Here is a 144179-nt window from a genome sequence, read left to right as displayed (position 1 = left end):
TACTGATATGAAATGAGCATTTTTTTGTGAAAATGAAACACTAATTTTGAATTGAAAAGTAAAAACATTTTATTCAAAGTACTGACCATTGCTTTCTATACATTTTGACCACCTTTCTGGCAATTTGTGGACACCACACCAATAGAAATGTTTGTCTACCTCTCAAATGTCATATAAATTAAATAATATGAAAAGTGATGAAAAAATAGAATATAAATTAAGTCTGAGTGGGAGTTGAACTGTCATCTCATACACATTCATCTTAAGTAGTTCGAACGTAACCACTTGACCACCATGAACTTTGACATCTGGCACCTACACACAGACATATCAATTACATAATAGATGTTTAAAGCTTCTCCTGCAATTTTCTCAAAATTGCCAGAGTAGCGCACCTTCTACTTGTGTATTATGTTGTTTTAATGGCCTTCTAAAAGTGTACAAAGTTTGACATAAATCTGTTATCCTAACATCGTGGCCTTCCCTTGTTAGACAAAGGATGCCACGACAACTTAATTATCTAAGCAACTAAAATTATATTTAACTATTTTATGAGTCATTTTGCTCTGAATTCAGTAAACAGAGACAACAATTTTTCCTGTGCATTACTTACAACTACTGAATCACAATATACCACTTTATAGTATTTTTTAGTTCATTTCAAAATGAGAATATAGCTTACACTAAATCTCATACCCTTATATTTGTATTTCCATCCTTGGAGGATGCAAGTCTTTGCAATAACTCTTATATGGGTCTCTCTTTCACAAAGTCCTTTTATCAGTGGTACTTGCCACAACGGTGTTTTTGCACACTACATCATTGTGTGTTAATTTTATTGTAACCCTTATGGACTAGCCACCCAGAGCAACTGTCCCATTATTTATAACCACCACTTACTCATCACTACCTTTCAAGAATCTGGTCCATCTCCATTCCATTCCGTCACACAAGAAACTCACAAGTATATCTTTCAGTCATTCTCTTATTCCTGTGTTTGCTTTGTTCAGAGATTTACTTAAGCAAATAAAAAGGTAACTTAGCCTAAATAGCACTAACAGCCATGAGAAATGTTCTTATAAACCCCACCAGATATTTCTTATATTCCACAAAACTACAAACTTTCCCAGGTACAAGGAATTAATCCCATTGGAACAGACAGTCTACCAACTCAAACATATATATTCTCCACAGTGCCTAAAATAAAACATGGTAACTCTTCATCATTGAGATGAGTTTGTCCCCAGATGATTCTTAGGATATGCTCTCTAACATATACTTAAATATGTATCATTGAGTTCATTATCACCTTATTCTCAGCTCAGAGGAGTCACTTGCAGAAAGGTGTTTGCAAAATTCTGTTGTTAGTCTTACTGGCACCAATACAGTTAAGCTCTCTATGCTGTGATTGGATAACAAAGCTCAGACCCCTGTCTCCTTGTTTGTTTGATTTTTCGAAGGTTACATATATACATAGGTTCATTATCTCATGCCATATTAAGCGTCTGTCTATGTTTCTTGGCATCTAAAACTCAATTCTACATCTTGAACTTGCACATCCACTATGGCTGTTCGAGAACAATCTTCCAACTGTTGTGACACTGTAAGTACAGATATTCATAAACTGTCTTCACTACGGTATAGCCTGGACATTACCACATCATTAGCTATAGTATGCGGTTATTTGTGCTTGCTTAACCCTTCTCCCATCATCAGTAATGTTCAGGTTCCTCCAACTTCCTATGAATGTATAACCAGAAATATCCATTATCTTTTTCTTACATGCATCTGAGGTATGGTGGCAGAATTATATTTTGGATTGTTAGTATGTGAACTTCAGTATCATGTACTTTCTTAGTGATGCTGCTTAACAGAGTTGGTTTGCGATAGCTGAGGGGTTGGCTCATTATTGAAGAAAATTATCTTGTGCTTATTTTAATTGCTTTGTGGTCCAATCACAGTAAATCTAACACGATTTTTTTGGGTAAAATAGGTCAAAGAAACAATACCAGCACTATTTAATCACCAACTGAACCATTTGTTTAGTTTTCGATAGCAGCAGTCTTTTTCCAGGAAATTAATGTTAAATTACATATCCTGTACCATGTCTACATTACAGAGTCCCTTCTCTTGACCTATAGAAGGATCTATCAGAAACAATGTATTTGCATGTGGAACATCTGTTATCTCTTATGGACCATCGTAGCAGTGAAAAAACTTGTCAGTCTGTTTTTTTCAGGTTTGAGCTTAGATGATAGGCTTTTATTATCACTAGCTCTCCTGTAGTAAATTCAGGTGTAGCATCTTTTTGATTGCGTTCCCTCATTCTTTAATCAGCTTGCTGTATTAATTGTTTTCTGACATGTTCATTTGTCTCTTCATTACTTATGTTGTTTTGTTTTGGCCATGTAAAAGATTTCTTCATTGACTCTACTAGTTAAAGCCCAATATTTAGATATGGTAACTCATTTAAAATTATTTGGAAGTTCAGATAATTTGTGACCAGGTGGTGTGTTGATAGAACAGTTTGTTCTACATAGTCTACTAATTTCCTTTTTTATTCATTTAGTTGAGTTGGATGTAGGGTGATGTTTTGAAATTGTTATATACACTCCTGGAAATTGAAATAAGAACACCGTGAATTCATTGTCCCAGGAAGGGGAAACTTTATTGACACATTCCTGGGGTCAGATACATCACATGATCACACTGACAGAACCACAGGCTCATAGACACAGGCAACAGAGCATGCACAATGTCGGCACTAGTACAGTGTATATCCACCTGTCACAGCAATGCAGGCTGCTATTCTCCCATGGAGACGATCGTAGAGATGCTGGATGTAGTCCTGTGGAACGGCTTGCCATGCCACTTCCACCTGGCGCCTCAGTTGGACCACCGTTCGTGCTGGACGTGCAGACCGCGTGAGACGACGCTTCATCCAGTCCCAAACATGCTCAATGGGGGACAGATACGGAGATCTTGCTGGCCAGGGTAGTTGACTTACACCTTCTAGAGCACGTTGGGTGGCACGGGATAGATGCGGACGTGCATTGTCCTGTTGGAACAGCAAGTTCCCTTGCCAGTCTAGGAATGGTAGAACGATGGGTTCGATGACAGTTTGGATGTACCGTGCACTATTCAGTGTCCTCTCGACGATCACGTGGTGTACGGCCAGTGTAGGAGATCGCTCCCCACACCATGATGCCGGGTGTTGGCCCTGTGTGCCTCGGTCGTATGCAGTCCTGATTGTGGCGCTCACCTGCACGGCGCCAAACACGCATACGACCATCATTGGCACCAAGGCAGAGGCGACTCTCATCGCTGAAAACGACACGTCTCCATTCGTCCCTCCATTCACGCCTGTCGCGACACCACTGGAGGCGGGCTGCACGATGTTGGGGCGTGAGCGGAAGACGGCCTAACGGTGTGCGGGACCTTAGCCCAGCTTCATGGAGACGGTTGCGAATGGTCCTCGCCGATACCCCAGGAGCAACAGTGTCCCTAATTTGCTGGGAAGTGGCGGTGCGGTCCCCTACGGCACTGCGTAGGATCCTACGGTCTTGGCGTGCATCCGGGCGTCGCTGCGGTCCGGTCCCAGGTCGACGGGCACGTGCACCTTCCGCCGACCACTGGTGACAACATCGATGTACTGTGGAGACCTCACGCCCCACGTGTTGAGCAATTCGGCGGTACGTCCACCCGGCCTCCCGCATGCCCACTATACGCCCTCGCTCAAAGTCCGTCAACTGCACATACGGTTCACGTCCACGCTGTCGCGGCATGCTACCAGTGTTAAAGACTGCGATGGAGCTCCGTATGCCACGGCAAACTGGCTGACACTGACGGCGGCGGTGCACAAATGCTGCGCAGCTAGCGCCATTCGACGGCCAACACCGCGGTTCCTGGTGTGTCCGCTGTGCCGTGCGTGTGATCATTGCTTGTACAGCCCTCTCGCAGTGTCCGGAGCAAGTATGGTGGGTCTGACACACCGGTGTCAATGTGTTCTTTTTTCCATTTCCAGGAGTGTATTTAACTCCTTCCCAGACTAAAAATTCCCTGAAGCTATTACTGATAAATTGTGATACATTATCTGTGATTATACACATTTTCACCAACATTCTAGTAGTACTAAAATATAAAGAACTCCACCTCTACCTTTTGGTAATGGCCAATGAGACCTACAGCTGTTAGGCCACCAAAGTTTTTGGTATAACTCAATATGACTGCTGGGTCATTTCACCTTTTTACACAATTTACATGTCCTTCGGGCATTTTTTACCTTTCCACTCAAATTCTTGAAGTCATAAAACATTTTCACATGCCTAATGCATTTCCTTATGCCAAAAGACACCATGTGCTTTGTGTGTACACCAATTTAAGTCTTCCACCACAGTTATGAGAATACACAACTTACAACTTCCAATACAACACTTTCTTATTCACTCATCGAATAAATCCCCACCTTGCATTAGCCACATTTTTTTTTTCCATTTTGGGCAATGCCTCATGCTCAAACAACAATATCTTTTCTCCAGACTACTTATCTGTCCACAGGTCATTTATTTTTTGAGCTAAGCACTTTAAATCATCATTGGTGTAATGACAGATGAACAGTTTGTCATGAAAATCACACCAGGCACCTCAGTTCTAGTTATCTTATACATTCCCAGTGGTAATCGGGCAGCATCTGGCACTGTATTTTTTGATCCTTTCATGTACCTTACCTCTATCTGAAACCCTTGCAAAAACTCATTAGGTAGCTATATAACAACCTGCTTTCCATGAGGAATGTTTTTGAGGCTTGGTGTTGTGTACAAATGACTATTTGTGAGCCCCCTATTAATGTCTGGAAGTTTTGTATCTCTGCACTATGGCTAGTAACTCTTTTTCCATTGATGTGTAGCTCAGTTCATGCTTGTTAAAACTCCTACTAGCAATGTAGCAATGCTATCATATTACACTTGCCTTGTCCGCCCCCGGTAGCTGAGTGGTGCCAGCACGATAGCTCAGCCTGTTCGGTCAGAGGGTTAGCTGCCCTCTATAATAAAAAAACTGAGTTAATCACTCAACAACAAACTTAAACGGATGTCTTATGACGTCTGCCCTGAGCAGATGCAACGAACAAAAGCAAACAAAATGAGAAATGAGATTTAAAAAAAAAAAAAAAAAAAAAAAAAGCCACGTGGTGAGCGCGCAGGCTGTCAATCCTAAGGGCCCGGGTTCGATTCTCGGCTGGGTCGGAGATTTTCTCCGCTCAGGGACTGGCTGTTGTGTTGTTCTAATCATCATCCTTTCATCCCCATCGACGTGCAATTCGCCGAACTGGCGTCATATCGAAAGATTTGCACCAGGCGAGCCGTCTACCTGATAGGAGGCCCTCGTCACACGTCATTATTATTATGCTTGCCTTTCTCTTAATTCCATTTGCTCTGGAACAATTCACATTCAATTTTGCATTCAGATGCATCAGTGGAAAATTTAAATGGTTCTTTCTCCCTTGGAAGTTTTAGAATTAGAGCATTTAATAGAGATTGTATTATATTTTGGAACACCTGGGCTGTGCTTGTACCTCATATCTATTTTGTTTGCTGTTTCAATAATGAGAGAAGACATGCATTGTTAGTTAGTTTCATCTTTCTTGGATCATTGGTACAATAAATCTTAATGATGTGTAATGAGTCATTTTACATTCACATTACAAATCAAATTGTAAATATGGCTATTTGCTGAGTACTTAAGACTTTTCTTTATATTTCATGCTAAAGACCACCTTAATGTGGAGTGATGTATGTCATTTTTCCTTCTGATACTGAAATTACGTACATCACTGTTCCTCTAGAACTGCAGTGGATTATTTACAACAAATTTCATGAGGGAATAAGTATACAATGAAGCGGTAGTCAGAATGCTCAAACAGATGTATACAAGATGAATGTGTATGATGTAATACATCTGCCGCCACTTTCGCTAAATCACCGCAAGTGGCTGAGGAGGAGGAGGGAAATGCACACCCTGGAGTGAGCGCCTGAGGACAGGCCACTGCAGTTATTCTGCAAGCACACAGCGGGAAACCAGGTGGACGCCCTCACCTCGCTCAGGGAGGGACATGTTGTGAAGGATCTGTCTGGCAATGAGAAGCTTGCTGCGAACTGACAGACACCTGCAGCCATTAGGATGGAATGCCGAGAATGTACACATGAAAGCATGTGAGTTCTTCTGGTCCGGCAGCAGTCATATGCAGGAATGTGCTGACAGTTCCAGCACCCCATGGGTACAGGAAGGAGCATACACAAAGCATGGGAAATTTGTGCATGGAGGCATGTGAAAGAAGTCAGCAAAATGATGTTCCTTATAAATCACAGATGTCAGCAGATTTTGCGACGAAGCCCAAACGTGAGTCCATCCAGGTCTCACCCAGAGTGGGCAGTTATACAGAAGTGTTATGTAGCTGCTATCACAATAGCCTTGGAGTGTAGGAAAGCATCATAAGAAAGTGAAAGTGTGAGAAAGATGTCAATTCATGAGGCACACACCAGACCATGCCAGATAGGAACTTTCTACCCCACACGGAGAAGCGTGGCTATGAAATGGCGATCTGTCATTGGCGTGCATTGAAAACTTTGTCCTCCAATGAAAACACTGAAAGGAAGAATATTTCAAAGGGGAGTTGGTCTGAGAGGTGGTGGAGAAGTGAGTAAGGGAGTCATGGAGACACCACAGAAGCTAGAGGACATGGGTGCTCTTCCACCCATCGCCAACATCCACATACCAACACCATGATATAACAGCTCTGGCCACACAACCGACAATGGGCAGACAATGAACAGATCATGGTTGGGCCTTGTCGCAAAGCCATGGTAACTGATGAGGGCAGCTGACTCATGTTGCACTGTCCTAAGGCAACATACTGTACCGACACAGCGCCTGCTGCCGACAGCAGTACACAATGAATGATGACGAATAATGATGAGATGATTCATCCCATCCTCCTTCCCCCTTGATAACTGAGTTGTGTTCATATCCAGTCAAATTGGCCCTGAGATTTATAATTTTGTTTAGGTTTGTGTAAACACCATGAAAATAAATACATTTCTTTCATGTTTTAATCATATAATCAACCTTTTACGTTCATACATGAACCCCATAATTATGAACCATTTGTGTTTGATTTCATTTCACTATTGATATCAAGCAATTGTTGGCTCCTAATGTGGGGCAATCTCATTAGTCATCTACTCATCATTTCATGTCTGACAACAGAGGAAAGGAGAAATCACAGTTCACTGCATTTTTGCATATCCAACAGCAGAGAGAAGAATTCACAGTTCACTACAGTGAGCACCACATATTGTTCTTATGGCACATTTTTGAGCAATGAAAACTTTCTTTCTAGCAATAGGAATTCTTGGTTGCAATCAACAACATAAGGAAAAGATAAGACTTCTACTCATCATAAAGATGATGTGTTGAGTTGCAGACAGGCACAACAAAAATACATTTACACATTTGCTTTCACACAAAGCTTCATCCAAAAAGGAAAAACTAACACATTCATACACAAAAGCAAGCAAACCTCATGCATACATGACCATCAGCTCCAGCAGCTTAGACATTGTGCCTGTTTGTAACTCGATGTGTCATCTTTCTTAATGATGAGTACCCCAGAACATTATCCCATATGGCATTATTTAATGAAAATATGCTAAATCTGTCAACTTACTGATTTGTATCTCCCAAAGGTCTGCAATGATTCTAAGTGAAAAATGTGGCTAATTAAGTTTTTTTGGAGTTACAAAATGAGGTTTTTCCAGTTTAAATCCTTATTAGTTTTGAAGTTTTGACCTATTTATTATTTCCTCACCATGTGTTAGACATAACATTGTTGTAGAAAACCTAGATGTGCAGACCTGAATATTTTATGTCTTTTTAATATTGAGGGTGAGACCATCTGCAGAAACCCAGTCAGTGATATTTTTAAGAACATTGCTTACCATTTCTTCTGTTTCTGTATGTACATTTTGACAGACTACTATACTAGTGTCATCTGTAAAAATACTGCTTATTGTATGTTATATCAAAGATTGTTTACAATTGTGGACCTAAGATTGACCCTTGGGGAATGCTGTATGGAATTTCTCTCCATTCAGAATAATGCCCCGGACAACATTGGTTGAACTACTGAGTATACCTTTCTGCATATTGTTGTTTGATGTAACATTATCCACTGGTTGCCTATATAATCAGACTCATAAAAAATCAATTTATCTAGGAGAATACTGTGATGCACACTGTCAAATGGCTCATATAGGATGCAGAAAATATGAACTGGCATTATTTTGTTCTTCAATGGTTGTAAATTTTGGTGAGTAAACATGCACATGGAATTTTCAGTATAGCAACTCTCCTGAAATTCAAACTGTTTTTTTCTGAGGATATTATTGTAGCTCAGGTGAGATACTATTCTACAATACATCACCTTCTAAAAGATTTTGGGAAAATGATGTCAGCAGTGAACAGGTCAGTAGTTATCAACATTTCTCCTATCACCTTTCTTAAAGAGGGTTTTGACAATGGAATATTTCAGTCTCTCTGGGAAAATGACTTAAGTTAGTGATGCATTATATATTTCAGGTAAGTCAAGACTCATATATGGGAATAAATATTTAGAAATCTATCAAAAACACCATCAAAACTAAATGAGCTTTTATTTTTGAGAGAATATGTAATATTCATCACTTCAGAAGTAGAAATTACGATACATTCATATGACAATTTTACTCGAGTGGCTTTTTCAGCACACTGCTGTGATTTCTCTTTTGAACTGTTTGTCCCTGTGTTTCCTTCTACCTTTAAGAAATGGCTATTAAATATATTTGCTACCTATGACTCATCATTTATAGCTCTTCTATTTAGTTCAGTAGTGGTGTCATTCTGTTCTGTGCCTGTCTCTTGTTTCACTGCATTCCACACAGCCTTAAGTCTATTGTCGAAATTACTGGTTTCTGACATTATGTGCATGATTCTTGACTTTTTAATATTCTTTTTGTAATTCTGAGTAGTGTGCAACTACTGCAGGATCTCTTGGTGCCCTTTAATAAATCACCAATAAAATCTGGTCAGACCTAGAAATTAATGTAATTACTTCACATTTGCAGCTCAGTACAATCCATTATTGCTCTTATTCATTCAGAGTCTTGTTTTATCCCCTTTTATCCTGACTATATGACCTGAAAACTTGAGTGCATCTTGTCCAAAATGGGACTTATATAACTTTATTGTCTGCAAATCAGATCAAAAATTTTAATATAAGAAATTATATTATCATAACTCACGAATTTGGATTTCATCCAAGAAGAAAACACTATGGATGCAGTGAATAACTTTATTGAAAAGAAATGCAAATCATTGAATTAGAGGAGTAAAGTTGCAGGTATCGTCTGTGATCTTAGACTCCATGAACCATGCCTTGCTTATCTACAAATGAGACAAAGCTAGGATTAAGTGCTATTCTCTGCACTGGCTCACAGCGTACTTGCACAACAGAAAACAAATGGTGACTATCACTTCAAATGGAGTGAATTATTACTCTAAGGTGCCTCAAGGTTCCATTTTGAAACAAATACTGTTCCTGTTCTGTGTATATGACTTGTCGTAAATATAAATTCTCCATCAATTCCGTTTGCAGATGACACTTCTGCTTCAATTGAAGATAATGATGCATAAAAAAAACTGAGCTGTGTCCTAAGCACACTGTATGCCCTAAAAAGCTGGTTCCATTTAAATGGGTTGAAACTGAACACTGCAAGTCATATGGTACATTTCAAAATCAAACATTCTAAATGGGTGGAACTCAAAATACAACATAACAATCAACATTTGGATGAAGTTATGCCATAAAATTCCTACGGCTAATTGTGTACAAGAACTTAAGCTAGAATACACATATTGACTTCCTATCATAAACTAAGCATTTTTGCATTTGCAATGCAAGTATTAACAAATTCTGCTGCTTTGAGTACACAAAAAATAGTGTGCCATAGTTATTTTGAATCTGTCATTAGATATGGTATAATTTTCTGGTGAAATTCAAATAGTGTATCTCAAATACTGAAATTGCAGAAAAAATTATCAGATACATGTGTACTGCACAGCAACCAGAAACTTGTAACCCATTATTTCAGAAACTGCAAAGGCTAACTGTTCCCTCCATATACAATTATGAAATTATAATCTTCCTAAACAGCAGACAACAATATTTTAGGAGAATCATTTTAACCATACTTATAACATGATAAATAAAAATAATTTTATGCTATTCATCCACCAATTGAGATTATATGCACAGACCCCAGTGTACTTGGGGATTACAATATACAACAAGATAATGGGTGAAAACATATGTAATATGTAACCAGAGATTTTAAAAACAAGGCTACAGCAGATTATGTAAGAAAAACGCTGCTATAGTGGATGCATATAACAAAGCTGTATTATAATTATGATTCTGTTTGCTAACATGAGCTGTTCTATGTCTGTGGCGAAATTTTACCACAATTTTAATGTTTCTCCTGTACCTGAATCAGATGATTTAGTTTATATACACAGCCGTCATTCCACCACCACACCCAATCTTTTTATTTCTCTCCTTTTTTGCATTTTCCCCCTCCCCCTCCCCACCTCTCCATGCTCATGGTCTAATCTGCACCACATTACTGTCCGCCAGCCCTACCATACTATCCCTCTCCCTCCCCACCCCAGCCTCCACCTTACCCCAACCCAGTTGCTACTCCCATCATGCACTGGTGCTGCTTTCAGTTGCCTGAGACTGCAGTTGTATGTGTGAGTTGTATTTGCCTGAGAGTGTGTTCGTATGCATATGTGTGTCTATTGTTGATGAAGGCCTTAATGTTCAAAAGCTAGAATTGCGAGTTTTTTGTTGTGCCTATCTGTGACTCAGCATCTCTGTTAAATGGAGAGTAGCAACTTCCCTTCTGATAATATTGTTACGTTTCATCTAGGATTTTCCATTGTCTGAATGATTTAGTTTATGTATGTTATGAGACTAATAAGCCATAGATTACAATATGCCCTTTTCCTGTAACCTTTTAGAAGTCTTAATCAACAGGGCACAATGTTCATCCCAGGAGTTAGATACTATTAATAAGTGGTCTAAGGTAAGCCAGCACAGTAGCTCAGAGTGTTCGGTCTGAGAGTTAGCTGCTCCCTGTAATAAAAACAGAGTGAATGCACCAACAATAAACTTAACAGGTGTCATGGGATGTCTACCGCAAACATATCCAATAAATAATTATGAACAAAATGATATCAGGAAAAAAAAAAGGGTTGGGGGCTTGGGGGAGGGGCGGGGGGGAGTGTCTTTGATAAGTAATCAGAAATGTCCTCAGTCCTGGGGTTGAATCTTGCCGCTGCTTAAATTTTGCTTAATAATCAGCTGCTAACAGCCTTGTCAAAGATGTGGAGGAGCGGTCAGAGGTTCAGGGCACTCTCTTGTCCTAGGGGTGGGAAAATGCCCTTAAAAGTGAAAGAATCAGCAATGATCAACAGCATGAAGATGCAGAAGGCAATGGAAAGCACTGCATTAAAGACACGTAAGGTGTATCCACAGGACAAGTTGCCTGTAGTTGAAAAAGTGTCATGATGATCTCTCCATTGGCAAAAGATTCCGGAATTATCCCCCATTCAGATCTCCAAGAGGGGACTGCCAAGAGGGAGGTGACCATGAGAAAAAGATTGAATAATCAACAAAAGGATTAGGTTCTACAAGTCAGGGTGTGGAATGTCAGAAGCCTGAATGTTGTAGGGAAACTGGAGAATCTGAAAAGGGAAATTCAAAGGCTCAATCTAGATATAGTAGGGGTCAGTGATGTGAAATGGAAAGAAGAAAAGGATTTCTGGTCAGATGAGTATAGGGTAATATCAACAGCAGCAATGCTATAACAGGAGTAGGACTTGTTATAAATAGGAAAGTAGGGCAGAGAGTGTCTTAGTGCGAACAGTTCAGTGATAGGGTTACCCTTATCAGAATCAACAGCAAATGAACACTGACAATGACAGTTCAGGTATATGTGCCAAAGTTGCAAGCTGAAGATGAAGAGACAGAGAAAGTATATGAGGATACTGAAAGGATAATACAGTATGTAAAGGGAGATGAAAATCTAATAGTCATGGAGGACTCGAATGCAGTAAAGAAGGAGTAGAAGAAAAGGTTAGGAGAATATGGGCTTGGGAAAGGAATGAGAGAGGAGAAAGCCTAATTGAGTTCTGTAAAAAATTTCAACTAATAATAGCGAATACTCAGGAAGGATCACAAGAGGAGAAGATATACTTGGAAAAGGCTGGGTGATATGGGAAGATTTCAGTTAGATTACATCATGGTCAGACAGAGATTCCAAAATCAGATACTGGACTGTAAGGCATCCCAAGGAACATACATAGACACAGATCACAAATAGTGTCAATAAAGAGTAGGCTGAAGTTTACGAAATTAATCAGGAACAATCAATACACAAAGAAGTGGGATATGGAAGTACTAATAAATGACGAGATATGCTTGAAGTTCTCTAAGGCTATAATACAGCAGTAAGGAGTACCTCAGTACACAGCACAGTTGAAGAGGAATTGACATCTCTAAAAAGGGGCATTGCATAAGTTGGAAAGAAAAACATAGGTACAAAGAAGGTAATTGCAAAGAAACCATGGGTAACAGAAGAAATATTTCAGTTGATCGATGAAAGAAGGAAGTACAAAAATGTTCAGTGAAACTCAGGAATACAGAAATACTAGTCACTGAGGAATGAAATAAATAGGAAGTGCAAGGAAGCTAAGACAAAATGGCTGCATGAAAAACATGAAGAAATGGAAAAAGAAATTATTGTCAGAAGGATAGTCTCAGCATACAGGAGAGCCAAAACAACTTTCAGTGACATAAAAGCAAGGATAGTAACATTAAGTGTGCAGTGGGAAGTCCACTGTAAAATGCAGAGAAGAAAGTGGATAGGTGGAAAGAATACATTGAAAGCCTCTATGAGGGGGAAGACATATCTGATAACATGATAGAAGAAGAAACAGGAGTCGATATAGAGGATATAGAGGTTCCAGTATTAGAATCAGAATTTAGGAGAGCTTTGGAGGACTTAAGATCAAATAAAGCAGAGGGGATGGATAACATTCCACCAGAATTTCTAAAATTGTGGAAAGTGGCAACAAACGATTATTCACGTTCGGGTGTAGAATGTACGAGTCTGGCAACATTCCATCTGACTTTCAGAAAAATATCATCCACACAATACCAAAGACTGCAACAGCTGACAAGTGCAAGAATTACTGCACAATCAGCTTAACAGCTCATGCATCCAAGTTGCTGACAAGAATAATATACAGAAGAATGGAAAAGAAAACTAAGGACATGCTAGATGATGATCAGTTTGGCTTTAAGAAAGGTAAAGGCATGAGAGAGGTAATTCTGGCTTTTCAGTTAATAATGGAAGCAACACTAAAGAAAAATCAAGACACGTTCATGGGATTTGTCAACCTGGAAAAAGCATTCAGCGATGTACAATGAAGCAAGATGTTCGAAATTCTGAGAAAAATGGGGCTAACCTAAGGGAGAGATGGGTAATACACACTATATACGAGAACCAAGAGGAAATAATAAGAGTGGACGACCAAGAACGAAGTGCTTATATTAAAAATGTTGTAAGACAGGGATGAAGTCTTCTGCCCCTACTGTTCAATCTCTACGTCAAAGAAGCAATGATGGAAATAAAAAAAAGGTTCGGGAGTGGAATTAGAATTCAAGGTGAAAGGATATCACTGATGCAATTTGCTGATGACATTGCTATCCTGAGTGAAAGTGAAGAAGAATTAAATGATCTGCTGAATGGAATGAACAATTTAATGAGTAAAGAATATGGATTGAGAGTAAATCGAAGAAAGATGAAAGTAATAAGAAGTAGCAGAAATGAGAACAGTGATAAACGTAACATCAGGATTGATGGTTATGAAGTAGATGAAGCCAAGGAATTCTGCTGCCTAGGCAATAAAATAACCAATGACAGATGGAGCTAGGAGGACATCAAAAGCAGACTAGCAATGGCAAAAAGGGCATTCCTGGCCAAGAGAAGTCTACTAGTATCAAACATTGGTCTTAATTGCTCCCAAGGTAGTGTTATAGACCCTTTGCTGTTCCTTATCTATATGAACAATTTGGGAGACAATCTGAGCAACTGTCTTCAGTTGTTTGCAGATGATGCTGTCGTTTATTGACTAATAAAGTCATCAGAAGATCAAAACAAACTGCTAAACGATTTAGAAGAAATATCAGAATGGTGCGAAAAGTGGCATTTGACCCTAAATAACGAAAAGTGTGAGGTCATCCACATGAGAGCTAAAAGGAACTCATTAAACTTCAGTTACTTGACAAATCATTCTAATCTAAAAGCTGTAAATTCAACTAAATACCTAGGTATTACAATTACAAACATCTTAAATTGGAAGGAACACATAGAAAATGTTGTGGGGAAGGCTAACCAAAGACTGTGTTTTATTGGCAGGACACTTAGAAAATGTAACAGACCTACTAAGGAGACTGCCTACACTACGCTTGTCCATCCTCTTTTAGAATACTGCTGTGTGGTGTGGGATCCTTACCAGATAGGACTGATGGAGTACATCAAAAAAGTTCAAAGAAAGGCAGCACATTTTGTATTATCGCGAAATATGGGAGAGAGTGTCACAGAAATGATACATGATTTGAGCTGGAAATCATTAAAAGAAAGGTGTTTTTCGTTGTGACGGAATCTTCTCACAAAATTCCAATCACCAACTTTCTCCTCCGAATGGAAAAATATTCTGTTGACACCAACATACATAGGGAGGAATGCTCACAATGATAAAATAAGAGAAATCAGAGCTCGTACGGAAAGATATAGGTGTTCATTCTTTTCGCGCACTATACGAGATTGGAATAATAGAGAATTGTGAAGGTGGTTCGATGAACCCTCTGTCAGGCACTTCAGTGTGATTTACAGAGTATCCATGTAGATGTAGATGTAGAGAAAGAAATATCTGAGAGTGTATGTCTGGAGTATAGCACTGTATGGTAGTGAAACATGGACTGTGGGAAAACTGGAACGGTAGAGAATCGAAGCATTTGAGACATAGTGCTACAGATGAATGTTGAAAATTAGGTGGACTGATAAGGTATGGCACAAGGAGGTTTTGCACAGAATTGGAGTGGTACACACTGATAAGAAGAAGTGACAGGATGATAGGATGTCTGTTAAGACACGAGGGAATTACTTCCATGGTACTAGAGGAAGCTGGAGAGGTAAAAAACCATAGAGGAAGACAGAGATTGGAATACATCCAGCAAATAATTGAGGACATAGGTTGCAAATGTTACTCTGAGATGAAGAGATTGGCACAGGAGAGGAATTTGTGGTGGGCCACATCAAACCAGTCAGAAGACTGATGACCCCCAAAAAAAGTCACCCACATGAATAATCATCTTTTGCACTGCATCATACCCTAGAACTTTATCAGATTGGCATATGAAAACAGCCACTGATATATTTAACCTCCCAAAAGGGAGTACCTTAAATTGGTAAAACTTCCCTTCAAATACAAAGGCTCTATAAAATTTCAAGTTCTTAAGAATTGTACCTGCCGATGATTGGCCATCAGATCCATGCAACTAAAGAGTTTAGCTGGTTCGAATTTCACCAACAAATCTTCATAGCTCACTGGGTGGGCTCTTTCACTTTATTTATATTTATCTAATATTGTGGTATCCAACACCAAGCATACCCCAAAGGACTGTTTTATATACTTTAACTGTGTTCCACAACCCCATCTGCTATCATCTTCTGAACTTCTCCTTGTACTACTGACAGCAGACTCATAAAGATTGGACATAGTTTGCAAAAGAATGGTGTGTTATCGTTTACTTTAAACTTATACACACACTCTCCTATTATGCCTGGCTTATCAGAGAACACCTCCTTATATTAAGTAAAGTATTATTTAGTTCCTTTTTCTTGTCCCTAGTTAAACATTAAATTTCCAAAACATTGCCTGTATTTGTTGCATATTGTCTTTACCTCTTCTGTTGCACTATGCCCCATCACTATCATAGTGATGGCTATTAAATGATCTACCTGTACATCTTGCAAAAATGTTAGTGAATTATTTTCGAATGGTAATTCCCATGTGCAGTTTTCCATCCAGCATAATGTACTGGTCCTAAAATTTATGGATGCCTGGTGGGCCAACAGCCAATCTGAACCCAGTAGTATTTCTAAATTTAAATTGGGTACAATCAACAGTGACTGAGAAGAGGTAGAGTTACTTATCTCTTTACGTTATCTAGTTCATTCTTTAAACAGGTTCCCTTTACTTCCAGATATGACTCTGTAAACACCAATCATTGGTAGTATATGAAATGTAACTTTATACTGAAAAGTGAATACTAATGTTGATGCAAATACTAATTCCTGTGGTATTACCGAGATGTCACTTCCCAGATCACCAACAACTATTGGCCCTAATGTGTTCTTCACTGTTATTTTTTTGTTCTTACACTAACCATTCTCATGTAGGTACTTTCTGTGCAAGTGCTACTCTCCTTTCCCCACATGGGCCTGTGGTTGTACTATCACATTCTGGGGCCTGGCAAATCAACAACCTGGCACTTACCAATGCAATTATTTGATTCTGCAATAAAATCAAAACATTCTTTATCCTCCTTTCACTTATAAATGGAACAATCTCAGTGATACTGATTTCATTTGATAACTTATGGATCCATAATATTTTGTCACCTCCATCAAGTATTCACGAATACCATCACAGTCAGCACTTGTCCATTTACAAATACTGCTGTATCTTTCTGAATCAGCAGATCGTGTTGGGCTTAGGTGTGCTAATCATCTTAAAGCCTTTTTTAACAGGTAGAGAAGTTCTACACTGGATGATGCAAATAATTCAAACAGTTTGAACAATACTGAGAGCAACCAAGCACTGACAAATTTATAGTTGTTTGGATGGTGCTTCCTGGATGTTGTCTGGACCCTCCACTTAAAATTCTCCATCTGCCAGCACAAAACAAACTCCAAAATCATGAGTCTGAGCATACACAAACTCAGTGAATGCCTCTATGTTATTTGCATCATAAATGTTGTCATTTCCGCCAATGCCATCAACTACATCTCAAATGTCTTTCAGGGCCCAGCAAAGAAATCAGATAGTCATAAGTCATGATCAGTTCCCAGTGTGAAGCCAAAACCTTTGTTGACACTTCTTTTGCCACAATACATATCCAAAGAAGCTTCAAGGAGCAACACAAACATCAGCTATACTCTTACAGATTTCCTTCAACCATTCAGGGGCATTTGACACCATTGGTCTGGATATTACTGGCATACACTAACATAATCAGTTCTGGTTCTGGTTCTCATTTGGAGTCTATTTCCACAGCACTCCACTTGGGTATCTATCCAACAAAAGAGAACTTTGGTCACTCAATACTATCATGGCCCCACTACCACAAAACACACACACACACACACACACACACACACACACACACACACACACCACAACGTACCACCAGGACAAAAAATTGTTTCAAATACAGCTCAACAAAGATTAAGAACAGCAGTCATCACTTCAAGTTGTCAGTGAGAAGTTGATTCGCTAGATGTGGTGGTCTGTGTTGCCAGCAATTAGAAATCAGTGACTGTGGTGGATGCTGGAATGAACAGTGTTCCCAGTGCACCTGTAGTCAATTGCAGATGCATTGACACTGTGTTGAGGAGACAATAGTTGCTTATTGCCAATGGCTGCATTTTTCTTCCCACACATTGACTAATTATTTGCTACTTTAATGGAGTCACTGTTGAGGCAGTCAGCAACTTCCCCCTCAGCAAATTTAATTTTTGTAGAATTCATTCACCTGCAGTGCAAAAACAATTTTTGCACTGATGCAAATACTAATTGTTGCCTGTGTTGCTATGGATGAAGACATTGCATTCTGAAGTAAATTTCTTCTTATATACTTTATTTTTATTTTAAAACCACCCCATTTCCTTCTTTTTTTTTCAATTAAGTCTTGTCATTCACTAGCACAAACATGTCCACACATCCTGTTTCAAAGGGTGCCAGAATGAAATGTAATCCATATGACTTTGTTTGGGCATGGTAAGGAGGTGCACTAAATATAGTTCAAAATTACACCACCAAACTTTGAGAGATGTAGAAGATGTCTTGAAGAACAAAATGAGGGTATGAATCTTTGGTTGGAAACATCATCTAATGATGTTACAGAACGTCAAAGTTATTGGCATTGTCACCTGGCACTAGGCCTTCCCTCCAGCAACAAGCATGACATACATGAACATACTGCAGACAAGTTGAGACCTGTGGTTTTTGATATTCAGTGATCACAACTGATTGCCATGATCAGCAGTGTAACAGGTGGAGATAGCTGCTAGACATGCCATGTTTCCTATTAAAGTGATGCTCATGCTGATGTGGTGGCTGACGACATTGAACACAGGCTCCTCTTCACAGTTTATTGTCTCCTGGAACCCTCTATACAGTCTCCAGTGTTTTGCAGTATAGTATAGAGGATGTAACAGACTGAATGATGGCACCGAAATTATGGGAGCAGCCATTGGCCAATGCAGAGGCAGATAGCAGATGTAGTGAGTCATTGGCACCTTTATTGAATTTAAAGGACAGAAACCATGAATGAAAGGAAGTCAGTAGGAACCATATGCATAGACACTGTGACAGGCATCAGCCAACAGGATTGAAGTAATGTATTAGGTCGGTGCAAAAGTTTGTAGCGATTTTGTTTCGCATGTTGGAATTCCAGTTGCTATGGGTTTATTTATCGACTGTCTTCTTTTTATTATCGACTGTCAGTTTTTATTTGTAGTTCACTGTTACTATTTTATTAACATATTGTCATTTTGTCATTCAGAGATAATGAGTCATGCTAGAAAGTGTGGCATTTGCTGGGTTATTCAGTGGTTTGGTTTTTAACTAATTTGTAAATGGATATGATAATCTTATTTTATTACATTAAGTAATTACTAAATAATTTTTCTCCTGGCTAAAGATTTGATCAAGTTGCTAAAGAACTCCAAGTTAACGTCATGTTAAAGTGTTGTCTGTAAGTTGTGTAAGTGTCACCACAGTGGTTTCACTAAATCACAGTTCATACAACAGATTCTATACAACTATGGATTATGATGGAAACAGTTATCTTCAGCAAAATGATCATTAAAACCACAGAATATCAGCCGCGCACAACACTGATGTATGTTACCTGAAACAATATTCTTCGCAACTCATGCATAATTAATTTCGGCTCCATACATCAGCTATAAAAGTTTGTTATAACGATCGTACTATGAGCACTGTTTTTAAAGAACCAATGTGATTCGAATTATTTTCATTAAAATGAGTTCGGGACCACCAGTGCGCATTTATTTTTACACATTTGTATTACGTTCGGCATTTATGTCTGCAGAGTTGTGTAATTTGAATTTGCCACTGAGATAATTGTTAAGATGGCGGCAGACAATTGATAGAGACTTTCTATTGTTAGACCAAATAAGTAAGTATTTGAAATGATTATTAAACTCTATAAACTATACTTTCATATTGTGCACTATTTAGACCTCATCAAGCAAACATTTGATTTGTTTCTAAGGAAAACACAGACAAAAACGCGATACAAATTGCTATCATCAATGGCTGCGCTCATTGCAGCGGAAAGAAATAATTAACACAGATAATGCTTACTGAGAGAGGAATTAAAGTTACAAATAATTATTCACTCATATTTATAGTAATAATGAACTCTATTTTCAAGTAATAATTAACACATAATTACAATTTCTTAACAGACCTCAGTTTGATATGCGTCCGCAATCTACATAAGCCAACCAACAAAAGGTAAAAACAAAGGAAGACAAACGCAGATCATAAAAGGAATTTACGATTATCATTGTCTTTGTATGATACACATCGATATGTCCAATTATATCATAGAATATTATATAAATAATTAATATTTATAAGTTTTCACTGTTTTTTCATACGTCGAATAGATAATGTTTATAACTGTTAGAGGCATAATTTCCTCTTGTCGCACTGTAGCCAAAAATTTATCTCGTGGATGTTACAATGCCCCTTGGGCTGAGTAAAAAATTAGTTTATCTATTGCATATTTTTTTATCAGTCCACATAATCCACGTATATTTGCTACTCTCAAGATGCAAATGTTTAGTTTCAATGTTGCTTTAGACATGACAAAATTATAGTTGAATCGAATAGTTTAAATGACTTCAGTGACTGTATTATCTCGGAAATTTCTGCGGATACTTCCCGGATTAACTTATCCCCCCCCCCATTTGGGTACACTGGACTCAGAAAACTGGGAATAAAACCGTCCAAGGGGCTTCAAGAAAATACAGACACCTACTTTTAACAGTGAGGCTTGACATGAATATAATAAAATATGAAACTTCCTGGCAGATTAAAACTGTGTGCCCGACCGAGACTCGAACTCGGGACCTTTGCCTTTCGCGGGCAAGTGCTCTACCATCTGAGCTACCGAAGCACGACTCACGCCCAGTACTCACAGCTTTACTTCTGCCAGTACCTCGTCTCCTACCTTCCAAACTTTACAGAAGCTCGCAGGAGAGCTTCTGTAAAGTTTGGAAGGTAGGAGACGAGGTACTGGCAGAAGTAAAGCTGTGAGTACCGGGCATGAGTCGTGCTTCGGTAGCTCAGATGGTAGAGCACATGCCCGCGAAAGGCAAAGGTCCCGAGTTCGAGTCTTGGTCGGGCACACAGTTTTAATCTGCCAGGAAGTTTCATATCAGCGCACACTCCGCTGCAGAGTGAAAATCTCATTCTGGATAATAAAATATGCTAGAAAATGCAATTTTTGACTCTGTTGTAAGCATCTGAGATAATGAATGTTTTCTCATGGTGGTATATCATAAAATTTCCAAAGCCACTCATTTATCGAATGTCATAACAATTTGCCGCTGACGTCATAAGACCGCCCCCGTGTCGAGCCGTTGGATCGCAGACAGGTAGTGGCTGCTGCTGGACTGCCCCCGGCTGAGTCAGTGGGGCGTCGATTGCCATCGGCTGCATCGTGGTTTGGATCTGCTGCTGGCTAGAAGTCGTGCTGCAGCACGTCTTCTTTCTCCTTTCCCATGTCCCTCAGTTTAAGACGGGTACATGAAATGTCAAAATATAAGCATCAGTGACAAGATAATTACTATTCTCATCCTGTGGAAAAGTCTATTACTGTCCATTTCATTTGCATTCACACGGATGGAATTACACTGTTATTGGAGTATGTTCTGTATTTTGACACTGTTCAACACAATGTAGTGATTCACGTGTAAGTTTATCACAATATGCACATTTTGAACACTGCACCGTTAATCATACAAGTGTCCGTAGTGTGCTTCATTTACTTAAGTGGAATGTAAATATTTTCGTGACGCGCTGCATAGCCAATGTTGCATTATTGTTTTGCTGCGCGGCTGGCTGTACAGTCTGTCACATTAAATTTGGCTCGCGGAGATGCTTCATATCAAACTACTAAAGGTCATCAGTTCAAATTAATTATTAATACAGTCAACAGTACTCAACGTTCATAGTGTTGCTGCTAACTTTGACACTCCAAGAGCGTTCATAAGGTTACGTGATCAGTTTTTATCACTGTTCATCATTATTCACAATGTAAATCACAGTTCTTCACGCGTCCACTAGTTCCTGCGAAACATGTTTCACTGTTCTGATTGCTGTCAGCAGTTTTCCACAGTACTTAACAGACAATCTATACGCAAATGACACTTTTCAAGTAATGAGGCCTGGTACACTTGCTTGTAAGTTCATAATACCATGACTGAATAACAAAATTTAAAATTTTACACTGTCACCTAAACATGAGACAATATAAAACTTTCAGAATCTGCTACATTATCTTGACCATGAGATCATTACTGAACTGTCCAGATAACAGTACATTTCCATTTTTATTACAGATACATATATTTATATATTTGTATTTTTACTTTTTTTATTTGGATTGTTATTTACCATGTTTTTGGGACAGATGTCCATGTTCGGTTTATCTAACCATAATGTTGCTCATAAGAGCATTTTAAATGACTTTGTAATGAAACTGTGTACGTAAATCAATACACCTTCAGATTTCGCTTCACTAGTGGTGAAAGCAGTTTATTTTATTTTTATTTTTTTATTTATTTTATTTTATTTTATTTTATTTATTTATTTTTTTTTTTTAGTCACATAGCTCACACACCACCAACACTCACTACGTGTGGGGGACTACATGACTCGATCTTATGAAAATATTTTTGTTATATCCATTCTTACACACGAACAAATATATTACTTAAGCATTTTAATCATTTCTATCCTACGTATAGGAAGGTAAAATTCCTCACATTTAATGCAATAACACCCAAGTGTTTATCAAGTTATTTATTATGGGGATTCTCTACTCCTTGTTCAAAAAATTCAAGAACGATACAGTGTAATACTTGACATAAAAGCTTATAAACTAATACATACATAAGATTATCACATTATTACTGCTAATTATTTTACCATGAACATTATATTTACAGTTATGGGGTAGTGCACTTGCACTTCTGATTGGTCCTTTGTATCACTTCGGTTTTTTTTTTTTTTTTTTTTAGTCCAGGGGACCGAGTAAGATGTTCTGCAATAGGTCTTGTGCGAATATACTTTCATATTATACTGGGATAATAGTTCTGTTAATTGTCTAGCCTCTGAAGCATTAATGCAAGTTGCCTCCTGTACTTTCTCTTTTATTGTTGTGACGATGTCACTCACATTGCTGGGTGCATCGTTATTTCGATTTTTGTGACACATCTGTGGGTGCTTATGATCCAACACTAACAACTTCTGTCTGCTGACAGAAAGATTCATTTTCCTCATCAGCGGAAGGTTTGCACCAAACTCCCGATTCAGCACTAATGTTATGGGTCGCTGTTGGTACCTAAGTGCACATGTCCCATGGGTGAGATCAATTACAGCTTCCCTTTCCCGAAGGAACTCAGGACCCAGAAGCACTGGTACGGACAAGTTATCCATTAGTAGGAACGTGCATAATAAGCGATCATTTCCCAAGGAACCTTGCACTTGCATCTGGTATTTTATACTCTGTGCCTTTTTTCCCAATGCCCCTATAACCTTACAATTTGCAACCGGCAAAATCGGCAATCTTCTTATCTCCGATACCTTCTTGAAAAACTGCGTGTTCATAACTGATACATTCGCACCTGTGTCAAGCAGAATAGTAGTTGTTACACCATTTACAGCTCCGGCGACACTTGCTTGGATACTTTCCCTTTGTGGCTTATCACAGACTGCAGGTTCCTGATATAGCTCATCTTCGATCCTGTTGCCATCCTGATACCATATCATGTTTATTTTTTGTTCTGTCAACCTATTGCCTTCATTGTTAGCCTCGGTCACCTGGCGAAGGCCTACAGGGACCGAAATTAGTTTGTTCGCTTCTGAGTGTTTTGTTTTGTTTCCGAAGGTACCTCCACTATTCTAACATTTTGTGAGTTTTCAGTTGGAGGAGGCCTGCTTGGATCCCACCACGGTGAATATTGATTGCTTGATATAGGTATAGCCTGTACATAATTTATTGGCTGACCTGAATTGATAGAATTTTGCTGCGGCTGCCAATGACTTGGCACTGGCTGTCGCCAATATTCACTGTCACCCCGCATATTTTTAGGTTTGTCTTTATACGGACTGTCTGACCTGTTGTCATTTCATCTCTTTCGGTTGCTATTGTTATTGTTTGGGTTTTCATTGTGGTACGGCCTCTGATTACCATTTGGTTGTTGGTGTTCTTCGGCCTTTTGATAATTACTGTTATTTTTATTAGGATAACCAAAATTTTGGTTGTAGGGATTCCTACTACTATTATTATCATTGTATTTTCCATTATTATAAGCTTTACTTTTATTTTTTTTTGGACTACCTTCGCCCCTATTTCCATTATTTCCATTCCATGAATTTTTTCTATTAGGACTATTATTATTGCTGATCACGTCAGAATTTTTTCTGGCATCTTCTTGCACTAGATCCAGAGAATCAATTACAGACAGAAATTCTTTCAGATCGGTGTCTGTAACATTAAATAATTTTTCTCTAATATGTATGGGTAATCTAGCTTTTAACACTCGCAATAAGTCTCTGGTGGTTACTGGCTCATCCCAGTACCGGTTCATGTTAATATATTTTTCAAAGTACTTTCTTAAGGAACCTGACTTCAGATTGTACATTTCTGCATTGTAAACAATTTTACGGAGTCGCTCTTGAGTAGACGCTGACCAGAATTGATCAAGGAACGCCTTCTCAAAGTCGTGGAAAGTCTTGCAAGTTTCTGCTGCATTTAATGCCCAGAGTGACGCATCACCAGGAATATGTGAAACCACAAACTGTATTTTCTGTTCTTCCGACCATGATTTTGGAAGAATACTTTTGAAGTTTCAAATGAAAACTACTGGATGTATGTTTTTCTTACTTTCTTTGTTAAATATTTGAAACTGTCTATGCTTAATTAGGCTTTCTTCATGCATCAAAGTAGTTAAGTGCATGGAATTGCTATCATTCGCAGGTGGTGTGGTTACTTTATTACAAGTACATTCTATTCCACTATTATTGTTCCTTGGTGTCACATATTGCTCTGGTAGTATCAGTTGATTACCAAAATTTGGTCTTCCTTCTAGTGCATTAAAATTTGCCATTAGATTATCTGCGATCTTTTGACTGTCAGTACCAGTGTTGTCACTACTGCATACTGTCAGATTTTCAAAGTTTTGATTTTCAGAGCTCAGCACCCTGGCTACTTCTGTTCGGACTTGCTTTCGGATTTCCGAGGGAATGTCCTCCTGCATTGTTTCCACAGCAGTAGCCAAGGCTTTGAATTGGTTCTCTAGTCTATCTACTTCAGTTTGAAGACTATTGACCTGAACTGGAATGTTTGTTAACGGTTCAATAGTGGTTTTTACTGCATCGATCTCCTACTTAAAATGGGTAGTAATAGCATTATCACGATTGACCAGCACTTGATTTATCCTACGGACTATTTCTTTATCTCTTTTGAGAAAAATATTGTTTATATTTTCCATAAATTTCTTTTCCTTTTCTTGGTCCCTGAGCTCCTGTTGCTGTTTTTCTATAAGCTTTTCCTGTTTAATTTTTCCTTTTCCTGCTGACGTTGTCTTTCACGCTCCTACTCTTTAATAGTAAACTTATCAAAAAATGCTGCTAGCATGTCCTGCATCAACGTAACTTGAGCATTGCCAACCTCTGCCCCTTGCTGAGAACGAATATTATCATTAATTCCTAACTGGTTGAATGCAGGAGTGTCAGTTTGTTTTGGCAGCTCCTCAGTTTTACTATCACTCGGGACATCAGTTTCTAAATTATTATTCATAATTAAATTTTCTAATAATTCGACAGAAATATGGGTAGATTGTTCTATCTGAGACTCTGATGTCATCTCTGCATCACTATGCTCATTTGGTTTATTTTTCTTTTGTTTGACCATTCCATCACCAATATAGCACAACAAATATATAAATCACTGACAAGCACCAATTGGCACAAAATAATCTTATAACTAACACATATACACAAATAACACTTAAAAATATTATTCTCGCAGCCAGAATATTCAATTATTACTACTTATGGCTGCAGGTACTGATTTTAATTTAATATTGCACACGCAGCAAATGTTGTGTGTGTGCTGCTATGTAATTACTGAACATGAACATCTGTTCCTACCTGTGTGAGGGTGGTGGACTGTACTGCTTATATGAAGGTACTTGTGTGTCCCGCACCAGCTCAGACAGAGATTTGTAAAGTAGTTTGGTAGGAAGATCTCAATGCTCATGAAACAAGTAAATAAACAAAGATAAATAGTTTGTTTTGATACCCCGTACCTGTAATAGATCACAATTTCAATTACTAAATTAATAAATGTGCATTGGTGGTCCCATGTTGGGCGCCAGCGTGGCGTTCGCTGGGTTATTCAGTGGTTTGGTATTTAACTAATTTGTAAATGGAAATGATAATCTTATTTTATTACATTGAGTAATTACTAAATAATTTTTCTCCCAACTAAACATTTGATTAAGTTGCTAAAGAACTCCAAGTTAACGTCATGTTAAAGTGTTGTCTGTAAGTTGGGTAAGTGTCACTAAATCACAGTTCATACAACAGATTCTATACAACTATGGATTATATCTAAGAACAAAGATGATGAGACTTACCAAACAAAAGTGCTGGCAGGTCGATAGACACACAAACAAACACATACATACACACAAAATTCAAACTTTCACAAGAAACGGTTGCTTCATCAGGAAAGAGGGAAGGAGAGGGAAAGACGAAAGGATGTGGGTTTTAAGGGAGAAGGTAAGGAGTCATTCCAATCCCGGGAGCGGAAAGACTTACCTTAGGGGGAAAAAAGGACAGGTATACACTCGCACACCCACACATATCCATCTGCACATACACAGACACAAGCAGACATTTGTAAAGGCAAAGAGTTTGGGCAGAGATGTCAGTCGAGGTGGAGGCAAAGAGGCAAAGATGTTGTTGAAAGACAGGTGAGGTATGAGCAGCGGCAACTTGAAATTAGCAGAGGTTGAGGCCTGGCAAATAACGAGAAGAGAGGATATACTGAAGGGCAAGTTCCCATCTCCGGAGTTCTGACAGGTTGTTGTTAGTGAGAAGTATCCAGATAATCCGGACAGTGTAACACTGTGCCAAGATGTGCTGGCCGTGCACCAAGGCATGTTTAGCCACAGGGTGATCCTCATTACCAACAAACACTGTCTGCCTGTGTCCATTCATGCAAATGGACCGTTTGTTGCTGGTCATTCCCACATAGAAAACTTCACAGTGTAGGCAGGTCAGTTGGTAAATCACATGGGTGCTTTCACACGTGGCTCTGCCTTTGATCGTGTACACCTTCCGGGTTACAGGACTGGAGTAGGTGGTGGTGGGAGGGTGCATGGGACAGGTTTTACACCGGGGGCAGTTACAAGGGTAGGAGCCAGAGGGTAAGGAAGGTGGTTTGGGGATCTCATAGGGATGAACTAAGAGGTTACGAAGGTTAGGTGGACGGTGGAAAGACACTCTTGCTGGAGTGGGGAGGATTTCATGAAGGATGAATCTCTTTTCAGGGCAGGATTTGAGGAAGTTGTATCCCTGTTGGAGAGCCACATCCAGAGTCTGATCCAGTCCCGGAAAGTATCCTGTCACAAGTGGGGCAATTTTGTGGTTCTTCTGTGGGAGGTTCTGGGTCACCAACCGCCTCTTCCTCAAAATCACCCTCTCCAAACCTTCCAGGAATTTCTGACTTCCAGCCTTGCCTCTCAATCCTTCTTAAAAAACCTTAATCCTACTCCCAACATCACCACTGCTGAAGCCCAAGCTATCCGTGATCTGAAGGCTGACCGTTCCATCGTCATTCTTCCGGCGGACAAGGGTTCCTCGACCGTGGTACTTGATCGTCGGGAGTATGTGACAGAGAGACTGCGTCAGCTTTCAGACAACAACACATACAAAGTTTGCCTAGGTAATCCCATTCCTGATGTCCAGGTGGAGCTTCAAGGAATCCTCAGAAACTTAGGCCCCCTACAAAACCTTTCACCTGACTCCATCAACCTCCTGATCCCACCAACACCCCACACCCCTACCTTCTACCTTCTTCCTAAAATTCACAAACCCAATCATCCCGGCCATCCCATTGTAGCTGGTTACCAAGCCCCCACAGAGTGTATCTCTGCTTACATACAGTCTCCCATCCTTCATCAAAGACACCAACCACTTTCTTGAACGCCTGGAATCCTTACCCAGTCTGTTACCCCCGGAAACCATCCTTGTAACCATTGATGCCACTTCCTTATACACAAATATTCCGCACGTCCAGGGCCTCACTACGATGGAGCACTTCCTTTCACGCCGATCACCTGCCACCCTACCTAATACCTCTTTCCTCATTACCTTAGCCAGCTTCATCCTGACCCACAACTTCTTCACTTTTGAAGGCCAGACATACCAACAATTAAAGGGAACAGCCATGGGTACCAGGATGGCCCCCTCGTATGCCAACCTATTCATGGGTCGCTTAGAGGAAGCCTTCTTGGTTACCCAGGCCTGCCAACCCAAAGTTTGGTACATATTTATTGATGATATCTTCATGATCTGAACTCACAGTGAAGAAGAACTCCAGAATTTCCTCTCCAACGTCAGCACATCTTGGCATAGTGTTTCACTGTCCGGGTTATCTGGATATTTCCCACTAACACCAACCTGTCAGAACTCCGGAGATGGGAACTTGCCCTTCAGTATATCCTCTCTTCTCGTTATCCGCCAGGCCTCAACCTCCGCTATTTTCAAGTTGCTGCCGCTCATACCTCACCTGTCTTTCAACAAAATCTTTGCCTCTATACTTCCGCCTCGACTGACATCTCTGCCCAAACTCTTTGCCTTTACAAATGTCTGCTTGTGTCTGTATATGTGCGGATGGATATGTGAGTGTGTGCGAGTGTATACCTGTCCTTTTTTTCCCCCTAAGGTAAGTCTTTCCGCTCCCGGGATTGGAATGACTCCTTACCCTCTCCCTTAAAACCCACATCCTTTCATCTTTCCCTCTCCTTCCCTCTGTCCTGATGAAGCAACCGTTTGTTACGAAAGCTTGAATTTTGTGTGTATGTTTGTGTTTGTTTGTGTGTCTATCGACATGCCAGCGCTTTTGTTTGGTAAGTCTCTTCATCTTCGTTTTTAGATATAGTTTTCCCACATGGAATGTTTCCCTCTATTATATACAACTATGGATTATGATGGAAACAGTTATATTCAGCAAAATGAGCATTAAAACCACAGAATATCAGCCGTGCACAACACTGATGTATGTTACCTGAAACAATATTCTTCGCAACTCGTGCATAATTAATTTCGGCTCCATACATCAGCTATAAAAGTTTGTTATAACAATCGTGCTATAAGCACTGTTTTTAAAGAACCAATGTGATTGGAATTATTTTCATTAAAATGAGTTCGGGACCACCAGTGCACATTTATTTTTACACATTTGTATTACGTTCGGCATTTATGTGTGCAGAGTTGCGTAATTTGAATTTGCCGCTGAGATAATTGTTAAGATGGTGGCAGACAATTGATAGAGACTTTCTATTGTTAGACCAAATAAGTAAGTATTTGAAATGATTATTAAACTCTATAAACTATACTTTCATATTGTGCACTATTTAGACCTCATCAAGCAAACATTTGATTTGTTTCTTAGGAAAACACAGACAAAAATGCGATACAAATTGCTGTCATCAATGGCTGCGCTCGTTGCAGCGGAAATAAATAATTAACACAGATAATGCTTACTGAGAGAGGAATTAAAGTTACAAATAATTATTCACTCTTATTTATAATAATAATGAACTCTATTTTGAAGTAATAATTAACACATAATTACAATTTCTTAACAGACCTGAGTTTGATATGCGTCCGCAATCTACCTAAGCCAACCAACAAAAGGTAAAAACAAAGGAAGACAAATGCAGATCATAAAAGGAATTTACAATTATCATTGTCTTTGTATGATACACATCAATATGTCCAATTATATCATAGAATATTATATAAATAATTAATATTTATCAGTTTTCACTGTTTTTTCATACGTCAAATAGATAACGTTTAAAACTGTTAAGAGGCATAATTTCCTCTTGTCGCACTGTAGCCAAAAATTTATCTTGTGGATGTTACACAGGCATCAGCCAACAGGATTGAAGTAATGTATTAGGCTGGTGCAAAAGTTTGTAGGGATTTTGTTTTGCATGTTGGAATTCCAGTTGCTATGGGTTTATTTATCGACTGTCTTTTTTTTTATTATCGACTGTCATTTTTATTCGTAGTTCACTGTCACTATTTTATTACCATATTGTCGTTTTGTCATTCAGAGATAACGAGTGATGCTAGAAAATGGAGTGTCAAGTGGAGAAACAAGAACATGTCCAACATATTCTTCTGCTTGAGTTCAATAGAAGAGTTACAGCAGTGGAGGCAACCAGAAACACTCATGCCATGTATGGGGATAATGCCATTGACAGAGCAAAGGATGAAAATGGTTTTCTCATTTTAAGAAGGATCGTTTTGACATTAGTGACTCTACATTCAGCAATACCTTCAGGATTTGATGAATATCATGTAAACACATTAATCCATAATTATCTATGTCAGTGTACTCAAGAACTGGCAAATGTGATGAACTGTGATCATTCCACCATTTTGGAACATTTGTATGCATTGAGGGAGGTTTAAAAGTTGGGTGTGTGGGTACCACATGTTCTAAGCCAAAATCACAAAAACTGGTGGGTGGTTCCCTGCACAAAGGCATGTGCACATCCACAGAAGATAATATTATGCATCTGGTGGAACAGTGACAGTATGGTGTACTATGAATTGCTTCCTCAAGGAAACCATGCACCTCACAGTGGTTTCCAAAGTATAGATGTAGAGGTGTAACCTTCACTGCTGACATTTTTTGTCACCAGCTGAAATGTCTTGCAGATGCATTTCAAGAATAACCACCAGAAGGACTGCATGAAGTGATGCTACTATATGATAATGCCCACCCATACTCTGCTAGGCTGACAAAACACGCTAGACAGGAATTGGCGTGTGAAGTCATTCCACACCCACCTAATTCATCTGATCTTGCACCATGTGACCTCATATTTTCACCTCTTCTGCTCTCTATCAAAAATCCTTCAAAAAACTTGCTTTCCAGATGAAAATGCATTCCGAATGTGGCTTGATGAGTTCTTTGCCTCAAAACCACAAGATTTCTACAGTCACTGAATTGGCAGACTGTTGTAAATAGTGAAAGAGAATATACAGGGTGTATCAACAAGAATCATCCAGTTTGGCATGTCCATATTTCTGAAACTAATAAACAATGAATTTTGTTTTTTGAGGAACAGGAAACTCAAAATGATTTTTAATACCTTTTCATAGGTGTTCAATATGCCCCACTTGAGATGCATGGCATATGTCAATGCAGTATTCAAATTGTTCCCACACTGCAGCGAGCATGTCTTGATTTACAGCTTTCACAGCTGCTGTTATGCTATGTGTCAGTTCAGTGATTGTTGTTAGTAGTCTGGTGACCTTGGAGGCTAGTAATGTAAGGCTGAATCATTTGGTCCAGTGTGGCCAATACATCATTCAGTAATCCTTTGATTTAAAAACTTCCAGATGCCAGTGTGGCAGTGCCCCATCCTGTTAGTAAATGAAGTTGTTCAAATCACTCTCTAACTGAAGGAAAAGAAAGTTCTCAAGTGTATCAAGATATGTGCTTCCTGTAACAGAGTTCTTGGCACAGAAAAATGGACCATACACCTTTTCCCGTGAAACTGCACAAAACATATTAAATTTTTGAAAGTCCCTCTCATATTGTACAACTTCAGGTGGTTGTTCTGTAGACCAGATTCTCACATTATGATGGTTAACCTTTCCATTTAAATGGAATGTTGCCTCATCACTAAACACTAAGCATGGAAGAAAACTGTCATTCTCAAACTTGCCAAGAACAAAATAACAGAACTCCACATCTTGTTGTTTGTCACCTTCACAAAGAGCTTGCAATAGCCGAATTTTGTATGGTTTCATGTGTAAACATCAACACAACACATGCCAGATGGAGATTGGGAACATGTTGAGCTGTCAAGCTGCATCGCAAGTGGATTCCTGCGGACTCCTTGTGAAACTATGGCAGATGTATTTGACATCTGTGTCAGACAATTGGGGACAGCTCAGCAATTTGCCTTTACACAAACAACCTGTTTCTTGGAATTGTTCATCACTGTCTAATGCTCTGTGCTGTGGGAGGATCCACATCATACCTAGAACGAAACTCACACGGAACTGTTATTACTGAACTGCACTGCACAAAACATAGATGACAAAATGCTTTCTGTTGTCCCAACACCATTTTTACTAGAACTGAAGTGGGCACACACTGCTGCTACTTAGTGGAAACCATGTAAAACTCGAGAGTTTGCTCCTTTCAACAGTACATTGTTCATGCACATATCTAAGTAACATAATAATTATGGTTCTTTTTTTAAAATTGGATGATACTTTTTGATACACCCTGCATTATTGATGAGTAATGTCTCTATTATGTGCATCTGTTGTGTTTACTAAACTTTTGGAAAATGCTAAAAACTTATGCACCAGCCCTATACATTACCATTTATTCCCCTGGTACCAGAAATTAAATACAATTTATAAAGTAAACACGTGAAAGAAATATTAAAAACTAAATATTCCACTGTGATTGATACTGTTTTCTTCACTTGTTTAAATCTGTTTATTGGATCACTGGTACTGCCTGCAACAATACTTTCAATACTCACATATTGAATACTCTTATAGCAAATGCACAAAATGCCTGCCTCCAGTGTTGCAGCATGTCTGACTCCTCCTTACCATTGATTGCTGCACTCAGTCAGAGGTACCGTGCAGGGTGCAAACAACTTCACATGCTGCATGTATCCTCACCACTATATCTTCGCCAACTCCACCAGGATTTTGTACATCACATTTTCAGATGGCCTTGCAGGAAGAAATCCAGCGGGTTGAGGTCAGACAATACAGGCAGCCATGTTACAAGGCCATTTCAACCAATCCAGCAATCCAAAAACATCTGTCCAACATGGATCCATATTTTCATATGGTCTTGCAGGAAGAAGCCCATCGGGTTGAGGTCAGGCAGTACAGGCAGCCATATTACATGGCCATTTGAACCAATCCTGGAATCCCAAAACATCTGTCCAATATGGATTTTAGCACCTTGACTGAAGTGTAGGAGTGCCCCTCCAGTTGGAAACACGTAAGTTGACAGACTGCAAATAGCATCTCTCCAGTAATTCTGGCAGCACTTGCCAGATCTCCATTGTATAGTTGTCATCTGTGAGTCAAGGGGGAAACATGTAGGGCCAATCAAGTAATTATGGACCATACCAGCTATGCATTGATGGTCAACTTTTCCTGATGGCTTTGCTCATGGGTGGTGCGGGGATTGCCTCCGCCCATACATGGCAGTCGTGAGTGTTGAACAAACCATCACAAGCGAAGGATGCCTTTTGCATGAAAAATACATATGCATGTAATACAGCTGTCCAGTACATGCTGCAAGAACCATATTAAAAACTCCACATGCAGAGCAAAATCGCGGGCCAACAGCACCTGCCTTCTGAAGATGGAATGGATGCCTTCCTTCCTCATGCAAACTCCCAAACTGCTGCGTGGCAGCTTTGCCTTGCATGCACCATAGCACAGTTGCTTGCATAAGGGTGTGTCGAACCTCTCTAGTATGTCCTCCACAAATGGTGCACAGCCTCTGTTGTGTTAACATCCTGTGAAACCACCCATTTCACCCTGATGTCAACGGTTGGCTAAAAATGTATGGTGGTACAGCTGACACATATTGGGATATCATTGCCAATAGATATGCAAACTGAGTGCCCATTGCCTCTCATCCCACCATACATGAAATGCACGTCACAGTGCTCAGCCTAGATGAACATCTCCATGATGCAGCACATCAGCATGTGACATACTATGACTAATCACTGTGCTTCTACTGCATATGTGTGTCATTCCCCCCTGCCACTACAGTGTTGGTGTGGCCATATTCAGCACCTTCTAATGGCCAGACTGCAGTCAGGTACATTCTGATATGTTCTACTTGTAGTCTGCTTACATACCAAATCATGCTTGCTGCTGCAGGCTACGCCAAGTGGCAGGCTCTGGTGCCTATAACTTCAATGCTCTGTAGTGTCGATGGATGACGTTTCTGAACACAGATTCCTCTCCTCATTTTGTTCCTAAAGACAACTTCTGCACCCCTCAAAGTCTGTCAATGTAATTTTGAAGAATCCTGTATATTACCTGCATGACTGTGTTGCTATATCTTGAGGCAACAGACTCCTTTCTCAGGGATGCAGAGTCCATACCAGATGGAAATTTCAGACACTGGTAACAAAAAATAAATTCATGTGCTGCCTGTGTTTCACCTCTGTTACATTTTATTACAGTATACAACTTTAACAAAGTTCACAATACAGACTGGCCTTGTCATTTGTGCTCTGTACATCAACCTTGGGTTGCCCTTGACAAGTGACAACATTATCATTGTCATGTACAATGAGGTTCCGGGGTTCGCAGCGAATCTCTGAGAGGGAATGGGATTTTTGTGGAATAACTGCCCAGATGAGCAGATATCTCCAAGAACAGGAATCCGGGTGCCCATTGACCCTGTCTGAAGACACACAGTGTCCAGTTTAGCTCTCATGACATGTAAAAAAAATAAAAAAATAAAAAATAAAAAAAATTCTGCACAATATGTGGCCCAAAACCAAGTACTTACTTAATAAAATAACAAGATGCTTGCTCAAGGTCATAATTGTCCTTCAACAGTCAGAGAGATAAAGAGAATAACACATTACTTCTCCAAAGTGACAGGTTACCCCTCAAGTCATGAAGAAATAAATTTTTGTAATATGCTATTGGTATGATGAAAGGCAGTGGCAGCACAAGAAGTTTTCATGACATTATGAAGACGTACAATCTCCAGTTTCACATGAAAAGTCCACCGAGATGTACAGAAATATCAAGGACATTAATAGACCATGTTCTGTCAAATATAAGTACAGACAGACATAAAGTTCAGGTTGTGAATACTGTTGTTGCAGAAGATATTGGACAAACAGTTGAACTGTCAGATGGTATAAAATGTAAGAACAACATAGTGGCTGAATTTAAACAAACTAAACCCAGAAATTTGAGGAGGCTACAAATTTTGCTAAAAGGAGAAAAGTGGGATGATGTTTACATAGAATCCAATGTGGAAAAGACCTGGGAATCTTTCTGTGATCTATTAGGAAACCACAGAGACATTGATTGTCCTAAAATACGCTGAACTATTAGAGGTAAACCACACACAAAATGGTGCACCAAAGAAATTAAAAAGCAAGAGACGAACTGACTGAGCTCTATGAAAATTACCAAAAAGATAAAGGACAGGATGGTCATGAGGCTTACAGGTGAAAGAAGAAAGCATACATTAGGATGATAATAGAAGCAAAGCCTAGACTCCAAACACTTGAAATACAAACTTCTTCCAACATCTGTAAGACAGTTTGAAATTATATAAATGAGAGCAGAAAGGAGTCACATGTCTTAAGAGCTACAAATTTAATACTGAAAAGGGAGGGGAAAGAAACGATAGCTCTGCAACAAGTGCATAATATTTTCAGTCAGCACTATTCAACTTAAGTGGAGAAATTTCTAAAAGAAAACTTATCAACAATAAAGTACATGTAAAGTCTCAAAAAGGTGGCTGAGAGTTTATACTTACTTCCTACAAATGAATTGGAAGTTTTAAAATAATTCGATTACTAAAAAATAAAAATACAGAGGGTCTGGATGGTATATCAGCACAAATGAAAACCACTGTCACAGATATCCTGCAAAGCCTCTAATGAAGGAAGGAGTATTCCCAAAATGTTTAAAAGAAAGAAAGGTCATGCCAGTAGTTAAAGAAGGGGATGAAGTAGATCCCAGAAACTAGAGACCCATAACAAACACAACTGTTCTGTCTAAAATAGTAGAAGCAATTATTAAAGACAGAATTATAAAATTCATAGAGAAACTAAACATTTTAATTGACACACAACATGGGTTTAGAAAGTGGAGATCCACCAACCCTGCAGTGGCAAACTTCATAACACACATCACTGAGGCCCTAGATAATCATAGGAAAGTATCTATGATATAATTAGACCTCTGAAAAGCTTTTGATTATGTCGGTCATAAAATTCTTCTAGAAAAATTAGACTGTTATCGCATATGAGGAAAAGCTGTGGATATTACAAAAAACCTTTGTTGAAATAAAACATAAATGCAGAGAAAAATGGCTACTCTTATTCTCTGCAAGTAAACTATGGAGTAGCTCTGGATTGAATACTGAGGATTTATCTTCTCATACACATTGTCCTGTATACCATGATAGAGAAGAGCAGCAGATGTACACATTCAGAAAATTTTAGAAGCTCAAAAGAGAGGCATCAGACCTGTAGCAAAACTAACCTACATCTATACTGTGCAAACCATTGTGAAATGCATGGCAGATCGTACATCCCACTGCACCAGTTCTTAGGGCTTAATCCCATTCCCCCCCCCCCCCCCCCCTATGAACCATGGACCTTGCCGTTGGTGGGGAGGCTTGCGTGCCTCAGCGATACAGATGGCCGTACCGTAGGTGCAACCACAACGGAGGGGTATCTGTTGAGAGGCCAGACAAACATGTGGTTCCTGAAGAGGGGCAGCAGCCTTTTCAGTAGTTGCAGGGTCAACAGTCTGGATGATTGACTGATCTGGCCTTGTAACATTAACCAAAACGGGCTTGCTGTGCTGGTACTGCGAACGGCTGAAAGCAAGGGGAAACTACAGCCGTAATTTTTCCCGAGGACATGCAGTTTTACTGTATGATTAAATGATGATGGCGTCCTCTTGGGTAAAATATTCCGGAGGTAAAATAGTCCCCCATTCGGATCTCCAGGCGGGGACTACTCAAGAGGACATCGTTATCAGGAGAAAGAAAACTGGCGTTCTACGGATCGGAGTGTGGAATGTCAGATCCCTTAATCGGGCAGGTAGGTTAGAAAATTTAAAAAGGGAAATGGATAGGTTGAAGTTAGATGTAGTGGGAATTAGTGAAGTTCGGTGGCAGGAGGAACAAGACTTTTGGTCAGGTGATTACAGGGTTATAAATACGAAATCAAATAGGGGTAATGCAGGAGTAGGTTTAATAAAGAATAAAAAAAATAGGAGTGCGGGTTAGCTACTACAAACAGCATAGTGAACGCATTATTGTGGCCAAGATAGACACAAAGCCCATGCCTACTACAGTAGTACAAGTTTATATGCCAACTAGCTCTGCAGATGATGAAGAAATAGATGAAATGTATGACGAGATAAAAGAAATTATTCAGGTAGTGAAGGGAGACGAAAATTTAATAGTCATGGGTGACTGGAATTCGTCAGTAGGAAAAGGGAGAGAAGGAAACATAGTAGGTGAATTTGGATTGGGGGGAAGAAATGAAAGAGGAAGCCGCCTTGTAGAATTTTGCACAGAGCATAACTTAATCATAGCTAACACTTGGTTCAAGAATCATAAGAGAAGGTTGTATACATGGAAGAATCCTGGAGATACTAAAAGGTATCAGATAGATTATATAATGGTAAGACAGAGATTTAGGAACCAGGTCTTAAATTGTAAGACATTTCCAGGGGCAGATGTGGATTCTGACCACAATCTATTGGTTATGAACTGCAGATTGAAACTGAAGAAACTGCAAAAAGGTGGGAATCTAAGGAGATGGGACCTGGATAAACTGAAAGAACCAGAGGTTGTGGAGAGTTTCAGGGAGAGCATAAGGGAACAATTGACAGGAATGGGAGAAAGAAATACAGTAGAAGAAGAATGGGTAGCTCTGAGAGATGAAGTAGTGAAGGCAGCAGATGATCAAGTAGGTACAAAGGCGAGGGCTAATAGAAATCCTTGGGTAACAGAACAAATATTGAATTTAATTGATGAAAGGAGAAAATATAAAAATGCAGTAAATGAAGCAGGCAAAAAGGAATACAAACGTCTCAAAACTGAGATCGACAGGAAGTGCAAAATGGCTAAGCAGGGATGGCTAGAGGACAAATGTAAGGTTGTAGAGGCTTGTCTCACTAGGGTAAGATAGATACTGCCTACAGAAAAATTAAAGAGACCTTTGGAGAGAAGAGAACCACTTGTATGAATATTAAGAGCTCAGATGGCAACCCAGTTCTAAGCAAAGAAGGGTGGCAGAAAGGTGGAAGGAGTATATAGAGGGTTTATACAAGGGTGATGTACTTGAGGACAATATTATGGAAATGGAAGAGGATGTAGATGAAGACGAAATGGGAGATAAGATACTGTGTGAAGAGTTTGACAGAGCACTGAAAGATCTGAGTCGAAACAAGGCCCCGGGAGTAGACAACATTCCATTAGAACTACTGATGGCCTTGGGAGAGCCAGACATGACAAAACTCTACCATCTGGTAAGCAAGATGTATGAGACAGGCGAAATACCCTCAGACTTCAAGAAGAATATAATAATTCCAATCCCAAAGAAAGCAGGTGTTGACAGATGTGAAAATTACCGAACTCTCAGTTTAATAAGTCACAGCTGCAAAATACTAACGCGAATTCTTTACAAACGAATGGAAAAACTGGTAGAAGCGAACCTCGGGGAAGATCAGTTTGGATTCCGTAGAAATGTTGGAACACGTGAGGCAATACTAACCTTATGACTTATCTTAGAAGAAAGATTAAGAAAAGGCAAACCTACATTTCTAGCATTTGTAGACTTAGAAAAAGCTTTTGACAATGTTAACTGGAATACTCTCTTTCAAATTCTGAAGGTGGCAGGTATAAAATACAGGGAGCGAAAGGCTATTTACAGTTTGTACAGAAATCAGATGGCAGTTATAAGAGTCGAGGGGCATGAAAGGGAAGCAGTGGTTGGGAAAGGAGTGAGACAGGGTTGTAGCCTCTCCCCGATGTTATTCAATCTGTATATTGAGCAAGCAGTAAAGGAAACAAAAGAAAAATTCGGAGTAGGTATTAAAATTCATGGAGAAGGAGTAAAAACTTTGAGGTTCGCTGATGACATTGTAATTCTGTCAGAGACAGCAAAGGACTTGGAAGAGCAGTTGAACGGAATGGACAGTGTCTTGAAAGGAAGATATAAGATGAACATCAACAAAAGCAAAACGAGGATAATGGAATGTATTCAAATTAAATTGGGTGATGCTGAGGGAATTAGATTAGGAAATGAGACACTTAAAGTAGTAAAGGAGTTTTGCTATTTAGGGAGTAAAATAACTGATGATGGTCGAAGTAGAGAGGATATAAAATGTAGACTGGCAATGGCAAGGAAATCGTTTCTGAAGAAGAGAAATTTGTTAACATCAAGTATAGATTTAAGTGTCAGGAAGTCGATTCTGAAAGTATTTGTATGGAGTGTAGCCATGTATGGAAGTGAAACATGGACAATAACTAGTTTGGACAAGAAGAGAATAGAAGCTTTCGAAATGTGGTGCTACAGAAGAATGCTGAAGATAAGGTGGGTAGATCACATAACTAATGAGGAGGTATTGAATAGGATTGGGGAGAAGAGAAGTTTGTGGCACAACTTGACTAGAAGAAGGGATCGGTTGGTAGGACATGTTTTGAGGCATCAAGGGATCACAAATTTAGCATTGGAGGGCAGCGTGGAGGGTAAAAATCGTAGAGGGAGACCAAGAGATGAATACACTAAGCAGATTCAGAAGGATGTAGGTTGCAGTAGGTACTGGGAGATGAAGAAGCTTGCACAGGATAGAGTAGCATGCAGAGCTGCATCAAACCAGTCTCAGGACTGAAGACCACAACAACAACAACAACAATCCCATTCCAATCATGTATGGTGTGCAAGAAGAACAATTGTTTAAATGCCTTTCTGCATGCTGTAACTAATATAATCTTGTCTTCATGATACCTATGTAAGGGGTTTTAGTATATTCCTAGGATTGTCATTTAAAGCTGGTTCTTGAAATTTTGTTACTAGACTTTCTCAAGAGAGTTTCCATGTACCTTCATGAGTCTGCCAGTTCAGTTCTTTCAACACCTCTGTAACATTCTCCTACAGATCAAACAAACCTGTGACCATGCATGCTGCCCTACAAAGTATTGCACCCAGAAATTTGTATGAGGCGGTCAATTCCAGCTGTGACTCATTGGTATTATATTCACAGTTTACTAAGTTTATTTGTTCTGTAAAGTGCACAGTTTTAAATTTCTGAACATTTAAACAAATTGCAATCCCTGCACCATATTGCAATCTTGTCAAGATCTGTCTGATTATTTATGTAGCTTCTTTCATACAGTACTTATTATAGATAACTGCATCATCTGCAAAAAGTCTGGCTTACTACACTAAAGAGCCAACGAAACTGATGCACCTGTCTAATATTGTGTAGGGACCCCACGAACATGCAGAAGTGCTGCAACATGATATGCCATGCACTTGACTAATGTCTGAAGTAGTGCTGGAGGGAACTGACACCATGAATCCTGCAGGGTTGACCATAAATCCATAAGAGTATGATGGGGCAGAGATTTATTCTAAACAGCACATTGCAAGACATCCCAAATATGCTGAACAATGTCCATGTCTGGGGGGTTTGGTGGCCAGTGGAAGTGTTTAAACTGCTCGAAGAGTGTTCCTGGGGGCCACTCTGTAGCAATATTGGATGTGTGGGGTGTCACATTTTTCTGCTGGAATTGACCAAGTCCGTTGGAGTGCACAATGGACGTGAATGGATGCAGGTGATCAGACAGGATGCTTACGTATGTGTTACCTATCAAAAGTCATATCTAGACGTATCAGGGGTACCATTTCACTCCAACCGCACATACCCCACACCATTAGAGAACCTCCGCCAGCTTGAACAGTCCACTGCTGACAGGCAGGGTCCATGGATTCATGAGGTTGTCTCCATACCCATACACATCCACCCACTTGATAGAGTTTGAAATGAGCCTTGTCCTACCAGGCAACATGTTTCCAGTCATCAACAGTCCAATGTTGGTGTTGATGGGCCCAGGCAAGACATAAAGCTTTATGCCACACAGTCATTAAGGGTACAGGAGTAGCTCTTTGGCTCTGAAAGCCCATATCAATGATGTTTCAGTGAATGGTTCGCACACTGACACTTGTTTATGGCCCAGCATTGAAATCTGCGGCAATTTGTGGAAGGATTGCACTTCTGTCACATTGAACAATTCTTTTCAGTCATTGTTGCAGGATCTTTTTCTGGTTACAGTGAAATCTGATGTTTCACCAGATTCCTGATATTCATCGTGCACTTGTGAAATGGTCGTATGGGAAAATACCCACTTCATCACTACCTTGGAGATGCCATGTCTCATTGCTCATGCACTGAGTATGACACTGCATTCGAACTCATTTTAATCTTGATAACCTGCCATTGTAGCAGCAGTAACTGATCTAACAACTGCACCCAACACTCATTGCCTTATATAGACGTTGCTGACTGCAGCGCCATATTCTGCTTGTTTACATGTCTCTGTATTTGAATACACATGCCTATACCAGTTTCTTTGGTACTTCAGTGCATTAATATTGTCACAAGGTTATTAATACAAAGTAGAACACGAATAGCAACACTTCCGGCACACATCCCTGTGGCACAACTGAAACTACTTCTATACCTGACAATGACTCTCCATCTGAGATAGCACGCTGCATCCTCCCTATGAAAAATCCTCAATCCAGTCACAAATTTAGCTGGATACAATGTGTGATTGTACTGTTGACAAAAGGTGTAGCCATAGTACTGAGAAAACGCTTTTCAGAAATCAAGAAATATTAAATTCACATGACTGCCTTGACCTGAAGGTTTGAGTATGTCATGTGAGAAAACGTGAATTTGTTTTTGCACAATAGATGTTTTGGGAATACATGCTGGTTGGCATGGAGGAAGTCATTGTGTTCAAGATACCTCATTATATTCAAACTCAAAATATGCACTTAAGATTCTACAACAAACAGATGTCAAGGATATTGGATGGTATTTTTGCGGACCATTTCTATTACCCTTTTTGTAAATGGGCATGACATGAGTTTTCTTCCGTCTACTGGGCCCAGTTTTTTGTTTGAGGGATCTATGATACATTATACTTAGAAGAGGGGCTATCACAGTAGAAAATTCAGAACAGAATCTGTAAGAGATTCCATTGAGCCCTGGAACTTTGTTCAAAATTTCAGCTGTTTCTTAATACCATTGACACTAACACCGACTTCAATTACTTTTTCAGAGGTATGAGGATTAAATTGGCATGATTCTCCTGTGTTTTCCTTTGTAAAGGAACATTTGAAAATGAAGCTAAGAATCTCAGTTTTTGCTTTCATACCCTCAATTTCAGTTATAGTCTCATCTGTGAGTGATGGGACAATAACTTTTGTGCAACTAACCCCTTTACATACACCCAGAATTTCTTTGGGTTTTGCAAAAGATCATTTCATAGTATTCTCCCACAGTAGTCAATGAAGGCTTCATGTATTGACAACCAAGTTCATTGCATTTATCATCTCTGTATCTAGAGCCTTCTGCTTTATTTACAACCTATTAAGCAGTAGTCTGTGTTCCTTAGAAGTTTCTTTACAGTGACTGTATACTATGGAGAGTCCCTCCCGAAAGTATCACATAGACAGAACATAACGGCCGCCTTGGCCCATAGAGTTTTTGCTTGCCAGAGATGTTATGGCATGTCAGTGTTGCCACAGACCCCCACCCTGCAGTGCGGAGCACGAGGCTCTGGCTGTTGTGGGAGGGTGCAGGTGTCGCGCTGTCTTCATCCGGAGGGGGGACTGAGCGGGGCGGGGCCGGGGTTTGAGCCCTTTTGGATGGAAAAATGTAATCACGATGCCACACCGATGGGAGTATGCGGTGACCTGTTCGTGAGGGGGTGGGGGGAATAGACGGAGACACGGGGTACAACACGTACAGTGTCCCCGTGGCGTCAATGAAAGATTGAATGAGGGAAGGATCTAAGGAATTGGAGATCGGTGAGGAGTGGAGAACGGAAAGTTGGGAGGTGTCATCGGTCATTGTCGGCAGAGCGGGGGGGAGCGTGGATGACTAAGAGAGAAGCATTTGTGGTAGTTATACAGATGTCAGACGGTGCGGTGAAAAGTGTGAGATGTTGATGGAGACGGTAGTGGGTTGTTGAATGTCGGGTGAGAAGTGTGTGACAGGTGTAGCAGGAGAGGGTGGGGTGAACGGCGTGGACCCCAGACTCTGCCCAGTGAGGGTTCCTGGCATTGGGGAAGGGGGTGTGGCCGGCATGTCGTCCCTTGAGGAGGCGGCGGTGTGGAGATCGTAGTCCGTCATGGTCGGTGGCGTCGGATCGCTAGAGGTGTTGTCATCTGCAGTGACCCATGCCAGCTTGAGTCGAGACACTGACACTGTCGAGGGTTTGCCTTTGATACCGATGTTGAATGTATTCGATGAGCGCCTAAGTACCCTGTAAGGCCTGTGTATGGGGGTTGCAGGGTGGCACGCACTGTATCGTCCCTAAGCATCACAGCTTCACACGTGGCTAACCACTGGTGCATGAATGTTTTAGGCAGAGTGTGTGCTTTTGGAGCGAGTGCTCTCTGCGCTCGTATCATCTGTCATATGTTCTCGATTAGCACGGGGTATTCGATGGTATCTTGGAGCAGTGAAGGCTCGACAAACTCGGCTGGTAGGGTCAACGGCTTGCCATAGAGCAGTTCGGCCACTGAGCACTGCAGGCCATCTTTATATACAGAACAGAGGCCTAGCAGTACCCACGGGAGGGCATGTAACCACCTTTCCTCGTGGCACATTAGCGCTGTCTTTAATGTGCGGTGCCATCGTTCCACTAAGCCATTTGATTGGGGGTGGTAGGCCGGCGTGCGAATGCGGCTGATGCTGAAGAGCTCTCACATTTTCATGAAGAGGACAGCCTCGAACTGACGGCCTTGGTCTGTAGTAGTGGTTTCGGGGCAGCCGAAACGTGCAACCCATGTGGAGAGGACATCGTTGGCGACTGTTTCGGCCGAAATATCAGCTAGAGGGGTTGCCTCGACCCCTATAGTTGTCCTGTCAATAAAAGTAAGCAAGTATCGGTAACCATCCTAATGGGGAAGGGGGCCAACAATGTTGATGTGGATATGGAAGAGTCTGCCAGAAGGAGAGCAGAAGACGCCTGAGGGGGGCATGTAGTGGCATCTGACTTTGGACCGCTGGCACGAAATACAAGTGCGACACCAGTCGCGACAGTCTTTGCGAAGCAAAATTCATACAAAACGCTCGGCAATGATGTACGTAGTTGCATGAATGCTCAGGTGGGCGAGACTGTGCAGTGCGTCAAACACCGAGCGACGCAAAGAGGAGGGGACGAGGGGGCGTGGCACGCCAATGGAAGTGTCACACCATAGCTCCGAGCGTGTGCCAGGGATCATCTTGGGCGCCAGGCGCAGAGAGTGATTATTGTCAGGTAAAAGGCTCGCCAAGGAGTCATCATCGATTGAGGAAGATATGCCCGAGATCCGGGAGAAATAATCAGCAGCTATGTTGTCGGATCCTCGAACGTATTGTACATTAGTTGTGTATTGTGAAATGAGGTGGATCAGCTGGAGGGTTTGTGAGTGTTTGGGCGAGAGGTTTGTGTTCTGTAAAGATCGTGAGGGGGCATCCCTCGATGTCTTCATGGAAATGTCTAATGGCTTCGCAGACAGCTAAGAGCTCTCTGTTGAAAGCGAACCATTTGCACTGAGAGGGAGAAAGTGTTTTTGAAAAGAACTTAAGAGGTTGCACCACCTCTCCTCTGTGTTGTTGAAGTATTGCGCCAATAGATATTTTGCTAGCGTCCGTGGTGAGCTAAAGTGTTGCATACGGGTGTGGATGGGCAAGTGTGATGGCTTCCACGAGTGCGGTTTTGAGTTGTTTGAAAGACGCATGCATGACCTCTGTCCATGGCACGCGCCTGTCGCCTGATGCTTGTGGCCCACGCAGTGCGTCTCTGAGGGTTACCTGTAGTTCGACGGCTCTTGGAATGTGGCGGTGGAAAAAATTGATCATTCTTAAGAACCGGCGGACTTCATGGTATGTTTCTGGTATCGGCAGCTGTTTGATATGTCTATTTTCTCTCGTGTGGGCCGGATACCATCGGCTGAAACTATGTGTCCCAGAAAAACAACAGAAACCTGTCTCATTTTGCATTTGTATTTATTGACGATCACACTGAGGGATTGTAATGTGTCATACAGTGCCCGGATGTGAAGCTCATGTTCCTCCCAAGAGGAAGAAAAGATCAAAATGTCGTCCAGGTACATGTAGCAGAAAGGTAGGGGTCATAACACTATATTTAAGAACCTCAGCCACGTTTGGGCGGCGTTTTTCAATCCGTAAGGCATATAAATGTATTCGAAGAGGCCAAAGGGTGTGGTGATGGCCGTTTTAGGGATATCTTGTTCGTACATTGGTATTTGGTGATACGCTCTCTCACAGTCTACCACAATTAAAATTTTAGCGCCTGCCAACTGAGAAGGGAAGTCCTGAATGTTCGGTACTGGATAATTGTCCATGATTGTGCGGTCATTGAGACGTATGTTGTCACCACAGAGTCTGTAGGAACCATCCTTTTTCGGTTTGAGATGAATCAGTGACGACCAGTCACTGGAGGATGGACGTACAATGCCTGCATTTAATAGGTCTGAGATGATTGCTTTCGCCGCTTTGAGTTTGTGTGGATTCAGGCGTCGTGGTTGGTGTCTGACCGGAGGGCCCTCAGTCGTATTGAGTTTTTGACATGCGCCGCTTGTGATTGATAACATGCTACCCGCGCAGGGTGCGTCATTAGCGTTCGAACACTCATGCAATGAGTCAATGATTTGACTGCTCACCAGTTTATGTGAAGAGCGAATACCTCGAAGTGAGGCGAGTTAATATTTCGTGCTCTGTAATATCTGTTCTGTACGGTCAATAAGGGAGGTGAGCTTGGCCTGCGTTTGCTTCAGTTCACTGATTTCTTGTCATTGTAGTAGCACGTCACAACGTTTAATAGTTAACTTGGCAGCAAGAAGAGCACATTTGATCAGCAATAGTGAAATGTCAATGTTTGCTGACCGAATGGGTGATACAGACACAGTGGCCATAAGGGCGATAGTCTTTTGCGAAGGTTGGTGGACTAATGTACTTTGAGGAACGTCTAGCGAAAATTTGTGGTGTCACAGAAAGTCAATGCCTAAGACCGGACAAGTCCTCTGTGCCACATGAAAAGTCCACGAAAACTTCGAGTCTTTTGACAGTTTGAGTGTTAAAGGCACCGTACCTAACACTTTGATATGAGAGTCACTAGCTGTGTGTAACAGTCTGGGCGAGGAAGTTAACATGGTAGGTGCGAGAGCTGGGGGTATTACACTCGTATCAGCACCACTGTCAACGAGGAATTTAGTTCCTCAGACAAGGTCAAGAGCGAATAGACAACCTGTGCATGAGACGCTGTGCCTATGTCACCTCGTGAGCTGTGTTTCCCGCCGTGCAAGGGCTGCAACATTTCCTGGCCGCGTCGCCGAAGTTGGCGTGGAACCAACACAGAGGCCGGGCTGCGTTAGGTGGGTGTGATGTAGAGCTGCTGGTGTCGGCTGTGTCCGTTGTGGAGCGCTGCAGTGCGGTGTCGGTTGTCATGACGGATGTCGTGGAGGCTTATCTGGTTCCCCGCGACGGCGGACAGATGTCACCACTGTCGTAGCATCAGCACTGAGGAAGCGGACGCCCTAATCCTGGAGAGGGAAAGGGGGGGGGGGGGGGGGCGTGCTGTTGAGATTGCTACCCCCATTCTTCATGCTGTGCGCTCGCCTGTTAATAATCCTGAAAGCTCGATCCACGACCAAAAGCTCTCGTCCAAGGTACATTTGGTGAGCTGCAGGAGCTGTAGTTGTAATGCTTCCAGCATTTTGAAGAGCCACATTGACCATAACGCTGTATCGGGTGCCAAGGCTCGGAGCCGTCGCATAGTCCCGATGGGGTGAGGTCGTGCAGGTGTTCCTCGTGAATGATATGATGAACAATCTCGTCCAGAGCTCGAGAAAGTCTTTCACAAATGAGTCTTTTCGCGTTTGTATATTTCAGTGTTGGGCTGCTTTTTTGCAAAAGTTGGCAGTTTAGGTAATCCACGACCACTATGTATGTAAGAGCCACAGTTGTGGAAGCACTCAATATGGCGTCTGCCGGGAAGGGGGAGAGGCCCGGGGGCCCGTAAACTTTTACACCCCTCGGATCGGTCATTATTGCTGTCTGATGTCTAGCAAAAAGTGGGCAAGGTACTAGGAGAGGTCACATTCACTATACACTGTTCAGTTTGATCAGAAAATTGAGGCTGTGCATAGCCAGGTGCAGAACCGAATTGCAGCGTGGATGATGTAGACGCCGTGTAGTGGCACTGTTCCGAAAGTTGGTGCAAAGTTCTGAGGGGGCTTGTGCACCCCTAAGTGTGTGACGTTAGCGGTGGAATCTCCGAATCTCTTTTCACACTTTGTCCTGTATGTTCAAAAGAACGATCTTGAGGCAAGATGGCAGGCGGTACGTACGCATTGTCTGTGAGTGTTGTGGTACTGCAATCCACTCAGAGGTCGGAGAGCCCCAAAATGTTCGATGTATAGAGTCCATGCATAGTGCAGGTGGGTGGCATGGTCAGATTCTGACCGTAGAAATCGTACGGCGGTACACCTTGTTGCGTAGGCCACATGACGATACAGGCAGTTCACTCATACACATATGATTGTTATTGCTATTGAACTCAGGTAGAACACGGGAAGGGCATCACAAACTGTCATAGGGGTCACCAATGTGGGAGTTTGGGTCCTTACTGTTATAAATAACAACCCGTTGATCCACTTGTTAAAACAATGAGCACATTTATTGTCACACTTCAGATATATGTCATTACTCATTGAAAGCATCACATAGACAGAACATAATGGCCGCCTAGGTCCAAAGAGTTTTTGTGCACCAGAGATGCTATGGCACGTCAGTGTTGCCACAAGCACATGGTCAACTATTCTTTCGAACTTGAGGAGCCATAGTTCCTCCACATGCTCCTATCCTGTGCTGAAAGCTTTAAGTTTCGCTTTGGGATTTGAGACTACTGCTCTATTATCTACCAGTATTAAGAGAAGGAAAGTTGCTTCTCACCATATGGCAGAGATGCTGAGTCGCAGATAGGCACAACAAAAAGACTTTCACAATTAAAGCTTTCTGCCATTGGCCTTGGCCAACAATACACACACACACACACACACACACACACACACACGCACACACACACACACACACACACACATGAGCACGCGCGCGCTCTCGCAAATGCATCTCACACACATGACTGCTGTCTTGCATTTGTGTGAGTGTGTTTTATGTGTGTCTATTGCTGAAGAAGGCCAATGGCTGAAAACTTTAATTGTGAAAGTCTTTCTGTTGTGGCAATCTGTGACTCAGTATCTCTGCTATATGGTGAGTAGCAACTTTACTTATCATAATATTGTTAAATTCCATCGTAGATTGTCCATAGTTTGATTTCTGCTCTTTTATCAGTATACTTAATTTATATGTCTTTCTGATTAGTTTAGCTGTCATTTGTACTTTAGTAATAATTGTTGCTACAACCACATCATGGTCACTGATACCAGGTCAGCTCTATATGTTGCCATTAGATCTAATATATTTTCATCGTGAGTGTAGTTCCGCCCTAACTGTTCCAGATAATTGTAAGAGAAGATATTTAGTAATATTACACAGGATATCTTGTCATGCCCATCACTAACAAAAATGTAATTTTCCCAATTGATTGTTGAATGATTAAAATCTCCACTGATGATTACAGTATGACTGGGGAATTTACATACAAATGAACTTAGGTTTTCTCTAAAGTTTTCAGTTACAGAAGGAGGTGAATCTGGTGGCTGATAGAAGGATCCCCATTCTATGCCCAAACAGTCTCACATGCAGCATCAATTTCTATCTTGGTGGATCTAAATTTCTTGTCTACTGGAACAAATATACCATCTCTATTTCCAGTTAGCCTATCCTTTTGATATACAGATAATTTTCTCCACAACTTACTCCTATCAGATTCAAGTTTCAACCAACTTTCTATACCTAGTATTATGTGAGCTTCACTACTTTCAGAAACGCTTCAAACTCTGACAATTTGTTTTAAATGCTTCTACAATCAATCATTAGGATTTTAATAAACTCACCTGTGAGGCACATTCTTTTTAGTCTTATACTTACACGTTATTACTACAGCTGTCATTATCTGGACTGGATGGGGATTCACCTAATGTAAAAAACCCTTGTGTATACCTCACACGTAGTCAGCTACCTGCAGAGCAGCCTTTGTTGTGTCATTCACAACTGACCCACATAGGGGGATCCTATAGTTCTTGACCCTATGGTGCATGTAAAGGAAGTCACAGCCTAGCTTGTCATAGAACCTTCAAACTCTAGTTGAGACCTTCCACTAAAGTCAGAACCATGAGCCCACGATCAGTTCTGAGGACAACACTGCAAATTGTGAGCTTTGTTGAAACAACTGGTACAAATATGATTTAAATGAGTCTTCACTGTGTATAAATGTCTGGATATTGTCTGTAGTGTAGCTAACATATATGAACTATAAAATTAGTTTTCAGTTAGTATAACTGTAAATGTACAGTGTGGCAGAAACATATAACTTTGTAGACTTTCCTTATGCATGTCTGTTCTGTAAATTAATGCAGGCTATTAGCATATATCATTGCTATGTATTACTACTGATTATCTATTAACATTGTTACTACAAAAAATGGCCTTTATGTATCAGTGACAAATCTCTAAGCAATTTTGTATAAAAATGGTGACATGACATGTCTAATATCATGGTAAAATATGATCTATGGACAAAAAATAAACTATACTACACTACAGTACACATATCATTAATCTGCAATACAGGAGATTTGTCAAGTTCAAAATGAAATGTAGTGATTTACAAAAACCTCCCTAAGATGCCATTCTCATAACACTGACAGAGCCTCACATGAATGTGGGGGTAAATATAAGAGAATTACAAGCTAGTTGAGCGTGGGAGTTTGGTCTGTCCAACGTAGAGCTGACCTGCCAATCTGTGTTTGACCACCCGGCGTGTGGAACTCCACTGCAGCTGTGCGCAGATGAGTGCGTTTTTACTGTGGAGTGTCATTAACGCTGCAGGGAAGAGTGTACTAAACTGTAAGTAACATGTCTTCCTCAAGAAAAGAAACCTTGAAATTTCATTTTGAATGGCACAATAAAAAACCTACCCCTCTTGCTACTCAGAAATAGATGATTAATGAAGTAAAGCTGCTTGATATGGAGATGACAGGTGTTGAAATTATTTATGTGGCTGATTGGGTGTGTGAATTATGAGCGTCGTTTTAATTATTAGCGAAGTCCATAGATTCAGACTACCAGGGTAGAAATAAACGACTAACAGTAATAACATGTAAAAAAGATTACATATTATTCTCTCGGTGTATTTTGACAGAAAATTTTTGCCAGATCGCTACACTGCTAAGGGTCAGTTGTACAGTCCTAAGTTACCAGCCGCTTAATTCTATTCTCGGAATTGCGCGGAAAACGCGTTGTACGAACAAGTATTAACGCCTAACCGGAGAATAAACGCGGGGTAACAAAACCTGTGATTCTGGCAGTGTTAGTGAAGTTAACCGTAGAATAACTTTTGACAATGGCAGGAAAAGTTGCAGAGTTAGAGATGACAAGATTGTTTGTTAGAGCGAGGAAGGAGAAGAAACGGGGACATCGCACGAGTTATATGGAAGAATATGCCAACTCCAAATTTATATAAACGTTTCTTAATACTACTACTTTCCGATCTTATGCTTGAGAAACTGGAGCATAGGAATGAAATGTAAAACTATTTCCGAACATTAAACTTTTTGCTTATAGCAGGCCTAATAGGTATTTGAGTTTGGTAGTTCTTGAAATATACTCTGTCTGTTTTATTTATATAAATGAGGTATATAAAAATGACTATTTGTGTCAAAATAGTCCCGCTTATTTGACGTGTGTTACAACTGCTAAAATATTAGAATCTAACAGACAGTGACAACACAGTCGTAATCAAATCGAGAAACCTCACTAGCCTAGGGTACTATTTGTATTAATAGCTTTTTCAGTATTAGACAACGACATTTTGATTTTTTATGTAGCAAAACGTTTGACGAACTTAATGAGGTAACAGGTTCTTTCGCAGAAAGGAAAGCACGCTGCGTATAACTAGCGAGATTAGAGAGGAAAAATGCTGGGACCTAAGGACTGAAGAAATGTTTTGCTTGTCTCTTGTCTTTACTGCTTTTATGTTTCCTATATTTAATTTTATGTCGCACAAAAGAGAAAGTTATTATCTAATAGGCAATAAGGAGTATGGTATAAATTTTCTGAAGAGTTCTTATTCTCCTGGACACAAATAATCCCACCGAGTATTAATAGTGAGGTTTTATTTTAAGGGGATAGGTTGTCAAACCGGCCGACTGGGAACAGGAGAGACACCACAGAACATTTTAATTTCCACTGTCCTAGAGATAAATACAGTGACGTGCGATACAAGAATGCTGTGTGAAGAGGTGTGGCATAATGTGTCTTACATTGCGTCGAACATATATGTTTTATGCATCAAAGGTGTGCGCTACAAAATGAACATACCGGTATTTTTGAAAAATCAATTTTTTTATTTTTGACTTCCTATCTCAAACGCTCGAGGGCGGCAGTATCAAGTTTTTGCCCCTGTTCGGAAATATCGTAGATTCGGGGCTGACAAATGATACTCACAATTGACATGCGCGGAAAAACAATCGTGTGAAGTTAGCACCCCTTTTTCGAGAAATATACATTTTTTTCACAGTTCTTGTTAGATGTGCCATACTTCTAGAGTTCTTTGCACAAAATTTCAATAGTTCTGCAGAATGTAAAGAAGAAAACAACAATACTCGAAAAAATTTTCGTATCTAAAATATTCTTTGTCAATTTCCGCATAATGTAAATAAGTACAAGAGTTCGGAGCACTGTTCTGAACAGAACTCCAAGAGTTCTATTAAAAATCCTGGTAACATTTTTTGTGCAGCTAATAGTTTACGAGATAATTACAATTGAAGGAGAAAATCTTTTCACTTACTGTCAAGTTGGCACCCTTTTTTTCAGAAATGTATATATTTTTCAGAGTTCTTGATAGATATGAAATAGTTCTAGAGTTCTTTGTACAAAATTTGAATAGTTCTGCAGAATCTAGCGAAGAAAATAACAACACTCGAAAACCTTTTTCGTATCGAAAACGTTCTTTGTCAATTTTCGCAAAAAGTAAATTCGTATAACAGTTCTGAGGACAGTTCAGAATAGAACCCCAAGAGTACTATCGAAAATCTAAATAACATTTTTTTGTGCAGCTAACAGTTTGCGAGACAATTGCAATTTAAGGAGAAAATCTTTTCACTTACTGTAAAGTTGGCACCCTTTTCTTCAGGAATGTATATTTTTTTTAGAATTCTTGATAGATATGCCATATTTCTAGAGTTCTTTGTACAAAATTTCGATAGTTCTGCAGAATATAGATAAGGAAACAACAATGTATAACATAGCTGATTCAGGAGCCCTTTCCTTCTGGTACAATTCTTACTGTTGCCACAATAAATCACTTGTGCATAGATTCCAACCGTATTGATCATTTTAAAAATACAACCACTGACAAACGGCGCACATTTCTTGCAGCGTTGTACAAAGCATTCAGCTTATCCACTGTAGAAATATCACACTTGAATCTATTGTAAAATTTACGATGGATGGCTTCCGTTTATCTGCAAAGTCAGCATCTATCGAATTATCTTCATGCAAACGTGAGGCCCGGATCACACACTTCCCCTTTTTAGGCACAGAGGAAACTAGAGTCTTGTGGAAGCCAAAAAAGGAACTGTGGGCAGCCCTTCTTTTACTGATAGCAAACTCTAGAGAAATCTCATTCTTGTTTTTCTTCATCATGCCAACAAAAAAAAATTCTCCCTTCATAGCTCTATTATCATTCCAATACTTTCAAATTCACAGAACAACATCAAAATGTTTATTGCTCAGTTGGTAAATCCTTCTGGTTGCAACACAGCGTATATTTCCAAATTGTACAGGTAAAATACTTAAGAATCCACAAATGCATAGATTTTAAATCCATACTTGTTTGTTTTGATAGGTACATATGGGCGAAAACTGTACCTTCGACAGAATCATTCCAGCTTCTTGTCTACTGTAACATTTTCTCCGAGGGTATAAGATTTCTGGTAGTTGCCTATAAACACAGTAAATATTTCCCAAATTGCTGTTAGCTTGTGTAATTGTCTCCTTTCATCATGAATAGCGCGACTGTAAAATCTAAGGCACTCCACAATAAATTTGAAACATTTTATGTTCATTTGCGAGGTGAAATTTTTCAGTTCCATCCCCATCAATTCCACACAGATCTTCCAGGCTTTATCTGTTACTTTTGTTAACAACAATTAAAAACAAGAGACTGATAAAGGCTTTCAATTCAATAAATTTATTGATTTTACCCCTCTCTCACGCTGAAATGAAGCTTTGACGCTCTCAAAATGCTGAATGGAATACAAAACTACAATAGACAAATATCGTCATCTATGAGGCAATTACAGCATTACAAAGGCTGCTTTGGCTGCGCCTATTGGTCCAGGTAAATTTCGAATAATATTATCCTCTTTGAACAATATGCTTTAGATTTCTTCAACAGCATCTAGTACGTCCTGTAGTGGCATAGCAAGACAGCCACGCCACTCGGAAGTAGCCGAAAGGCACGCGTTAAGCTCACGCAGATTGGCGTGAGCTCTGAAACAGGATACGTAATGAATGCTATAAAGAAAAGTACGTAGCTTCTGGAATACTTAACTGTAATCCATCATTTGTATACATCGTTCTTGATGAGACATGCTTCATACAATAACTATCAATTGCTATGGCGCCTTGCTAGGTCGTAGCCATTGACTTAGCTGAAGGCTATTCTAACTATCTGCTCTGCAAATGAGCGAGGCTTCGTCAGTGTGCATCGCTAGCTACGTCGTCCGTACAACTGGGGCGAGTGCTAGTCAGTCTCTCGAGACCTGCCGTGTGGTGGCGCTCGGTCTGCGATCACTGACAGTGGCGACACACGGGTCCGACACGTACTAATGGACCGCGGCCGATTTAAAGCTACCACCTAGCAAGTGTGGTGTCTGGCGGCGACACCACACGTCCCACTTAAAATAATAAAATTCCTATAAAATAACGCAACCATTCGCAGTGTATTAATTTGATATTTGACGTTCAGACAGCAGGCACTGACGATTAAACAGTTCAAACAGAATTTAAGTGCATTTTACATTCTGGATTAGCTTTGTACTACTTATTATGTTGATAAACAAATAAATTAATTGCTGAAATGAAATACGAAAGGGCACAGAGGATAAAAACGAGCAATTGGCTCATATCTCATCAAGAGAGCATTAGCGTCGAAACTGAATCATACTACAATGAAAGGCATACACAGAAACGAAGCAATAACGAGAAGGCACCAGTGCTGCCAATTGTTGACAAATAATTTACAGAATCACACAACAATGAAAAGCATACGGAGAAGGGGAAGCTATTAACGAGAAGGCGCCAATAATGCAAATTGTTGAAAAGTAATTTACAGAAAATTTCGACATGTATCAATCTAAACAGCTGCGCCCGATGGAAGGATAATAAAAATTATGATATGTCCCTGAGACCTCTCAAGGCCAAAAAATAATAAACAAAGCACAGCAACAATGCAAAAGTCGTCGCACTACATCTGGAAATAATGAACACGTGAACTGCGTCTTTTAAACAATCGGCAAGTGACGTCAGCATTGCAGTTACAATAGAGGTAGCAGCAAAGGTTCTCGCGGTAGCATCAAAGCTAATGACAACAACAGCTGCACTTTTTGGGTGGCGCGCGCCGCGTCGTGTGAAGGTGCTTGCCAGGGCTGCATTTCGCTCTTCGATCTGCCCCTAATGTCTAAACGTAACGATACTACTCACTCTCATGTAAATAATCATTATGCTCGTTCAGTCAGAGCTCTTGTGCAATCTGTGCCTGTTGTGCAGTTGGTGCTGATGTGTAAGTGATATTTATGAACCGTAATACCCATAAAAATGTACAATCTACCAGAATTGAAAACGTCTTCTCAGCATGGAGGAATTTAAAGTAATCGATGATAGAGGCATTCAATTCACTCCATCTGATCTGGTCTTCCAAAAACTGTCCGATGTCCTGGCCGACATCGACTCGAAAATGTCTTCAAAACATATTTACACAACAATTAAAGAAGATCGTCAGGCTGGAATGTTTCGTTGAATATAAAGACGACTACAGCAAAGATGAGTCGTGGAATGTTTTTGGTTCTTCGTGCAACAAGGACATGACAAAGCAATTTGATTTACTACTGTCAGCAGAAAAATGGCCTACCATAAAATCAACAAAGAGGAAACTTGGAAAGCCTTCAAGACTGGAGATAGGGAAATAGACCAATTTGATGGCTGATAAAATTTATGAGCATCACAAAATTCCATGTGCCTTTTCTTTCAAATATGCGGAAGTGTGTGAAAGTTCAAGTTCAAAGTACTTCTTGAAGATCAAGGGAAGATGTACAGAATGCGGAGCCACTTTCGAAGTGATTGCTATGAAGAAGCCAAAAAAGGACAACGACATTATTCTGAACTGCAGACTTTCAAACTTTTCAGACGACAGTAATCACCTGAAAAGAAGACAACTTCGTGGCACGAGAAGACAACAGGTAGCTGCTACATTGGTTGATAACAGGATGCCTGCAGCTCTTTGGCGAAATGATGAAGCGAAAAATATGTCTTTCGGAGACATGATTCCTCCAAATTTACCAAATGCTGATGTCTTGAGAAAGGCTAAAGAAGAGTAAAGGGACAAACGATTTGGTATAACAACTAGTAAGCCTGTTGAAAACCTGCAAATCGCAAAACATATAACCCATTGGGACGAAATTCACGTAATTGGATTGGACCCATTCTTCTGTATATATTGGCTTAAAGATCAAAGTCAGTTGCACAAATATTGTCATCAAATCAATAGCAGTGTATACGATTCAGTAGATGCTATAGGTGGCGCTGCATTTCGAGTTATTTCACGATTTGGGGATCTGTCAAACAGGGCTGACTGTGTGGAAATTAAGTCAAAGTACATATACCTGTATCAGTACATGGGCATCCGCAAAGTAAACGTCACTAGTCAAGATCTAAATATCGTCAGTCGATCATCAATCAGTTGCCCAACCTATCAGGTGATATCCTCTAGGCATGACGCATCATTCTTGTCACTTTTCTTTATGGAAATCGTCAGATATGGAGCTCCCAGACCAAAAATCATGGTAACTGATTTAGGTAAGACTTTGTTGGTTGCCATTTCTAGAGCAATAGCGAATTGCTCGGACTTAACAGATTAGTTGAATAGGTGTTATAGTCTAAAGACTATCATAAAATGCAAGAAATGTAAAAGAGAAGCAGTCGAAGAAAAGAAATTTGGACGCTACTTGATGATGGATACTAGTATAACAACTTGTCCACTAACTGAAGATCAGTTTCCTCCGAATCAAAGGAAGAAATGTGTTTTGCTAACGATCATGAAAGAAATCGTCGTCAACAATCAAGAGTACACTCTCGTTGGTGCCATTCATTATAATAGCTCCATCAAACACTACACAGCATATGTCTTCGATGGAACCTACTGTAAGCAGTACGATGACTTGTATAAAGATGTACAGAGAGTTCCAAAGAAAAGATAATTTCGCCACACCTCTTCATGTATGTCAAGACAGGAAAATTTTCAAATGGCAGCTACAAGATTGACGAGACGAAATAAATAGTTCCTACATAGGAACTTTGCTTTATAAGGTAAGCAATTGCTAAAAGATGATATCTAAATATTACAAATACAGCTCTTATGTTAATTCTTAGTATCTTTGTTTCTAGAACCACGGCCCTCTTGTTTTAGTTACTAGAATAAGAGCATTTTATGCCCTAAATTTCATGTATATATTTTTTGTATTATTTTTCTTAGTTGTTTCACACCTCATAAGTTCTATGCTTATTTATTACTGAATTCCCTACATATGTATCTCCTTCTGGGTTTTAGTGTGTCTTGAAGAAGAGCTGTTAAGGGGACCTGTACATCACAGCCTGTAATTTTTACTGGTACTTTGAAATTTAATAGTGCAAGACTGTCAATAGATTCAGGAATGAAACTTTTATCAGAGAATTGGTATATTGTGAGCTCTAGGTGAAAAAAATTGTAAATCTGTGGAATACACTGTGCAGTGAATATGATGTTTTTCTTACATACTGAATTACACGTAATTGTTATTTTAGGTTCAATGTACTTACACGCTATTCCAAATAAAAGATAAAAAACAAATTTTATTCTTTGAATTATTACATTGTTGAAACAGCAAACTAGTAATATTTACCAATTTCATGTTTTGATTATTTTAAAAAATGTATTTTAAGAGTCAATTTTTTCTCCTAACAATTTAAGAACATAATATGACATACTGCAACTTAAAATATTTAATCCATTGTTGAATAATGTTGTTCAGTGTGTAGGCAAGCACTATATTATTATTCATCCCTAGCTTTGCTTATGTAGCTTTAATAGTGGATGAGATACCGGTAACAGTATCTCTGTATGCAAACACATTGATTACAGAAAATTGAAACTAAAGATTTGTATGTCATTTTCTTCTCAATGACGACATTGCAAACCATTCCTGCTCCATAATCTTGTTGATACCTTTCGTGTCCTTTTCATTTTCTTTTGTTTTACTTCTTTTCTTTGTTATTCTGGCCTCCTATTCATGCTTTCACCAGCTTTTTCAGTTTATATGACATGTTGCCTGTCCGCCCAATTTTCATGATGTTCCTAGTTTTGATACCTGTTCTGCTCATTGTTTTTAATCTATACCCCATCAGGCCAGCCGGAGTGGCCGAGCGGTTCTAGGCGCTACAGTCTGGAACCGCGCGACTGCTCCGGTCGCAGGTTCGAATCCTGCCTCGGGCATGGATGAGTGTGATGTCCTTAGGTTAGTTAGGTTTAAGTAGTTCTAAGTTCTAGGGGACTGATGACCTCAGATGTTAAGTCCCATAGTGCTCAGATCCATTTGAACAATTTTTACTCCACCATTAAAACATATTGCTACTGTTGAAACGCATTCTGATTTTGTTTTATTGCCATGTAAACATTTTTCCTGCTCATACGTCAGTCAACAGGTTCTACGGAAACTGCGGCACCCAAATTAAACAAAATGACATTTAAGTATGAGAATGACGAGGTACTGTACATGAAGTATATATTTTTGAATCAGGAAGAACCAGAAGAATTTTATTACGTAAAACAGTAATTGTCTTGAGCTCTCATGACATCCAGGGCCCACTAACAGCTAAAAATATGCCCAGAAACCTCATGGATGAAAGTTAGGTGGCAACATCACCAGATGCTAGGATACATAAAAACATGTGCTGTTTGTAACGAATAAATTTGAAATTGCTATCGTTAATACTGTTGCAAACATTTGTTCCAGTTACAAAGGATGTGTCGAAGTTTGATGAGTTACACTACAGCGAGAGTCAAAAGTCTTTACAATGTATAGAAATGTAAGTATATTTAAATGAATATATTGTACAAACGAACTAAGTAGTATGTTTAATCCCAGTTCAGTACATGACTGACAGATGTGTTATTATGTTGAGGGGATACAGTATTATCGTTAATAAGGAGTTCAAAATTTGTAACCTCGTTTATTTGGTCCTCACTAATCCGGATTTCCGGTTTATCCGGATTTATATTTTGTGTCCCTTGGTATTTTTCTCTTTTTTTTTCTTATAACACAAAGATGTGTAGTCAGTGTGTTGCATAGGCTGCTTATCACTAGGCCGGTAATTTAGTCTAGTACTGAGTAATTAAGGAGCTCAGAGTGTGTGAATGACATTGTTTCTCAAGGTTTGTACATTAATATAACGGTGTATTGGTGGCCATCAAGTAAGTTGCATAGTAACCACGCCAACAGCACTCCACCAGAGCTCATTGTACCTCTGGTGCGCTTCTCGACAGGTGTGACACCATCTGGTTAGTGGCGTGTGTGAATGTATTTGCTCTCTCAGCCATCTGTTTGTTTTGCACTGACGAGCCTTCTCTCTTTAAATCATCTAGGTGTGCACATCCCACGCTTCCATCCATAGTTACTACAGTCAGTCTTAAGAAGGTTTACCGGCATTTGTACAGTGCTGAACATTTAGACTTTTTGTATTTAGTAGAATACATATCGGGATTTTCAGTTATCTGGATTACTTCCGGTCCCACCTAGTCCGGATACAAGAGATTCTTGTGTACTGCACTGCACATTTTTTATGTCTCACATAATTCCAAAATAAAAGTGAGAATTTACGATCCGTCCTCATAGCTGTACTTCTAGCAGTACCTCATCTCCTGTGTTCCCAATTTCGCAGAAGTTGTCCTACGAAAGTTGCAGAAGTAGCACTCCTGGAAGAAAGGATATTGCGACGATATTCCTTCGTCACAGCCTGAGGTTAGAGACCCGGTCCGGCACACAGTTTTCATCTGCCAGTAAGTTTCACATCGGCGCACACCCACTGCTGAGTGAACACACAATCTATTTCAAAATCTATTGGCACCATAAAAATGTTATGAGGGTTTTTAAAAGAACTCTTTCGGTGCTATCCAGAACTGTCAGCAAAAGGGTTGTGCCAATTTATTAAAATGTAAACCAAGTGGGTCTCTCGTAAATGACATTATCTCATTAACTGTTATCCCCACAAAAATTTTATTACAGTTTTCGGTAGAACTCTTAGGGTCCTATTAAGAAATGCCATCAGACCTTTTGTACGAATTTATTACTTTTACATAACAAAATGAGTCCCACATTAATTATCTCATATAATGTCATCGTCATGAAAAATGTTATTATAGTTTTTGGTGGAACTCTGTGGGTGCTAAGCAGAACTGCCATCAGAACTGTTCTACGAATTTTGTTTTCATAGAGAAAGTGAGTATCAGATTAAAACAATTATCGTATAAACTATTATCGCCACAAAAATGTTCTTATCAGTTTCAATACAACTCTTCAGGTGCTATCGAGAACTGCCAACAGAAGTGTTATACAAATTTATTTTTTCCAAACTGACAAATAATTTTTTGATATACCAAAATTTTGCCGAGTTATTGTTTACTTCCCGAAATTCTGCAGAACTATACGTGTTTTGAGCAGGGAAATCTAGAACTATTGCATACATATCAAGAACTATGAAAAAAATGTATATTTCTCGTAAGAGGGGTGCAAACTTCACGGGAAATGCTCATAAGCATTCTTTATTAAATGCAGTTATTTCGTAAACAATTATAGTTCAATTCTTTTATCTTGGCGGCTCGCGCATGCCCGCCCAGACGTGGGAGATTGCTGCGTTGCCAGTTGCACACGACGCACGCGCCAATAGAAGCAGCGCCATAATATAGCATAATTCGCAAGCTTACGTGTAGGGGGGAGTGCGCAGTTCATGAAGTAAAGCCACCACGGCCGCATTAACCCTTTCGCTGCTACAAAGACGTGCTCCCTGCATTCCGCGCTGTGCGCGACTTTGTCACTGCACTGCTCGCCTGTGCAGACACATCGTGTTTAGACTGCTTTGACACTCTTATCAATCGATTCCACAAAAACGATTTGGCCCAAAAATTAGATTTTTACACATCTTCTTGACTGATACCTTCCCCCCCATAAATGACTTAATTTTGTTTCGATGTTCAATGCAGTTATTATGCAGCATTAAATATAGTAAACCATTGCACGAAATTTTGAAGATTTTGCAGAGGTAAAAGTCCATAGAGTATACTTTCTGAATGGTCGATTTTAGTTGCCACAATGTTGAGAATGAAATGTGGACAAGATACATAAATTTCATATAAAATTTACTGTATAACAATAGCTCATTTAAGGACCACATAGGTGTCGTATGTAATATTGAGAAATATTCCGTCTTTCGCGACTGTAACAAAAGTTTTATTTACACTGAGCACGTTTGGCTTTATTTTAAAGCACTTCAATCAATCAAAAGGAAGTAGACAAAATACATTAAACAAAACTGTGGACTTACAAAAACATTAGGACTTGAATATACCGTCTATCAGTGAAGTGCTCTGAGCTATGTCAAATATAATTTTTGTGTGTGGCACACACAAACATCATTTATTTGCTAAAACACTGATCTGCCAACACAAACGTTGAATATTGTGTTACCGCAGCACAAAACTACGAAAGGTGACTTGGGAATGGAGGAGACAAAATACTGTCCACTGAAGATGCTTCAAAAGAGAGAAACGTGTCTGGTCTAAATAAGTCCCTTATTACAGTTGCAGAAGAGGAACATACACTCCTGGAAATTGAAATAAGAACACCGTGAATTCATTGTCCCAGGAAGGGGAAACTTTATTGACACATTCCTGGGGTCAGATACATCACATGATCACAGTGACAGAACCACAGGCACATAGACACAGGCAACAGAGCATGCACAATGTCAGCACTAGTACAGTGTATATCCACCTTTCGCAGCAATGCAGGCTGCTATTCTCCCATGGAGACGATCGTAGAGATGCTGGATGTAGTCCTGTGGAACGGCTTGCCATGCCATTTCCACCTGGCGCCTCAGTTGGACCACCGTTCGTGCTGGACGCGCAGACCGCGTGAGACGCCACTTCATCCAGTCCCAAACATGCTCAATGGGGGACAGATCCGGAGATCTTGCTGGCCAGGGTAGTTGACTTACACCTTCTAGAGCACGTTGGGTGGCACGGGATAGATGCGGACGTGCATTGTCCTGTTGGAACAGCAAGTTCCCTTGCCAGTCTAGGAATGGTAGAACGATGGGTTCGATGACGGTTTGGATGTACCGTGCACTATTCAGTGTCCCCTCGACGATCACCAGTGGTGTATGGCCAGTGTAGGAGGTCGCTCCCCACACCTTGATGCCGGGTGTTGGCCCTGTGTGCCTCGGTCGTATGCAGTCCTGATTGTGGCGCTCACCTGCACGGCGCCAAAGACGCATACGACCATCATTGGCACCAAGGCAGAAGCGACTCTCATCGCTGAAGACGACACGTCTCCATTCGTCCCTCCATTCACGCCTGTCGCGACACCACTGGAGGCAGGCTGCACGATGTTGGGGCGTGAGCGGAAGACGGCCTAACGGTGTGCGGAACCGTAGCCCAGCTTCATGGAGACGGTAGCGAATGGTCCTCGTCGATACCCCAGGAGCAACAGTGTCCCTAATTTGCTGGGAGGTGGCGGTGCGGTCCCCTACGGCACTGCGTAGGATCCTACGGTCTTGGCGTGCATCCGTGCGTCGCTGCGGTCCGGTCCCAGGTCGACGGGCACGTGCACCTTCCGCCGACCACTGGCGACAACATCGATGTACTGTGGAGACCTCACGCCCCACGTGTTGAGCAATTCGGCGGTACGTCCACCCGGCAGCCGCATGGCCACTATACGCCCTCGCTCAAAGTCCGTCAACTGCACATACGGTTCACGTCCACGCCGTCGCGGCATGCTACCAGTGTTAAAGACTGCGATGGAGCTCCGTATGCCACGGCAAACTGGCTGACACTGACGGCGGCGATGCACAAATGCTGCGCAGCTAGCGCCATTCGACAGCCAACACCGCGGTTCCTGGTGTGTCCGCTGTGCCGTGCGTGTGATCATTGCTTGTACAGCCCTCTCGCAGTGTCCGGAGCAAGTATGGTGGGTCTGACACACCGGTGTCAATGTGTTCTTTTTTCCATTTCCAGGAGTGTATTTCAGTACCATTGGTAAAACTGCGACTGTGGAACAAAAACAAGAAAGAGAACATGAGTACCATTGTGTATGTGCCATACCTTTCCTTGATTGAAGTGCTTTAAAATAAAGCCACACGTGTCCGGTGTAAATAATACTTTTATTACAGTCGCGAAAGACGGAATATTTCTCAATATTACATACGACACCTATGTCGTACTTAAATTAAATGAGATATTGTTATACAGGTTTGAACTCTTAACCTTTCACGTAATAGCCCAACGCCTTAACCATTACGCTAATGACTGACTACCTAACGCCATGAGGACTATTAGGTATCACGCAAAATACTGACAAACACTGTTGGTATGACTATGAATTACTCACGCTTCGTCGAAGTACAATAGGAAATAAACAATTACTGCTGTTCTTTATTGCGAAAAAGCAGTTCGTGAGAGTGATACAAACACCTTTCCTTGCTATCGCTTGAATTAGGAGTCTTATTGCTTGTTTGGTTTAGTTAATTAATAGAATATGAAGCAATTGGTATAAAGAATGCTTTTTCCAAACTTTCTATAAAAGAATGTCTGCTATCAAGACATTGCTTTTGTTCTATTACTTTATTTATGATTGAACGTTTCTAAAACTGAAGACACTCGTCCATGCTCTGCACTGCAGTCGAGATGTGGCAACGTCGTTCTCTGTTCATTGGCTGACTGTGTTTTGTGACGTCAGATGCCCAGAACGAACCTAAACTCGGCCGCCAACATAAATGACGCGAACTTTACCTGTACAGAATATGTTACTAGTATTTTCGACAGAACTCTCACATTGCTATCCAGAGCTGTTATCAGAACGTACGAATAGACATAACTTTTTGTAGAGTAAGTGAGCCTCACAATTAATCAATTATTTTACAAACTATTATAACCACAAAAAATGTTATTATGATTATCGATAGAAGTCTTGGGGTGTTATCCAGAACTGTTCATCAAAACTGTTGTACGAAATTATTTTTTTCTGTGGAGACAGTTGGTCTAACATCAAAGCAGTTACCGTATAAATTATCATCGCCACAAAAAGATGTTATTAGGATTTTCGATAGAGCTCTTGGTGTTCTGTTCAGAACTGTTGTATGAATTTACTTTTTGCGAAAATTGACAAAGAATGTTTTCGATACGAAAATTTTTTCGAGTTTTATTGTTTTCTTCCCTAAATTCTACAGGACTATTCAAATTTTGTACAAAAAACTCTAGAACTATGGCATTTGTATCAAGAACTCTGAAAAATATATATATTTCTGAAAAAAAGGGTGCCAACTTCACAGTAAGTGAAAAGAAATTATCTCGCGAACTATTAGCGGGACAAAAAAATGTTATTTGGATTTTCTATAGAACTATTGGGGCTCTGTTCAGAACTGTCCTCAGAACTGTTTTTCGAATTTACTTTTTGCGAAAATCGACAAAAAATCGTTTCGATACCACAATTTTTACGAGTGCTGTTGTTTTCTTCGCTAAATTCTGCAGAACTATTGAAATTTTGTACAAAGAACTCTAGAGCTATGGCTTATCTCTCAAGAACTCTGAAAAAAATATACATTTCTGAAAAAAGGGTCCCAACTTCACAGTAAGTGAAAAGATTTTCTCCTTAAATTGCAATTATCTCGTAAACTATTAGCTGAACAAAAAATGTTACTTGGATCTTCGATAGAACTCTTGGAGCTCTGTTCAGAACTGTGCTCAGAACTCTTGTACTTATTTACATTTTGCGGAAATTGACAAAGAATGTTTTCGATACGAAAATTTTTTTGAGTATTGTTGTTTTCTTCGGAGCCATCAAAATTGACATTGGTCTCACCCCTAAATATCATCTAAGGGTTAGACTAATATGAATTTTCCATTTTTATGGTTCACGTACCCAGCAACCGATGGCAACACTCCTCTCAAAGCTTTTAGATTTAGCCCATTTTTCCGGGCATGTCTTCAATTATAACTCGGGCACTAAAGAGTAGTTTGGCTCATTTCACTGATTCCAATTTCGATAGCATCGAGTACTTAGGCTAATTAGTAGCTTTGTTAATAGACTAAACAACTTGTCCGTCAGGTCACTTAATGGTTCTCATAAGATTAAGAACGCGGCAACTCCTGATCTGTGGTTATGATTTAGTGTTAAACTTATTTCACACGGCATTTCAGGAAAGGAATCACATTTCCATTTTTGTCTACATCGTGTCTTCAGACCATGTATACTGACTGTCAGCTTCGAAAGAGAGTTTGTATTTGGGTGACTTTTATGTCATCAGCATACCCAATGGTTAAAATCATGCTAATTTTAGCGTCTATCAGGAAATCTACGTCCTCCAACTTCTCATCAGTTTCCCTTCTCAGCACATCATAAACGAATGTTTTCCGTGATGACAGTATTCCCGTTGAAAAGAAATTTACTCATGATGGTAGTTCTAGAAACAATGAAAATGTTTTGAGACTAGGACAAAACTAATATAAAACACTTATAAGAATTTCATTCTCTTTTTCGTGTGAACTGTCTCCTCAAAACTTATCATATTACACTCTTCGCGATCCTACGCAACTCACGAGCACATGACGATAACCGAATACGCGGCAGAAACACAGTACACAGGATAACTTCAAAACAAGTGCGCTAGTGCCGCAAGCTATTGGCTGCGACAATCTGGCCTGTCATTGGTTAGGTGTGTGTTGTGCTATAACTGCGGTTCAGATGATTTTCGTAGCTGTCAGTGAGGAGAAAGTGAAAACATGAGAACCGTAACATTAAAGTGCTGTTTATATGGGTATAAATGCCTAGGGAGTTAATGGATTCTAAACTGAAAGAAGTGTTCCGAAAAATATGTGCGAGGAATGCTGTATAGAAGAAAGGTTAAAATACGATTCCACGAGTTTATTGTTTACTTGATGTCATTAGACTCCAAGGCCCAAGTGCTTCTCGTTTCGTGACACCCGCAGGTTCGGGAGCCATACAAGGTAAATGTCGCACTTTGTCATTTTGTCTTGCCCTTCTAGCTTCCACACTTTAAACTTGCACGCACAGAAGACCCATGTTTGCAAGAATCCTTGTATTGTGAGCTCTACATGTATCCAGGTCATTTGGGCGATGTAATATGTGTTGTTCCCGTCAATTTTGACAGCGTAAAGGTACAAACATTCGCGCACAAAAATAACAGGCTAATATAATTAATTTAAAAAACCGCTTTGGCTCTTTGAAACATATGGATGAAGTGTCAAGCCATATATCCCCATCACAATATCGTAGTATTAGGGCTATTTACTGAGGACGTGAAGAAGTAGTTAAGCAAATTTAAACACCATCTTTATTTTTCACTTGAAGACTGCTCCACCACTGGGACAGATACAGATACCTTCGAAAGCTTTATATTAATTTGCATTATTCATCTGTTGTGTAGCATATGACAACCCTTACATCGATATTTGTGCATCACATCCGCTATATAGGTCGGTTTTAACTACTTCCGTGATACCAGTTTTTGGAACTAGTGATAAATACTGGATAAAGAACTTCAGATTTTATGCGTTGCTTTTGTTTTCGTAAGATGAGAAATTGGTTGGACAGAATTATGAAATTGGTCTATGGTTAACTTCCACCATTATTTTGGAACCATGTAAATACCTTATGTTCAATACACTGTAAGCAGAACCAGTTGATTTTGGAAATTTGCTAGTGTTATCTATTCCAGTAGGCATACACCAGTCGGGGAAATTGCAATGTTTGTGAAATAGCTACTGGATTTTTTTTCTGTGTATCTTATTTGTTAATAAAATGAATTAGGCTCCTACAGCACATCTAGTTTCTCATACAATAAAGTAAAAACATCATAAAAAGTGAGACAAATAGGAATATAAAATCAGAACAAGCAGGGATAGCACAGTCCTCTGGTAATGGTAGGGACAAGAACAGTCAAAACGTTGCAGCCCCAGGTTTCAATCAATTTTATTCACACTGTAGCAGAAAAAAATGGGGAACCATAATACACAATCTCCTATAGAAAACATAAAGCACATACAGATCACATGAAATGTAGCACTTCATTTCAAAAACACAACTAAGAGCTCTCAATCCTCTGGATTTGATAGTGTATCAAGTGGTGTTTTAAAATCATGTGCCAAGGGACTAAAACAGGTGATAATGATGCCAGTTCACACAGGTGGAGCAAGGATTGTAATAACGAACTATTTGCTCATCTCTATGCTGCCAGTGTGCTCAAAGATATTTGAGAGACTAATGTAGATAGGATTTATAGCAACAGTGTACAAAGTGGATTGCTGATATCTACACAGTTTGGCTTTCATAAGGGTTTTCCCACAGTGTGTGCTGTATTGAGCGTACCAGTAACAGATGAAATTTTTGGTAAACTAAATTTTATGTTAGGAAATAGGGAACTTTTGTGACCTTGATAAGGCATTCAGCTGTGTAGAGCATATCACAGTGCTAAAAAGGCTCCACATTATGGAACCAAAGACTAACCTTTCACTTGGCTAGAATTTTCTAAACAACAGAAGACAGAGCTGTCTTAACGGAGGCAGGTGTAAAAATAAACTCAGACTGAGGAAATGTGAAATACAGAGTACCACAGGTCTCAATCCATGGGCCACTGATTTTCTTGTTCTTTGTTAATGATTTACCAATTACAGTTGATGCCAGAGCAAAAATCATCATGTTTACTGGTTATACAAGTATTCTGATCAAATGGTCCAACTCCACAAGGCAGGATGGAGCTCTGACAATCACCAACCATGTACATAAATAGTTCACATCAAATAGCCTAACAATAAATTTTTCAAGAACTAATATGATATAGTGCCAGTTAGCAAATAAAGAAACTTCAACTTCCTGAATTGGATATTAACAGACAGAAAATTTATGAAGCCACACACTGAAAATTCCTAGGCAGTCATGTAAGGTGGAAACAGCAAATTGAAAAGCAGGTCAAGAAACTTAGCTCAGCGTGCTTCACACTATGAGCCATTTCTCACTTTGTTGACAGATAAATAATACTGTTGCCATATCTGGCAGTTTCCATTCTATACTCTCCGGTGGTAGGCCTATAATCTTCTCAGGAAATGCCAAAGGAGTTGAAAAAGTTTACAAACTTCAGAAATGGGCAGTGACATTAATATATGGGGTCTCTAACAGAACAACTGCTGGGCTCTCTTCAAATCTCTCAGAATATTTGCTGTGATAGGTCAGTATAAATACGCACTGATGACATTTTTAGCCAACAGAGAAAGTGCCCCTTCACAACCACAACAGCACAAGACAGGTGAAAAATTTACACCAAGGCTCTGCAACTCTCCTGCAAGTACACAGGGGAGTTACTGAATCAGGTATAACAGTATGTGAGTACAATGTGTTTCCCCTCGATATAAAAAAGGAAATTAATAGTATACAGATACTTAAAAGTAAATTAAAAACATTATTGATAGAACAAACATTTTTGAAAGGTTATTTACAGTTAAAAGGCATCCTTTAGTGTAACTGCAGAAGAAACCATTTAGCTAAAAACACACTCTTTAAAAGAAAGAAAAGGTATGTTTAGGTCATGAAGATATAATTTTGCATATTATTTCAAATTATGTTGATAAAATGTAAATTTGTTTATGTCGTTAGAATAAAAGTATATGTGCTCTCAGAAAAAAAAATGTATTTTAATTGGAATATGTTGTTATAATGTATATTTGCTTATTTCTATGTGTCATTAGGGTAAGAATATTTAGTTTAATTTGTTTTACAATTTTAACTGTTCACTTAAACTTACACCAGTAAACTGCAGGTTATATTATAAGCAATCAGTTGTTCTTAGAAAATAAGTAAAATAGTATGTATAGAGTAATTCAGGAGAAACGTCACATAATTTGTGAGATGATTCTACAGGTGAATAAACAGAAAAAGTCATGTGAGGGTACACACTAGACACACACTACACACATACATGAATGAATGACTGTGAAGGAAAGTGTGACTGTTACTTACATAAATGCTGTGTAGGTGGAGTGGTGATCAGATGGAGACATTCAAAAATCCCCCACGTATCGCTATGCACTTCTCAAAGCGTTGGAGGGTGCGTTGTGTTGCACACTGAACATTATCTTGGTGGACTTTAATGTGAGCAACAGTGTCGGCAATGTGAGAGGCAAGTTCTTCACTTGTATCCACCTTCGTAACACACACTTCCCCCATTAACCAGCCCTGTAAACAGAAGTCTGATGTGGTTAAGTTGGGTTATTTGTCAGGCCAGTTAATGGGCCTGCCTTGGCCAATATACTGTTGAGGAAGTGTGTTAGTCTGATACTGGGATCCTTGTCTGTTACAGTGAATAGGTAATCCATCATGCTGCAGGTACATTTGCTGTTGTTGCTCTGATGTAAAGTCTTCCAAAAGTGCAGGTATGTCTTCAATCAGGAAATGTGTAAGTGCTGTGGCTATCATGCAATTTGTTAGGAACACAGACCCTACCATCAGGTCATCAATCATACCACACCAGACATTCACTGAGAACTAACTTGAAATCTTCATTCTATAGTGTCATGTGGGTTCTCCCTCATCAGTGTATGAGAATTGCAGCTGTTCATGACACCATTGCATGTAAATGTAGCCTCATCTGTAAATAAAGTGTACTGCACGACATATCTGTGTACAGCAAACCATTCGCAAAATTATTGTCTGCTTACTAAGTCACTAGGATGCAGATGTTGCACAGGCTGCACATGTAATGTGCACTGCACTTGTGTTTGTGGAATTTTGAGTTGATGGACAATACATTGTGTACTTGTGGTGGGACTCAATTGGACCATTGCAATAATGTCTGCCTCCTCAACTGACTGGACAGTCTCACATTCTGACATTACGTGTACACTGGGTAGAGTTCTTGGTTCAGGTAATGTTTGAAAAACCCTGGCAAAGAGAAACGTCTCTGGTATTTTGCCACAGCCACACGGTCACTGCCATTACAGTATCTGTACACAAACAACATGTCTGCGTATTCTGCATGGGTGCAGATGTGGCGTGTTGGTTTCATGAACACAATAGACTTGCTCAATTAAAACAGTCAGACATGACACACACTGGATTTCATGATTGTTCACCGATCCAACTCACGATTGCACACTGGGTATACTTGTAGCTGTTGCCTCAGTGTGACATCACAGTGCTGCCATTAGGTAGAGAATCCCCACACCTGTTGTAGGATCCAGAGCTTTGAAGAAAAGAGAAGCAGCTGTATGAATATTATGTCCTCAGACGGAAAACCAGTCCTAACTAAATAAGAGAAAGCTGAAAGGTGGAAGGAATATGTAGAAGATCTATACAAGGGAGATGAACTTGTAAGCAGTATTATAGAAAGAGAAGAGGATGTAGATGAGGATGACAAAACCCTTCCATCTGGTGAGCAAGATTTATGAGACAGGTGAAACCTTAGACTTAAAGAAAAAATGTAACGACTGCCGTTCCAAAGAAAGCAGTTGCTGACAGGTGTGTAAATTAACGAACTCTCAGTTTAATAACTCTTGGTTGCAAAGTACCAACACTAGTAAAAGCTGACCTCGGGGAAGGTCATTTTGGATTTTGAAGAAATGTAGGTACATGCGAGACAATACTGACCCAGTGACTTATCTTAGAAGAATTGTTAAGGAAACCTACATTTATAGCATTTATAAAGCTTTCGATAATGTTGACTGGCATACTCTTTGATATTCTGAAGGTAGCAGATTTAAAATAAAGGGAGTAAAAGGCTATTTACAACTTGTACAGGAACCTGATGGCAGTTATGAGACTTGAGGAACATGAATAGAAAGCAGTAGATTGAAAAGGGAGTGAAACAGAGTATTAAATCAGATGATGCTGAGGGAATTAGAGTATGAAATGAGTTTTGCTGTTTGGGCAGCAAAATAACCGATTATGACCAAAGTAGAGATGATATAAAATGTGGACTGACAGTGGCAAGAAACATGTTTGTGAAGAATATAAATTTGTTAACATTGATTGTAGATTTAAATGTTAGGAAGACTTTTCTGAGTATTTGCCTGGAGTGTAACAATGTATGGAAGTGAACAGTTTAGACAAGAAGAGAATAGAAGCATTTGAAATGTGGTGCTACGTAACAATCCTGAAGATTAGATAGATAGATCACAAAATTACTGATGAGGTACTGAATAGAACTGATGCAAAAAGAACGTTTTGGCAAAACCTTACTAGAAGAAGGGTGTGGTTGATAGGACACACTCTGAGACTTTGAAGGATCATGAATTTAGTATAGTAGGGAAGTGTGTGGGGTAAAAATCGTAGAGGGAGACCAAGAGATGAATACAGTAAACAGATCCATAAGGATGTAGGTTGCAGTAGTTATTTATATATGATGAGACTTGCACAGGCTAGAATATCATGGAGAGCTGCATCAGACCAGTCTCCGGACTGAAGACCACAACAACAATAGTTTTATTGCATAAAAGTGTCCATAAGAAGGTGTAGTACTTGTCCATTGTCGTGTGAATGACTTAAAATAAGGAATAGGATGATAAGACACATCCTGAGTCATCAGGGTGCAGCTAATTTCATGTGATAGCAGGTGGAGGAGATGGAGGGGATGGGTAAAAATTGTACCAAGAAACCAAGGACTGAGTGTAGTTGTCATCAGGTTCACTCGGATCAAGAATCCAGCTAAGGAAAAAAAGACACATTTACATGGGATATACTAACAAGGTGAGATACACCAAATCAGTTTTGAACTAATGAATATAGCAGCTACTGCTTAGAGTTCAGTATTTGAATTGAAGAATTACAATTATCTTGTGAAACATGTAAGTAAGAGATGACAGTTCAAAAAAGTAACAAAAACAGTATGAGTGCTTTTCTAAACTTGATCACATGTACCACGATAATCTTTTATAACTTGTGTAATAAGGCAAAACGTCTCATGGATAACAAAACTAAAATTGAAAACAAACTGTAAAAAGGCATAGTTTTAAAACATTATACTGTCTCTTGCCATTTTAAGTTCTGAAAATTTTGTCTTGTGTAGATGGCTGCATTGCACTTACATCTCCAACTAAAACTCTCTTGGCTCAAAACTCTCGTCTTGCTCACTGTAGTATTTTTGCTACTGCCCCTGATGCCTTGATGTAAACAATGTTTAGAATAATTGCGGTCGCAAGAGTTGATCACGTACCTTATGGATGCCTAGAATCTAGTGACCGGTGAAAAACCTTATTTAACATCAAAAGCCAAATTGGCAAAGTAAACATGTTCAGACACCATGTGGCTGTAGTGAACGACATATAGCAAATATAATTTCCCACATTAATTTTTAATATGAATCTATTATTTCTATTATTAATATTCTAATTACAGCTTAAACATACAACATTTTAAAATCATTTACAGTGAATATTATTGTGCATAGGAAGCTATGTGACTTGAATCCTGTGTCATTGCACTTACAATATTAATTTTTAAAGTTCAAACACTGTAATTGTTACACGCGCAGAAAAAAAAAAACATAAGTCTGCTGTGTTAATATATAACTATAGCTAGCAGTGTTACATGTATAGAGGCTGGGAGAGGGAGCTTATATATGGCATCATACACTGAAGCGCCAAAGAAACAGGTATAGGCATGCATATTCAAAGACAGATGTATGTAAACAGTTATAATATGGTGCTGTGGTCGGCAATGCCTATATAAGACAACTAATGTCTGGCGCAGTTGTTACATCAATTACTGCTGCTACAATGATTAAGATTTAAGTGAGTTTGAATGCAGTGTTGTAGTCTGTGCACAGGTGCTGGGACACAGCTTCTCTGAGGTAGTGATGAAGTGGGGATTTTCCCATATGACCATTTCATGAGTGTATTGTGAATACCAGGAATCTGGTAAAACAGCAAATTTCTGACACTGCTGCAGCCGGAAAAGGATCCTGCATGAACAAGACTGACAACAACAGAAGAGAATCAGTCAACGTGACAGAAGTGCAACCTTTTTGCAAATTATTGCAGATTTCAACGCTAGGCCATCAACAAGTGTCAGTGTGCAAACCATTCTACAAAACATCATCGATATTGGCTTTGAGTCAAAGGCCTGCTCGTGTAACCTTGACTGCTCGACAGAAAGTGTTACACTCGCCTTGGCCCATCAACACTGACGCCGGACTGTTGAGTACTGGAAACCTGTTGTCTGGTCAGAGAAGTCTTGTTTCATATTGTATCAAGTGGGTGGACGTGTACAGATATGGAGACGACGTCATGAATCCATGGACCCTGCATGTCAGCAGGGGACTGTTCAAGCTGGTGGAGGCTCTGATGTGGAGCATGTGCAGTTGGAGTGATACGGGACCCCTAATATGTTTAGATATGACTCTGACAAGTGACACATACGTAAGTGTCCTGTCTGATAACCTGCATCCATTTATCTCCATTGTGCATTCCAACAGACTTGCAGAACTCCAGCAGGACATTGCGACACCACACACGAACAGGATTACTAAGAGTGGCTCCAGGAGCACTCTTCTGAGTTTCAACACTTACAGTGGCCACAAGTCTTCCCAGATATGAACATTATTGAGCATATCTGGAATGCTTTGCAATGTGCTGTTCAGAAGAGATCTCAACCCCCTCGCACTCATATTGATTTATGGACAGCCCTGCAGGATTCGTGGTGTCTGACATTAGGTGAGTCCATGCCACATCGTCTTGTGGCACTTCTGCATGCCCGAGAGGCCCTACACAATATTAGGCAGGTGTACCTGTTTCTGTGGCTCTTCAGTGTGGATATAGGCTCATATAAAATAAATGACAGTAGTAATATAAATGACATATTTTACAAGAATGTAACTGGGATATTCTCTTGTCAGAATACACCTTTCAAAACATGGGTAATTACGTATCACCCTCTCACTCAAGTTTAAATCAAATTGATTTCAATAATAGTGAAATATCCACATCATGTTGTGGTGTTCTGCTGCATTTTTAAATTCATTTCTGGAAGGTTGACTGACAATTCTGTGAATTACTATTGCTTTTTGTATTAAAATATTAGCATAAGTGACATTATTTCTCTGATTTTAGTTTCAGATCATGATGTTTGATGATGACTTGGCACTACAGTTGCAACTGCAGGATATGAACAGACAAGTAAGGCTTCACTTATCCTACCTTCCATTCTGTGGAATTGTGTAATTCAAGTATGTTCCAAAATTGTATGTTACTGTATTGCAACATTATACTGTGTAATCAAGAGAATGCCAGTAATATTAAAGGCAGGTAAGTGACTGTTTAAATATGCAGCTGTATACGGTATTTAGTATTCATCCCCTATGTGAATTGTCAAGGTTTTGAATCACTGTGTAGTCTAATTTCTCTTTATGAAAGCAGTTTCGCTATAGTGAGAGCCAACAGTGGTATACTTTTTGATTGTTTTAGTCTTCATGAATATAGTTTTTTATGTCACACAAATTGTACCTCACAGTCAAACATATAATTAACAACTGATATCAAGATTCCTTTAATAATATTTCAGTACTCATTTACAAGGGTCAAAACGTTTTCTATTCATCAACCATGCATCTTAGGCAACTTCCTGTCCTTAGTTTCTCAATTTTTTTTGTTTTCATTTATAAGGCTATGGAACCCATTGTAGTATTTTAGTTTGGTTTGGATAATTTTTGAGTAGCTGAGTGTTTCAAATTCTAGTGTAAGATTTTATGTAACATTTGAATTAATGAGAAGCTGAAGTGTGTTAAGTATGCCATACACTTTACCTGTAACACTAACAATAGATACGGTGCTGTTAGAAAAAAAAAGAAAAAAAAACATTCTAGGAATACAGTGTACTAGTTTTGTACCAGCCTGCATTTTTCTTCACTATTTCCCTGTTCCCAAATCTGAACCCATCCTTTGACCTGTCTGAATAACCTTAAGTTTCTTCGTGAGTAATCACTGTTACCGTACTTTTTTCAGACCAAGAGAGTGTTTCTGTTATTGGCTTGTCAAATAGGTCAGAAGAAAGCTGTTTATATATTCGTTTATTTACTAAGTTCCATGGGCCCATATGAGTCAAAGCTGCCTAGTCATGGAATGAGTCAGTACATAGTTTACAGAATGCTGATTAGAGAATTTTTAAACAAAAGGACTAAATAACTAATAAAACCAATAATAATGAGAGTATATGAAAAAAAGCATATTACAATGAAAAGTTATCAACTACTGTGACGGACTTCTGTACAAAGTAGAAGGAGAGTGCTACAAGCAAACCTTTCAACTTAGGTTTGAAGACTTTGGGTTTAACACTTTTTTTTTATCCGTCCTGTCTGTAAAAACAGAACACTTTTAGGATCGCTCTGTCTGTCTGTCTGTCTGTCTTTATGTCCATCCAACTGTTAAGAACCCTTGTTCTCAGGAACAAGTAGATGAATCAAGAGCAAATTTATGTCACATACTGAGGTCAATGGTGCCTTGGCTGTGTAAAAATTTTACATTTCTAAATCAATTCAGTCAGAAGATGTAGGCATTTGTCACATATTTCAATACTAAAAAAAAACCACTTGTCAAAACCTATAGGGTACTTCTCGTTGACCTAGGATCATGAATTGTGCCAGGAAGCAAGGTTTCACAGTAAAGCTATAGAGAAAAATCCAAAATTGTTAATTTGTTGTTACATCATACAAAAAATATATTTCTTTTGTCGTTCATTATGACTTCAAACTTGAAATTAAAACAATCTTGCAAGTCTTGGAATCCCTGGGACTGATATCTGACAGTATCAGTGTTGATAAGAGGCAAAACTCATCAATATACTCAATTCCTGGAAGTATGAACTGCTGCCAGCCGGAGTGACCGAGCGGTTCTACGCGCTTCAGTCTGGAACTGCGCGACCGCTACGGTCGCAGGTTCGAATCCTGCCTCGGGCATGGATGTGTGTGATGTCCTTAGGTTAGTTAGGTTTAAGTAGTTCTAAGTTCTAGGGGACTGATGACCTCAGAAGTTAAGTCCCATAGTGCTCAGAGCCATTTGAACTATTTTTATGAACTGTCTGTATAAATAATCAAGTTTGTACGAAACCCTTAGTGTGCAAGTCCTACTTGTATCTGGCCTTACCCCCCTCTCCTGTTGAAAGCCTGTTAAAGATGAAACCTGCAGCAGAATAGTGCATACATTTCTTTACAGTTCTTAAGGAAGTGTTACCCATGTGTGGATTATTTCTCCAGCTAGTGCTCACTGAACAAGTATTACAGGTTCTTCTGAAAGAGTGACTGTTGCCAACAGCATATCTGACAATGGAATACATATACAGAGATTGAAGATTTAGAATTCTGAGGCATCTGAACATTGGCCTATACACATTTCGTGAACTGACACTGGAGATCAATCTGCCTGCCTTTTTCTGGATTAACAGTGTTCTTGGTGAGAGTACAGGATTGTCTCAAAATATAATACTGTGTGAAATAATAGAGAGAAAGTAAGCAGTGCAGATGCCTTAGTATTCCAGTGTCAGAGACAGTGGAAATCATTCTGATTGTGACGATTACTTCATTCAGGTTCTGCGCAATATCTTGCACATAATAGTTCCATGAAAGTCTTCCATCCAGCCTTGGACCTAAAAATGTAAAATTTATGTCTTCACTGTCTGTTTGGCCAGCTTCTGACAGTGAAGTTACATAGTATGAAAGCTTTCACGACCCGATGACATATCTTCTGGTAAACCTTCCGGGATGTAAGGTCGTGGTCCATGAAACTCTTCAGCTCCTAACGTTTCGTCCAGAGCTGCGCTGGACATCTTCAGAGGGGTGTTTCTCCTCCGGTGAGTCTTGCCGACTGACGGGTCGGACGTCTGAGAGCGACTTATGTATCGTAGAAAGTGGGCGTGACCAGAGTTACACGTGATATGCAGAGATAACCTTTGTCAGAGATAAAACTTAACTATCGATCGTAATCTCATCACGGATAAAAACTGTCTAGCAATTCTGTAGTGCTACTGTTTCATGAAACTTAGTGATATTTGGACAGTAGCACTACAGAATTGCTAGACAGTTTTTATCCGTGACGAGATTACGATCGATAGTTAAGTTTTATCTCTGACAAAGGTTATCTCTGCATATCACGTGTAACTCTGGTCACGCCCACTTTCTACGATACATAAGTCGCTCTCAGACGTCCGACCCGTCAGTCGGCAAGACTCACCGGAGGAGAAACACCCCTCTGAAGATGTCCAGCGCAGCTCTGGACGAAACGTTAGGAGCTGAAGAGTTTCATGGACCACGACCTTACATCCCGGAAGGTTTACCAGAAGATAGTGAAGTTACAATTTTACAAGAGTTCCATGTCACATGTCAGAAACGGTGTACATTGTGTTTTGATAAATTTAAACATTAATCTGTTACTAAAAGTCATGTGCGATGTTACTGACTACTCTGTTAGCTACATCACAGTCCACATCTTTCACAATAACACCTCTCATATGCAAATGGGACAGTTTTTGTATCATCTGTTGTGTTTAGTGGCAAGTCATTGATATAGATCAAGAAAAGCATTGTATGCAGAACTGAACCCTGTGGTGCACTTTACATGATCACAGCCAGATTAAACTTCTCCCTGTTTTAGGCACTGGTGGACAACGTTCTGCTTATACTTTCCAGATATGAAGTAAACCATTTTGAGCTTTTTCCCTAATTCCATGAAGATTCAACTTGTGTAAAATTATTGGTTCGTTCACACATTCATATATTTTTATAAAATCTGAGGAAGTGCCTGTTACCATCAATGTGTTGTCCAGCCATGTTGGTACCCCCACACACAGAACAACAAATAACCTTTTCTATGGATACTCCTTTCTGGACTTGACAGCAGATTATGTGTACTGAAATTTGCCACTACTCTCCTTTACATTGCTTTTTTAGAAACTTTCAAAAACATTGGTAGACAAAGAAATTGATGAGTAACTGTCTATATTATCTCTTGTTTACATTATGTCTTACCATCATGTATCTGAAGCTTTTCTTGAACATAATTTTCATTTTGATTGCAGCCATCAATAATGGATCTGCCTGACGACTCATCTACACACCGGTGGAAGAGTCGAAAAGAAAGTGAAAATGAGGACCCAAACAAAAAACCAATGACACTCATAGATCCATCTTTTGAGTATATTGATCCAACTCCAGATGTTCATGCAATGTTTTTGCAGTTCAACTCCCGCTTCTTTTGGGGTAAACTTTATGCTGTTGAAGTAAGATGGAGTCCAAGGATGACTTCGTAAGTCATATTTTTCTTCTTTGTGCTTATGTAAAGCATTGGGTTGGATATATTGTAAACTTAAAAAATATCAGGATATACTATATTGCTATGACTGAGTTCACTTTCTTGTTCAAAGACAGCAAAACAGCCTGTTAGTGTAGCTTAATATGTATTTAAGATGTATTCTCTTTCAGATGAAAGTAGGTAATTATGTGTTTGTCATATTTAGACAGGAGAAGTGAAAGAAACAGTGCAAATGCCACTTGCAGTATGTGCCAGTATATATACGATTTTTAATGTCTGCGGAGAGAGAGGTGGGGTGGTGTGTGTGTGTGTGTGTGTGTGTGTGTGTGTGTGTGTGTGTGTGAGAGGGGGGGAGGGGGATTAATTGATAAGTGTGTAGTAATTTTCCAACACTCTTTGTTAATAATGTTGTAACATTTGTTTGTTCAGAACATACTTGGAACTTAAAGTACAAACAGTTATTATGATATTAATATTCCAGCATCCCATTTATACAGAATTTTGTGTTGCTAGCTGAAAAAAGTTTCTCCATTGCAACTTAGTGAAACAGTATTTCATGATAAATTCTCTCTAATTGGCATTCTGAGCAATACTTGGATGAACTTTAATCCATTCCATCCCTCCCCCCCCCCTTTTTTCGTAGATTTTCCCCAAATGACCTGTAAAAAGAATGTTCGCTTTAGCAAAATAAATTTTTCAGTATTTTAAAATCAGAGTCAATAAATGCAGGAGGAAACTTATTTCAGGGTCAGCACAGCCAGCAGAAAGTCTCAGTTGACTATAAAAAAAGGCCAGGTTACTCTCATATATAAGGAGGGTAAAAGACTCGATCTATAAAATTATTGACCAACATTCTTAACATAGGTTTGCTGCAGAATTATTGAGCATATTGTCAGTACAAATATAATAAATTTTCTTGAGAGAGTAAAACCTCTAACCACAAATCAATATGGATCTAGAAAGCATCACTCACATGAAATTTAGCTTGCTCTTTTCTCGCCCAATATCCGGTGAACCATGGATGAAATAGCAAAAAGTGGATTTGATTTTCCTAGATTTCTGGAAAGCATCTGACTCAGTGCCACACTACAAACTGTTAATGACTCAGGTCCAAGAACACAGAATAGCTTTTCAGATCCGAGTGGCTACAAGACTACTTAAGTAACAGAACTCAGTACATGGTCCTGGACGGCAAGTATTCAAAGGACACAAAGGTATGATGTTCCAGGAAAATATAATTGGACTGCTCTTGTTCTCATACACTTAAACAGTTTGATGGTTAGGATGAGCAGCAATCTGTGATTGTTCGCTGCTGGCACTGTAGTGTACAGGGAAGTGCCATTTTTGTGTGACTGTAGGTGGATATGGGATGATATGGAGAATTTTTATTTGCTTTGATGACTGGAAGCTTGCTCTAAATGTGGAAAAATGTTAGTTAATGCAGATAAGTGAGAAAATAATCCTGTAATATTTGATTACAGTGTTAGTGGTATGCCATTTGACACAGTCATTTAATTAAATATCTAGATGCAATGTTCCAAAACAACATGAAATGGAACATGAATGTAAAGTCAGTTGGAGGGAAGGTGAATAAAAACTAAGCTCGGTTTTCGTGTCATCCTCAGCCTACAGGCATCACTGCATATGGGTATGGAAGGGCATGTGGTTAGCGCACTGCTCTCCCAGTCGTATGCCAGCTTCCAAGACAGAAGCCATTACTTCCCACTCAAGTAGCTCCTCAGTTTGCCTCACAAAGGTTGAGTGCACCTTGCTTGACAACAGCAATCAGCAGACTGAGTGGTCCCATCCAAGTGCTAGCTCAGCCTGGCAGCACTTAACTTTGGTGATCTGATGGGTACCGGTGAGGGAAGGTGAATGGTTGATGGATATTTATTGGGAGAATTCTTGGAAGTTGTAGGTCATCTGTGAAGGAGGCTATATTCAGAACTCTTGTACAACTTTTTCATGAGAAATGGGAATCTCTGGAAGGAAGAAGACACTATTTTTGCAAAAGTTTAGAGAACTTGTATTTGCAGCAGACTACAGAATGATCCTACTGCCACCAACATACATCTTGTGTAAGGACCATGAACACAAGATAAGTGAAATTAGGGCTTGTATGGAAGCATATAGATAGTTGTTTTCTGTCACTCCATTTGTGAGTGAAATAGTAAAGGGAATGACTAGCAGTGGTAAAAAATACACTCCACTATCCACCGTATGGTGGTTTGTTGAGTATGTGTTTAGTTCTAGATGAAACAAACAATAACTGTTCAATGGAGGAGGAAAGACAAAACAGTTATACAAACCTTTTGTGTGAAATCTCAGGTAGTAATGCTGTGACCAAGTGGAACACAGTAGAGTGCAGAGTATTGGGCACAGAGAAAATGAATGGTTAAAGAAAAATAGAGCATCAGGAATCAATTTGTTTGCTTTAACTGTTAACAGTGGAAAGTGATTCGTACAAATAGGGAAGACATGGTGTACTTTAAATCGAAATACCATCAGTTTCTGAATTTGTTTTTCCATTCTGTAATATAACAACATATCCTGTTGCTCTGCATTTTGGGCACAGAAGTTTAATGTCCACCAGACTCTGAGCTCAACATATTGCTTGTGGTGTTCACTTATCCAAGTTAAATCATTGTTGCAACTCTTACACTTGATTATGAAATGCAAATTGAGAAGGAGATTGAGATCAAGTAAGGGACAAGTGAAGTAGTAGTAGTAGTAGTAGTAGTAAGAAGCAGAATACCAAGATAATTCAAGAAAAGATGGGTGTAAGGCAGAGTGACAGTTAATCACCACTATTATTCTGCTTGCTTGTAGAAGCTGCAATAAAGAAAGTTAAATAAAATTTCAGAATATTGATCAAAGCCCAAGGAGAACACACATCAATGTCAATGTTAATTGGAAACATAGTCCATCTGGTCAAGAGCTGTGAAAACTTTTAAAAAATCTAGATGAAATTGACAATTTATTTAGTAAGAGGATAAACAAGAAAGAAGATTAGTAGTAAACAAAATTGGCCAGCTGTTAGTGGGACTTATGCATTGATGGTTCCATACAAACTTAATTATTTAGAATTTTATCCATTTTCAGCAACTGCGGTTGTATACATAGGAATAATCAGCAACCAGATGCATAAAAGGAGTTTAATTATGTAACAGGTTTTGGGTGCTTAGTGCCCTATTTCAGAAGGGTAGACAGTCCAGGCATTCCGGAAATAGAGAATCTTGACTATTTATGCCTGTTGTCAACATTGATTGTAGCAAGATAATGCTCTCAGAGATTTCAAGACTTGAGAATATTTTTTAATTTCAGGTTTGAAGTCGGGTAACAAATGACAAAATAAATATTTTTTGTGTGAAATGATGATGTATTAACAGTTTCTTAACTTTTTCCTTTACTTGTACTGTGAAACATTTCTTCTTGTCAAATTTCATGATTCTACATCAAGTGGAAGTACCCATAGGCTTTTAATGAGTGAGTTTCCAAATATCAAAATATGTGACTTACATGGCTGTATCTTTTTGGTTTCATTGACTTAGAAGCTTACATTTATTACACCATCAAGCAACTACAGTAAAACCCCCTTTCTATGTTCCTGCATTTTACTTTTTCCTGCCTGTAATGTTCATTTTTGTCAGTCCCAACAGAAATAATATTCTCTCAATACAATGCTTTCACATTGTTATCGATACCGTGTTTGAAAAGTTCCTGCCTTTTAAATTTTCTTTGACATTATCATGACCTTTAACATTGATTTTCATACAGATTTGTGCAAACAGAGCATCATACTCATGCTTAAAGTCAGCCTTGGAACAAAAAACAGAAAACAGACGATATACAAAGTTATTGACTGTTTAACACAGCATTAGCATAGGAAGCAAGATTTTCACTGCTGACGTGTTGGGTCACAGCCACCTGTATTATGGGTTCATAGTGTTTGGAAGAGTGGAAAAGTATGCTGGGTCACTGTCTCAGTGATAATCATGATCTGATGGTAATGACTCCACTAGCAACCTTCCTTCTGCTCATTGCACTGTATTACAACACTTCTCTATAGGGGTCTTCCATGAATCATTGCTGCTTCCGCATGAAATGTGTTAATCCATACTAGTTGCGCAGTCCTAGGTTGGTACAACATGATGTCATATGTAAATATGCCTTCACAAGGTGTTCCATAACATGGTGACAATTTCCTCCTTCTTTCTCACACAGCACGTCCTTGGACCGAGTGACCTCCTTTTTGCAACAAGCTGTAGATTTTGTCCGTATTGTTCTCTGTTTACAAAGACTGTTGACTGTAGTGTTTTAACTGACATTGTGTTAAAAGTTTTATTTATCATAACGATTCTCAATAATAAGTTGTACATTAGAAGCCAACTATCTTTTTAATGTGGTTTCATGAAAGACTTTTATACCTCAGAGTTTTATTTACACCATTGGACATGATGGGAATGAACCCTCATGCGAATTTGTGTGTGTCAGCACTCAGCCTCTGCATTTTTGGCTATGACAGAGGCAATGGTTGAGTGCTAACACACACAAATGCATGTTTTTTCTTCATTCTGATCATGCCCAATGGTGTAAAAAATACAGAAGCAAAAGTGTTTTGTGAAACCACATAAAAAAGATGTTCATGTTCTACTGTGAAACTTATTATTATCGTTATAAAATTATGAGAAATAAAACTTGTGTGAGGGGTTTGGTGTGAGGAAGGGAAGTGCCAATGAGGTGCAAGCTGGTTCTATACAAGACGCACTTCACACCCATAGTAATTTATGGCTCAGAGAATTGGACTATGACTAGAAGAGAGGAGAGTAGGATACAATCCAGTGAAATGAATTTCTGAGAAGTATGCTAGGGAAGACGAGGAGAGACAGAGTGAAAAATGAAGATGGTAGGAAGGAAATTGGAGTGGAGAAGTTGACTGAGAAAATTGAAAAGAATAGATTAAAATAGTTTGGGCATGTGAAGAGAATGGGAGAGGGAAGAATACCAAGATGATGGAGTTCAAGATTGAGGGCAAGAGGCCAAGATAAAGACCGAGAACAAGATGGATTGATACAATAAAGATGAGTTGAAGGAGGAGAAACCTGCTATGGAACCAACTCGTGGAAGAAGAATGGTGGGAAGACCAAGTAAAGTGACGAAATACGATTGATACCCTAACCTGACCAGATGTTGGACAGAGGAGAAACGAAGATGATGATGATGAAAACTTGTAACACAATATTGGTTAAAACACTAAAGTTGGCAATCTTTGTAAACAGAGAACAATAGGCACGAAATCTTCAGCGTTTTCTGTTTCCTGTAATTTCGTGTATTTTACTCTTCCCTGTATTTTACACTTTTTTGGGTAAGTCCCTTGAATAGTATGAAAAATGAGTTTTGCTGTATACACCTTAGTGTATTACATAAATTTCAACTTGATACATCTCTCTGTTCCTGAGAAAAAGAAAGTCTTAACTGACAGGTGGACAGACAGTCTGACGACAAAAACTTTTTGTGTGACATAATTACAAATTTTTGGATTTTTCTCCTTTGGTTACAGTGTGAAGCTTTCCTTCTTGACAAATTTTGTGATTCTAGAGTAACGTGAAGGATCAAAATATGTGACGTAACTGGCCATATATTTTTATTGCATTGACTTAGAAACTTCCCTTTTTGTTACACTGCCAATAGACCATAGCCTTTAATATGTGATGTAAATTTCAACTTAATATGTCTACCGATTCCTGAGGAAAAGGGATTTGGAAAGTCAGACAGACAGACAGCAGAGTGATCCTATAAGGGTTCCATTTTTACCGATTGATGTGCGGAACCCTAAAAAATAGAGGTGAAACAAAAATAGTAGTAAAAAGTTTCTTCTATTTAGGAATTGATATTAAACATGACAGCTAAAGTAAGAGCATTGAAGTAGTGGCAGTGATGAAGCTTCCAGAGCCAGACTGTTCTACTGATTTAATGTATTGACATACATTTGAGAGGGAAATTTATTTTACATTTTGTTTGGGCAGACCTTTGTGTTAAAATAAAGTGTAAACCTTGGAAAACAAGGAGAAGGTTTGAAATTTGTTATTATGTAAGAATATTGTATATTGGGTGAGCAACTGAAATGGGTTGCTACTGTAAAGAATAGGTAAGGGAACAAATCTCTAGAAAATCTTTGCAGCGGGGACATGTTAGTTGCACATTTGCTACACCAAGGAATGATCAACTTCAAACTGTAAGGAGCACTACAGGTGAAAAATGGTTGTCAGGTAAAGACTAAAATTTTAAAACAGTTTCTCTTGGGTGTTTTAACATAAGAGATGCAGAAAGGAAATGATCAGAACAGCACGGGAAGAGGTGAAGGACTCCATCAAACCAGTTCTGCTTGTGAGTGAAAAATGTCATCAGTAAGGCAGTGACATTTTAGTTTAGAATCTAGTTTCCAAATTCCTCAGATGTACAATTGACCATAATATGTATGAGGAAAAAAATTTCTTTCATTCATTTGCAAAAGATGTCACCATAATGAAAGAGTGGGGAAGATCAAGGGATTTATTAACAATATCTGCCCTAAACCATGAGTAAGCTATAATTCAGAAAGTTTGATTTTCAAAATATACTTCATCTGCTTTACTGTTAACACATTAAAATATTGGAAAATTGGAGGCTGCCCCCCCCCCCCCCCTCGCGCTATCTCTCTCTCTCTCTCTCTCTCTCTCTCTCTCTCTCTCTCTCTCTCTCTCTCTGTGTGTGTGTGTGTGTGTGTGTGTGTGTGTGTGTGTGTGTGTGTGTGTACGTACCGATTAGCTGTGGAGAAACACTTACAAAAGCTACTGTACGCAGACGTTTTCATAATATGTTTTTATTCCAAATCATTTTCCAGGTGTGCTGGTGTGTGTTGTTATGAAGGGAGAGGTGGTTTATGTTCCATTCGTTTGAGTGCACCATTGTTGAAATTACGCCCACGGAAGGATCTTGTTGAAACATTACTTGTAAGTATTTTAATTTTTATTGTACTTATTCCAAGTTGTACCTTAATAGGTATTCCTAGCTCTTGCACAGCAGAAACTGTAATATTGAGAGACTGCCGTATTCTTTTGTATATTAAACAGTGATAGATGAGTTAGTAGACTCAAAAGATTTGTGAAGGTTGAAAAAATAGGCAGTTATTGTTTGTAAGTGTTATATTGAATACCTAATTGTAGACTGGAAAAGTAGCTAGAAGATTTAACATGCATTAAGGTATTCAGTAGACTGTATTTTTGCAATGTATACATACCAAGTGAGTCATTCTTTTGCATAATTTATTAGAGCCAAAAGAATAAAATTTTCAGGAACCACAAAAACTTTTATTTCTTACTGTAAAATAGTAAGGACCTGCCTTCTTTAGAGAAGCTGCTCTCCATCTTCCAACAAGCTTTGAAAAGCCTGGAACTTAAACTCTTTGGGAATAATGCATTTTGCAACAGTTTTAGGTACAAAACAGTTTTAAGCAGTATTTTGCTGTAAACATGGAAACACAATTTACTAATTGTTACTTTCCTATTGACTTACATTAAATGTTACGTGTGTGGTATATTAGGAGCGAATAAAGGTGTAAATTGAAAAATTATACTGTACTGGAACTTAAAATTTCATTTCCAACCTCAGATTAATAAGGATTATTGCTTTCATCAAACATAATTAACTTTATTTCATTCAACGCATATATGTGAATAACTCTTTGCTCTTTGAGAGAATATCCTAGAACAGTGAAGTGGCTCACTTGCTGAAGTTTGCTGTTTTTCTAACAGTGGTTTAACTAAAGAAAAGAAGATTTTAGTTTTCCATCCAGTCTTTCTCATAATGTTTAACAATTAGTTTGTTCATATCTTGAAGTTTTTCTTTTTTCAAAGTAATTTCTTCTTGCACTGCTGATGGTGCTATTACAGACAGGTGTTAACTGTGTTTCAGTATGCTTTTAGCTTTCCTGTGATCATTGTTGTAGACCGCTTCACCCTTCACGACACAGTTTTTTGATTTCGTTCACTTTATTATGATTCTTTTGCAGGGTTGAAGTTTGAAATGGCAGTTACCAGGTTTTCTGAGTACCCTGGAAACTGCTCCCTTCCTGTGCTCTACAAGTCAGTTCATTCTCAGCCAAATCAGTGTTGTGTGGCATCAGAAATGTTAATGTATTTCTGATCAGCCTTCTTATTGTCACCCATAATTCATCAGAAAACTCTATCAGTTGGGACAAATGAATGCCCCACTACAGGAAGTAACAATGTTATGTTATTTAATCAGGAGAGAGATCTTGAGCCAAAGGACTGCAAAGCATGTTAATGTTTTCTTCTTGTTTCGACCACTGCAGCAATTGTCACTGTTCTTCACAGAATGTTAATTCCTTAGGTCAGTGATTGTGGACCTGTGGCACAGTGCTGCAGCCGTTTGGTTAGAACAGAGATGGGTAAATGTCTGTTTTGTAATGCTATTTTATCAGCATGGAATAACTTTGTGTGAAATTCGTGATCAATTTTTGATGCTGAGGAAAGTTAGGCCAAACTTCTCAAGCTAAAACAGTAGTAGTTCATGTAGATATGTCATTTCTTGAAAGTATTACCATTATTTTTAAGAATTATGTGGTATTGCCCTTGATTTTACCTCTTCCTTGTAATGTATCTACATGAAAAGAACCATGTCGTCCACATTGTTGGTGCAATGAGCGTGATTTATCACAACTTCTAAAACAGCCAAACAGCTTCTTCCTTCATCGATGGAGAATTTGTTAAAAATAGTGTTTTGCTGCTGCTGCAACACTCTTGAGTACAGTGACACTCTCCATTTTTGAAACAGTTCCTCTTTCACAGAGAAAAGTTTGCAGATGCACCAAAGAAATGGTTATGTGGAAATACAGCTGAAAGACAAAACTAAAGATGTAGTTATTTTGGATGAAAGCACAGATGTAACAGATGTTGCTCAACTTGCTCAGTGTGTGAGAGGTGTTGATGCTGAGTTCAGTGTAGTGGAGCAGCTCCTTGATCAGTACCAGTATAGCTATGGCAGGTGACTATTTTCTTGGTTAGGAAGCACTATTGTTAAATGTGACCTTTTTTGTTAAAAATTTCCATTGATTGTGACAGGTGGAGCTGCTGCAATGATTGGTCAAAAGTCTGGTGTCACTGCTTTGATAGGGAAAAAAGATGAAAGAAGTTCGTATCAATCAGGAAATATCAGTGATGTACTGCATTCTACATCAAATTGATCTTCTGGCAAAATGTGCCAAAATAAGTGGCATAATCAACGTTGTTGTAAAAACCATTAATAAACTAAGATCACATGGCTTGGGACTTCGGGAGTTTAAATCTTTCCTTGTGGAGGTAGTGTGAGATTGTGGCATGTTCCAGATTTTTGTGAATTATGCTGGTTGAGTTGAGGTGCTGTTTTAGAAGATTTTTCAACCTGTGTAAACACAACATTTTTCATGGGCATGAACAAAATGCCAGTAAAATAATTTGACAGCCCCCAGAAGACAGTAAATCTTCCATTTGTAACTGATGTTAGAAAGAACTTTAATGTCTTGAGTACAACTTCACACAGTATACGTAAACTGATTACCGAGGCTTTTGGCGCGATATTGGGATTTAAGGAAAATTGATGTTGTTGGTAAAGCAACTTTCAGAAGGTAATTTGTACATTTTTTGTATGTTGCACTAGTTATAGGTGAAATGATTTTTTTTTTTTTTTTAAAAAGGAGATACTGAATGAACATTTTGATGAATTTGTTATGGTGCTGCAGGCATTGTTAGAAAACTTTTCCAGTAGATTTAGTGACTGAAATTGACTTGAAATTTATTTTAGTATTTTTATGACACCTTTTGCAGTGGTACCTCATGGAATTCAGTTGGAGCTCAGTGACTTTCAATGGAGTCCTATGCTCTGGGAGAGGTTTTGCACTGCAGAAAATATTGAAATGTTTATGAAAAGTTTTCTCGAACAGTCGCCACAGCTGTTTTTAATAGCTGCCAGAGTCTGCGGTATATTCAGAACCACATATTTGTGTGAAAGTGTTTTTTCAACAATGAAATTAACATCCAGTATCTTCTGGCTGGAGCTATGGGTACGATGACCAGTAATCTCTCTTCAATCATTGAGACCCTAACTTAACACTTCTCAGTCATGTATTATTTGAGAGGAATTCTGCCTTATATTGGACACCTTTTTTTTACCCAGATGTGTTTCATCACTTTTTGTGTTGTCTTCAGTGGGTTTTTTGTTTATTTCCTTTCTGAAAAATTATTATTACATGTTAACCACTAAAGAAACTTTTGCTACAAATTATTTACATTTATAGAATGAACAATTACTGTCACATCGCTTTTTGTGTTGTCATGAGGTGTTTACTCGTTTATTTTCTTTATGCAAAATTATTGTTACACACTAACCCCTTAAGAAACTTTTGGACAAAATATTTACATTTGTAAAATGGACCATTAGTGTCAAATATTTCACATTAGTTGGCATACAGTACAGACCTGTGACGTGTATCGATGAACTGAGGCACTCTGTTACTCATTTATGGTATGCCTAAAGATTTTAGTTCTATATAATGGAAGGAAACATTCCACGTGGGAAAAATTATATATAAAAACAAAGATGAGGTGACTTACCGAACAAAAGCGCTGGCAGGTCGATAGACACACAAACAAACACAAACATACACACAAAATTCAAGCTTTCGCAACAAACTGTTGCCTCATCAGGAAAGAGGGAAGGAGAGGGGAAGACGAAAGGAAGTGGGTTTTAAGGGAGAGGGTAAGGAGTCATCCCAATCCCGGGAGCAGAAAGACTTACCTTAGGGGGAAAAAAGGAGGAAAAAAGGACAGGTATACCTGTCCTTTTTTCCCCCTAAGGTAAGTCTTTCCGCTCCCGGGATTGGAATGACTCCTTACCCTCTCCCTTAAAACCCACTTCCTTTCGTCTTCCCCTCTCCTTCCCTCTTTCCTGATGAGGCAACAGTTTGTTGCGAAAGCTTGAATTTTGTGTGCATGTTTGTGTTTCTTTGTGTGTCTATCGACCTGCCAGCGCTTTTGTTCGGTAAGTCACCTCATCTTTGTTTTTATATATGATTTTTGTTCTATGGTAAATTTCAAAATAAAGTGGATGTTTACATTATTTATGTAGCTCACATGAAGCTATTGGTTGTTTGTGCTGCTAGTTTTAGATCTGCTACACAATTTACAGCCTGTCATCTTCAAACAGCAAAATATGTTCTTTTTATTGTGCGTTTATGACTGAGAATCGCTGTAAATTGGGTTATTTAACTAGTAACAGCCTATACCAAAAATTAACAACGGAAGAAAACTATCATATCCAAAAAACAGCAGCCCAAGGAAAGAAAGTACTAAAAGTATTAAATGAATACACATCACTGTGTAATAAAACCCTCTTTGCCACAGTTTAACTATTGTATAAATAACCCCAACCAAAACTGCAAGTGACACTCTCAAAAATTAAGTTCCCCTCTCCCCATACTCCACACTGCTTACTCTACGTGCATATCTGTAACACTCTGTCTTATCTACACACACACACACACACACACACACACACACACACACACACACACACAAGCTAAACATCACAAACTTCAACAACAGTTCAGATTGGCATGCTACATCTGAAGCAAATATGCCACGAAACAAATGAACACCACACAGACACAGCATCATGTAATGGTGGCGAAAACTCTGTGCATGGTAAGCAAATCTTAGAAAATGCATTTGTTACAACAGCAGCAAAAGAAATAAGCATGTTACCTTGATACAAACAAGGTAAAAAATACCACAATATATGTATTAAAAAAAAAAAAAAACTGTAAGTAACATGCCAAATAACCTGATACACTCCTGGAAATTGAAATAAGAACACCATGAATTCATTGTCCCAGGAAGGGGAAACTTTATCGACACATTCCTGGGGTCAGATACATCACATGATCACACTGACAGAACCACAGGCACATAGACACAGGCAACAGAGCATGCACAATGTCGGCACTAGTACAGTGTATATCCACCTTTCGCAGCAATGCAGGCTGCTATTCTCCCATGGAGACGATCGTAGAGATGCTGGATGTAGTCCTGTGGAATGGCTTGCCATGCCATTTCCACCTGGCGCCTCAGTTGGACCAGCGTTCGTGCTGGACGTGCAGACCGCGTGAGACGCCGCTTCATCCAGTCCCAAACATGCTCAATGGGGGACAGATCCGGAGATCTTGCTGGCCAGGGTAGTTGACTTACACCTTCTAGAGCACGTTGGGTGGCACGGGATAGATGCGGACGTGCATTGTCCTGTTGGAACAGCAAGTTCCCTTGCCGGTCTAGGAATGGTAGAACGATGGGATCGATGACGGTTTGGATGTACCGTGCACTATTCAGTGTCCCCTCGACGATCACCAGTGGTGTACGGCCAGTGTAGGAGATCGAACCCCACACCTTGATGCCGGGTGTTGGCCCTGTGTGCCTCGGTCGTATGCAGTCCTGATTGTGGCGCTCACCTGCACGGCGCCAAACACGCATACGACCATCATTGGCACCAAGGCAGAAGCGACTCTCATCGCTGAAGACGACACGTCTCCATTCGTCCCTCCATTCACACCTGTCGCGACACCACTGGAGGCGGGCTGCACGATGTTGGGGCGTGAGCGGAAGACGGCCTAACGGTGTGCGGGACCGTAGCCCAGCTTCATGGAGATGGTAGCGAATGGTCCTCGCCGATACCCCAGGAGCAACAGTGTCCCTAATTTGCTGGGAAGTGGCGGTGCGGTCCCCTACGGCACTGCGTAGGATCCTACGGTCTTGGCGTGCATCCGTGCGTTGCTGCGGTCCTGTCCCAGGTCGACGGGCACGTGCACCTTCTGCCGACCACTGGCGACAACATCGATGTACTGTGGAGACATCACGCCCCACGTGTTGAGCAATTCGGCGGTACGTCCACCCGGCCTCCCGCATGCCCACTATATGCCCTCGCTCAAAGTCCGTCAACTGCACATACGGTTCACGTCCACGCTGTCGCGGCATGCTACCAGTGTTAAAGACTGCGATGGAGCTCCGTATGCCACGGCAAACTGGCTGACACTGATGGCGGCGGTGCACAAATGCTGCGCAGCTAGCGCCATTCGACGACCAACACCGCGGTTCCTGGTGTGTCCGCTGTGCCGTGCGTGTGATCATTGCTTGTACAGCCCTCTCGCAGTGTCCGGAGCAAGTATGGTGGGTCTGACACACCGGTGTCAATGTGTTCTTTTTTCCATTTCCAGGAGTGTATATAGCAATCCTCAGTTGGAAATGCCTAACAAACAGAAAATAAAAAAGTTGTGCTATTTGCAGATGTCAAACTGTAAATTGTGTAATAGATCAAAATCTACCAGCATAAATAACCAATAGCTTCATGTGAGGTACACAAAAAAAAATTGGACATCCAGTTTATTTCAAAATTTACTGTGAAACTAGATCTTTAGACATATAGAGTGCCTCAGTTCATCGATACATGTCACAGGTCTGTACTTTATGCAAACTAATGTAAAATATTTGCACTAATGGTCAATTTTACAAATGTAAATATTTTGTCCAAAAGTTTCTTAAGAGGTTAGTGTGTAACAATAATTTTACAGAAAGAAAATAAACAAGTAAACACCTGAAGACAGTACAAAATGTGCTGAAACATGCTTTGGTAAAAAGTAAACATCAAAACGGTGTCTTGCATGAGGTGGAATTCCTCTCCAATTTTTCTTAGTAAATACTGAAATACGAACTACAACATTGACAAGATGATTACATAATGTATTAAGTTAACAGCTGGATAATAAGAAAAGCATGTTTTCATTGCTTATCACTTTACGTCTATGCTATATTTGTAACAAGGAAATTAATGATATGAATATAATAGAAGGAAACATTCCACGTGGGAAAAAAATATATCTAAAAAACAAAGATAATGTGACTTACCAAACGAAAGCGCTGGCACGTCGATAGACACACAAACAAAAACACAAACATACACACAAAATTCTAGCTTTTGCAACCAACCGTTGCCTCGTCAGGAAAGAGGGAAGGAGAGGGAAAGACAAAAGGATTTGGGTTTTAAGGGAGAGGGTAAGGAGTCATTCCAATCCCGGGAGCGGAAAGACTTACCTTAGGGGGAAAAAGGACGGGTATACACTCGCACACACATATATCCATCCACACATATACAGCTTGTGTGTATGTTTGTGTTTGTTTGTGTGTCTATCGACGTGCCAGTGCTTTCGTTTGGTAAGTCACATCATCTTTGTTTTCTAGATATAACAAGGAAATTAAGTTGACAAAAGTGATATTTTATTCTCTTTTTCTTGAACCTCAAGTGGCAGATAGGCACATTAAAAAAGCCTGCTAGGTACTATTTGGCTTTCAGATTAAGTCCCTCATCAAATGTTGACAGCTGCCATCTTGGATTTTCCATAGTTTGAATTAATGATGTAATGCATTCTAAAAACAAGACACTTGGAGTAATCATCATAAGAAATGTTATGAAAGTAATTATACTTGTTTTGAGACATCGATCTTCTGACTGGTTTGATGTGACCCACCATGAATTCATCTCCTGTTCCAACCTCTTCATTTCAGAGTAGTGCTTGCACCATGAATCCTCAGTTACTTGTGGGATGTATTCCAGTCTATGCTTTCCCCCTTTCTTACCCTCTACAGTTCTTTCTAGTACCATTGAGGTTATTGGGTGGTGCTTTAACTCTTTAACTGCTCAGGACGTGTTAACGTGCGTGCCTTTGTACCTGTCCCTACATGCTCTGAATGTGTTTATGCGCGCCACCAGTACTTCTACCTGGTACTCTGAAAGTGTCTCAACAGTCCACCTGATTTTTAACATTCTTCTGTAGCACCACATCTCAAATGATTTGATTCTCTTCTGTTCAGTTTTCACTCTGTCCATGATATACAACCACACAATGCTAGTCTCCAAACATACATTCTCAGAAATTTCTTTCTCAGATTGTTTAGGACTAGTAGACTTCTCTTAGACAGGAATGCACACTCTGCCTCTGCTCATCAGCTTTTTATGTCACTCTTGCTTCATCTGACAGGGTTATTTTGTTTCCAAGGTAGCAGAATTTCTTAACTTCATTTACTTTGTGACCACCAATTTTCTTGTCAAGTTTCTTGCTCCTCTCATTTCTGCTGCTTCTCATTACTTTTATCTGTTTCCAGTGTACTCTCAATCCATATTCTGTACTCATTAAACTGTTCACTCCCTTCAACAACTCCTGTAATCATTCATGACTTTCAATAAGGATAACAGTGGTATCAGTGAATCTTATCATTGATATCCTTTTGCCCTGATATCCTTGATATCCTTATCCCATTCTTGAATCTTTCATTTCTGTCATTGGATTGTTCAATATATGGATTGAATGGTAGCGGCAGATGACTGAATCCCTGTCTTATACCCTTTTTAGTCCAAGCACTTTGTTATTGGTCTTCCAGTCTTATTGTTCCCTCTTGATTCTTGTATATGTTGTATATTATCTGTCTTTCCCTGTAGCCTACCCCTAGTTTTCTCAGAATCCCAAACATTTAGCAGCATTTCACATTGTGTAACACTTTTTTCTAGATCAGCAAACCTTGTGAGTGTATCTTGATTTTTCTTCAGCCTTGCTTCAGTTACCAATCAAAAAGTTAGAATTGCCTCTCTGGTGCACTAAGATTTCCAAAAGCCAAACTGTTCATCATCTAACATGTCCTCAAGTGTCTTTTCTGTTCTTGTGTATATTGTTGTTGTCACTGTACTGGATACATCAGATATAAAGCTGATAGTGTGATACTTTATGCACCTATCTGCCCTATCTATCTCCGAAATTCTGTGGATAATATTTTTCTGGAAGTTGGAAGGTACATTGCCAGTCTCATACATTCTACACACCAGATTTAGTAGTTGTTTGGTTACCATTTCCCCCTCAATTCTTTTAGAAATTCTGTTGGAATGTTATCTCTGTGTTTTACCTTACTTGATCTCAAGTCTTCCAGGGGTCTCTCAAATTCTGACTCTAATAATGGATTCTCTATGTCTTCATTATCAACTCCAGTTTCTTCTTCAATCAAGTCATCAGACAAGTACTCCTCCTCATAGAGGCCATCGCTGTAGTCTTTAAATTTTAGTTACACAGTAAATCACATGAATCTAAAGGCTGTCAATTCAACTAAGTACCTAAGTATTACAGTTAAAACAACTTAAATTGGAATCCATCATGCAGAAAATGTGGAGAAGGCAAACCAAAGACTGTGTTTTATTGGCAAAATACTTAGAACATGTAACAAGCCCATTAAAGAGACTGCCTGTACTACACTTGTCTGTCCTCTGCCAGAGTATTGCTGCTATGTGGCATGTGAGACTTCCCAGATACATTTGATGGAGGAAATTGAAAAGTTCAAGGAAGGGCAGCTTGTTTTGTATTATCACAAAATAGGGGAGAGAGTGTCATGGATATGGTACAGGAGTTGGGGTGGTAGTCATTAAAACGGAGGCATTAATCATTGCGACAAGATCTTTTCACAAAATTTCAATCACCTGCTTTCTGAACTGAATATGAAAATATTTTTTTGAGATATAATTGACAGACTTAAGACCTACTATTCATAACTTCATCATTTAGTGGCTGTGGCTATTTCTGTATTCTGCTGATAAGAGCACTTGGAGAAAAGATCCAAGGCAGATATGGGAAATTATTTCCCTATCTCTCTTCTCTTTGTCTTAGCAAATGTGTTAAAGTAGCCACTGCCATACTGCAAATAGTTATTGTAACATCTGAGATAATTTTGAACAACCAGTTTAGTTTCCAGCACAGAAAAAATGCTGTAGATGGCATAATTAACTTTGTTTAGATTAACACCTCACTAGGCAATAATTTCTGTGACCTCAGAAAGCCCTTTGACTCAGTAAAACATGCCTCACTAATTCACAAACTAGATAATTATGTGATTAGAGACAGTGTGTTACAGTAGCTGATGTCATACCTATGTAACATGAGGCAGAGAGTAATTATCTTCTCAAATGGAGAACAATGACACAAGGTAGCCCTCTAGGCTGTATTCTCGATCCAGAGCTGTTTTTATTATGTGCTAATATTTGCTCATCTGTCACATGCCATCAGTTCTGTTTACAGAGTAAACATATGTATTAATTGAAAATACTGAAGCAAAGAAAAAGTCCCTGACTGAATCAGTAATATGATAGACAGACTTGGATTATGGTTCTTGCTAAACAGACTAACTCAGCTTCTCAAAAACGAATGTGGTCCAGTTTAGGACCCAGCAGTAAAAAGGACAAGAAATGCCACAAAAATAACGTAGGAGTGCAATATGAAGCTTCTAGAACTGGATCTAGATAAGAACTTATTACATGTCGTCAGTTGGTTGTAATTAAACTGGCAGTGTTCTGAGTGCTGCAGGGTGGGCTGTGTACATTGCAGAACAGTGGAACATTATAGGTATCTTCATTAATTAGTGCAGTCATGGAGTATGTGGGGAAAAAAGAATTATTCCACAAAATTTTCCACCAGGTGAAAATACGGTGCTATAAGGAGTCACAGTGTGGTGTGGCTGCAGGAAAAGAGGAGAAATGATCAAACATGTGCTAAAAATTGTTGTGGCATGTTTATCAGGATGTGGTCTCAAGTTGCAACATATGTTCAGCATGGTCTCCTGACTCGGTGATGTGCTGTATTTGTAACAAGACATGGTCAACATTTACCCACATCATATACAGTGTAATCGGAGCAGTTTGTCACCATATGATCCTTCCAATCAGGTAGAACCTGGATACATCCCTGATAGACGTAACCTTTCAGATATTCCCACAACCAGGCCTCAAATGGATTTAGGTCAGGGATCTCGAAGGCTGCAAGTGTTGAAATTGTACAGAGATGATGCTGTCATTACTGAAGGTTTCTCAAAATAAATCTTTCACCTGGCAAGCAACATGTGGTGTCGCCAATTCTTGCATGAAAATAGTGGTGTGGACGCAGTTTAGTTCTTGCAAAACTGGTCCTTATAATGTGTGTACTTCACTGTTCATCTTACAGGCCCACAAGGTGTCATTCCCTTTAAAAAATCAGAGAGAATGAAGGATCTTGTGAACAAATCACGCCACTCGGTTGCATAATCTGTGTGCAGTGGATATATATAAAGTGTGCCTCGTCCGCCCAAAGCATATACCCCAGCAACGCTATTGTTTCCTTGTGTACCAAAAAATGAGGGGCAAAGTCAAGGTATTGTAACCTATGTTGGAGCTTCATTTAGTGCACATTCTGTTTCTTATTGAGGTACTGGTGTAAAATGTGCCAGAAAATCTTTTGAACCATTGATCAGGGGAGAGTGAGTTCCTGTGACACAGCTCAAGCACTGGCTGCAGAAGGCATGTACTGCACAATTGGCTGTGGCTACAGCAACAGCAACTTTTACAACAACTGCCATGGGAATTGGCTGTATCCCATTTTCTGCTGCACCACATAGGCACTGTTTCTGTCTGTGATATTTCCACAATGCAGGGCTGTTGTTGTTGTGACAAAACAACTTTATCAGGAGTGCATGGTCTTTCTTGCCAATAGCCATTGTCTTTTGTATGGAAAACTTCAGCATTCTTAACCTCATTACACCAACAGTAACTTCTCAAAATCAACGTGCATCACCAAGCAACAAACAGTCCACTCATATCAAAACAGAAAACATCTCATATTATGACTACTTATAGTGCCATATTTTCACCTGGTTTCAGAAAGTGAAACTATTATTTTTTCCACGTACTCTGCGAGTGCACTGATTAAGAACATACCTATGATGTTTCAGCATCCTGTGGTGTATTCAGCCTGCACTGCAGCATTCAGAACACCATCAGTTTACAGAATGAGATTTTCACTCTGCAGTGGAGTGTGCACTGATATGAAACTTCCTGGCAGATTAAAACTGTGTGCCCGACCGAGACTCGAACACGGGACCTTTGCCTTTCGCGGGCAAGTGCTCTACCATCTGAGCTACCGAAGCACGACTCACGCCCGGTACTCACAGCTTTACTTCTGCCAGTATCTCGTCTCCTACCTTCCAAACTGTACAGAAGCTCTCCTGCGAACCTTGCAGAATTAGCACTCCTGAAAGAAAGGATACTGCGGAGACATGGCTTAGCCACAGCCTGGGGGTTGTTTCCAGAATGAGATTTTCACTCTGCAGCAGAGTGTGCGCTGATATGAAACTTCCTGGCAGTATCCTTTCTTTCAGGAGTGCTAGTTCTGCAAGGTTCGCAGGAGAGCTTCTGTAAAGTTTGGAAGGTAGGAGACGAGATACTGGCAGAAGTAAAGCTGTGAGTACCGGGCGTGAGTCGTGCTTCGGGAGCTCAGATGGTAGAGCACTTGCCCGCGAAAGGCAAAGGTCCCGTGTTCGAGTCTCGGTCGGGCACACAGTTTTAATCTGCCAGGAAGTTTCACAATCAGTTTAATTATAATCGCCCAGTACATTGAGTTAAGCATAGAGCTTTGCATTTACAATGCAAATATTATCCATTGCCATTGACACAGGGAAGACTGTGTACCATAGCTATTTTAAATGTGTAATTATGTATGATCTTTTTCGCTCGAGAAGTTTTAGTAATGTATTGCTCCAGAAATGTGCAGCACACTCAAGACAGTCATGCTGTCGACTATTTAAAACCATGGAACTTTCAACGTCCCCTTTGTATACCCATGAGATAACCATATATTTATACATCAAATAATAATTATTCTCAGTAAATCAGTTTGATCATTTGTATAACAAGAGAAATGAAGATAATATGCTTCCTGTTTGACAATTAAAATTGTATTGTGGCTCCCAAATAAAAGAGAATTAAAATACTAAACAACATGAAAGTTAAGAACATTTGAAATGTTACCTAACTGGGAATTCTGCTCTGCACTTGGGTGTCTTAGTTGACTGCTGGAAAACTGGCTTAATGGGAAATACTCTGATAATGTCCATGATATGGTTTTTAATTAATGTGACTTTTTCCACATTTATTGTCACTCGTGACAATATGATGAGCAGTATCAGCACTCACATAAAATGTTGTTCACAGGCAGGCACTTTCAGCAACCTGATAATCAGTATGACAGCGGCAAATTATGTAGAGTGCACTTTCGCCTATGTATCTTACCACTGAATATCAAAGTTGACTTTAAATTACACAGATATTGAGCATGACATACTTTCTGATCTCTCATAGAAATGAAAAGGTGTGACTGAAGTGGCATTTACTCACAGATAGTCAAAATAGTTCATAAAATATAATAAGAGTTACTAGATGATGTTGACTGATAGTGGATATTCACTGAGATGTAACTTATGTACTGATCAAGCACAGACTGAAGATTGTTGGTTGGGTTGTGCTATTTAAAAACTTGCATACAAATACATTTTGATTTTGGGAACTACATATTTGTTCGTAGAGCTGCTAGGTTATAATTTACATATTTGGATAAGTTATGTATTTCAGTAAAGCCTTGTTGAACAAAATAAATAGTGGGGTAATAAAAAGCAACAATCGCGGATCTGTGCTGGAAATTATTAATAATAAATACAGTTGCCATATTTGAAATTGTGATAAATTAAGCAAATTCTTAATTAGTGACTTGTTTGATTAGAGATGGGTGTCATTTGGCCCAGAAAAAGTATGGCAATAAAAGTATAGTGTCAAATTTGGCTCTTAAATGGGTATAATGGGCCAAAAGGAAACAGTAGGTTTTGCTGTATGTGGACTTCAATCCTGATTATTTTTTTAAGTTAAATTGAAGATGTGCACAGTAAAATGGACTAACCCACAGTATTTAGAAATGGAGAGAAAGGGGTTTTTGTAAATAATGCTGTAAAATACATATCCAAGTATTTTATTCTCTCTCTCTCTCTCTCTCTCTCTCTCTCTCTCTCTCTCTCTCTCTCTCTTTCTCTCTAACCTAACTGGAACCCTTACAGAATGGACCAGTTAATGTTTCTGATGCGCCATGTCCTTTATGTTGCAATATAACATGAAAAATTGAAAGGAAGAACAACATTATGTAAAGATTTGTTTTGTACGTTATCAAATATACACAATCACAAATTACCATTAACTGTAGTTAAAATTTTTTCTATCATTGTTAACATTATATACCAGGCTTAATGTATTCTAAATGTATTTATTCTGAAAACACACACACACACACACACACACACACACACACACACACACAAAACATTTTTGACAATAATTGGTGATATCAATGTGTCATCATTAATGTTCTCAGGATGTTTAAGGTTCCTATAATGTGCATGGTGAACTGGTGGAATGTAATTTAGTAACTGCTGTAAATCCTTTAGCTTGACAGGTTATATAAGTCTTGGACCATCATATTTGAGAGGAAATGTCACATTAGTAATGAAAGGTGAAAACAAGCAATTCCCTGTGTTATATTACATCCTCTGTGATATTTAGGGTTTAAACCAATGTCCGTTTTGATAGTTCCTATACCCAGCAACACATGCCAGCACTTATCTCCAGATCTTTACATTTGAGGGTTAACCTATTTTTCTGTGCATGTCTTCAAATAATTTCAGTAAAATTAAAACATGTTACTACAAAGTCTGGGTTCTGGTATTTTTAATGGTTTGTGTCAATAGTGCCATAGTTACTGATCAGCCTACTTGAAATTTGTCATAACTTTTAATTAATGTGGTTTCTAGAAAAACTGAATATGTTCCTGTAATCAGCACCTAAAAAACTCTCTGTATAATAAATTTGCATGGGATATGGTCTAAATACTGTTTTGGACAGATGGGGGCATACACTACAGACACACGACGTAGCTAACTAAATTTAGATGAAAATTAAGAAATTATATATAGGATTGCAATAAGAGCAGATGGAAATATTACAGCTTGCTCTGTTTCCCATTCTCAGCATGAACTTAGATTTACTGAAAAAAGGCTACATGATACTCCGATACTGAAATGTTATTAGTTGGTGGAAGAGTTGGTACTTTAAACAGGTTGATGATGAACATCATTGCGTAAATCTGACTTCACTCTCAGGACAAAAATGTTAACTTCAGTGTACTGTTCCATCTCATTAGTGATAATTTTATATAAATGAATTGTATTACTAAGTTTTGATATGTTTCTTGCATTACAAATTTTTACTTTTTTCTTGTAGTGTAATCTGATGATTGACAAGTGAAGGTTACAATCTCAATTAATCACTAGTTCGTATATTTTAGGTCAAATGCTGTAATAAGATTTCCCATAAATTCTAATATTTAATTCCAGTCGCTTTACATAGAAAGTTAGTATCATCAATAATATCCACCTTTATGATAGTTTTTGTCAGCTTTGAATGCTACTTTGTGAAATCTTTGATCAGTATCCTACCGCAGATGATTTTCATGAGACTTCCTTTCACTGCTGTTTTTGGGGATTTACTTCTCTATTGGTGGCACGTAGTCGAAGAGTTTCTCAAAGCATTCCAACAGGTTCTAATTGTTCTGTGGTATTGTTTGCTAACTAAATCTCCAGATTGTTAATCTCTCTTTTTTCTTAGCATTTATCCCTTTGTATGGTGTCTACTGTTTTCATGGTCTGGATAATTATTTCATTTCCATATGCACATTAATTAGATACTATGTTTAAGTCCAAACATGTTTGTAGATTAGTTGTCTTAAAATACCTTTGTTATGTGTTTTTTAGGGAGTGTATTGTTATGCTGACTTTAATATTCCAGATTTATTTTATCTTAATAAATTAGATTTGTTATACGTTTTGGCAGTTGTGTTTAGTTTATATCTCAATTTCAGCATGAAATGATACACGCCTACCTCTTTGTGACAAACAATGATCGGGACAGAGATGGGCATGGACCTGAATTCCACAAGCACATGTATCGCATAAACAAAGAAGCAGGCACCAAAATATCTGTGTACCATAACTTTCATGATGAAGTGAAGCTTTATCAGCAACACTGGTGGCGGTGCAATGGCCCATGCCAGAAGTGGCGACCTTATTTTGGTATGGTAAAACGAGCAATGAATCGACCTCCTGGGCCCACTGACTTTTGGTGGGCAAATCATCAGGCTAAATGTGGTGGCACCTACATCAAAGTCCGTGAGCCAGAAGGTTTCTCAAAGAAGAAAACAGGTCATGCACCAGTAAAAGGTGAGTGACCTGCCATTAACAGCTGTTAGCTGAGAATTGACAGTGAATTAATGCTGAAGGTTGAAATGGTGGTGCTTCAGCAACAGTTGGGATTACATAGTATTCATATATCATCCATTTGGATTTTTTAGGATTTTATTTTACTAATTATAATGTTTCTCTCCTCTATTCATGGTTAAGTTTTTGTTCAGTCAAGTGATACAGTTTATAAATTTGCTACAAGCCACATAAATAACTTTTTTTTAAATGTAAGCAAACTATATATTTCGCAATCTATTCTCCATGCAATGTAATGTACCTTTTTGAGCAAATTTCCTTCTTTAAAATTATTCATAAAATAAATTTACAGTCTGTGCATTTGATATAAATTAATTTTCATTTAGCGATTTTTGGGCACCAAATGTGGGGAATAAGCTTTGTGTGTAACAATTTTGAAACCTTCAGCTATCAAAGTCACCTTCACATGAGTGGGTTCATTGTTCTGATGCAAGAATCGACTTAATTTGCTTCTATTTCAATGCACTAAGTGAACATCCCAGTTACCTTAAGCAACAAGAACCCTCAGCATTCTTACCTTGTCCAAATAACAAAACATGGTGATGTCTGACAACTCCCAAAAATCTCTTATCATTGACATAATACAACTTATTGTCTTGTCTCACTTACATGGACCTTCTGTTTTGATCACTGACTTTCTATTCGTGTAAGATTGATTGTCAAAAGTAATGCCCAGTGGTCATAAGCCCAAGTCGTAATTATTTTGGAGTGAAGGAAACAACTCACTGAAAAGTGGAAGCATTAGGTCTTCAGCAGATTGACATAAAAGAATGAAATGTCACTAGTTTTCAGACAAATCCTTTCTCGAGCTTGAGTTCAGATACCTATGTGCACGCACACAGCTCCATTGTGCTATCTGAATACACTGCAGTCTTAGCAAGTAGATTGAAGTGAGGGGTTGTGTCAAGTTGGTTAATCGAGGGGAAAAAAGAGGTGGTGTGTGGGAAGGAAATTTGAGGGAAGATTGCTGGTGGCTTGGAGAGAAGCAGAAAGTGTACAAGACAGGAACGCAGGAAGGAGACGCTGCAGGTGCATGGGATAGGGATGTGACACCTGGGTAGACTCTGGAGCCAGTGGGCCCTCTGAAACAGCCCCCGATGTGTGGGTTTGCAACTAGTCGAAATGACAAGGCTTGCTCTTGTGAGAAATGCAAACGACGCATAGGGGCAGCCCTCGTGACACTTGATGACACTTGATAATGGCAGGAACCCAATTCATCCTGAACCCAGACAGGTGCACATGGCCAGAACTGTCACAGAGCCAGCAAGGCTGACAAATGCATCACCAGGTGCAGCAAGTGAAGGTGGATCGGTAGTTAGCATCATTGTAGCAGCTCTGCTGGGCTCTTGTCTCCCACCGTAGTGGAATGGTGTGAACTCACAAAATGGTCTAAAGCAGCTCTAGGGGGCCTCCAGATACATACTTCTGCATCTGAGTTTTAAATGTCCTAACCATGCTTTCAGCCTCGCCATTAGGTTGAGGATGAAATGACGGAGCTGCGCGATGGTGAACGCCAGTTGCCTGACAGAAAGATGAAAATTCTCGAGAAACAAACAAGGGGCTGTTATTGGTAACAACGATATATGGAAGTCCCTCAATAGCAAAAATCTTAGACAGGGCCAAAATAGTGGTCGCCATTGATGTGGACACACAACATGCCACGAAGGGCAACTTGAAATATGCATCAACTACCATGAGCCAGTACTGATTGTGGAAGGAACCAGAAACATTGACATGTAGATGATTCCGTGGGTGCTTCAGCATCAGCCAGGACAGAAAAAGTGCCCACAGGGTCGCCTGTTGCTCCACACAGTGAGTGCAAGTGGCAGTAAGCCACATAATGTTCCCATTTATGCCAAGAGGTCAAAGCTTTGGTGTGAAATGTCCCCCAATGACCGACATACAGAAGCCACAGTGCATTATGGCGTAAGGAAGTGGGAATCACGACCCAGAGACAGTGCTCCATAGGTGATGAAAGGACCCAGTCAAACACAGAAAGGCAGTGCTGGAGGAAGAAATAACTACACAAGGGATCCAAGGCACAGCCTGGGGTTTTTTTCTGGCCACATGGAACACACAAAAGAGAGTACCTGACTAAGTCCAGGATCTGTGACAATGGCCGATGCTATCGTGATACAATGGGAAAACCATTGATCACATTCTGGTTCTCAGGATATAAGTAGAAACAAAGCAACTCATCCTGATCGAAAATGGATAAGGCATTGGCATCGGCCAGCATGAGCATATTGTGCTGTCGGCTGCTAATGGATCCGATAATAATGAGAGAGGAAGAGAGCCCACTGCTAAAAACAGTGCACTACCTTGGCCGGAATGGAAACTGAAGGGTTAAAAAGAGCAACAGACAGCTTATGATCTGTGATTAAATGTAACTTTGAACCACCCAAGAAGAGGTGAAATTTTGTGAGAGGAACACAATCACTCAAGCCTCTTTTTCAATCTGAGAATACCATTGCATGGGCAGTTCAGACCCGTCCCCATATTTGTGCACCTAAACCATGCCAAGAGCACTTAAGAGCCATAGACTGCAAAACAGAAAATGATGATTGGAGATTACACTAGCAATGGCAAAAGCAAGCATTGATATTGGTATAGGCTGAATGGATTATTGGCAACAAGAAGGTGCCTTGTGACCTCATTCAAGGGGAGCTAGATGTACACTTCCAAAACATCAATCTTGAACGTCTTTGGCTGCCTGATAATTTTGTGAGAAACTCATCAGAGTGGGCAAAGGGTATGTACCTATCACTGACAGCGCTTTAATTGTGACACTGAAGTCGCCCATTGGATTCTTAATAATATCCAGTGGTGTAACCCATTTGCAGCAAGAAATAGACTGAATGACATAAAGTGATGTCAGTCTAATTCTGCCTTGACAGTTGCACAATGTGACAGATACCCTCGTTGTTGTTGTTGTGGTCTTCAGTCCTGAGACTAGTTTGATGCAGCTCTCCATGCTACTCTATCCTGTGCAAGCTACTTCATCTCCCAGTACCTACTGCAACCTACATCCTTCTGAATCTGCTTAGTGTATTCATCTCTTGGTCTCCCTGTACGATTTTTACCCTCCACGCTGCCCTCCAATGCTAAATTTGTGATCCCTTGATGCCTCAAAACATGTCCTACCAACCAATCCCTTCTTCTAGTCAAGTTGTGCCACAAACTTCTCTTCTCCCCAATCCTATTCAATACCTCCTCATTAGTTATGTGATCTACCCACCTTATCTTCAGCATTCTTCTGTAGCACCACATTTCGAAAGCTTCTATTCTCTTCTTGTCCAAACTGGTTATTGTCCATGTTTCACTTCCATACATGGCTACACTCCATACAAATACTTCCAGAAATGACTTCCTGACACTTAAATCTATACTCGATGTTAACAAATTTCTCTTCTTCAGAAACGATTTCCTTGCAATTGCCAGTCTACATTTTATATCCTCTCTACTTCGACCGTCATCAGTTATTTTACTCCCCAAATAGCAAAACTCCTTTACTACTTTAAGTGTCTCATTTCCTAATCTAATCCCCTCAGCATCACCCAATTTAATTTGAATACATTCCATTATCCTCGTTTTGCTTTTGTTGATGTTCATCTTATATCTTCCTTTCAAGACACTGTCCATTCCGTTCAACTGCTCTTCCAAGTCCTTTGCTGTCTCTGACAGAATTACAATGTCATCAGCGAACCTCAAAGTTTTTACTCCTTCTCCATGAATTTTAATACCTACTCCAAATTTTTCTTTTGTTTCTTTTACTGCTTGCTCAATATACAGATTGAATAACATCGGGGAGAGGCTACAACCCTGTCTCACTCCTTTCCCAACCACTGCTTCCCTTTCATGCCCCTCGACTCTTACAACTGCCATCTGGTTTCTGTACAAATTGTAAATAGCCTTTCGCTCCCTGTATTTTACCCCTGCCACCTTTAGAATTTGAAAGAGAGTATTCTAGTTAACGTTGTCAAAAGCTTTCTCTAAGTCTACAAATGCTAGAAACGTAGGTTTGCCTTTCTTCTAAGATAAGTCGTAAGGTTAGTATTGCCTCACGTGTTCCAACATTTCTACGGAATCCAAACTGGTCTTCCCCGAGGTCCGCTTCTACCAGTTTTTCCATTCGTCTGTAAAGAATTCGCGTTAGTATTTTGCAGCTGTGACTTATTAAACTGATAGTTCGGTAATTTTCACATCTGTCAACACCTGCTTTCTTTGGGATTGGAATTATTATATTCTTCTTGAAGTCTGAGGGTATTTTGCCTGTCTCATACATCTTGCTCACCAGATGGTAGAGTTTTGTCATGTCTGGCTCTCCCAAGGCCATCAGTAGTTCTAATGGAATGTTGTCTACTCCCGGGGCCTTGTTTCGACTCAGGTCTTTCAGTGCTCTGTCAAACTCTTCACGCAGTATCATATCTCCCATTTCATCTTCATCTACATCCTCTTCCATTTCCATAATATTGTCCTCAAGTACAAGGCCCTTGTATATAAACCCTCTATATACTCCTTCCACCTTTCTGCCTTCCCTTCTTTGCTTAGAACTGGGTTGCCATCTGAGCTCTTGATATTCATGCAAGTGGTTCTCTTCTCTCCAAAGGTCTCTCTAATTTTCCTGTAGGCAGTATCTATCTTACCCCTAGTGAGACAAGCCTCTACATCCTTACATTTGTCCTCTAGCCATCCCTGCTTAGCCATTTTGCACTTCCTGTCGATCTCATTTTTGAGACGTTTGTATTCCTTTTTTCCTGCTTCATTTACTGCATTTTTATATTTTCTCCTTTCATCAATTAAATTCAATATTTCTTCTGTTACCCAAGGATTTCTACTAGCCCTCGTCTTTTTACCTACTTGATCCTCTGCTGCCTTCACTACTTCATCCCTCAGAGCTACCCATTCTTCTACTACTGTATTTCTTTCCCCCAATCCTGTCAATTGTTCCCTTATGCTCTCCCTGAAACTCTCCACAACCTCTGGTTCTTTCAGTTTATCCAGGTCCCATCTCCTTAAATTCCCACCTTTTTGCAGTTTCTTCAGTTTCAATCAGCAGTTCATAACCAATAGATTGTGGTCAGAATCCACATCTGCCCCTGGAAATGTCTTACAATTTAAAACCTGGTTCCTAAATCTCTGTCTTACCATTATATTATCTATCTGATACCTTTTAGTATCTCTAGGATTCTTCCAGGTATACAACCTTCTTTTATGATTCTTGAACCAAGTGTTAGCTATGATTAAGTTATGCTCTGTGCAAAATTCTACAAGACGGCTTCCTCTTTCATTTCTTCCCCCCCAATCCATATTCACCTACTATGTTTCCTTCTCTCCCTGTTCCTACTGACGAATTCCAGTCACCCATGACTATTAAATTTTCGTCTCCCTTCACTACCTGAATAATTTCTTTTATCTCATCATACATTTCATCAATTTCTTCATCATCTGCAGAGCTAGTTGGCATATAAACTTGTACTACTGTAGTAGGTGTGGGCTTCGTATCTATCTTGGCCACAATAATGCGTTCACTATGCTGTTTGTAGTAGCTTACCCGCATTCCTATTTTCCTATTCGTTATTAAACCTACTCCTGCATTACCCCTATTTGATTTTGTGTTTATAACCCTGTAGTCACTTGACCAGAAGTCTTGTTCCTCCTGCCACCGAACTTCACTAATTCCCACTATATCTAACTTTAACCTATCCATTTCCCTTTTTAAATTTTCTAACCTACCTGCCCGATTAAGGGATCTGACATTCCACGCTCCGATCCGTAGAACGCCAGTTTTCTTTCTCCTGGTAACGACGTCCTCTTGAGTAGTCCCCGCCCGGAGATCGGAATGGGGGACTATTTTACCTCCGGAATATTTTACCCAAGAGGACGCAATCATCATTTAATCATACAGTAAAGCTGCATGTCCTCGGGAAAATTTACGGCTGTAGTTTCCCCTTGCTTTCAGCCGTTTGCAGTACCAGCACAGCAAGGCCGTTTTGGTTAATGTTACAAGGCCAGATCAGTCAATCATCCAGACTGTTGCCCCTGCAACTACTGAAAAGGCTGCTGCCCCTCTTCAGGAACCACATGTTTGTCTGGCCTCTCAACAGATACCCCTCTGTTGTGGTTGCACCTACGGTACGGCCATCTGTATCGCTGAGGCACGCAAGCCTCCTCACCAACAGCAAGGTCCATGGTTCATGGGGAGGGGGGGGGGGGGGGGGGGGGAGGGGGGAGATACCCTCCACGCAAAAAAAAAAAAAAAAGGGCATGGGCGGGCTCTTTCATGGTAATGAGGGTCTGAAAACTGGTAACACAACTGAGCCCAGGGAAACACAGTGATGAAAACTCGGAGCGGAGGGTCTCCAGATGCTGATATGGAAATTTACATCATTGGCAGTGGAGATGCTGAAAGTGTTAAATGCATGTAAATGAAACAAGTCTGCAGTGTGGGAATGATCCACAGCAAGGAAGTTGAGAAGACAAACAACAGATTTGTAAGATACAGGATCAGAAAATTGACCTAGGATCCGTATTTACTGTTAATTGTAGCTAACCAAGCTTGAGCTCTTGCACCTGTTGTGTAGGGGTAGAATCTTTGATTAGCAATCAGAACATCCTTGGTCCTGGGATCAAAATCTGCCACCAATTAAACTTTGATTAATAATTAGCATCAGCAGCCAAAGACTTCCAGCATAAGAAGTCACTCTCATTCTGCCAACGGCCTTGTCAAAGAGGGCGGAGGAGTGACAGACGTTCAGGGCACTCTCTTGTCCTTGGGGTGGGAAACGGCCACTAAAGGCGGAAGGATCAGCAATGATCAACAGCATGAGGATGCAGAAGTCAATGGAAACTACTGCGTTAAAGACACATCATGTGTACCCACAGAACAAGCGGCCTGTAATTGAAAGTCTCAAGATGATCTCCCATTGTCAAAAGATTCCAGAATAGTCCCCCATTCAGAGCTCTGGGAAGGGACTGCCAAGGGGGAAGTGGCCATGAGAAAAAGACTGAATTACCAACAAAAGGATAATGTTCTATGAGTCAGGGCTTGAAATGTCAGAAGTTTGAATACGATTGTCAGAAGTTTGAATGTGGCAGGGAAGCTAGAAAATCTGAAAAGGGAAAGGCTCAATCTAGATATAGTAGGTGTCAGTGAAGTGAAATGGAAAGAAGACAAAGATTTCTAGTCAGGTGAGTATAGCGTAATATCAACAGCAGCAGAAAATGCTATAATGGGAGTAAGATTTGTTATCAATAGGAAGGTAGGGCAGAGAGTGTGTTACTATGAACAGTCCAGTGATGGGGTTGTTCTTATCAGAATTGACAGCTAAACAGCACTGACAACAATATTTGCAGGCTGAAGGTGAAGAGGTAGAGAAAGTATATGAGGGTATAGAAAGGATAATGCAGTACATAAAGGGAGATGAAAATCTAATAGTCATGGGTAACTGGAATGCAGTTGTAAGCAAAGGAGGAAAAGAAATAGGTTACAGAAGAATATGGGCTTGAGACAAAGAATGAGAGAGGAGAAAGACTAATTGTGTTGTGTAATAAATTTCAGCTAGTAATAGTGAATACTCTGTTCAAGAATCACAAGAGGAGGAGGTATACTTGGGAATGCTGGGTGAAACAGGATGATATCAGTTAGATTACATCATGTTCAGACAGAGATTATAAAATCAGATACTGGATTGTAAGGCGTACACAGGAGCAGAATAGATACAGATCACAATGTGGTATTGATGAAGAGTAGGCTGAAGTTTAAGGGATTAGTCAGGAAGAATCAGTACACAAAAAAGGTGCAGAAATGCTAAGGAATGGTGAGACATGCTTAAAGTTCTCTAAGGCTATAAACAAAGCAATAAGAAGTGGCTCAGTAGGCAGTATAGTTGAAAAGGAATGGGCGTCTCTAAAAAGGACAATCACAGAAGTTGGAAAGAAAAACATAGGTACAAAGAAGATAACTGCAAAGAAACTGTGGGTAACAGAAGAAATACTCCAGTTGTTTGATGAAAGAAGGAAGTACAGAAATGATTAGTGAAATTTAGGAAAACAGAAATGCAAGTTGTTGAGGAATGAAATTAATAGGAATAGCAGAGAAGCAACGATGAAACAGGTGAATGAAAAATGTGGGGAAATCAAAAAAGAAATGATTGTTGGAAGGACTGACTCAGCATATAGGAAAGTCAAAACAGCCTTCTGCGAAATTAAAAGCTAGGTTGGTAACATTAAGAGCTCAATGGTAATTCCACTGTTAAATGCAGAGGAGAGAGTGGATAGGTGGAAAGAGTGCATTGAAGGCATCTATGAGGGGGAATATTTGTCAATCTGACAGAAGGAAGAGGAGTGGATTTAGAAGAGAGAGAGGATCCAGTATTAAAATCAGAATTTAAGAGCGCTTTGAAGGACTTAAGATCAAATAAGGCAGAAGGGGTAGACTACGTTCCACCAGAATTATTAAAATCATTTGGGGAAGTAGCGACAAAACGACTGTTCACGTTGGTATGTAGAACGTATGAGTTTGGTGACATACCGTCAGGAAAGTATCATCCACACAATTCCGAAGGCAGCAGGAGCTGATAAGTGCGTGAATTATTGCACAATCAGCTTAACAGCTCATGCTTCCAAGTTGCTGACAAGAATAATATACAGAAGAATGGAAAAGAAAATAGAGGAAGTGATCGATGATATCAGTCTGGCCTTAGGAAAAGTAGAGGCACCAGAGAGGTAATTCTGACATTGCTGCTGATAATGGAAGCAAGACTAAAGAAAAATCAAGACACTTTCATAGGATTTGTTGACATGGAAAAAGTGTTTGATAATGTAAAATGAAGCAAGATGTTCGAAATTTTGAGGAAAATAGGGGTAAGCTAAGGGAGAGGCATCAAGGGATCACCAATTTAGTATTGGAGGGCAGCGTGGTGGGTAAAAATCTTAGAGGGAGACCAAGAGATGAATACTCTATGCAGATTCAGGAGGATGTAGGTTGCAGGAAGTACTGGAAGATGAAGAAGCTTGCACAGGATAGAGTAGCATGGAGAGCTGCATCAAACTAGTCTCAGGACTGAAGACGACAACAACAACAACAACAACAACAACAACAGGGGAGAGATGGGTAATACACACTATGTACAAGAGCCAAGCGAGAATAATAAGTGTGGACGACCAAGAACGAAGTGCTCGGATTAAAAATGGTGTAAGACAGGGATGTAATTTTTTGTCCCTACTGTTCAGTCTGTATGTCAAAGAAGCAGTGATAGAAATTAAAGAAAGGTTCAGGAGTGGGATTAAAATTCAGGGTGAAAGGATGTCAATGATTTGATTTGCTGATTACATTGCTATCCTGAGTGAAAGTGAAGAAGAGGTACATCACCTGCTGGATAGAATGACTAGTCTAATAAGTACAGAATGTGCCCTGAGAGCAAATTGAAAAAAGAAGAAAGTAATAAGAACCAGCAGAAATGAGAACAGTGTGAAATTAAATATCAATATCAACTGTCACTAAGCAGATGAAGTTAACGAATTCTGCTGCCTAGGCAGCAAAAAACCAATGATGGACAGGGCAAGGAGGACATCAGAAGCAGACTAGCATTGGCAAAAAGGGCATTGCTGGCCAAGAGGAGTCTACTAGTATCAGACATACACCTTAATTTGAGGAAGAAATTTCTGAGAATGTACATTTGTAGCACAGCATTGTATGGTAGTGAAACATGAACTGTGGGAAAACCAGAACTGAAGCATTTGAGATGATGTGCCTCAGATGAATGTTGAAAACTAGGTGGTCTGTTAAGGTAAGGAATGAGGAGGCTCTGCACAGAATAGGAGAGTAAAGGAATATGTGGAAAGCACTGACAAGGAGAAGGGACGGGATGATAGGACATCCGTTACAACACCAGGGATGACCTCCGCAGTACTAGTGGGAGCTGTAGAGGGCAAAAACTGTAGAGGAGGACAGAGATTGGAATACGTCCAGCAAATAATTAAGGATGTAGGTTGCAAGTGCTACTCTGAGATGAAGAGTTTGGCTTATGAGATGAATTTGTGGCCAACCACATCAAACCAGTCAGAAGACCGATTACAAAAATCTTCCCTGAAACCTCTGTGAATGGAGGAGCCCAAGTCCACATACATTTGTTCGTGCATTTACCCAAGTCACTGCCGCTCCTGTGTGCACTTGTATTTTTAGTGTTTATTAAACACACACGTGTCAATAAACAATTTGTCCTGGGAGGTAGTCACTATAGAGATACATGTAATGTCCATCAATACTACTGTGTCAATCATGTTTGAAGAGGATCTATGCAGCGATGCAGTATGGTGTTTCTTTTGGTGCTTGTTGCAAAACGCCCAATGCCTAGGGCATGCAGCACACTCATGTTTGACAAAGCAGTATGGGCAAGACAGAAGGGGAGCACACAGCCATTGGTGTGACATGGTCTGTTGCTGCTGGCTGTAAACATTGCTTTCTCAAGTGATGCTGAATCGGAGGTCATACTGCTGCAATGGCTTCACTGTCTTTCTGAAAACTTGCAGTGTGGCTAACAGGGTTTGACTGAACAACTTCCAGTACCTCCCTTCATGCAGTTATCTCGTGGACTTCCATATCTGGGGTGAAACGAATATTATCATCCACCATGTAATGAGCTTAGGATTACTGATGAGTGCTAATGACAAATTTACAACAATGGCGCAACCTGTGTAATTCTGCAGCCCAGACTCTGTAAGGAAGGTTGGTTTGGGCATTACTGACAATGGTAAAATTCCACACGTTGCTGTGACATGCATTCTGTCACAGAAATAAGTTGACAGAAGCTTGGACATTTTATCATGTGATAAGCTGCCCAGTTCTTGTGAAGATGCAAGTTGGCGCAACAACTGATACACCTACAGTGAAAGCCAGGAACGAAAGGAAGCCCTACACAAGTTCACATCACCCATGTGCAAAACCTGGAAATACTGGCGTAATCATGTCTCATAGGAGTCCCAGTCTTCATTCGATTCATTATATGCCAGAAAGGGCAATGGTTGCACGAATGGAACAGTAACCTGCCATGAACGTGCAGATGCTACTTGATTGAGAGTGGTGGTGAGAGCCTGCTGTTGTTTCATGAAAGCTTGCTGCTGGGCAATGATACGTTGAAGTATTTCTTCCATTGAGATGTTTGTTGGGTGACTTAGCACAGACACTAACACATGGGGAAAACATAACCCTCACTCGTTGCCAAGTTTGTTATAGCAAGAACAAACATGATTTAGGGAACACAGTACTTAATAGAGCCAATGTAAGATACAATGAAATACAGGTTGCATTTAGCACCGAACACATTGAATGGACAAAAGTAACATGGTTTACAGAATATGCTGAGCACTCATTTGTGATCGCTTAAATCATATAATTTCTTTGGTGAGTTACTGGAGTGCGCCAGAGGGCCGACCCAGGTGGTCGCTATAAGTGGGCCTGTGAACTGTATGGAGATGCAATCTCTGAAATTGCCCACATCACGAATAAAGGTACATCACCACTGTTCCTCATTATTTTAGCCTCTCTTCGGTTTACTCTCAATCCATATTCACTACTCATGAGATTGTTTGTTCTGTTCAACAGATTGTGTAATTCTTATTCACATTTACTGAAGATAGCATTGTCATCAGCAAATATTATCATTGATATTCTTTCACTCTGAATTTTAATCCCACTTTTTAATGTTTCTTTTATTTCTGTTATTGCTTCTTCGTTGTATAGACTGAACAATAGGTGCGAAAAACTATGTCCCTCTCTCTCACTCTTTTTGTTCAGAGGATTCATTCTTGGCCTTCCATTCTTAACGTTTCTGTTTAATTAGAATAAACAGTTGGATTACCCCCCCCCCCCCCCCATGAACCCTGGACCTTGCCGTTGGTGGGGAGGCTTGCGTGCCTCAGCGATACAGATGGCCGTACCGTAGGTGCAACCACAACGGAGGGGTATCTGTTGAGAGGCCAGACAAACATGTGGTTCCTGAAGAGGGGCAGCAGCCTTTTCAGTAGTTGCAGGGGCAACAGTCTGGATGATTGACTGATCTGGCCTTGTAACATTAACCAAAACGGCCTTGCTGTGCTGGTACTGCGAACGGCTGAAAGCAAGGGGAAACTACAGCCGTAATTTTTCCCGAGGACATGCAGCGTTAGAGTAGCATGGAGAGCTGCATCAAACCAGTCTCAGGACTGAAGACCACAACAACAACAACAAGTTGGATTACACACATTAATATTTATCGAAAGAAAACAACATACACTATTACAGCAGGAGGACTAATTATTCTTATTTTAACACAACAAAAACTTCTTGACTCTTCATTTACTTCCCCCCCCCCCCCCAAACGGAAATGTCAAAGAGAATCTAATTACAAAACACAACAAATAAAGGAGCCGTCATCCACTTGCTTAACTTTTAACTCTTTAATATTCACCCTCCTCGAAATTATATCTAAAAGTAAACCCTAAACGTGTATGTTATCTCAAATTATTCTCATTATGTAACATGGTCTTACAGTGACATTAATAAGTATTCTGATTCAGTGGCTTTGTTAACAAGAATGTTTGATTTTTATCTGTCAAAACACTCTGAATGTCAGTTGTTTCATTCATTACTTTCTCTCTGATGAAATAGTTTTTTTACAGCTGTAAGTTTTGTTCTTGATTTATCTATATGATTGATGAAGAGGTTAATTTTTGCATTCATTGCAATTATCCATTCAGCTGCTTCATCAGAATCAACTGCTTCACAATACTATAATGGCTCATCATCATTCTTTCCTCACACATCATTTGTTTTGAGCATTTTCAGTATAAACTTTCTGTTTGGAATGAAGTGTTGTTGGATGACATTTGTTTAAATATCCTGGATCATTTTCATGGAGTTTTTTTGTGTTCCAAAAGATCCTGATTGTGTTGGGTTAATAAAAGTTTTCACCTGATCTGAGAAACCATAAAATTCTTCAGTGTCTAAATCTTATCTTTTACTTCATATTTTATCTTCAGTACTTGGAAATCGTAATGCATCTTCATTTTACAGTTCAGTAAACTCTGTTTCCTATTTTCAGTTGAGCATTTGCCATTCAAAAATTCTTTGAATATACAGTCCCTAGATTCCACAACCTGTTTAGTGTCTGGCATCCAGATCCGATATCGACAGCCGTATAGAGACTATCCAATAACAGTACCTTTTTCTGTCCTTATGGGGATGATTTGGAATTAAATCTTTGTTAGGGTCTTTGAATAAAAACTTTACGTCCTATCACATGTAAATGTTGTGCCCTTGCTAGGCTTCCTAACTGTCCACAGTTAATAAGGCATTTTTAAAAATTTATTTATTTATTTATTTATTTTTGCAACATCAACCCTACTATATCCATTTATGTTCTGTTGAGATGTTTAGCTGCAACATTTTGTTGCAGTGTATGTGTCATCGCCACTTCATGGCAGAACTGCTCTCATTTCCACGAGCATAATCTAGGCATCTGTAAGAGTGGATTCTCTTCAAGTTATTACCAGTTTCTTTTTGTGTTTGAATCTTCCATTTCCTGGATTTAGCCATTTCAGAAATGCTTCACCCTTGGCCCAAAAGCCAAGCCCTTTTGGACATTAGATCAATCACTCCATTTCTGCATTACAACGACTGCACTGTTTCCGCATATCCCCCGACACGTATTATATACTCTCCACTGCAAGTGCTGTCACAGGCTGTCTGTTAATGGTTATTCACATTGACATTGATCATAGGCAGTGATCACATTAATGTGATTGGACTGTGTAGATCTCCAATAAAAATCAACAATGTAGAAAAAGATAGATTGCTACTTACTGTAAAGATGGCATGTTAAGTTGCAGACAGGCACAATTAAGACACTTACACATAAGCTTTTTACCACAGCTTCCTGCTCATGGTCTTACTGCTATTGAATACTACCTTTTCTAATTTTCTACAGACTCCAAACCTACTGCCTCATTCCTCATACACCTCACTACTTCTCCATTGAAAGAAAGATATACAAAAAAAAGTATCCACAGCACAGCCATGGGCACCCACATGGCACCCTCCTGTGACAACCTGTTTATGGGCCATCTAGAAGAGACCTTCTTAGTCTCCCAAAATGCCAAACCCCTGGACTGGTTCATGTTAATTGATGATGTCTTCATGATCTGAACTCAGGGCCAAGGCACCATATCTTCATTCCTTCACTACCTCAATGCCTTCTATCCCATCCACTTCACCTCTTCCTCTCTGATGGCTCCATACTTACATCTGTCCACATTAAACCGACCAATCACCAACAGTAACTGCATTTTGACAGCTGTCATCCCTTTCAAACTAAAAAATGCCTTCCATAGAGCCTGGTCACCTGGGGATGGCATATCTGCAGTGACAAGAGCTCTTCCCCAGTATGCTGAGGGTCTCACGAAGGATTTCACAGACGGCACTGTCTGTCAAACCTAGTCTGCAAACAGCTCTCCCGTGCCATTTTGCGATTTCCCTCTCACACTCCCAATCCTCATACCACTCCCAAGAACCAGCCACAAAGGCGTGCCCCCTTCGTCACCCAGTACCACCCCTGACTGGAACAACTGAACATCATACTTCACCAGGGCTGGTTACCTATCATCATGCCCTGAAATGAGGGAGATCCTAAAGTGGTGTTTCATTGCCCACTCAACCTCCACAACATCTAAGTCCATCCCTATGCAACTCCCTATCACAACATATTGCCACAAGGATTGCTGTGGAATAGCCAGGTGCAAGACCGGTCCAACCCATCCATCCAGCACTTAACTATTGCAGTCCTGTCACAGGTTTATCGTACCGATCAGGGGCTAGGCTGCATGTGAAAGCAGCCATGTTGTATATCAGCTCTGCTGTAGTCATTGCATAGCTTTTTATATTGGCATGACAACCAACCGGCTGTTTCCAGCGTGAATGGCCACCACCAAACTGTGGCCAAGAGCACACTAGACCACCATATGGCACAACATGCAGTTGAATTTAACATGCTTTATTTCAATGGCAGGTTCACTAACGAAACCATATAGATCCTCCCCTCCACCACCAGCTTTTCTGAATTACACAGATGGGAGTTATCCCACATTCTCTGATCCTGTAATTATCATGGCCTCAGCCTATGGTAACACACTGTTCCTACACTCTCCACCCAACAGTTTCCATCCCCCTCTGTCATGTCACCTCCTCCTCATTATTGTCCCCCACCCTCTTTGTTTGCTGCTCTCTACCAATGCACATGCCCATCTTTCCCCGCTCCCCTCACCTCCCTGCTCCATAACATGCAGTGCATGTCGGCAGTCTAGCCCCTGCACAGTCCACCAGACAGGGCTCCTATCTCCCACCACCTGTACACTGCTATCCCTTCCCCTTCGCTGCCCCCCCTTCAGATTGTTGCTTCCATTCCACATGACAGCTGCATTCTGGTCAAAGTGTCAGAGTTGGCAGTTATGTGTGCAGGTGTGTGCTTGCTTGTGTAAATTAATGGTGTATGTTTCTCTTCCTTTTTCTAATGAAGACTGTGGCCAAAAGCTTATGTGCAAGTGTCTTTTGAGTGTGCCTGTCTGCAACTTAATGTGTCATCTTTATGGTAAGTAGCAATCTATCTTTTCTTATATTGTTAATATTCCAACCTGGAGTTTCCATTGCTTGATTTTACAGTAAAATACAGATTGCATGTAGAGCTGATAGCTGAATCCCTTTGCCTTTTTTGAAACGTGCCACAGTCAACACAGCACAGCCATTCTGATGGATTCAGACTTTGATTATGTTAAAACTCATTAGTTCTCAATATGTTTGTCTTCTTTCGTCTGCAATGGCTTCATATTTATGTAATGTAAACAAACTTTTTGTGAGGTTTTAGAAGTAGTCTTCCAGATCCATAGTAGATATTGCATTATTCTGTATTGAAAATAACCTCTTTCTTGTTTTCTGTGAGCTCCCTCACAGATAAGATTGCATGGTTGATCTAGAACACATGCAGTGTACTTTTAGGTAAAAAATTCCATAGCCAAACCTTTATTGTTAATCATCTTTGCACTTAGCATACCTTTCCCAATGGCTTCTGTTTTTGAAAACTAATTTTCATTGAGAACCATGCCCCAAATCCACTATCCACTTGTCGTCATTCAATGTAACAATGCCACAGGAAGCACTCATCCTAACAGCATCTCATTTCTTTTGGTCTCTTTTAAATTTTCTCTTTTCATGGCAGTTTCTGGGTATTTGACCAACTTTGTGACTGTTGTAACAAAGAAAATTACTTTTCCTTGTTGCCTTTTTTTTTTATACCATCCTTCGTAATGTTCCATAAATGTAACTATTTGGTACTTTGGTTACTAGTAGTAGGTGTCAGGACCTTTGCAGAATGTTTTTCATTGCATTAATGACATCTAGCATCTTCAGTAAGCTGATGCTTGTTAATTGTAGTACACTTAAAATCATCCACAAAAATATGACTGCCACTTTCCATACATCTGGAAGTTAACATAGATGAGTCATTGCCCGATTTCCATCTTCAGTTTTATTGCCAGTGTTCACTAGATCTCCTACAGTTTTCTTCATTAGTTGATATTTTTCTATGGATTCACAAATATAATCTGGGGCAAATTATTTTTGAAGTTCTTTCCATACTGTTTTGAATTTGCCAAATTTTGTAAATGCATTTGCTGCTCACTGCTACTGGGAAGTGCAGTTTTTGCTAGTACTTTACAGAGTTCCTCGTTGCTATGTCTATTCTCCATCATCTGTATTATTTTCCACAAATTGTCTTCTTCTTCTCTTCTTCTTCGGTTATCAACCCACAGGTTGGTTGGCAGCAGCACGCCATTCCGTTCTTTTGTCAACTTTCTTCTTCATATCTGCATAGGTCTGGCACCCGATGTCATTTATTACTTGTTGAATGTAGCTTAATCTAGGTCGTCCTCGGCGAGTTCTTCCTTCAATGATTCCTTCTAATATTCTCTTAATGAAATTGTTATGCCGTAAAATGTGACCTATGAAGGTTATTCTTCTTTTCTGTATATTTCGCCAAAGAGATCTGTTTTCTTTCACTCTTCTGAGGACATCTTCGTTTGTAGCCTTGTCTCGCCAGCTGATTTTTTCCATTCTCCGGTAGCACCACATTTCGAATGCCTCTAATCTTCTCTTTTCTTCTTTTCCACTAGTCCAAGTTTCACATCCGTAAAGGGCTGTACTCCACACATAGGTTTTCATGACTCTCTTTCTTACGTCTAAACTAACATTTCTACTCGTCAGTAAGTTTCTTTTTCCATTGAATGCTATTTTGGCAAGTTGTATTCTGTTTTTAATGTCACTTTTGCTCCTTCCATCTGCTGTTATTTTGCTACCTAAGTAGTTAAATTCTGTAACCTGCCCTAGTTTCTCTCCCTTTATTGTTATTCGTATGGGTTCATTGTAGTTCAGGGCGCCACTCACCATCACTTTAGTCTTTTTCTTATTTATTTTCATTCCATACTGTTCTTTTAAGGTGTTTTCCATTTCATTGAGTGCGGCTTCTAAATCTTCTTTCCTTTCTGTAATTATGGCGATATCATCTGCATATCGCAACATATCTATTTTCATTCCGTTAAGTTTTATTCCTACTTCAATATTCTCTCTTATTTTGTCTATTGCTTCTTGGATATATGCGTTGAAAATTACTGGAGATAGTGGGCATCCCTGTCTCACTCCTTTCCTTATTCTTGCTGTTTCTTCTTTGTTTTCCTTCTTAACTAAGGCTGTTTCATTTTGGTATATTTTAAAGATTATCCTTCTATCATTATATTTCAGACCAGCCTTCTTCAGAATTCTAAACATTTCTGGCCATACAACATTGTCAAATGCCTTTTCGAGGTCTACGAAGGCTATAAATACTTGTTTGTTTTTGGAAATTTGTTTCTCAATTATTAGTCTTAAAGATAAGATTGCTTCCCTCGTCCCTACACCTCTTCTAAAACCGAATTGGTCTTCACTTAGAGTGCTATTCAATTGGTTTTCAACTCTTTTCAAAATTATTCTTATTAGAATTTTTGATGCGTGTGAAAGAAGACTGAGTGTTCGATGGTTTTCACAGTCCATAGTAGATGCTTTCTTAGGTATGGGGAATATGATGCATTTCTGATAGTCTTCAGGAACTTCACCTGTTTTGTATATTTTCTGTATGAGTTGCAGTAATGTAGCTTTCATTTTGTCTCCTGATTTCTTAATTAGTTCAGAAGGTATATCATCAACACCTGCCGCTTTCTTATCTGGTAGTTCTTTTAGTGCTTTTTCAAATTCATCTTTCAGAATTGTGTCCCCTAGTTCTTCTTTCTCTACTTCTTCGCTTAATTCTATCATATTATCTGTTAGAGGGTCTCCTTGATATAGCTCTTCAATGTATTCTTGCCATCTCTTCAGCGTGTCATATCCAAATAGTACCTTGCCCTCTTTGTTCTTTATAGTTCCTGAAGATTTTACTTTCCGTTTAGCAAAGTTTTGTTTTATTGTTCTGTAGGCCAAGTCAGTTTTTCCTTTAACCATGTTTTCCTCCACCTCTTTACAAATGCTGTTGAGGTAATTTTCTTTTGCTTTCCTAGATTCTCTGTTTATTTGGTTTCTAAGCTTTCTATATTTGTTTTCGCTTTGCTCGTCAGAGGCATTTTTGTATAGTCTTCTTTCTTCCATTAGACAAATTATTTCAGGTGTTATCCACTCTTTCCTGTTTACAGGTTTGGCTTTCCCAATAAATTCTTCTGCTGCTTTATGTATGCCTTCTTTGATTTGTTTCCACTCCTCGTTAGTACTCCCGGGAATAATGTTTGATGCCATCTCATCAGTTTTCCGTGCATAAGGGATCACTAGTTCTTCAGACTTTAGGTTATCTCTGTTCCATACTTTGTTCGTTTTTCTCTCTAATCGCTTGAGTTTGAGTAAGCATTTCATCATTACAAGGTTGTGATCACTATTAATATCCGCAGACGGGTAGCTTCTGCAATCCTTGATTTGGTTTTTAAAACGCGATTTTACTAATATATAGTCGATTTGGTGTCTTCTAGTATCTCCTGGGGCTTTCCACGTGTACCTTCTTCTTTTATGGTGGTTGAAAAGGGAGTTCGCTATGACCAACTTGTTTTTGGCACAAAATTCAATTAGCCGGCTTCCTCTTTCGTTTCTATCTCCTAGACCATATTTCCCTACAATTCCGTCAACTTTCTCTTCTCCAACACTAGCATTCCAATCTCCCATTATAATTAAGTTCTCTTCACCTTTAACATAATTTATAACTTTGTTGATGTCTTCATACACTGTTTCTATTACATCGTCTTCTTCTGCCGATGTCGGCATATAGACTTGTACTATTACCGTGTTCTTTGGTTTGGTTCCAATTTTGACTAGTATTATCCTAGAGTTAAATTGCACATATCCTGTGACTACTGTTGTTAAAAGAACACATTTTCTTGCACACAAAATTAATGAGCACAGTTTGCCATAATTAACTCTTTCCAAATGTCTCTCACAAAAAATACACAGTCAGCATCGTCACATGTTTTGTGTTTGCAATACATAAGAGTTTTAGATTGACTTACTGACTCTAATTCAAGATTTCTTTTTGTGTTAGACTTCTGGACCCATAACCATTGTCAGAGTAGAATAAACATTCATTTTAAACACTTTCATGTTTATTGAAGGTGAAACAATATACATCATTAAAGCTACTACTATTTTTTTTCTTCAGAAAACCAGGCCTTCCTAGCTCATCAGTGCCTTTTTTAAACAGCAGCAATGTCAAAGATAATACAGTCACAAAAACGGAATAAAGTAGCTATTATTCACTTGCTTAATTTGAACTCCAAACCATTCCTTTTTGGTTCTTATACATATTGTATTGTGTCCAACTTTCCATATGGCTTACTCCTATTATTCTCAGAATTTTGATAAACGACCACTTTATATTGTCAAATGCTTTTTTGAGGCTTCTATGAAGGTATCATGATTTTTCTTATGTCTTGTTTCCTGTATCAAGTACAATGTCAGAACTGCTTCTCTATTTCTTTAAATTTCATAAAGCCAAATTGATTGTTATCTGGTAGATCATCATTATTATTTTTCTTCCATGATTATTATTGTCAACGAATTTGATATGTGTGGTGATGTGCTGACTGTGCCATAACTCTCATAATTATCTGCTGATTGTGTCTTCGGGATCGTGTGGATGATGATTTTCCAAAAGTCCGATAGCACGTTGGCAGTCTCGTAAATCATACACGCCAAGTTGAATGGTCACTTGCTTGCCACTTCCCCCAATGATCCAGAAATTCCAAAGGAATTTTATCTCTCCCTTCTGCTGTATTTGATCAAAAGTCTACCAAAGCTGTATTGAACTCTTGTCTCTAATACTGGCTCCCTGTGTCTTCTTAATTGGCTCCCATTCCTTCCTAATCACATTATTAGTCAGTTCCTTCCCTTTGTATTGACCTTCAATATAATCATTCCACTTATCTGCTCTTCCCTGTGAACTTATCAGTGGAATTTCTATTGCCCTCTTAATGTTGATGCCCTGACTTCAAATTTCACATAAGGTTGCTTTAACTTTATTATATGCTTAATGAGCCCTTCCAATGGACATTACTTTTTCATTTTTTTCCACATTTTTCATGCGACCATTTCATCTTGGTTTCCTTCCAGTTTCTATTTATTTCATTCCTAAGTGACTTGCGTTTCTGTATTTCGTGTTTGTCCAATTTCTGTATTTTCCGTTTACCCTCTTCAATTGAATTGCCTACTGTGGTATTCATTATAACAGTATCGATAGCCTCAGAGAACATAAAATGCATCTCATTATTCCTCAGTACTTCAGTCTCAAGCTCAAAAGACTCATTTAGAAGAATAAATGTGCAAATAAATAAGATACTGCTCATTACTGAATTGTCATATATCTGCCCTAGTGCGTAATTGACAGTCTCTGTCTGTGATGTAATCCAGCTGCAATCTTCCCCTACCTCCAGACCTTTTGTAAGTATACCATCTCCTTTTGTGATTTTTGAACAGTGTATTCACTGTTGCTAACTAAAAATTATTGCAGAACTCAGTTACTCGTCCTCCTCTCTGTCCTACTACCAATCCACCTGTAACTCTTTTTTTCTATCACTTCACCTACTTCTGTATTCCAATACCCAATGATATTAGATTATTTCTTTTTATATGTGGAATTACCCATTGAATATCCTCATATACTGTATGTATCTCCTCATCTTCCACTTGTAATATCATATGTATACTTGAAATATTGTCATTGGTGTGTGTTTGCGGTCAGTTCTGCTGAGAACAACCCTAGCGCTGAACTGTTCACAGTAACTTACACTATGCTGTATTTTTCTACTCAAAAAGAATCCTACTCTTGTTAAGCCATATTATGCTACTGTTGGTATTACCTCATATACACCTGATCAGAAATTCTTACCTTTTTTCCATTTGACTTCACTTATTCCCTCAATATCTAGACTGAGCCTTTGCATTTCCCTTTCCAAAATTTCTATCTTCCCTACCACATTCAGAATTCTGACATCACATTCTCCAACTTGTAAAGTGTTAACCTTTTGCTGGTTATTAACTCTTTCGTGCATAGGTTTCCATTGCCTTCTGCCTCCTTATGTCATCGGTCATTGCTGATTTGTCTGCCTTTTAAGGGTAGTTTCCTAACTAAAGGGCAAGAGGTTCACCTGAAACTCTGCCCTCTTTGACAAAGCAATTGGCAGACAAGGGTGACTGATCTTCCTGGAATTCTTTTACCACTGTTGTGGATGGTTTTTATTGAGAATTTAAGCAGTGGCCGGGTTTTAGAGGGGGGCATAGGATGTTTTGATTGATAGTCAAAGACACTACCACTAGACCACAGCCTGGAAAGGATGACACCTTTCAAAAATGTAGTTGCTGTTGATGGATATTGGGCTTGAAATGGAAGAAGCTATGGATGAAGCCATCAGAGAGGTGAAAGTCTGTGTCCAGGAAGGTGGCACATGGAGCTGAGGAGGGCCAGGTGAAGTGAGTGGAAGAGGTGGTGTTGATATTATAGCCAAATGAGCATAGGATGCCTTGGCCCTGGCAACCAGAACATGAAGATAGGTTTTTGGGAGGCTAGATGGGTTTCCCCAAGATAGTCCATAAACACAACATAGGAGGGTGCCATATGCAGGTGCCCATGGCAATGCTGCAGATTTGGTTATATATCTTCCCCCCACTCCCTCTCCCCAAAGGATAAGTAATGATGTGTAACAGGGTTCCCACGTGCTTTAAAAAGCCCCTAATTTTCAAAATCCTTCATAGGGCTCTCTAAAAAGGCCATATTTTTAAAGTTTCAGACCCTAAAAATTATATAAAATATTTGCGTAAGTTTCATTACTTTATCTCTCAGTATACTTGTAGAAAGAATCGTTCATGTATGAGATGACAAACAGGAAGGAAAGCAAAAGGTTACCACCCATGTACAGTTTGGCTATGGGGTAAAAGGCATGTGGATACTGTGAGAGGAAAATGGGATGTTTGGATGATCGCAGTGAAAAGGCCAGTGCTACCAACCTGCGGATGCACACATCTCATACCATACAGCAGCTATGATGTATTGTACTCATGGTTGTAACAAGGGTTCACGCATTCATTGTATGGGCAGTGTGTGTCAGATTTGGTATTGGACTTTTCTGTAGGAAAATGTGTGAAATTAAATTAAGGCTGTTATAATTCAATGAGCCCAAACATCCACTACTGTTAGATTGTTGAGCTTGGCAAACAACCACAATGGGGAACAGAGGACAGCCGATACAAAAGTCAACGAAATGCGCCGACATTACACGAAGTACAAGTTGCCTTCTTTCCTAAATCAGACTGTAGAGGCCTTGCCTGATTCAGTAGCGAATTGCTGGAAAGCATGACATCACATTCCTTCTACCCATTCACAGTGGTTTTCTTTGTAGCGCTACTGCTGCTAGATTTACACTAGAAAGGATGGAACATGCCTTCATCGATATTCATCAGATTTTCTGTGTGACAAGAAGAATCAATGTTGTACTGAATCATAGATTGCCATTCATTTTACTTCTTTTCATCAGTACCCTGTGCACTAGTGCTTTCTTAGTTCTTTAAGGCATATTTTGTTGAGTGTACTGCCCTTTAGTAAAATTTAAAACTTCTATAATGGACAAATGTGTTTCTAATCGTCTTTGTTGTCAGTAGTGAGGGGCATTAGGTTGCTATGTGAGACTCAGTCCTGGCATCACTTGCATTGGAGACCGAAGACGCCATGGGAGTAAGTGCATATCCTTTATTGGCAGTAGTTGGCTCGTAGTATGCTAGAGGTGCTATGGATTATACGGCAACTACAGACAAGAAAGAATAGGCATTAAACCTCATATTGTCTTCAATCTCCATCTACACGTGTGACGTGAGGGCGAAATCTCACATACGTGGTGTTCCTCAACTTACCATCTTTATTTAACAAAAGATGAATTGAAGAATTAGATTACACCCGGTGTTGAGTTGTTCATTGAATTTTACCACCCTTAAATGCCCTTAATGAGTAAATGTGTTTTTAATCATCTTTGGTTAAAAAAATGAATTCAGGACTTGGATTACATGATCTGATGATAAATTCAAAGCAAATTGCACTGTGTGCAATGAAGATTTTGCACCTGGGTAGATGGGAGAATCGTCCTTAAAACTATGTGCAGTAAGCACGTTTTCCATAATGTTTCCATGCATATTTTCTTTATTATGGTGAACAGCATTTTACAGCAGAATAAGTTTGTGATAAAATAAATAATAAAGAACAACCTGTTGAATCCAGAATTGCTCAGTGCTCACTGATAATGGACTTCAGATAATTCTGGGTTAAAAAGAGAGACCCAAAATATCACTTCAGTTTGAGAGCAAAAACATTATAGGTATTTCTTTAGGTAACGAGTGTGTCGAGACATCTCGCTTGTGGCATTGCACATCAATTGGTTGGTGTTAGCTTCTTTACATTCACTCATAAGTGACAACATTCTCGCAATATATGGCAAGAAACAAAACAAAGTAAGTGAAATTATTCTTGTTGTTTCCATTTAAAATACCAATGTGTATAGTTTCTGGTTCGCATAAGCTATTCTTATTCCAGCACTTGTGCCACGTGCCGGTCACCCTGTTATAAAATATTTAGAGAGATCATTTGTATTCAGTAACAACAACACTGTGAATAGCACAATAGTAGCCCTTATGTAGTTACTACTGTGTCATGGTGTGAATTAATTCATATATCTGTTTCCAAGTGACAAGTGAAGCAATTTCTAGATTATTGCAGTGATGTATGGGATAAAGCATAACATATGCGTCTAATAGGTGTACTATGTGAGGAACCTGTAACCTACACCGCATTAATACTACTAATGGAGAGTAAATAACTATTGATAACTTATATATAATCAGTATTAGAGCCGTACAGAATTGTGCCAATAGTAATGCTCTTTTGAAAATAATGTAGTTTCATGACTGAATCAGAATAAAATCATTTAGTTTTTAGCTGTCGGAAAATTTCAGTTTACCCTTCAGGGTGTAATTACCCCAGGTTGGGAACCACTGACATAGTGGCTTAGCATGTTAAATATTCTGCTGCGTGGATGGATTAGCATTGCCCATTCTCAGACTGTTTACACATTATGACTAAATGAGAAGGAGCCATTGCACACACATCAAAAAAAGTTTGCATCATCCTGGTTTCCAGAACTCCTGAAGATTATGTTGACTGTGGATATTGTATCACAGACACTGTCCCTTTGACTGTTCACAGGTGTCACTAAACCTGCCCAAAGATGTAAACAACCATGCATGAGCAGCACCTTTTAGACAGAGGGGCCTGACAGCCCTTCAGTTCTAGTCATTCCACCAGGAAGGAGGTACGCGGCTCATGTTGTCTGTAGTTCAACCATGCCTAGACGGTCAATACTAAAGTTCGATCACGTCCACATAGTTACTCTGTGTCAGGAAGGGCTCTCAACAAGGGAAGTGTCCAGGCGTCTCGGAGTGAACCAAAGCAATGTTGTTCGGACATGGAGGAGATACAGAGAGACAGGAACTGATGTTTGGAGACAACCCAGTCAGACTGAATGCCTTGGACATAATGTCCAGCGAGTGCAGCAAGGTGTAGGTTCCCTGCTGTTTTGGGGTGGCATTATGTGGGGCCGACGTATGTTTCTGTTGGTCATGGAAGGTGCCATAACAGCTGTACGATATGTGTATGCCACCCTAAGACCGATAGTGCAACCATATCGGCACCATATTGGTGAGGCATTCGTCTTCATGGATGACAATTCGCGCCCCCATTGTGCACATCTTGTGAATGACTTCCTTCAGGATAACGACATCGCTCGACTAGAGTGGCCAGCATGTTCTCCAGACATGAACCCTATCGAACATGCCTGGGATAGATTGAAAGGGCTGTTTATGGATGACGTAACCCACCAACCACCCTGAGGGATCTACGCCGAATTGCCGTTGAGTAGTGGGACAATCTGGACCAACAGTGCCTTGATGAACTTGTGGATAGTATGCCATGAATACAGGCATGCATCAGTGCAAGAGGACGTGCTACTGGGTATTAGAGGTACCAATGTGCACAGCAATCTGGACCACCACCTCTATAGGTCTAAAGGTGGTACAACATGCAATGTAAGGTTTCCATTAGCAATAAAAAGAGCGAAAATGATGTTTATGTTGATCTCTGTTCCAATTTTCTGTACATGTTCCAAAACTCTCGGATCCGAGTTGATGCGAAACTTTTTTTGATGTGTGTACTACATTCATACATGTTTGAAATAATTGTTAGCTCACTTGTAGAAGTAAACAAACTTGACTAAAGTCTGGACATTGTACTGCGGACATCTTGAATAATTGCAGGATAAAATTACAAAGCCAGTAGTGTGACCACCACTTTAGCATGATTTTTGGCAAGCAAAATATATGAAGCTTCAGCACGCGTTGCTTTGTCACGGTAGACACAGGTGTGACCCCACCATTAGAATTGCCTTGTCCAATGGGTACATGTTAAAGATTCCGATGCCACACTTAGTAACTTGCTGTGCCTAAAATTATTACTCAAGACAAGCAGTTTCATGAGTACTTTCAATTCATTGGGTGCATTTGAACAGCAAAATTTGATACCAAGTTATTGAGGCAGGAAAACTGTGAAATAGGGCACAAATCATTTGACTCTGAAGTGACGCACACAATATGACCACTCGGCAGCAACCAAGACCCAAGAATAATACAGCTGGTTCACATGACGAGAGAACTGCGCCCCTAGCAGATGAAACTGGAAACTGTGACATAAAAATTTATGTTTGGTGGGGAGTCCAAAACTCTTGTTACATTCATTTATGGGTAGTATGAAATCTGATGTATTAATCTGGCAGCACTGTACAGAGGACTTTGTAATAACTGCACTACATGATCGTCGGCTTGAGTCCAGATTTGAGAAGTTGTACTGTACTACACATAATTGATGGAATGATTGGACTTTTTAGTCTTGCAGAAAGGGCCTTAATAGTAAATGTGTACCCAAATTTAACTTTCCTCCTTGAAATTGCATATACATATGGTAGCTGATGAAAATTACATTTTTATTTTATTTTTAAATTAAGATACATATGATGTTAATGATGGTCAGAGAAGCAGCTGCTGTGAACTTAGTCATTCTTAACCAAAAATAAATAAACAAAGAAGAAACTAAAACATCCAATTCTGTAGTTTCCAAACAAAAAGAGAAAAAACATTAATGAAGCAGTAGAACAAGTGGCTACTCTATCAGAACACATTTCTAAAAAATCAGCATTTGATGCTGAAATAATATGCTTGATAAAATGTGTTAATAGTTCTTTTTCTTGCAAGTCTTAAGGATATCAGTAATGTTTTTCAGCAAATGTTTCCAGACAGCGACATTGCAAAACAGTGTTCATGAGGACCAACAAAGTGTGCATACTTGGGCAGCATTGGGGTAGCATCATATTTCATGAATGTGCTGCATGATAATAATGTGAATATTTTCACACTATGCTTTGATGAAGCATGCCAAAGAAATTGGATTTACAAATCCCTTACTGAGATGAGATGATGTAAACAATAAAGTAGTAACGCAATATCAATATTCTACTTTTCTAGGTCACATTACTGCTGTGGGTGGTGGGGAAGCATTTTATGATCAAATAAATAAACTGGGCTTGCAAAAATTAATTCAGATTTAAATGGATGGTCCAGCTTCTAATTGGAATGATTCAAGGAAATTCAAATCAAGGTGCTTAATTTAGGTAGCAGTGGCCTGCAGGTGTTGAATAATGGTTTTGGAAAGGAAACAAAGTGGTAGGATGGAATTTAAATTCTTTGTGTTTAGCACTTTACTGTCTGTTCAATGATTCTCTCTCATGTAGGGAGGATTCTTAAAAATTTCAACCAGTAATAAAATGACTTGCAGACTTTGTAGCCATAGGTGGCTTGAAAATATTCCAGCAGCAGAGAGGACATTAGAGATATACAAGGTGTATATTTTGCTTCCGCCGTTTGCTGATAGGTGGCGACAATGGTAAGTAGCGGTCGAAAGAAACAGATCGCAGACGTCAGGTAGTTAGCTTGGACCGTGGTCAACATAACCTCATTCAAACATCAGTCGATTTGTGTCTGCATCATAAAGTTGTTCTTGATTGAAAATGTCGGTTTACAAGCCTAATTCTCGTCATTTGCAGGAGGTGTTAGTGTTTTGTTTCAGTATGGAGAAAACAGTGGCTGAGTCTCATCGAATGCTCTCAAGTACATATGGTAAGGATGCTGTTAGTGAAAGAACTTGTTATGAGTGGTTTCAACGCTTCAAGAACGGTGATTTAAACGTCTTTAGACCGGCATAGTGGTGGAAGAGAGTGTTTTCGAATATGAAGAATTGGAGACATTGCTGAGTGAAGACTCGCATCAAACTCAAGAAGAATTGGCACAATTAGTGGAAGTGTACAGCAAGCCATTTCAGAACGTCTCAAGGCTATAGGCATGACTCAGAAAGAAGGAACTTGGGTCCCATGTGAGCTGAAACCAAGAGACATTGAACAGCATTTGTGCGTTTGTGAACAGTTGCTTGAGAGGCAAATACGGAAGGGATTTTTCTGCATTGTTTTGTGACCAGGGACAAAAAATGGGTTCATTATGATAACCCTAAATGCAAAAAAATCGTGGGGATATTCTGGCCATGCTTCCATACCAACAGCCAAACCGAATATTCACGGCTCCAAGATCATGCTCTGCATTTGGTGGGACCAGTTCAGCGTCGTGTACTATGAGGTATTAAAACCAGGTGAAACAATCACAGCTGCTCGTTATTGAACACAATTAATGCATTTGAGCAGAGCATTAAAAGACAAACAGCTGCAATACAGCGAGAGACAGGATAAAGTGATTTTGCAGCACGACAGTGCTCAACCCCACGTTGCAAAAGAGGTCAAAATGTACTTGGAAATGTTAAAATGGGGAATCCTACCCCACCCACTATATTCTCCAGACATTGCTCCCTCTGACTATCCCCTGTTTAGATCAGTGGTGCATGGCCTGGCTGACCAACACTTTCGATCTCATGAAGAAGTCGCAAATTGGATTGATTCGTGGATCACTATAAAAGATGAACAATTCTTTCAACGCGGGATTCGTACACTGCCCGAAAGATGGGAGAAAGTAGTGGCCAGTGATGGAAAATGCTTTGAATGGTACATGTGTAACCAATTTGTTTCATTAAAGCTTCAAATGTTGGGCGAAAAATGGCAGAAGCAAAGTTGTACACTTTGTAGGAGGATGAGAAACATTTTGTTTCTTGTGTAGAAAAAAGCAATTTAGCAAACTAGGTTCAAAATCTGATGAGACAGTAGAAAAAGCTACCAAAGACAATTTGACAACTGTGAAACATGATTACATTCTTATTTGTTTCCAAAATGTTAACCCCTTTCTTAGAAAAGTATCAAAGCAGTAATCCAGTGTTACCATTTATGCTGAGGGTCTAAGTAGATTTGTTCATGACATTTTTATAAATTTTAATATAATACAGAAAAAAGCACAGATAAAATGACCTCTGCAAACAATCAAAAACTGATTTGGAAGGTAAATCTATGCATACAGAAAGCCATAAAATTAGTTTAGGCATTTTAGGAAACTTAATAGCCTTTTAGGAAACTAATAGCAAAAAATTTACTTTTGAGAAAGATATCTTTAATGGAAGATCTGATGATCATAATTTTTTGATTTCATTAGTTAAAAACTTACTAGAAAAATCTGCAATTAACTCTCTAAGGGTCCGAAGCTTATCTTCTTTAGATCAAAGGCAGATGGCATTAAATGACTTTGGTTGTTATGCTAAAATGAAACTAGTGTTAAGAAACTTTATGAAGGTTAAAGTTATTAGAGAAGACGTGTGTGAGATGATATTGATAGATTGATAGTTTGTAATAAATTTCTAAGTGAGCAAGTATCGTGTAACTATAATCTCTTTAAAGTTTTTAGTCCTTCAGAGGAAAGACATCGTTCTTTTTAAGTAAGTTCTTGATTTCAGATTCTTCAAAGCTGTACAGCATCATCAAAAAGTTATTGACTGGATATTGTGGTCAAGCAGGTGTAGAAAGATGTTTCTCAGCAAACAAATTAATGGAAGTGGATAATATGAAAAGTGAAACATGTATTGCCCAAAGAGTAATACCTAATCACCTAAAACATACTAGTGGATTAACAAATTTTGAAGTGAGCAAGGAACTTTGTTCATCTGCTGCTAATGCCAGGTAGAAATATACAATGTATTTTGAAGAACAGAAAAAATTGAGACAAACTGTAATGCTAGATTCTAAAACAAAAGCGTTGGTAGATGAAATAAGAGGACGGAAAACCAAAAAGAGAAGATTAATAGATGCTATTAGTTAACAAGAGATGTGGTGCTGATTTGGCATAAAAAGCTGAAAATGTGGGAAATACGAAATACATTTTTCAGTCACAGTTTCAGAAGATCAGTCAAGGAAACAAAATAAATAAAAACAATTGACAGGAATAAACACTAAAACTGTACCCATGCTGAAAGATAAGAAAGTAAATTAGAATATGTAATTATACTTAATGTGCATATAGATAATGGTATAGTGTGTGTATAAAATGTACTTATAAAATACACATTTTAAAGTGGCTCACAATGCCTTTTAATTGATTTTGCTAAATAAAAAAATTATGTGAAATTAGTGAGTATTTCATTTTATCTTAAATTTGCAGCTTCTTGTTTTAAGTTTTCTCTTTAGAACATGTGTGTTCACTGGCCCTAAAAAGGCCGTAATTTTCAGATTAGGAAAAGAATGGGAACCGTGTGTTGAGGATATGATTGGTTCAATGCATATGGAATTAGGTAGTGGGTTTGGAGTTAGAAATGTGTTCAGGGAGAGGCAGTGTCAATAGCAGGAGAGCACTGGCCATGGGATATTGTTCATGGGAAGGTGGCATTAGTGATGATGATGATGATGTGCAGCCATATGGTAATGGGATGAATTTGTAGAGAATTGGCAGAGGAAGTGGTTCCTTAATATGTAATGATGGACTGTGGGTAATTAGTTGTAGGTAATGGTGAACACCAGTGAAGGTAACAATTTGTCCATTATATTTGGACTGTTGAGCTCCGTGGCCGTGGATAATGATATTTAATTGTAAAAATACAGCAACCAGCCACTTTTTAATGCGTTTTTATTTATGCCAATATGCATTTCGGGTTTGCACCCATCTTCAGCTGGCAAATTACATGGATCTTCAGTTACTACACAAACGGTTTATCTATGGACAGAGTTATATTTTTCGAAAGTGTTGAGGTTATAAGATAAGCTACTGTTTTCCAAACATTGACTTGGGTGACAGAAGTATTATTGAACTTGATACTAAGAATTGTTCTTTCTAACTTAATTTTGTACTTTCTGAAGTCATGTAAAGCTCTTAGTACCTGGCTAGGTAGTGTCAATAACAATTTGTCCATTATATTTGGACTGTTGAGCTCCGTGGCCGTGGATAATGATATTTAATTGTAAAAATACAGCAACCAGCCACTTTTTAATGCGTTTTTATTTATGCCAATATGCATTTCGGGTTTGCACCCATCTTCAGCTGGCAAATTACATGGATCTTCAGTTACTACACAAACGGTTTATCTATGGACAGAGTTATATTTTTCGAAAGTGTTGAGGTTATAAGATAAGCTACTGTTTTCCAAACATTGACTTGAGTGACAGAAGTATTATTGAACTTGATACTAAGAATTGTTCTTTCTAACTTAATTTTGTACTTTCTGAAGTCATGTAAAGCTCTTAGTACCTGGCTAGGTAGTGTCAATAACAATTTGTCCATTATATTTGGACTGTTGAGCTCCGTGGCCGTGGATAATGATATTTAATTGTAAAAATACAGCAACCAGCCACTTTTTAATGCGTTTTTATTTATGCCAATATGCATTTCGGGTTTGCACCCATCTTCAGCTGGCAAATTACATGGATCTTCAGTTACTACACAAACGGTTTATCTATGGACAGAGTTATATTTTTCGAAAGTGTTGAGGTTATAAGATAAGCTACTGTTTTCCAAACATTGACTTGGGTGACAGAAGTATTATTGAACTTGATACTAAGAATTGTTCTTTCTAACTTAATTTTGTACTTTCTGAAGTCATGTAAAGCTCTTAGTACCTGGCTAGGTAGTGTCAATAACAATTTGTCCATTATATTTGGACTGTTGAGCTCCGTGGCCGTGGATAATGATATTTAATTGTAAAAATACAGCAACCAGCCACTTTTTAATGCGTTTTTATTTATGCCAATATGCATTTCGGGTTTGCCAGCTGAAGATGGGTGCAAACCCGAAATGCATATTGGCATAAATAAAAACGCATTAAAAAGTGGCTGGTTGCTGTATTTTTACAATTAAATATCATTATCCACGGCCACGGAGCTCAACAGTCCAAATATAATGGACAAATTGTTATTGACACTACCTAGCCAGGTACTAAGAGCTTTACATGACTTCAGAAAGTACAAAATTAAGTTAGAAAGAACAATTCTTAGTATCAAGTTCAATAATACTTCTGTCACCCAAGTCAATGTTTGGAAAACAGTAGCTTATCTTATAACCTCAACACTTTCGAAAAATATAACTCTGTCCATAGATAAACCGTTTGTGTAGTAACTGAAGATCCATGTAATTTGCCAGCTGAAGATGGGTGCAAACCCGAAATGCATATTGGCATAAATAAAAACGCATTAAAAAGTGGCTGGTTGCTGTATTTTTACAATTAAATATCATTATCCACGGCCACGGAGCTCAACAGTCCAAATATAATGGACAAATTGTTATTGACACTACCTAGCCAGGTACTAAGAGCTTTACATGACTTCAGAAAGTACAAAATTAAGTTAGAAAGAACAATTCTTAGTATCAAGTTCAATAATACTTCTGTCACCCAAGTCAATGTTTGGAAAACAGTAGCTTATCTTATAACCTCAACACTTTCGAAAAATATAACTCTGTCCATAGATAAACCGTTTGTGTAGTAACTGAAGATCCATGTAATTTGCCAGCTGAAGATGGGTGCAAACCCGAAATGCATATTGGCATAAATAAAAACGCATTAAAAAGTGGCTGGTTGCTGTATTTTTACAATTAAATATCATTATCCACGGCCACGGAGCTCAACAGTCCAAATATAATGGACAAATTGTTATTGACACTACCTAGCCAGGTACTAAGAGCTTTACATGACTTCAGAAAGTACAAAATTAAGTTAGAAAGAACAATTCTTAGTATCAAGTTCAATAATACTTCTGTCACCCAAGTCAATGTTTGGAAAACAGTAGCTTATCTTATAACCTCAACACTTTCGAAAAATATAACTCTGTCCATAGATAAACCGTTTGTGTAGTAACTGAAGATCCATGTAATTTGCAGCTGAAGATGGGTGCAAACCCGAAATGCATATTGGCATAAATAAAAACGCATTAAAAAGTGGCTGGTTGCTGTATTTTTACAATTAAATATCATTATCCACGGCCACGGAGCTCAACAGTCCAAATATAATGGACAAATTGTTATTGACACTACCTAGCCAGGTACTAAGAGCTTTACATGACTTCAGAAAGTACAAAATTAAGTTAGAAAGAACAATTCTTAGTATCAAGTTTTATAATACTTCTGTCACCCAAGTCAATGTTTGGAAAACAGTAGCTTATCTTATAACCTCAACACTTTCGAAAAATATAACTCTGTCCATAGATAAACCGTTTGTGTAGTAACTGAAGATCCATGTAATTTGCAGCTGAAGATGGGTGCAAACCCGAAATGCATATTGGCATAAATAAAAACGCATTAAAAAGTGGCTGGTTGCTGTATTTTTACAATTAAATATCATTATCCACGGCCACGGAGCTCAACAGTCCAAATATAATGGACAAATTGTTATTGACACTACCTAGCCAGGTACTAAGAGCTTTACATGACTTCAGAAAGTACAAAATTAAGTTAGAAAGAACAATTCTTAGTATCAAGTTCAATAATACTTCTGTCACCCAAGTCAATGTTTGGAAAACAGTAGCTTATCTTATAACCTCAACACTTTCGAAAAATATAACTCTGTCCATAGATAAACCGTTTGTGTAGTAACTGAAGATCCATGTAATTTGCCAGCTGAAGATGGGTGCAAACCCGAAATGCATATTGGCATAAATAAAAACGCATTAAAAAGTGGCTGGTTGCTGTATTTTTACAATTAAATATCATTATCCACGGCCACGGAGCTCAACAGTCCAAATATAATGGACAAATTGTTATTGACACTACCTAGCCAGGTACTAAGAGCTTTACATGACTTCAGAAAGTACAAAATTAAGTTAGAAAGAACAATTCTTAGTATCAAGTTCAATAATACTTCTGTCACCCAAGTCAATGTTTGGAAAACAGTAGCTTATCTTATAACCTCAACACTTTCGAAAAATATAACTCTGTCCATAGATAAACCGTTTGTGTAGTAACTGAAGATCCATGTAATTTGCCAGCTGAAGATGGGTGCAAACCCGAAATGCATATTGGCATAAATAAAAACGCATTAAAAAGTGGCTGGTTGCTGTATTTTTACAATTAAATACCAGTGAAGGTGTTTTCAGTGGGAGCATGGTGACCAGGATTGTTGATTTTACAGGTTTTGGGAAGCATATGTGGGTTGTATGTGCAAGTACTCATTGAAGTGAGGAGGGAAATGAATTCAAGGCCTAAGGATTTCAGTAGAGATTGGAGGTTATGCTGGATGTCTCGGATGGGATCAATTTGGAAGAGCTTGTATGTGGACAGACAGATAGGTGCTTTGTGTCAGTTAGGCATCCTGACAGAATGTAGAGCTGTGGCTGCAGCAAGGGTGATTAAATGGGGCTCTGTCTTAATATTCTAGATGCCTGTTCTTTCTTGCTTTGAGAGGTGTGTGTTCTTGGGAAGGGACTTGGGGTAGGATGGTGAGGACCAGGTTAGACATAAGGAATTCCTGGAAGGTAACCAGGGGTTGATAATGTATGGAAGGAAAAGGGTCACAGTTTGGTGGTGGTGGTGGTGGTGGTGGTGGTGGTGGTACGAACTGGGAGAGGCAATGTTTAATGTTGAGATTAGAATAGCTTTGGTTGGAGGAACTGATAGCAAAGAAGTGTTTCCACTTCCTGGATCAGGAGGAGGAGAGAATTTCTTTGAAAAGTCCAGCATGGTTGAACATGTGTTGCTGGCTGAAGGTGAATGCTTTTGATAGGATTGAAACTTCAGTAGAGATTTTTTTCCATATGGGTTGGCAACTTGGTTTTGGGTTTGTTTCTGTTCTAAGTTTTATGGGATGTTTATAGGAAGTATTGAGGCAGATAAAATAGCTCTGCAAGGCAGGGCCTCGGTGCTATGGAGGGTTGACAAGGGGCTTCAGTGGTGGGATGGTAGTGGCATTCTGAGGTGGAAGTGGGCTGTCAATAAATAAGGTAATTTTTCATTGGGGTGTCTGGAGTGCTCTTCCAGATGTTGTAGGGAAGCAGTTTAAATCTCAGAGATCTGTTGTTTATAGTTGGGATTACACGGTAACAGTATTTGATGAAGGGAGCAGAGGTGGTTGAAGGATGGCTGTACCACAGAGATTTGTTTCTATAGTGTCAGTTTGGTGGGGGATGAGAATTAGCAGAATCTGAAAATTTGAAGAGCATCAAGAAAGGAGGGACTGCAGCCAGAGAAGGGAATGTTTATGGTTACTTAGTTGGGTGGGTGGGTGGGTATTCCACAGCTTTTCAGGAACAGGATGTGGGACTGGGTTTTAGCTAAGGGTAGAGATACTTTTCTGAACTAATACAGATAGATTGGTCTCTTTGGGATGGATTGTTACTGGAGTAGGGAGGGGGGACCAAAGTACATAATGAAGTAGTCGCAGAAAAGACAAATGAAAGCATTAGATGTTTGTAAAGGGAACTATGTGTAACAAGGTGAGCCATCAGAAATAAAAAAGGAAAAACATTGTGCTATGGCATATAGGATAGTTCTGTAATGTGAAAATATCATTGGCACATTAACTATCATTGCATGCAAAGAAAAAAGTGAAAGATGTAAAATGACACTGAGAGCAATGTCTGGAGAAAGGATAAGTGTGCTGAAGATCTTCGTAAGCCCTTCACACACAGGTACTGTCTCCAAAATCTAGCCTGCATCAAATTTTTCGTACTACATCCACACACATATCCCTAATTCTCCCGCCATCACCAAGAACCAGCTGCAAAGGAGCATCCACCCCACCCAGTTACCCAGTGACATCCAGGAGGACCTAGAGTATATATCTCTGTGCCTGAAAATGAAGGACATCATATCCATAATCCTTCCTACTCCCACTTAAAGTGTTATTCCCACACTCACCCTACCTGCACATCCTCTTCCATCTGTATGCCACTCCCACTGCCAATACCTCACGACTAGGGTCACACTACTGCAGAACGGTGAGGCGAAGGACCTGCTAATTTAACCCCCCCCCCCCCTCCCTCCCCCCAGCAAGTCCTATTCTAGTCGTGGCCATGTTACAGGCTTTATGATGCCATCAGAGGCCAAGCCGTATGTAAAAACAGCCATGACATACACTAGCTCTGCCACAATTTCTGTACAGCATTTTATGTAGGCATGACTATCAGCCAGCTGTCCACTGGAATGAAGTGCACCCATCAAACTGTGGCCAAGAGCAGAGTCAGCCACCATGTAGTGAAACATACTGCTGAGCACAATGTGTTCAGTTTAAATGACTGTTTCACAACCAGTGCCATCTGGATCCTTCTCCCCAGGACTTACATGAGAGTTATCCTAGCAACACATTCTCCATTCCCACAATCCTCCTAGCCTCAATCTTTGCTAAGCTCTTTGCACCAACACCTATTTCTCAATAGTCTCCCCTTCCTCTCTTCTGTCACCTTCTACCAGGCCTCTTCCCTGTGAAATAGCAATCGTATGCTACATGAAAACACCTGCTCCAGTGCACACATGCCTTGTCTCTGTCCAATGCATCTGCTGCATCTCCCTCCCGCTGTCCTATTTCACCCACTTGCTGCCTCCCTCCAAGGCACAAGCAACCCTTCCCCAACCGTCCTTCCCATTCCACACCTGCTACCTCTTTTTTTCCCCACCCAACACAACCGTTCATACCCGTCTACCTCTGCAGTCCCAGCATTGGGCACCATTGTGTGCTCAGCTGGCAGAATGTAGCTGTGTGTGTGTGTGTGTGTGTGTGTGTGTGTGTGTGTGTGTGTGTGGCGGCAGCGGCTCACATGCGTGTACAAGTGTTTGTTTGCTGTGGCTCAAAAAGAATTTCTCTGAAAGCCCAACACAAGGCTACTGTTTACGGAGAGTTTGTGATTTACTAAGGCTGATGCACTATGTATTATCTACATTGTATATACTGACGTGATGTGACCTTCGATTTCACATGGCCTCTCCCTCATCAAGTAACAAAGCAAGTATGGTACAGACCTTATAAAGATTTTTATAAGTGCACTGCCACTGCTGCCATTGCCATCCACCTGGCTACACTCTCCACTTTCTATGGACATTTCAGAATCTCCAGTTGCCAATTTTCAATCAGTAGAAATCAGAAGATTTTGGATTGCATGTACTTTGTCTCCCGTCACTATCTACTTTAAGTATCAACCAAGACTGTATATGGAAGCACTATAATAGCCATAGGTGAATGCTGTGTTTCATTTCAATGTGGTGTGTTAGATTTCTTTGGTGAAATGAAGGTGATCCATGAATTAGAGAGGACTGCTTTGTCACTGACAGCTTCACCTAAGAAAAAGAAGTTTCTGACATATCTTCACTACACTCAGAAGCTTGGACAGATCCTTAGTCTGCATTGGTACACATGTATACTGTCTGCACTACATACTGGTGGCAGAGCTTGCTGTCTTTGCACTGTGCTGTGTCAGTGCATATTTGTGGGAATATTTGTATCGTCAGTTTCCTGTCCAACTTTCTGAAATTATTAAAAGACCCAAGTGTGTTCTCCGTACACTGTTCCTCATTTCAGATTATTATTATCAAATCCATTAGATTTACTGTACAGTCAGCCATTAAAAAATCCATGCCAACATACTGTAATGAGAGTAAATATGTAATAACAATATTTTCTTTACTTTCAGGGACTGCTACAGTGTCTAAAGAGAGGAATGACATCCGTAATTTCTTTCCATTTATGGGTGAAGGTAAGGCATTGGCCACAATCAGTTCACATGACAAAGCAAGATCTGTTTCAGATGGAAAATGTTCATCTGAAAAGGATACTCTCAGAAACACAGATAAGGTTACTTCTAACAAAAGGGAGCCGAGTGATTTAGTGCATCGTGGGCCAGTGTCTGTAAGCAGTTTCATTAAAGGTGCCCCAGTAGCCAAAGATAAAAATGTAGGTGTTAAGGAGCTATTTGACAAGCCAGTTTTAAACACTCACTCTAAAAATGTAACAAATAGTAAAAATAATCTCCTAAGCAATAATAAGAGTAGTTCACCTTTTGGCGCATCTCCAAACAATAAGTTTGGAAAGGCTCGAATTGGAGGAATGTTGGCCAATAAAGGAAATGGAACTATGGTAATCACCCAAAAAGGAAATAAACAGACACAGAAAAAGTCCAATGGTGCAAATGATTCAGCACCTCATCGCTCTGTTTCTGCTTCAGTTACTCCTTTTGTTGGAAAAGGCTATACTGTTGGATCCACTAGCAGCTGTCAGTCTGTGCCATCTGCTACTGAAAAGCCATGGTTGTCCTTGTTGGACAAAATTGAAGCTGACAGGAAGAAAAAGAAACACTTGTCCTCTTTGACAATTGGCAAAGTCTTCTCAACAACCAAAACAGTAAAAAATAATGAAATTATTAAAAATGAAAGTAAAATGAAGAATTCCAGTGAGTCAATGCGGTCACCACCCAAGAAATTCAAAAATGATCCTGCTACAAAACCTTTTTTCATAACGGATGTGGGCAACCACAATGAAATCCACAGTAGCAGGGATAGTATCTGCCAAGCACAGTCATCTGCAAATGGCAGTTTGGAAGTTGTGGTCAACTGTCCAACTTGTGGAACATTAGTGGAAGAAAATGCAATCAATTCACACTTAGATACTTGTTTGCAGCATAGAACAGAAGACACACCTGCATCTCAGAATGTAGCAAACTGCCCAATCTGCAACAAGAATTTTCCATTAAATGAAATTAATAGTCATGTTGATGTATGTCTGAGTAATAATGATGATTCTACCTCTGTAACAGTGGAAGAGGAAGATGAAATGATTAAATGTCCTATGTGTGATGAGAAACTTTTAAAACGTACACTGGATGTCCATCTAGAATCGTGCATTCTCTGTATTACAAAAGCAGATGCTTGTTTCATTGAAGATGACTGTGAGAGTGAGATGAATGATGCAAGTGGAAGTGATGGTGGAGAGGATTTACATCCGTGCCCTCTATGCATGAAGTTAGTGAAAGAGGATCTCATGAACATCCATTTGGATGATTGCTTGTCAGCAGACATTTTGCAGGAAATGGCTCAAGAGTGATGCTGCCATCAGTTAAATGTTCCAAAAAAAAAAGTCACTAGTCAAGCTGTGGAAGACTTGTGTTTATCAGTTTAAGACTTCTTGAATTTTAATTATATTCTTTGTTATTTATGTTCCAAGTGATTTTTCAAGAACATTCTTTTTAATCTTTTAGTCATAAATGGCATTTCATTAGATTTTTTTTTTTCCAAGTAATTTGTTTTATAACTGATGCTCTTTGAAGACAATGAAAAAAATCCATGCTGCAAACTTGTATTGTGTAAATTGTTGTATTTGTAATAAAATTTTATTTTTATAGAGTTTTATAAAAGATTTGTATTAAATTCAGAGCTGTTAACTTAATTTTGGAATTACATTGTTTGTCCTCAGCAAACTCGTATGGTGTTATAGACTGGTATTGATAAATGCTTCCAGCAACTTAGTTTTGGAGATAATAGAATAGATGAAGACGATTCATGTTTTATGGGACAAATACTACAGTACCATACTAGTAAACGTCAGCAAAGTTACAATACAAGTTTCCTGTCCTCACATTGCCTGCAGGGAAACGAAGACTCTTAAGTGCATGATTGACTTGGATCTAGTGATGCTTCTCGAAATCAGGTCACTGCAAGATCACTTGCAGTGTGGGTTCAGGAGATATCCCTACACACCTGATAACCTGACTGAAAAATGTGAAATTACAATGAAATTCAGACCATTATCTATATGAAGACTGTATGTGTTCTTTTGGACCTGTCCGATAAGGCTTACCGGCCGTTGATCTTCTTCAGTGTGGATGCACTCACATTGCTCGAACTCTTATGGGAATTGGTTGATTGACTGCCTCAAGTAATGAGTATAGTGGCAGGAGCACTACAAATGTAGTGTGTGGACAGTAAGTTGGAGATGTAGGTCTCACAGGGAGCATGCCAGAGATATGTCCCTGCAGCTGCACTATCCTCTGTGTCCTCGGTGGCACAGATGGGTAGAGCATCTGCCATGTAAGTGGGAGATCCTAGGTTCGAGTCCCAGTCAGGGCACAAATTTTCGACTGTCCCAGTTGATATTTGTCAATGCCTGTAAGCAGCTAATGGTCTGGATTTCATTGTAATTTTATTTTTCTAGAGCTGCAGGATTACCAATGGTATCTGTTCTTTCGGACAGGTCCAAAAGAACAGATACAATCTCCATATATCACCCAGAAATGACAATTCAATAACTTTGTAGATGTATTATTACATTGTGGGCATCTCCACACCTTCATATGACCCCCCTTCTTTTGAAAAGATTTGTTAGGTACTGATTTGAGACTTGCCTGTGCAAATATTTTAAGCTGGAAAATGGCATCATTCATCCAAGTGTTTTAAGTGTGACGGTGTTTGTCTTTGCAATTAACAGTCATATGTCCATGATAAGAAACCTGTGTAGTGCTCCTTATTTGTTGCTGATTCCTCCATCTTCTGAGTGTCTTCTAGCCCCCTAACAATCACTTCATCAGTTGTAAATGATGATCAAGAGGCTGAAAGATTGGGGGCATGCGACACATTTTTTTCTTCAAGAAATTGGTTTCTCATATTTAATCATTTTCTTTGTCTTTCTAATTTCTCTGTTTTATTGGTGAAATATGCATTTCTCAGATCTAAGGGCAAGTTGGAATTAAGGTCTAGGAAGCAGACTGAGCCCCAGTTTTGCTCCAATTTTACAATCTTCTTGTGGTCTCTGCTTAATATGGAGAAAAGATTTATGGAGCAGCTAGTCCTTCATACCAAAAAATGGTGGGTTTGATGTAGTATGAGGAAATCAAGGCTGTCAATGAGAATCCACCATAGAATCCAATTCCAATGTTGTACATGGAGTTGGTGGTGTGCCCCTACTGCTCACTCAATGGCTTCTGATGAACCAAAACTGCCAGCATCCATCGCAGTTCTCTAACCACCTCAAGAGAGTTTGTTCAGCAACTGTCCGTGGGTAATGAGAGCTACTGTATTCACTCGGATCCAAGCCGTACCTGAAAAATGAGACTCGAAATCAAAGAAAAAAAATTTCCCGAATCTAAGCCGCACCTGAAATTTGGGACTCGAAATTCAAGGGGAGAGAAAAGTTTTAGGCCGCACCTCCAAATCGAAACAAAGTTGGTCCATTGTAATATGAGAGACAATTTAGGTCGAATAAATGACGATACAGCTACAGTAGTTTGGTTCGAGTCATAAGCTTAGCAGTTAAGCTTTACCAGGTAGCCATTGCTGTGCGTCAGGCGCTCCATCCATATTTCTACGGGTACCCTTCCTTTTTCACGTGCTTTGTCTGGTTTGAATTGATTGCTTATTTTTCTTTGATCTGATACATGCCGTTCTCTATGTTATAGGTGTTTGTCACTCTAAGCTGAAAATGCAATACTGTACTGTCATGCATTGTTTGTTGCATTCTGATAATAAGTGTTTACAGCCTGTCGCTGCTCGCGGCATGGCTTGCTTTTGTGCGCGCTACTGCCGCTTACATTAAAAAAAGAGAGGAATTGTCTCATTAGCGAAACAATGGCAAGATACAGCTATTTGTTGTTACTTACACTGCTGCTTTCTTTGATAATGATAAACAAGAACCAAATAATAGACTGCGTATGATAGATGATGTTGTGATCGAGAGTTTAGCGAAAACTTTTCTCCGTTTGAAAATCTTTGCAGACGCCTCTTTAGTACATTACATTCTGCATAGAAATTAGTCATCTTAGATTTAAAAATCTAGTCAGTTGCCATGATTCATTTCTGACTGTATCACTATTCGGCATAAGAATAATACGAATATAAACATGGCATGATATGTATATTCTTTCGCGTTTGCTGTTGTCTCACTCTAGTTTCTAGTTTATTAGGCAGACAGGATTTAAATAAGATAGTAGCAAACACAGAAGAATACATGGCAAAATGTTTACATTCGTATTATTCTTATGGTGAAGAGAATACTGCATGTGATTCACAATTCATAAAAGTTCCTATTAGCAACCATCACTTGTCATAGGTAGGAAAAAATTCAGAACGTAGAGTTGGCCATATTAACAAACATCCCAAACAGTCTAGCCAGTCGGATTTTCATAGTACATTGAAAGACTGCTACATTCGAAGATGAACAATACGGAATTTGTATTTACTATGTTGGATAATGTATGAAAATGCAGTGGTCAAAACTCTGGGTGGAGAAAAAAAGCTCGTCTTCCATCTTTTTTAAAATTTATATACTGACGCAGAGGTTTTGGAGCCAGTATTTATCTTTGTGCCTGTAAAGCATGCCTGTGTAGCGCTACATTTATTCGACAGCAGAAGTTAGTTGTGGCGGCACCTACCAACATTTTCAGAACTTCCGCTTACTTTGCACTTGATTCTAAGCTGCAGGCGGTGTTTTGGATTACAAAAACCGGAAAAAAGTGCGGCTTAGATTCGAGTAAATACGGTACTCATTTATCATTTCTGTTTTACCGCCAACAAGGAGAACATGAGGGATGTGGATCGAGTGTAGGTATACTTTAGCAAAAGGTATGGAAATTCAGTTCACTTATTCATGTGTTAACCATGTCCATTGTATAGTTGTAGTTAAAAATTTTATAAAAAAAATACGTGTGCATACTCGCATGCGCTGATG

At 39.4% G+C, this 144179-nt stretch overlaps 1 protein-coding gene across 2 annotated transcripts; it reads left to right on the top strand.

The window, feature by feature from the left end:
- The first annotated feature begins 65463 nt into the window (after positions 1–65463).
- Positions 65464–140819, top strand: LOC124802538 (DNA-dependent metalloprotease SPRTN-like). Of its 2 annotated transcripts, none has more exons than XM_047263397.1 (6): positions 65464–65812; positions 73928–73987; positions 77877–78103; positions 84993–85101; positions 100989–101346; positions 139159–140819. In XM_047263397.1, exons 2-6 carry the CDS (start codon positions 73931–73933, stop codon positions 140562–140564), a joined length of 2157 nt encoding a protein of 718 aa, XP_047119353.1. In that variant the 5' UTR covers positions 65464–65812; positions 73928–73930; the 3' UTR covers positions 140565–140819. The 2 variants fall into 2 exon arrangements, with proteins under 2 accessions (XP_047119353.1, XP_047119352.1); XM_047263396.1 differs by having other exon boundaries at positions 73922–73987.
- Positions 140820–144179: the final 3360 nt, after the last annotated feature.

This window comes from Schistocerca piceifrons, chromosome 6 (assembly GCF_021461385.2).
Source record: "Schistocerca piceifrons isolate TAMUIC-IGC-003096 chromosome 6, iqSchPice1.1, whole genome shotgun sequence".
NCBI classification, from domain to species: Eukaryota; Metazoa; Arthropoda; class Insecta; order Orthoptera; family Acrididae; genus Schistocerca; species Schistocerca piceifrons.
The sequence above is the reverse complement of the archived record's forward strand: the minus strand, read 5'-3'. Positions and strand labels throughout refer to the sequence as shown.

Coding starts and splice junctions, on each gene's coding strand:
- LOC124802538 (XM_047263397.1), top strand. CDS start 73,931: ATGATGTTTGATGATGACTTGGCACTACAGTTGCAACTGCAGGATATG. Junction 73,988..77,876: donor TGCAGGATATGAACAGACAA/GTAAGGCTTCAC, acceptor TTTTGATTGCAG/CCATCAATAATGGATCTGCC. Junction 101,347..139,158: donor AGGTCATGCACCAGTAAAAG/GTGAGTGACCTG, acceptor CTTTACTTTCAG/GGACTGCTACAGTGTCTAAA.